Here is a 144,179-nt window from a genome sequence, read left to right as displayed (position 1 = left end):
AGCAGATCTACAAGCTCATAGGGCGCCACCGAGTGGCGCGCTACGAGCTTGTAGGTCTGCTATTTTTGAAACATCATAAAAATGTGGCGCAAATCTTTGAATATATATTCTTTCAAAGTTAATGTTTTTAAATCAGGACTAAGTGGGTTAAAGTCTCATGTTGATGTAAAACAAACGGTGGTAAACACAAACATTAAACGCCATTAACAATAAAGAGACAATATGACGTAAATGACACATTATGACGTAAATTTTCACTTCATTGTCAATGCATTTACAAAACAAACATTGGACTAAAGACAAACATTAAACCTGTGTATAGGAGGGGCTATAGCGCCCTCACAAATCACACTGCAATGTGAAATGAGCGGTGTGTGTGTGCGTGTGTGTGTGTCTCGAATGCAACGTCAATAAGCTGCAGGGGTCAATGGGTCATACTACAAACCGACATTCCGTACTCCAAACAGACAGACAGACACAAGTGCCCACACTGGCCAGTCATTAGAGCGGTCATTGGAGCGGTTAGGCACAGCTGAAAAATCCACAGCACACTAATTGGTGTGCCTGTGCTTCCTACTGTACATACAGTATGCACTCCCTGTGCATATCAAATGCCCGCTATGTCTACGACATGGAACTACAAATTAACCAAAATAACATAGCGCCTCCTACAAGTAATTTGGACTAAACAAAAGATCAGACTCACCACAGTTCTCCTCGTCAGCCTGATTGCCACAGTCGTCCACGCCGTTGCAGTGTAGGAGTTGCGGGAGGCACGTGGTTAGGTTCCCACAGGGAAAATATCCAAGCTGGCAAACGCCCTTCTCCTCTGAGATGTTGAACGAAGCTGAGGAGGAACACAGAACCAGGGAAAATTCATGAGCATGGATTATTTCAAGCCCCGGGCTGCAGCCCACCCTAGCCATAGATAATTTTGAGAAATGAGACTTTAAACTAGTGTCTACAGTCTAGGTGAAGTTGGGCCCAAATACATACAAAATAACAAGTCAGTGTCTCTTGTGCCAGAGGCCAGTTGCCATCACAAAACGTGACGATAGCTATTATTTATTAAGCGTCAGTGCGTCACCATAATGCACTTCACAGACGTGTAGCAACATAAGAAAAGACAAAATCCGCTCTCTTTTTGCAGCCTTGCATGGGCAACAAAATAAGCTGAGAGTCGGCTATGGAAAGTGATATCAGAGGCATCATTCAAAGTAGCGTGGAATGTGGCGAGAAGCTGCAGACCTTTCACTGAAGGGGAGCTGATTTAAACATAGTTGGCTGGACGCTAATCAGTGAGTCACTTTGTGCTGATTTTAAACAGACACTAGCATCTGACATACCGGTATCTAACTTGCAGCTTTCTGAGTCAACCCTCCTGCCATTGTAAGTCATTTTCATTCCCTCCCTGGGCTCTCCCTCTCCACATTTGGTGAATGGAGCCCGTTTCTCGATTTGGAATCTTTTATTTATGTTCAGAGAGCATTAATATCATATCCAGAGAGCCTGAAACCCAAAAATTAGGAACAAGTTAACCATGAACCTGTCTAAATACTTCCTTAATGTAAAGGAAGTCCACACCCACAACACCAGAGGGAGTGCAACAAACCATGTACAACCCAGATTCGGCACAAACAAGGGACTAAATTATTTTCGCTCCTATGCCACCAAAATGTGGAACGCCCTACCAACAGTCATTAAGACATGTGAATCCCTTGACTCCTTCAAAACCGCTCTCAAAGGGCACCTGCGGACGGCTGCAATTCGAAACTGGCCCCCGTAAAATCTGAATCCCCCCGCCCACCTCCCCCCCCACCCCCCACCCCCCTTTTCCCCTCACTGTATATGTTTCTTTTCCCTTTATGCTTCCTTTATGATGCATTCCTGTTCTGTTCTTTAACTATATATAAGTGTCTATTTGTACGTCTCTAAATGTTTTGATGAATTGAACATGGTGGACCCTGTTGTAAACAAGTGTAATGCTTAATTGGGTCGTCCACTCACAGTTAACAGTCTTTGTATTGAGTTTGTGCTTGAAATGTACTGTAATTCTGCAAACTGTTAATAAATATTTCAATCAATCAATCAATCAATCAATGTTTCCAAAACTACATCATAGTTGGGGTTGAGAATTCACCAGGGAAAGAAGAAGTGTTTAATTGACCCAGACGGGTCGGCTCAGGGGTAGAGTGCCTGGATGGTAACCGTAAGGTTGCCAGTTCGAACCCGGGCTCCCCCAGAGTTACGGTCGAAGTGTCCTTGAGCAAGACACTGAACCCCTAATTGCTCCCGATGTGCTAGTTGGTGCCTTGCATGCAGGTTTCCGCTGCCATCGGTGTATGAATGGGTGAATGTAATGCACAATCTCTGTAAAGCGCCTTGGATAAAGGCGCTATATAAATGCACCATTTACCATTTATTGACAGCAGAGAGACAGAGGCCTCGCATTGATTACTTTCTGCGAAAGGAATCCAATCAGGGAAGTACAGCAACTGGACACAAACCATAGCTTGCAGTACATCGATACCACTGCATGTGGAAAAAATGTGGCGCTTTTGTCCACATTGTTTTGCTAAGCTACCGGACTATGGGAGGACGCAGTGGATGAGGCTTATGAGTGAAAACACCTACACTATGCCGAGCTTGCTGCTGAAGCAGAACACCCAGTAGAGGTGGGATGCAGAGGGTTTGGAACGCTGAGGTCCGCCCAGTAGAGGTGGGATGCAGAGGGTTTGGAGCGCTGAGGTCCGCCCAGTAGAGGTGGGATGCAGAGGGTTTGGAGCGCTGAGGTCCGCCCAGTAGAGGTGGGATGCAGAGGGTTTGGAGCGCTGAGGTCCGCCCAGTATAGAGGTGGGATGCAGAGAGTTTGTGGCAAGATCTACCACCAGACTGTTTGCAGACCTGGGAGTCAGAGGCCAGAAGCAGCACTCAGCCATCAAAGCTGCATCTGAGGCAGCCAGAAGAAGCAGCCAGTGGCTTTTTATGAGGAGGAAAGACCCCTGCTGGGCCCCGAAGTAGCAAGCCAGGAGGTATGCGGTCAGCTTTGGCTTGACTCAGGGATTTGGACATCCCTGCCATGCATAGTCCCACGAGAAGTCTGCCATGCATGGCTCTCTTTCTTGTGACGAGTCTGGATTGCTCAGGTTTGATCAGCATGTAGCTGGACACCTCTGGGAGGGTGTATACTGTATAGTGTCAAGGCCGAAACATCCCAAGATCCAAGGGTACACTACTGATGATGCGTATCCAGCTCCCACCATTCACCACCATTCATCACCAAGGTAACAGTACAACTCACCCCTTTTCTGTTTTCCTCCCAGAATGAGGGGTGGGAGAGGCTGGACTTTGAATTTCTATAAACTTCCACGACAGCAGACAGCCTAAGTACAAATATAATTTATGAAAAGGCTACTCCAGTGAAGTCGGTTCACGGAAGTTGTTGTAGGATATGTGGGGATTATCTGACGAGGTACCATTTGAGTAGGCAAAACCTTACATATACTAAATTATACTAAATTGTTTATAGGGTCAATATAAGTAAAATGATAAAGCCTTTTCCATAGGAGTATCTTTTCATATTTTTCCGAAAAGAATACCAACAGCCAATATCATATTACAAGTTATTCCCCAAGTTATTCTGGGAGAAAAACGGGCAAGCACCACTTCATCACCAAGATGACAAGATGACAGCAAGACGTTCTACCATTCATCAAGACGACAATCTTAGGTATATGCCTGCACAAAGGAGTGTGTGTGTGTGTGTGTGTGTGTGTGTGTGTGTGTGTGTGTGTGTGTGTGTGTGTGTGTGCGTGCATGTGTGCGCGCACACGATTTGTAGTCTGCATGTGCATGTGTGTGTGAGTGCATGTGTGTAACCTGTGGATAACTTAATGTATGCATTGCGTGTGTGTCCTATGTAAGACTGAGACCTCACAGCCGACAGCTCTTTAATTCTCTTGTCGCTTTCTTTTTGAGCGTGCATGTGTGATGAGATGAGATGATGACATTCAATTTATTGTCAATGTACAGTACAAGTACAGCACAGCACAGCACAGCGAAAAGTATTTTCGCATCTCACCAATGGTGCAAACATATCAGTAAGGAGGATACATTAATTACAGTAGTGACAGTAGAATGTGTGCGTGCGTGCATGCCTGCCTGCCTGCATCTCACCCGTGTGAAGTGAGTGATGCAACTCTGTGTAGGGGTCTCCGGAAGTTCCAGACCCAGAGGAACGCGCCCATGGTACCGGCACAGTTCCGGCGAGACGCCCCACGTCCGAAACCGTCGAGAAATGACAGAGTTACCATGTGGGGGCCCCGGGGGGTCCCCGGAACATCCAGAACCCCAGGAACTCACCCAGGGGGCCAGCCTGGTTCCGGCGAGCCGCCCCGCATCCGAAATGACAGAGTGTCGGGGTCCCCATGGGGTCCCTCTACTGTACTGTCACGTACTGTACTGTCAAACCCGAAATCATCATATATAGTTATATACAGTTGTGTGTGTGTGTGTGTGTGTGTGTTAGGCTGTGCAACAGTGACACTTGGTGGTGAAAACCAACGCTATTTTCGTGCTCAGACAGACCCATGCAGCCAGCCAGCCAGCCAGCCAGGGACACACATAGCTGCATGTCTATAGGAGTGGTTTCACCACTCAGAAATAAATGACAGGAGAGGGAGCACGCCGGGGAGCAGCCCATTCACTTCACCATAGACACCGATCCTGATGATGAGCACCCAGCAAGTCATGGGGCCGTCACGCGGGGCCCTAATTACATTCTATTCATTTGATATCCTCCACTGCAGTTAAGGTTTGATTATTATTTTGCGTTACTTTGCCTCCTCCCTCCTCCTCCGCTCCATGCACAGATTGCACACATACACGCACTGACAGCTCAGCCTCTCACTCACTGACACTCGGCCCGGCTGACGCGGTGCTTCAAGATTATAATCACACAGAGCCCGTGTGTTAAGACCAACGTGACTTGTCTTCATTCATGGATATAAACTCACAAAACAACACCACGCAACACCATAGACTGCAGGACTCCTTCAACAGTTACCACGCTATCGTTTGCTACGTTAGTTGACAGAGTAAATTGTTTAAACATTATTTATTTAAGAAGCACTGTTCTGAACCAATGTTCGCCTTTAAATTAAAAAAAATGTAATCATCCTTAACCTTTAAGCTAAAATAATGATGACCGGGGACCTTGTGCCCTCAAAAAGTTGACCACACTAAAGGCCAAGTGGCCTTGCCCCTAAAAGGATGAAATTCCAGGCCTGGATACACCTTTCAAACATTTCTGCGGATACACATTGGCTTTTAACAATCCACAGCAGGTCACACAATGGACCATTTATATGCATAAGGCCATAAGCTATTGAAACGTGGCAGCTTTTGTAAAGCGTGGCAGGTCAGGTGTGAAGTGGTGCGTATTGCATACACACAGTGCCCATCCATGCATGACATGGACTGCCAATCCATGCCAGTCCCGAGAGACAATCCATGACAGTCCCGAGAGGGAGGGAGCGAGCGAGCAAGAGAAAAAAAAGCGGTTTGGCAGCCAGCCTTCCTCAGCGTTAAGAAAGTGGTCAGTTATGTTGTATGTACCAGGAGGGACTGATAGACAGAGACATGACTAGGACTAGGACTTCAGCTACAAATAATTGAAAACAATGAATGTGTGCGCCTCCCCCCTGCCTGTTTTAGGATCAGCATCTCCAAATCTGAGGCCATGGTTCTCAGCAGTAAACTGATAAATTGTGCAGTCCAAGTAGGGACATTACCTCAAGTGATGGAGTTTAAGTATCTCGGGGTCTTGTTCACGAGTGAGGGGAGTACGAAGAATGAGATCAGCCGGAGAATCAGAGGGGCTGTATTGCAGTCACTGTACCGCACTGTTGAGCTGAGCTAGAAGGCTCTCTGATTACAGAGCAATCTTCGTTCCTACTCTCACCTATGGTCATGAAGTCTGGGTCTTGACTGAAAGAATAAGGTTGCGAATACAAGCGGCCGAAATGAGTTTTCTCCGACGGGTGGCTGGCAAGCCTGGCATCTCCATTAGAGATAGGGTGAGAAGCATAGAGTCGCTGCTTCTTCGCGTGGAAAGGAGCCAGCTTAGATGGTTCGGGCATTTGGTTAGGATGCCTCTCAAGCGTCCTCGAGGTACGTCCCACTCACCCACTGGGAGGAGATGGAGGGATTATATTGACTCGCTGGCCTTTGGAACGCCTCTGGATCCCCCAGGAGGAAGTTACTAATGTTTCTCTAGAGAGGGAAGTCTGGAGCTCTCTGGTGGAGCTGTTGCAACCAGACTACGGATAAGCGGTTGAATATGGATGGATGGATGCAGGAGCTAACTATTTCCGTAGACAACGCCCTGGTAACGTCTGTCCCAACAGCCAGGAATCTTGGTGTTGTCCTGGACAGTCAGCTCTCGTTCAAAGCTCACATCACAGCTGTCACTCGATCATGTAGGTTCACACTCTATAACATACGACGAATTAGACCGTTCCTCACCCAGGAATCAGCCCAGCTCCTAATCCAGACAACAGTCTTGTCAAAACTCGACTATTGTAACTCCCTCCTTACTGGCCTACCAGCATGTGCACTTAAGCCTCTCCAGCTGATCCAAAATGCAGCAGCTCGCTTGGTCTTCAACCAGCCAAAATTCTCACATGTCTCCCCCCTGCTCCGCTCCCTCCACTGGCTCCCGGTCGCTGCCCGCACAGAATACAAAACTCTGATGCTGGCATTCAAAGCAACCAAAGGTATGGCTCCCCCATATCTTACAAGTATGATTGAACCCTACAAACCCTCCCGCGCACTCAGATCAGCCAACGCAGGGAAACTGGAAGTACCCTCACTAAAAACGCAGGGACAACGCTCCACACGTCCCAAACTCTTCTCCCTTCTGGCTCCAAAACTGTGGAATGCACTTCCCATTGCAGTCAGAACTGCAGCATCACTCCCAATCTTCCGCCGTAGCCTGAAAACCCACCTTTTCAGACTCCATCATGGCCCATAGCACTTACCCTAACCCCTTAGATAGAATTTCTGTTGGCTTAGATAGCATTTGACTTAGACTTATAGCATGTTATGTAGACAGCACTATAATTGTATTGTATATAGTCATAGCACGCCATAGTACATATGTATAGCATAGTAGTGAATATGTATAGTTTATTATGTATAGTGTATGTATAGTTTCATCATATAGATATTCCACTGTTACCTTCTTAGCTTACGCATGTTTCATGATAAATGCTTTTATGTGATGTATTCCCATGCTTTTGTTCTTGCCTAAACGTAAGTCGCTCTGGATTAAGAGCGTCTGCTAAATGCCTAAATTGTAAATTGTAAATTGTAATGGATGGATCACAGTACATTTACAGCCCAATATTTCTACTAATGCTATACTCTATCTGCTGCATTGTCTGGAGGAAGCCAAACTAAGTTTTACTCTTATGTACCGGCACACAAGATGTAACAATAAAGTACCTTGAACCTGCCGCCCCGGCCATGTCTATGGATATTACATAATATTTGCATTTTATGCTATATTTACTGGACCTGTAGTGTGGGGGGTCTTTTTATATAACAATGTAGGGGTCCTTCACATGAAAATGTTATAAGTCCTGTTCTATATAGACCGATGTGGACACATTATGTTATGTGACTGTATGATAAAAACAAAAATAGGCATTTTCTCTTTCATTTACTCCCAGAGTGCTTATATTAAGATGTATTAATGCATTCAATTCTGAAGGAAAGAAAATGTCAAGGTGAGTGAGGATCCCCCTGTATCTCCCTGCAGCTGCTAATCTCATTTTACACAATGCTACCCCTGGACCTGGGAGTGGGATTAATTAGCTAATTACTATTGGAAACAGCGAAGGGCATCTGGCAGCTTGGACAGCCTAATTTAAAGGTATTTGGGGAGTTTTTAGGAAATGCAATCAAAATCTCCATTAGTTAGCAGCATGACCTAACCTAAATACGTAAAATGTGTAGGCCTATAGCTGTAGATAGATTAGGTGGGTTTGCAAAGTCTTCATTTCCACATGCTGCAGCTGAAAGTCACTCGCGAAGTAGCCTCGATACCCAGGCTTTCATTTTACTCGCGAAGTCGCGATAAAAGCATAGAAGAGACGAAAGGGTGATTTTAATGCAGACTCAGACCGTGCACGCATTTCACATTCACAGCTAAATAAACCCAACACATAATATATTATAATTCATGTTTGTTATGATGACAAAACAAACGTGTCGCTTAATTTGGCAACATCACCAAACATGATGAAAACATCAACAAAACAATTAAAGTATGTTTCACGTGGACGTTGTAGGCTATATTGCTTCACCAACATCATAATTAATCAACGTAAAACTTACCAGTGACTCCATAAATCAGCATCACAGCAACATAAACGTGCATGATGTCCGGGGAGCGCAATTAAGATCCAAGGCGCAATCTGTGCGTAAAATAAAATCACCCCAAAAAAGTTACCGGGAGGAGTGTGGCAAAACGATCTATCTAGTCAATCGAGTAAAGGAAAGAGAAATGGAATGGATGAGGTATAGAGCGCGAGGAGCCGTAACTGTCTAACACTGATCATTCATTAAACTAGCCGTTTTAGATTCGTGGTGTGCGTCAGTGCGTGTGCTTCCATCTTCAGGAACGAAAGGGTAGACAGAAGCATCAATGAATCAGACTCGGTCTCTAACCAACACTACCAGTAGAAGTTGTGCGTGTCCCCTGACTCCCCTGTCCCGTGTGTGTGTGTGTGTGTGTGTGTGTGTGTGTGTGTGTGTGTGTGCGCGCGTGTGCGTGTGTGTGCGCGTGCGTGCGTATGAAATGAAAGCCTGTTGACAAGGTTATATGACGCAAACTCGCAAAGCAATTGCAAGTGTGGTTGAAATACATTTTACCAGACTTTGTCTAATATAAAGTAATAATAATGGAAACCCCCATAGACCCCATAGATTATTATGGCGTCAGCATGCCATATAGAAAACCCCTATAGATAGACCCACATGACGTCAGAGTTTACTCTAGAAACATAGGTCTACAACCAGTAAGACGCCCTGAAGGCGAGAGGGCGAGGTCGCGTGCACGCATCCGCCTCGTTGACGGCGGCAGACTGCTGGGCGAGCGCTGGCGCTTTGGCATGGGGGGTCAGATCAACATAATGAAGTCTGTACTTGCCATATATGGAGCGTGTCTTGAGTGTACAGGGTTTGATGAGGTCGGATCAACATGGAATGTCCTATAAAGGGCGCGGCTGCACTAATGACTTTGGGACGGGCCGTCTAGAATGGACAGGTATCAGTCAAATATATAGAGGAGTGTTGTCACAAGGTGTGACCATTTATGGAGGCGTGATGTCACGAGGCATGACCATAATGTGGCACTAAACACTCCAACGCGTGGCTTTGTGTGTTCCAGCCCGTGACGTCATATCGCAGCAGAGTCTATGGACATTTATGAAAAGTTGTATTCCGTGTAAACTTTTTTAGGTCAAGCCAATGGCAGAATACATTGACTATGACGTCATGTCATTGACACATGTGGATGATGACACAGTGGATGCAACATGACCGCAACGTCACGAGGCCGCCAAGTCTATGGACTTTTTACGGAAGTTTTTATTCATCATCATACATAGATGATCATCTCGATAAAAGGTACCGCTCACTTCAAGCAGGTGGGTCTCTTTATTGATCACGGACACCAATCAAAAGGTACTCATTTGGTGCAAATAACAGCAACAAATAACAACCAAACAAGCATTCTTATAATGTTTTTTTTCTTTTTCTTTGCGGCTTTCACCTTTATTTTATATTTTTTATAGAGAGACAGACAGTAAGCTGACAGGGAATGGGGGAGAGAGATGGGGGGAGTGACATGCAGTAAAGGCCGTCGGGATTGGGAGTCGAACCCGCGGCACACTGCCAGACTCGGACTACCGGCCCGCTAAACTTTCTTTAGCGGACTGCTTTTCTTTTTGCCGCTCCAACATTTGAGTGTTTGGGTGTCTATTTTTGTGTTTGTACCACGGAATGAGATAAACACAAGTGTGATTTATTGTTTTATATTTATTTATTATATTATGTATTGTCCCGCCCCCTGTGACATCATGTGGGTCAATTCATCATCATCATTGATGGACGCTCAATTCACACTGGGTGTGATTCTTATCTTCCTGTTGCCAGTCATGGCTGCCAGTTCCCACCTGATGTCGTGTGGTAGTTCAGACTGCTCCAGACCGTACCGCGTGACCACTAGCTTGCATAAGGTCTTCAGACTCGGACTTAAGTCTAGGATGTACAGGTGGTCACGGTATGATCCAGAGAAGATGATACGATCTCCCACAATGCAACAGCACATATTGCTCATTGCACCTGGTCCTTTCCTCTTGGGTTGAACCTTCTTCCTGGAGAAGGTCTCTGGATTGAATTTCCACAGATCATTGAAGCCTCCTTCCTTGCCTTTATCATCAAATATGAACAGCTCTCCATTGTAGGAAAAGGCTGAATGAAACCACCGTCCTTCTGGACGAAGCTGTGCAGAAGGTGTGCTCAGCCAAGAGTTGGTATCTGTGTCAAACACTCTGATGGTGCTGTTGTACTGACCCCTACAGCCTCCAAATACAAACATCTTTGTCCCTATGATGGTAGCAGAGTCAGAGTGACAGGATGAAACAGGGTGTGGAGTTCTTCTGGTGTTAATTACAGACCAGACCATTGTGGTAGTGTCCAACTTGTGTGTGTCAGTAGTGTATCTAGTCTGCCGGAGGGATCCTCCATGGATAATCATGAGCTTCCCCAAGACACAGGCTGAGTGGTAGTACCTCGCCTCTGGAACAGCCCCTGAAACCCTGGGTTTAAACCATCTGTGGGTGTCCACATCAAATGCATAAAGCACGTTGCAGTACGTTGCAGTTAAGTAGTTCTGTAAACCTCCCCAGAGGTAGACGACATCTTCAACAAGCACAGCTGAGTGGCCGTAGCGCGATAATGGAACCTCATGGCGTTCTCCTCTTCCTGTTGTCACCGTGGGCAACTTCCTCCAGCGTAAAGGCACTGGGTTGAAAACGTGCACATAAATCAGAGCCTTGTCATCATAACAGCACCCTCCAAAGGCGTACACCTTGTTCTGCACTGAAACAAAAGCATAAGCGCCTCCTTTTGGTCCTCCAGTCAGATGTACCGTCCAGCAAAACATTTCTCACACTGTAAATGATGTTTGATGTATAAAGAAACAAACTCTGAGTAACAATGGGGACGTAATGAGCATGTTATCACTTGTGGCACAAATGGCCTGCAAAGTTGGGCCAATCCACAAAGTCGATCCGTTGGGTTGGCCAATCAAGGAAGCCGATGACTGTTGATCTCCTATTTTATGGAGGCGTGATGTCACGAAGCGTGACATATATATGGAGGCGTGACCGATGAACCGACTGACCGGTTTTGCAGCTTTTCATAGTTGACAACAACAATAGTCATGGACGTCATGGATGGAGTTCTCGTTAGATCTCGATCTACTCTGCCCTGCAGGCGTTAACGAGCATATAGTTCAATTATTCCTCCTCCTGTCTGGCCAACGTCTATATCACGTCTTTCCAGTGGTTAACTTGGCACTGGCGATTTGGCTCGGCCAGGTCATCTCCAGTGCATTGTGGAGCGTAGCTACATCTCATGATGTGTTCCATGGTTTGTGGTCCAATGTTTTAGTGTCCATTTCTTCATGAATGCCAAGTTGCAGCATCCTTCCCTGACCCGCAGACGATCCAGTGGGATGCCTCTCTCTGTCCATCAGGTTGTCTGGCTGCCCAGGCTGGTCCACTGGTTGTGCCACTAATCCTGTAATCCTGGCAGTGTGGTCTCCAGTTCTGCAGTGGCATCCAGGAAGCTACTCCTGGACTTGAGCCCAGTGTTGTAGTGCTACTTTTAGAAGTGGGGGGATGCCCCATTTTATAGGGCTGCACAGTGCATAGTTTTGAAGTTACGGACTCTGCTAAGCAAATGTGAACACAGGGCCAAACTGGGCTTATTTCACTGTGAAAGTCACATTTTGGGCCAGTGTTTCCAAAGTTTGTCTGAACCCCTCCAGCCTTCCTGCCATAGCTCAGATTGGTGTCTTGAGCTCCCAGCACAGTTTATAGAGCTGCACAGTACCTCCCATTCAGTCCCATTCAATCCCGACGGTGGAAATGTTTGATCAGCTAGTGTGTCCCTGCAAATAACACAACAGTAAACAGTAAATAATCTACTCTACATGTAGGATTATAATAAAGATGCGCTGATGATGTGTCGTGATCTTGGGGTCCTGCAGCTTCAGCTGGTGTGCTGGTCATGTGACTGTCACACCAGTCGAGTGTGCGCATGGGCCAGCGTTGCCATCTCGGCGTATTACAAGCGAGTTTGGATTTCTTTTTCCAGTACAGTTTAGATGTTGTTTTTTTCACTTGTTTCTAAAGTGCACTTGTTATTTAGGTTCGCTTTATTCATTTTCATGAATGTGCGTGCCATGCACACATCATGCACGTGCATTTGCGTGCACGTGCGCAGACAAGCACTAAAAACTAAAACATGCAGACGTGTATAGAAAGAGGTTTTTACAATGCTTAATCGTATCTGTAAAAGTAAATGACCAGTCAAAAAACTCACACCTAAAAATACATTTAGACGTGAGAGAAGTTGGGGGATGCCGCTCCTCCGTGTCCACCTCCCCACTACACCTCTGCCCGAGCCGTTTCTGGGAGGCAGAGTGTTCGAGTGTGCTGGGCTTTGTCGGTGACTGCTCTGCGGATGTCAGGGGGAGTGATTCCAGAGAGGGTGTAAAGGCAGGGTACAGTATGGGAGTTGTTATGATTCACCCAATCAATCATAGGGTCTATTTTGCGTGCGTGGCATGATTTATAACATGCTGGGCAGGCATACATGTACTCACCGTACTTGGGTGAGCTTCCCCACTTTGAGTTGGTAAGTTGACGCAGAAGGCTGTTTCTGGTGGATGGACACCTTAGTTCTCATTACTCTGGATGTGCTCCTTGTAGCTGAGGGTATACAGTCTAAAGGTGCGTTCAGACTTTAATTTAAATATTAGCCAGGTCGTGCCGTGCCCGTTCACGGGCACGAGGGTCTCTCTCTGTCTCTTTTCTACTGTCTGAATATGTAATGCGAATTGTGATTACGTGTCTATTTGTATGTCTGTTTTTAGTGCACTAAAACAAATTCCAATCAACTCTGTTGACATGGCAATAAAGTCTTGAATCTTGAATCTTTATCCTCCTCCATGCAGTCAGACATGGAATATGAGGAAGCAGAGCCACTTGTCTTGTTCAAAGAGATGAGAAACTCAATGGAACAAACAATAATACCCAGATGAGTAAACAGAGGAGAGGGGTGAGCCAAGGTGGGTCTTTGAAAGAGAAGCAATGTTCTGCGTCACACACCACTGCTTAGTCATTATTTATTGCCCTGTGAGATGTAGCATCTCACTTGTGAGGGGGTCTTATAGACAGATCAAGGAGCAGCCAGCGCAGCATTGTTTTTCTCAATGAAAACCTTCAGTGTATATGCAGCTTTGGAAGTTAAAACTGCGAGGAGCAATTATGGGCCCAAAAAGGTATAGATGGGAAAACTAATGACTGTAGTACAACTGTAGTAAAACTAGAGCAATTAAGCCTGTTAATTTTCATTTTTTTGTATATTACGGGGATCACTATTGATATGACAGCTGACAGTCTGATTGTAATAGTAGACACATGTCGAGGCAGCGTACGAGGTTCACATGTGCAATAATAACAGATGTACAAGTTGTCGACACGGAATCGTATGTACCGTATGGTACACGATGTAAGCTTGTAGATCTGTTTATTTTAACCATGCGCCGCCGCCGCCGTCACGCAAAGTTATGACAAAGCATGCGATGCATGAGACTTCATGCGAGAGTTGAATTCTTTCAACTCGTCCCCTCCTTTTTTCTGTCAGAATCTGTATAAAATATTGTGTGTGTGTGTGTGTGTGTGTGTGTGTGTGTGTGTGTGTGTGTGTGTGTGTGTGTGAGTGTGTGTGTGTGTGTGGGCGCGCGCACATGAGGGGAGAGACCCGATATATTTATATGGGAGAGACGCAGATACAGAAATATTTAAAATAATCCATGTCTCGCTCTAGCGCACGGCCGCACGTATAGAGAAAGAGCCAATGGAGCAAATGTTAAATAATCTACACAATTTACAATTTACAATTTAGGCATTTAGCAGACGCTCTTAATCCAGAGCGACTTACATTTAAGCAAGAACAAAAGCATGGGAATACATCACATAAAAGCATTTATCATGAAACATGCGTAAGCTAAGAAGGTATATGGAATATCTATATGATGAAACTATACATACACTATACATAATAAACTATACATATTCACTACTATGCTATACATATGTACTATGGCGTGCTATGACTATATACAATACAATTATAGTGCTGTCTACATAACATGCTATAAGTCTGTGTCAAATGCTATCTAAGCCAACAGAAATGCTATCTAAGGGGTTAGGGTAAGTGCTATGGGCCATGATGGAGTCTGAAAAGGTGGGTTTTCAGGCTACGGCGGAAGATTGGGAGTGATGCTGCAGTTCTGACTGCAATGGGAAGTGCATTCCACAGTTTTGGAGCCAGAAGGGAGAGTAGTTTGGGACGTGTGGAGCGTTGTCCCGGCGTTTTTAGTGAGGGTACTTCCAGTTTCCCTGCGTTGGCTGATCTGAGTGCGCGGGAGGGTTTGTAGGGTTCAATCATACTTGTAAGATATGGGGGAGCCATACCTTTGGTTGCTTTGAATGCCAGCAAAGAACACAGGTGGTCCCAAATGATTAATTGATTACATCACTATAGCAAAAGACGTAAAACTAGGTCAAGCAGCACGCACATTATTGTTCAAACACCTGCTCCGTTCATCTGTTGCTCTTATTTGGCTAATAAAATAATTAATAAGAATGAATGCAATAGCAAGTTGTTGCTGTCATGTTGCTGTTCTCTTCTCTCTCTCTGTGTGTGACTGAAGGTTGCCCCAAAATTGTAGACAGTAAAATGACGATGTCCCAATAAATAATTTCCGTTTTCTCATGCCCCCCATGTAAAGCAATATTGAGTATTCATATAGGCTACCAGTCGTTCTCAACATGTGGGTCCCCACATGATTTGGCGGTTTCACTTCACTGTCAGTGACAATTTAAGGACTTTTAAGACTTTTATAATACCTCAAAGGCTCTAAAAGAAAAAATACCATTACTGCATCAAAACATTCAAAAGTAATCAGCAAACCATGCTATAAAAAACTGGTTGGCCAGATTATTAAATGATAAAGAAAGAGGCAACAATTGTGAAAATAGCCGATCTACAAGTTCACAACGAGCTTGTAGATTGGCTATTTTCACAATATTGCCACAATTCAAATGAAATGGCAAATATGAAAAGTCAATTGAAATAAGATAAATGCTTTTTAACCTTCAGATAATGAACGCATTTAAGTGAAAATATAATGCAATAGCATTTACATTTCATCTCCAGGTGTGGTCATTCTATGACAGAATGAAAAAGCAAAAGCAAATAACATAGCATTTACATTTTCAAATTGGCGTGTGTACTATTTGAAAATGATAATGCAATGCTATTTGCTTTTTCATTTGGTCATAGAATGAGCACACCTAGAGATGAAGCAAAAGCAAATCACATTGCATTTTCCTTTCCTTTGTATTTCCTTTCCGTACACATGCCAATTTGAAAATGAAAATGATGTGATTTGCGTTTGCTTCCACAAGGAGTGTATGTTATTTTATTTTTCCATCTACACAAAACAAGTGATCTGCAAGCTCACAACACATCACACTGCAACACATTATGAACTTAAAGATCTTGATCTGAATGTCATAACTGTGTTATTCACATGGAATACAGTAATACACCATAAATTCCCTTTGACCTCATGGGGTCATTGAGGGAGTCACCAAGCTAGATGTGACTGTAATGCCCCTGACCAATGAGTAGTGGCCCTTAATTTAGGCGTTTCGCCAATAGCGTCCAGGAGGGATTACCCTCCAATGAGTAGTGGCCCTAGGCGTGGGGTTGAGGCGTATTGGAGGGTAATCCCTCCTGGACGCTATTGGCGAAACGCCTGGACGTGTCATTAAAATGTATGTTGACAAATTGGCACACTGACTAGAAAATAAAAACATGGCACTCAAAAAGATTGCAGACCCCTGGTATAGATCATTGTTCTGTGTGTGTGTGTGTGTGTGTGTGTGTGTGTGTGTGTGTGTGTGTGTGTGTGTGTGTGTGTGTGTGTGTGTGTGTGTGTGTGTGTGCATGCGTGCATGCGTGCGAGAGAGTGCACAAACACAAGCACGGCCGCTGTGGGGAATAGTATACTGTATATTTCTAACTGAAATCATATAGAGGAGTCAACTGAGTGCTATGCTGTATTCTTCAATCTTCTGCACAACACATCGAATCGAATAATATTTAAAGCTTCAAGGTAAGAACAAAATGCACCTTCAAAGTGAAATTGCACTTCCATGCATGAATCAGCAAAAGCATAGTGAAATATTATTGAAATAATTAAATATTGATGAGATAAGATAAGACCACCATGTTTCAATACAGTACGGAAATGGTCTGCATTTATACACTGTACAGCGTCAGCTACTTTTCCAAAATCTCTTGACGGCGAATGCACACACTGATGGCGAAGGCAGGCACGCATGCTTCCATCCAATCAAAGCTAGTGGGAGCAGAGATTGGATGTTCCGAGTCATAGACAGTAATCACGTCTTTATTTTGATTCAGAGTTAGATCGGGATATTTCACTTTCAAACAAAATAAACAATATAAAAAAAGAAATGGAGAAAGTAATGGAAATTTCACGGCCCTCTCACGCATGACACTAAAACTACGTTCTGCTTCCTATATAAAATATAAATATGTAACTCCAATATAAAGACAAACTCCAAAGGAGTTCCAAAGGTCAGGGATGGACAAATACACAGAGTCCAGACACAACCTGGGGGGTCCTTGACACGATGAAAACAGTTCCACTTAATCAAGCATAGCGTGATAATCTGGGGACTCAAACTGATGATCTTAACGTGACAACGATGGAGCAATGCGGTAGTTCAGGCAGACACAGAAGTCAAGCCGATCGCACGTAGGGCTGGGCGATATGACGATATATATCGTATTTTCGATAGAAAATGTCTATCACGAAAAAAAAGCTATATCGCTTATATCGCCGTTTCGCTTTACGGCAGTATTTTACGTCACAGCGCTTATATACGGCATGCCCAGCAGCCCACCGCGCGCACTGAAAACAGTGAGCCAACACCTTTCGGATGTCTTCTCTATTATATACTCTAAGGCCAACACGACCACAACACAAGCCGAGGTGGTGCTTGCACCTAAAAGAGGGAGATGATGATGATGGCTGACGAGATTCAGAGCGGTGTAAGGGGCACGTTCGGAAATACCACACCGGAGCGAACTCATCTATCAGTTTGCATTGCACAGTGCGCCTAGTGCGCTATTTCCGAACGCGCCCTAAAGTAACCGGTCATTCACTGTTATAAATGCAGGTTTCATGTTGGGTCAAATTGATAAATTGCGTGAGCCACGCATGTTTTACACAGTTGAACAATAAGCTTGTCCGTCGTCGGGTGCACTGCAAACTTCTTCCAAGACGAAGACGTTCCTCTTACTACCTGTGCAGTCCTCCTGCTGCGTGTGTGTCTTGTTTTATTGTTCCAAATAAATTATTCCATTTGAAAAGTCCTTAATTCAGCAACAGCTTACAACAACAACACAAGACGCTGACTTTGTTGTGATCATCAAAAAAAAAGGAAAAGAAAAAGCCCCACTCGTCCCAGACTCCCATATACGCACAGCTGTGGGCATGGAGAGTTGACGACAAGATCGCGTTCTCTCTCACTCTCTCTCACTCTATCGCCTGTAGTCAATTAAACATCGTTAAGCTGCCCAACGTCTTTAACAAACTAAACTATAACTACAACAGAACATGTTGATTCCCTATACAGAGCTTAAATGAACTGAAACAACTGTAGTGACAAACTGTGACATGAGATATTTATTTTTTCCTTAAGCCAATTTAATGCAGACACAGGCCTGTACTTCTGTGTCTGAATGGCAACGTCTTATTTCTTTCTTTTTTCTTTTTAATTGTCATAATAATAATTATTATTAATAATACTAATAAAACTTTATTTGTATAGCACCTTTCATGACATGAAATGCAGCTCTCAAAGTGCTTTACAGAGCAATGGAGAAAAAAAGAAAAGCAAGGCAACGACATTAAAAAACAAGCAGTGATGCAATACAGTGAGGACATGAATAACAAAAAATAAAAGATCAATTAAAAGCAATGTTGTAGAAGTGGGTCTTGAGCTGTGCTTTAAAAATGTCTACAGAGGCTGAACAATTGAGTTCAGCCTCTAATTATTATTATATACATTTTATTTTGTAATATTTTTGTACTTGCTTTGGGCCTGTCTGTGCATGGGAAGGGCATCAGTATTATATTCATATAAGTAGACTGGATAATGTGAATTTAATTGTTTTTTGAGTGGTGCAACCATTATAGACAGCTATGTGTGTCCCTGTCCCTGTATCCGAGCACGGAAATAGCATAACTATTGTCACCACCAAGTGTCACTGTTGTGCAGCCTAACACAGACAGAGGCCAGGGAGGAGAGCTTGTACAGTACAGTACAGTACAGTACAGTACAGTACAGTACAGTACAGTACAGTACAGTACAGTACAGTACAGTACAGTACAGTACAGTACAGCCCAAGTACAGTAAAGTACTCGACCTGAACAAAAATCAATTCTTTTAGATAAAAAAATAGGTATCGTAAAAAATATGCTATATCGTGAGTATATCGTTATCGTGATATTCTATATCGTGATATGAGATTTTGTCATATCGCCCAGCCCTAATCGCACGCTCATACAGTGAGTACACCCTCCAATCACAAGCTCACAAACGTGACACGCTGCAAGCTTGTAGATCAGCTATTTTTGCCAAATAGATTTGGTGTACAAGATTGAGTGCACCAAGTATAGAGACAACTCCAGTTATAGAGGGTTTATGGTAAGTGGTTAGAGCTAGTAAGTGGTTAAACAGACCAACGTTAACCCACTAGAAGGTATACGCATGACATCATCATCATACCCGGAAATTATGTGGGAACGCCTGAGTGGAAAAAACTACTTTCTGGCCTTAACAGCCCATACATCCAAACAGAAACGTCCTATCTGATTGCATCAAACGATGTTAAACTCACTTTGCCACTCAATTTGATGCTGACTTTATCCAAGCGCATACCCTCTAGTCAGCTCATCAGTTCACAAACTTGCCCTCCTCCTTTAGTAGCATTTAATCTTCACTATGCAGCGAGGGGCTTGATAAATATATATATGTCCAGAGAGTTGTAACTTAACTTCTCTCTGCAGTAAATAAATAGCGGTTTTATGTTGCAGGCAGCAGGCTATAGTTTGTTGTTTGTAGTTTGTTGTCCACCTATAGCCGAGCTCTACTCTGCATTGACTGTCAGTCGGAGATATTAAATCATTAAATGACCGCGTGGTGGTTTGACACTGGCAGACAGATGGAGCAGCAGCAGCCAGGGTAGGAAACAGGTCACCCATCTACTGCAGTATGAATCGGCCCGCTAACGCAAACGTATAACGGCGTGTGTGTGATATGAGAGAGAGAGAGAGAGAGTAGAGTTTATATACCATAATATAGGGAGAGAGAGAGAGAGAAAAAAAAGCCACACTCACGGCAGTGAGAGGAATGCGGTTAAACATTACGTTAGTCCATTATCTATTTTATCCCCTTTATTTTGACCTTGTTTATGGTGAGAAGCCTACATAGTCACACAAGTTCTCAAGTAGGCTTAATAAATTCCATTTAGGTGAACTGATGGTGAAAGAGCTCTAGCACTGAGCAGTAAACACTCAAACACCAACTTTATACACTTGATGCAGATCTAATATAGGCCAATGTAGGCCATCCCATCCAAGATGCATGCCCTATTGGGTTGGATATGTCAATCTGTATTATTAACACCACCATTAACCAAACTCACGCCGACCTGGCCTATGACATCAGTAAGGTCGAGTGCACCATCACTCACGGGCCAATGACAGGTAATAATGGTTACCATAGTAACCACTCACCCTCTGATTGACACATGACTGACACATTGATGATGAGAGTTGAGCCAGAAGGAAAAGCTCTCCGTCTACCAAGCAATCTTCGTTCCTACTCTCACCTATGGTCATGAAGTGTGGGTCATGACTGAAAGAAGATAGGGTGAGAAGTTCGGTCACACGAGAGAGACTCGGAGTAGAACCACTGCTCCTTCGCCTGGAAAGGAGCCAGCTGAGGTGGTTCGGGCATCTGGTTAGGATGCCTCTCGGGCGCCTCCCTAGGGAGGTCCTCGACGCACGTCCGACTGGGAGGAGACCCCGGGGCAGACCAAGGCGCAGTTGGAGGAGACACATCAACTCACTGGCCTTGGAACGTCTCGGAATCCCCCAGGAGGAAGTCACAAATGTTGCTCTGGAGAGGGAAGTCTGGAGCACTCTGGTGGAGCTGTTGCCCCCGCGACCCGACTACGGATAAGCGGTTGAAGATGGATGGATGACACATGATTGACACAATATCATTAATTAGGAATGTCACGACATTCATTTAAATAAACAAAAAACTAAATAAAACAGGAATGCAATTTGGCTCCAACAGTTAACATTGTATCATGTTCTTTTTATTTATGTGCATTTATTCATGTGCATTCTGGTTCTGCCCTAGCTGATGTTGACATGACATGACGTTAAATATAAACTTGAAGTAGCACTAAATCGAGAAGGCATACACCTGGGGCGCAGCGCACTAGATTTTTGAACGACAACCCACCGAGTGCACCGAATAAACGAACGACAAGAGGGCACACCAGTGCGAACTGTTTACTGTACATTTTTATTTCTCAGCATTTATATGATATTTTTGCATAATATTGTATATTTGTCTGTCATTAAAATGAATTGAGTACAAAGGACTGTTACGGACCACGGTCATGTGGGTTATTTGATTATATTTCTTTAAGTATAATTATTATTTATGGTCACAATTAAACTGGGATAATAATTATAGCTGATGGATTCATGTTAGTGTCTGTGTAATTACTGTGTATATTTCCGCATTTCAGAGTCTGTCATGCTTGCACAGATTGAACAATCTGTGCATGCTCCTATGACAGGAGCATGATGCAGGGACAAATCGTTTTCAGCTTGACTCGAATGTCTGAATGAAATAGATTAATATTAGAGACCTTTCACCTTGCACTAAGGCTCCTATTAAGTCCTTTTTTATATTCAGAGCACGAGCCTCTGGTGTGTATTATTGTATAGTACCACACTTGAAGCATCTGTGTACTGAAGGGATGAAGTGGACTCATAAGCAAAGAAGCGGACTAGTTAGTGTGGTTGCCCGAATGGGCAACCAGACTCTTGTAACTGTGACACTTTATTATTATTAGTGTGGTTGCCCGAATGGGCAACCAGACTCTTGTAACTGTGACACTTTATTATTATTTTTTTTTCACTGGAGTAGTCTTTATTTTGACGCTTTATACCTCCCACACTGTACGCTGTACGCACTTGAGCCATATGTCAAATTGACCGGAAAAATCGGGAATCGTGTGCTTGTATTTTGTTAAGAGAAATGCTGTATAGTTTAATTGATATGAATTTATTAGTCAATTAAATTTCCCCATTGACATGAATGGGAAAAGGCAAAAATTCACATAAAAGTATTTGTTCGTCGGAGACTGTAATCACTATAGTTACAAAACTTTTAGGGATAATTCAACATTATCCCTAAAATTATTTAACCCTAAAGTTTTATCGGTCGGCCTCATGGTGGCGCTATAACAGCCCACTTTACCTTTTGGCTTATAACTCTTGAACCGTAGGTCGTAAAATCAAAATTATTTTTTCCCTGGATTCCTTGGGTCATGACGCATCTCCCCATATAGGCCACGCCCATTTCCGCCATGATAGATTTTCCGCCATTTTGAATTTTGTCCAAAACACACTTTTTGCTTTTCCTCCTACAGATTTTGTCCAAATCTCACAGAAATCGGCACACGTGATCTCTGGACCCATCCAATTAAAACTGAGCCGCAGAATTTTGAAAGTGCGTATCGTTCGGCCGCAATCGTCTTCCGAAGTTAGTAGGAGGGGCCTATATCACAAAAAATGCCATAAATCACGAACGGAATGTCCAATCCATCCCAAATTTCAATCACATGTCCGGGGTGGTTCAATCAACCAAGTTCTAAAAGCAATTCCATTTTCATCCATAGGGGGCACCGCAGAAGCGAGAAATGTAACCGTTTGTCGCAAAAACATGAATTTCGGGGGTTAAATCCCCTCCGAATGACTTACGCATGATCTAAGGCGTGACTTGAAATTGTAATTGGCTGGCAATACTAGTGGGAGGGGCATATGTAAGCCACTGCGGCAACCACACTCTGCAATTTTTTTAAATTGCGAATTTTCTAGTTAGTGTGGTTGCCTGAAGGCAACCATACTATTGTTTTTGTGACCTTTTATTCTTCTTATTATTATAGATAAACTTTATTTTGTCGCGTTATACCTCCCACAGTTTTTGTCGCACACACTCGAGCCATATGTCAAAACGACGGGCTACATCGGGAATCGTGTGCTCGTATTTTGCTAAGACATTTGTTGAATAGTTTAATTTATATGAATTAATTAGTGCATTAAATTTCCCCATAGACATGAATGGGAAAATGCAAAAACTCACTTTCAAGTATTTTTTCCTCTGAGACCATAAGGGCTATACTTACAAGACTTGGAGGAGAGATTCATAATAATTACTAAAATTAATTACCTTAGAACTATATCGGTCGGCCTCATGGTGGCGCTATAACAGCCAACTTTACCTTTTGGGGTATAACTCTTGAACCGTAGGTCGTAAAATAAAAAATATTTTTTCCCTGGATTCCTTGGGTCATGACACATCTCCCCATATAGGCCACGCCCATTTGCGTCTAGATAGATTTCCCGCCATTTTGAATTTTGTTCAAAACACACTTTTTGCTCCTCCTCCTACAGATTTTGTCCAAATCTCACAGAAATCGGTACACATGATCTCGGGACCTATCCGATGAAAACAGCACAGTCAGAAATTCCATATTCCTATATCATTCGTCCGTAATCAGCTTCCAAAGTTAGTGGGAGGGGCCTATTTTACAAAAGATTGCACAAATCACGAACGGAAAGTCCAATCCTCCCCAAATTTGAATCACATGTTGAGGATGGCCTAATCAACACAGAGCCAAAAGCAATTCCATTTCCATCCATAGGGGGCGCTACAATTGCAAAAACAATTACCCGTTTGTTGCAAAAACACGATTTGGGGGGGGAAATCCCCTTTGAATGACTTACGCATGATCACAAAGGGTGACTTGACATTGTAATTGGCTGGCAAAATTACTGGGAGGGGCCTATACCCGTTTGTTGCAAAAACATGATTTTTGGGGGGGGAAATCCTCTTTGAATGACTTATGCATGATCACAAAGGATGACTTGACATTGTAATTGGCTGGTATAATTACTGCCAACCTATCCGATTAAAACAGCGATCTTCTGTATAGTTCGGTCGTAATCGTCTTCCCAAGTTAGTGGGAGGGGCCTATTTTACAAAAAACGCCACAATTCACGCACGGAATGTCCGATCCATCCCAAATTTGAATCACATGTCGAGGGTGGTTTCATCAACGCAGAGACAAAAGCGATTCCATTTTCGACGGGTGCGATGTGGGCAACCACACTTTGCAATTTCCCAGAATTGCCTCTTTCTAGTTTTATTATTATTCCACAGTAGTCTTTTTTTTGTCGCTTTATACCTCCCACACTGTACGCTGTACGCACTTGAGCCATATGTCAAATTGACCGGAAAAATCGGGAATCGTGTGCTTGTATTTTGTTAAGAGAAATGTTGTATAGTTTAATTGATATGAATTTATTAGTGAATTAAATTTCCCCATTGACATGAATGGGAAAAGGCAAAAAATCACATTCAAGTATTTTTTCCTCGGAGACTGTAATCACTATAGTTACAAAACTTTTAGGGATATTTCTTAATTATGACTAAAATTAATTAAAATTATAATTTTATAGGTCGGCCTCATGGTGGCGCTATAACAGCCCACTTTACCTTTTGGCTTATAACTCTTGAACCGTAGGTCGTAAAATCATAATATTTTTTCCCCTGGATTCCTTGGGTCATGACGCATCTCCCCATATAGGCCACGCCCATTTCCGCCATGATGGATTTTCCGCCATTTTGAATTTTGTCCAAAACACACTTTTTGCTTTTCCTCCTACATATTTTGTCCAAATCTCACAGAAATCGGCACACATGATCTCTGGACATATCCGATTAAAACACCAGATGCAGAATTTTGGTAGTGCGTATCGTTCGGCCGTAATCGTCTTCCGAAGTTAGTAGGAGGGGCCTATATCACAAAAATGCCATAAATCACGAACGGAATGTCCAATCCATCCCAAATTTGAATCACATGTCCGGGGTGGTTCAATCAACCAAGTTCTAAAAGCAATTCCATTTTCATCCATAGGGGGCGCCGCAAATGCGAGAAATGTAACCGTTTGTCGCAAAAACATGAATTTCGGGGGTTAAATCCCCTCCGAATTACTTACGCATGATCTAAGGCGTGACTTGAAATTGTAATTGGCTGGCAATATTAGTGGGAGGGGCATATGTAAGCCACTGCGGCAACCACACTCTGCAATTTTTTAAAATTGCGAATTTTCTAGTTATTATTATTTTTTTTTCACTGGAGTAGTCTTTATTTTGACGCTTTATACCTCCCACACTGTACGCTGTACGCACTTGAGCCATATGTCAAATTGACCGGAAAAATCGGGAATCGTGTGCGTGTATTTTGTTAAGAGAAATGTTGTATAGTTTAATTGATATGAATTTATTAGTGAATTAAATTTCCCCATTGACATGAATGGGAAAAGGCAAAAATTCACATAAAAGTATTTGTTCCTCGGAGACTGTAATCACTATAGTTACAAAACTGTTAGGGATATTTCTTAATTATCACTAAAATTAATTAAAATTATAATTTTATAGGTCGGCCTCATGGTGGCGCTATAACAGCCCACTTTACCTTTTGGCTTATAACTCTTGAACCGTAGGTCGTAAAATCAAAATTATTTTTTCCCTGGATTCCTTGGGTCATGACGCATCTCCCCATATAGGCCACGCCCATTTCCGCCATGATAGATTTTCCGCCATTTTGAATTTTGTCCAAAACACACTTTTTGCTTTTCCTCCTACAGATTTCGTTCAAATCTCACAGAAATCGGCACACGTGATCTCTGGACCCATCCAATTAAAACTGAGCCGCAGAATTTTGAAAGTGCGTATCGTTCGGCCGTAATCGTCTTCCGAAGTTAGTAGGAGGGGCCTATATCACAAAAATGCCATAAATCATGAACGGAATGTCCAATCCATCCCAAATTTCAATCACATGTCCGGGGTGGTTCAATCAACCAAGTTCTAAAAGCAATTCCATTTTCATCCATAGGGGGCGCCGCAAATGCGAGAAATGTAACCGTTTGTCGCAAAAACATGAATTTCGGGGGTTAAATCCCCTCCGAATGACTTACGCATGATCTAAGGTGTGACTTGAAATTGTAATTGGCTGGCAATACTAGTGGGAGGGGCATATGTAAGCCACTGCGGCAACCACACTCTGCAATTTTTTTAAATTGCGAATTTTCTAGTTTATTATTGTCATGGTGTTACTGTGGCGTGAGACAAACGTGGTTTTGTATGTACATGCGCCCTGACTGGGGGATTAGTGATGGTGTCCTGTGATACTGTTCTTGGAGCAGTGTGGAATCCAAAATTAGAGACGTCGATATTTAAATGTTGCCCCGAATCCCAGTATAACTAATGTGTATGTAGTATTTTTTAGTTACGCAAATTAAGTGATTCGGACCACAGTGGTCCTTTTACATTGATTTGAACGTGGGAATGACATTTGTAGTTGACCTGTGAACCATAACTTTGTGCAGATATTTAATAGATGAGCCCTACTCACTTGGCCAATTGTTGTAAAACATTACGTATGTTATCTACCGCTGTCCTTGGGCAGCGGCAGGAAAGATCACCATGGAATGTCATGCGCGAGTGTCTGCGTGGGTGCTTGAGTCAAAACATTAATAACCAAGGAAGGATTTAAGTGAACTGTTGATCACTTATGATGTCATGTTAACTTGCAGGCAGCTTGTCGAGCGTCTATTTTCGGGGAATGTTCCCTCTATGGAGCCACATACATAATTATGTAAAAATATGTTTCATTTTAAGTGGCCTTACAAAAGTGCTGGCCCGTTAATGAGGTTGAAGCCGACTGATGTGATGGTTCATTATAAAATCAATCAAAATAAACTAAAATAAAAAACAACGCACAAAACACGGGATCAATATAAATCTGTCATATAAACCAATACAGTTACAAAATGACCAATAAAAGTGTATTTTTTGTTGTTGTAACAGGTCGTATTTGCTTTCATGTCTTTGTTCATATGCATATCACATGACCATTCATTTTGTATCCCGGGCAATCATTAAAATATGCCAGTTCTTATTATTCCATGACATGACGTTAAATATAAACTTGAAGTAGCACTAAATCGAGAAGGCATACACCTGGGGCGCAGCGCACTAGATTTTTGAACGACAACCCACCGAGTGCACCGAATAAACGAACGACAAGAGGGCACACCAGTGCGAACTGTTTACTGTACATTTTTATTTCTCAGCATTTATATGATATTTTTGCATAATATTGTATATTTGTCTGTCATTAAAATGAATTGAGTACAAAGGACTGCTACGGACCACGGTCATGTGGGTTATTTGATTATATTTCTTTAAGTATAATTATTATTTATGGTCACAATTAAACTGGGATAATAACTATAAGTTGGAAATCTATTGTGTTATATGGCATGTTACAAGTTGTGTTTCTTTTGTTCCCTGATTATGAATGAGTTGATGAAAATATGAGACTGTTGGCTACAGTACTCAAGTGAATGAATACAGACATGGCTGTGAGTGACAGGTCCCTGATTGGACCTGCCCCTCTCTTCCTATAAAAAGCTCAGTTGCACTTGGACTTGGACGACAGCATATTTCGCAGCAGAGACTCGATCCCTCTAGTCCTCCGCTCGTTTGCCTGGCTTTAGTTCTGTTTGTTTAGTTTTGTTCTTTATAAGTTAGTTGTTCTGTTCTGCCGTAAGTTATGCCTTAGATATATTTTTGGTTTTGGTTTGTTGCCCAGTTATCCAAGTTAAAGCCTTTAGCCATCCAGTTATTTAACTTAAAAGCCTCAGTTCATTCCTATATATATATAAATTGTTATTCTTATTAAGTCTGTATATTCCTAATTTCAAATGTAAAGCCCGGTTCCTACTTCCACCATGTAGGGGTGCCGGGTATTTTATTTTCCCTGATTTATTGTACTTTTGGTTAGTTAGGTTAGTTAGGGATTTAGAATTGTATTTTTGTTTAACTCTGTTAGGGCCTTAGTTAGGGGTAAACTTTTGATTTCCAGTTAGAGCCGTTTTCTTAGAATAGAACCTGCACCTGGAAGTAAACTTTGTCTCTGCTAACGGGAAAAAAAGAGCTACAACAATAAACTAAAGTTCAAACCTGTCTCCTCCTGAATTATGTGCCTAGAGTCTAGACGAAGGTGCATAACAAGGACTTTCTTGGGTTTAGAATCCTCTTAGCAGACCTTGTGTTGAACTGTACTTTCCTGTGCTTTTTTTGCAAGCTGCTAATAAAGTATTCAATCAATCAATGCAGTAACCATGTTTTCTCCTAGAGTGAATTTTTCTGGATAAAAAAAAATAGTTTTGGAGAGGCACATACAGACAGAAGGAAGACAGGTATCCCCCTGTCACCATCAACATGTCTCCTGTGCCACAAGAGGAGACAATACACTGGACCATGTTTACACAAACATTGCCAAGGCTTACAAAGCCATTCCCCTCCCCCATCTGGGTCAATCAGACCACATTTCACTGTTCCTCCTCCCCTAATATTTACCTCTATACCTCTACCTTACTGTGGATAAAACCCACAGTAAGGTCAGTAAAAATATGGCCAGAGGGAGCTGAATCCTCACTCCAGCAGCAGTTCCAGCAAACTTATTGGAGTATATTTTCTACCCAGGCCTTGCAGGACTCCCTCACGGACATTGATCTATACACTGGCTCTGTTTTGGATTCACCCCCATCATCACCAAGTGCCTCGAGAGGCTCGTACTGGCTCACCTGAAAACCTGCCTGCCCCGACCCTGGACCCTCATCAGTATGCCTACTGTCACGACAGGTCAACTGAGGATGCCATCTCCACTGCAATACACACTGCCCTGACTCACCTGGAACTCACCAACACCTATGTTACGTAAGGATGCTGTTCATCGATTTCAGCTCCGCATTCAACACCATCATCCCCTCTAAACTGGTCACCAAACGTCATCACCTTGGCATCAGCAAGGTGATGGGGTCTGTTGGACTTTCTGACCAACAGACCCCAGTCTGTTAGGTTGGATAATCACACCTCCTCCACCCTGACACTGAACTCTCTCCTCTACTCCCTCTTCACCTTTGACTGCGTTCCGGTGCATGGCTCCAACAGCATTATCAAGTACGCTGATGACACCACGGTGGTAGGCCTGATTAGGAACAACGAGTCGGCCTACAGGGAGGAGGTCCAACACCTGGCGCCGTGGTGCGCTGACAATAATCTGGCTCTCAACACCACGAAGACCAAGGAGCTAATTGTGGACTATAGGAGAACTAACTGTGACCACACCCCGATCCACATCAACGGGGCGGTGGTGGAGCGGGTGTCCAGTTTCAAGTTCCTGGGTGTTCACCTCTCTGAGGACCTATCATGGGCTCTCAACTGCTCCACCCTGTTCAAGAAGGCGCAGCAGCGTCTATACTTCATAAGGAGACTGAGGAAGGCTCACCTTGATCCCCGGATTCTGGTGAACTTTTATCGCTGCACCGTTGAGAGCATCTTAACAAATTGCATCTCAGTGTGGTACAACAGCTGCACAGTGTCAGATCGGAAGGCCCTGCAACGGGTAGTAAAAACGGCCCAGTACATCATTGGCACCCAACTCCCGTCCATTGAGGATCTACAGCGCCAAAGATGTCTGCGTAGGGCGAGAGGCATCCTGAAAGACCCCTCTCACCCAAACCACAGACTCTTTGCCCTTCTTCCATCCGGGAGGCGCTATAGGTCTATTGGTTCGCGCACTAGTAGGCTCAGGAACAGCTTCTTTCCTGTTGCTGTCTCCCTGCTGAACTCTGCCCCTCCTCAATGACACTGAACCCCCTTCCGTCCCCCCTTCCACCTACCAATCTGAACTCTCATGCTCACACCATACATACTGTACTAGCATGTCATGGCTTATATGGCTTGTGTGAGTGGGTGTGTGTATATATATATGCATACTCCTTATCTATATTTATACTTCATTGCTTATTTTTCTATTTATATATACTACTGTACATTCAACAACAAGTGTATTTATTCCCATCACTGCATTACTGTATTGCACTCTGGCTAGACACCACTATTCATTTCATTGTCAAAGTATTTGTATACTACTGTATGTGCAGTGACAATAAATTGAATCTTATCTAACCTAATCTTCCCATGCATATAGTGCTCGTTTCCTCTCCAATATGAAACATGCAGTTAGGAGCCACATGTGAGCTGACACAGCCTACGATACGCACAGTAGGCTATAGAACAGGGGTAGGCAACCTTTGGCACACTGGCATAATTATGTGTGAGAGAGAGGATCAAAGTCAAATAAATCTAATAAATACACATTTGTATGTAAATTACATCCTGCACATAATTCTACACTCATTAAAACTCTCAGAGCTCTGTCTGGGGAGGGAGTCTCGGAGATAGTTGGGTTATTGGAGCGTCACAGGGTGAAATCTTTAAAAAGAAGGGAAAAGGTTATATTCGTGGACAATCAAAATATGTTGGATATGTTGCACACTGACTAGAAAATAAAAACATGGCACTCTGTTTCAAAAAGATTGCAGACCCCTGGTATAGAACATTGTTCTGTGTGTGTGTGTGTGTGTGTGTGTGTGTGTGTGTGTGTGTGTGTGTGTGTGTGTGTGCAGAGATGAGATTACATCATGTAATTAATGCATGTAGCAAACACTGGCGCCTTGATTTTACATGCTTAAATATACATTTTTAATATATGCATACAGTATACTTGGGGAGTACGCTTTCTATCTTCTGTCTCAGAGGCAGAATATAGAAAGGTGCACAAGGCTTTCACTGAGTCTCCCGAGGGGAGTTTCACTGTTTCACTGAGTCTTCTGAGGGGGGAAAGGTCCATAGAAGTGTTGGTTGTCGTCAAATAGGATTTCATCGCCAGGTAATTCAAAGTCTATGGCACGAAATGCAAGATTCGCTTTGGTATTTCCACTGGTACTGCACTCGACTCGCTCAAACCGGGTGCGATAGAGAGAGATGGCGTTTTTCATTAGATAAATTACATATATAATTGGAGAAATAACGTATGCCACTTGTAGCTGGGTAGTCTATGGCATGAAATGCAAGATTCGCTTTGGTATTTCCACTGGTACTGCACTCGCTTAGATGGAGAGAGAGAGAGAGAGAGAGAGAGAGAGAGAGAGAGAGAGTGAGTGTGTGTGTGTGTGTGTGTGTGTGTGTGTGTGTGTGTGTGTGTGTGTGTGTCAGATGAATTACATATTTTGTATATAATTGGTAAAGTAAGAAGTAAATGAGCTAACAGAGAGGAGAGAGACTGCTTTTCCTCTTCTATATAGCACACAAACAAACATTTAGCATAATGCCATAGAATGCAAGCTGTCAGACGCGCATGCGTCTGACATGTCCTGTTGCCTGTTTGGTCAAGTAGCTAGTATTTATTCAGGCCTACTAATTTAGAAATGTCTCACGAATGTGAAATAGCAATAATTATGGTTAATTTATGTAAATAATACACGACAGGGGTAAAACGTATGCCACTATATCATTACTCACAGGCTAGCAAATGGAATTTTTGGGGGGCCTGCATGCCAGGGGGGATTCGGGGGAATGTTAGGGAGAACATCTACTATATAATGCGCAGCATCTCTGCGTACGTGCGTACGTGTGTGCGTACGTGTGTGTACGGTTGTATAATGCACGTAACTCGAGAATCGTTTGACCCACCGACTTCACATTCGACACACGCGCTCCACACCCCCACAGGGAATGCAGTGCCAGGTATCGAGTGGGTCGGACCCACGGTTCTGCAGAACCACCACAAAAGGCTCTGGTCAGGCTCTGCCAGTGGGCCTAATGAGGCCAACTCCTTTCACCTGGGCCAGGCTCTGCCAGTGGGCCGAATTGATTGCCAAGTACACTTTTCAGTTGGCAGTCTTCACACACAGGCACACAGGCACATACACAGATCTCATGTGGGACACCGGCTGACAGGTAAAACGGGTGCCCTGACAACGTATATCATTAGGTTCCCAAGTTGCATCGTTCCCAAGTAGGCCGGTGGCCGACTGAGACGGGCATGTACAGGTCTAGCCCGACAGGCACAGGTATTTTTGTTTAAAGAAAGTTACATAATGCTACTTTAATTTTACATTTCTCATAGCCTATTAGCATGTGTACATTAATTTACCATGCACCCACCACATCTATAGTGTACAACTATCTATAATAAATATATAAATGCACCACGTCTCTGGACGTGTGTATTAGTCCGGCAGCCGAGGTGGACGGGTGGGAAATTCGGTATATAGTCTTTTTTATTGGCCTAAAATATTGTCTATATACATTCATGATTCCACTTGCTGACCGGCTGTCACTATTGGGCAATCTTTTTATAGGGGTTTCTCGTGACCCTACCATTAACATCCTATGGCAGGCAAAAATATCAAAAATGTCAAACTTTCGTTTTGCTTTAAGTAGCATGTGACATGTCAAACTAGGGGGCTGTATTTTGTGCAAAACTAATGCTTGGAATGGATTCAGAATCATGAAAACCCCCTAGTTTGACATGTCACATGCTACTTAAAGCAAAAGGAAAGTTTGACATTTTTGCCTGCCATAGGATGTTAATGGTAGGGTCACTCTGACACGGGTACAACGGGTATTGTATAGCCGGGTGGGGCATGGATCTTCAACTTCCATTGTTTAAAGACTGCAACAGCCGTTGGCTTTTTTGTTATCATGTTTGATTAGTAGTGATAAATATATATAGAGCTAATGCTATTATATCTATATATTTATTAGTAGGCTTGATTAGCCGTACAGGTTATAGGAGCGCCTGTTATCGCCTGGTACTGTGTGTTGCTTCTGTCCCCTGCAGATGATGAGTGATGTGTCCCTAATGAGCTGCCACCTTGAGAGGAGGGCCTGATTGGCCCATGCTTGGATCCTATTGGCTAACCAGTCCTGTGGCACCTCGGAGGCGTGGCTACTTGGTCATAAAGCTCACTCTCTGCCTGGACTCTGACGAGGACACACTGCTATGTGTGGCCTTTCCTCCAGCCGCTACGTTATGTTATTTTCGTCATGTCTGTTCAGTTTCGTTAGTTTATGTGTTGTTTTGCCCTGCCCTATAGTTTACTCCCTTCGGGGACGGAGTGTGTTCAGTTGTAGTCTTGTATTTGTTGTTTGTTAGGGTGTTGAGTGAGACTTATTCGTCTGGCCCTCATCGCCTTTTCTTTTGTTAGTCAGATGTCTGAACTCCTGTCATGTAAGTTATTCAACTGTTCCTTCATTCAGTGCTCATTCCGTTGTACATAATCCGTCATGCACTTGATCCACTTTGTATTTATTGTAATTTATTTGCCTTTTGAGTATTAAATAAATATTCTTGTATGAACGGTGGTGTTCTTTCATATGCATGTTACGGGCAGTAAACCCCTAGACTTCAGAACAGTCTGTAACACTGACTCTGTGCTCTATAGCTGGGTACCAGTCTAGTTTTCCAAATTATGCTTTCCGTGAATAATCTCAAAAATTGTGGTCCTTTTTTACACAGAGTTTCCTCAAGCGAAGTTGCGCTGTTTGGGATTCTATTCAGCTTTGTTTGTTTCATTATGCTCGGTGCAGGAATGTCTTTTGGCTTGGCCCTTTTCATACAGCTGATTATCAGAGTGTCAGAGCTATAAGAGTCACCTGGAGAAGATAGGACCCAGAAGGAAGCACGCACATCTCCAGAAAGGCTACAGGTTCTGGACACAAATATATACGTACAATTAAAAAGAAGGGATGTCCTCACACTGTTTCTCTGCTCCCAGGAAAAAAATATTAAATACTTTTCGACCCTCACGGGTCTTCGTCAGGTATGTACCTAACATGAAACAATTTTATTAAATACAACGTTTCGACCCTTACGGGGCTTCGTCAGGTATGTTGGTCCATATGTTCCTTCGTCGGGCATGTACCTGACGAAGACCTGTAGGGGTCGAAACCTTAATTTAATTAATTTTTTCTGGGAGCAGAGAAACAGTGTGCGGACATCCCTTCCTTTTCACCTGGAGAAGAACCACAGAACAAGAGATGAAGGCGCAAGGGCTGTCATGGCAACAACTGGATCAGAGGGAAAGAACAAGGAACAAACAGAATGGAGTTTCATCAATGGTCCATGTTCCCCAGGGAATTTAAAGGCCCATGTAAGTAAATACTGAGTTGATTAGACTTGGAGGGTTGTGACCAGGGCAAAGGAAGGACAAATAAATCACTCATCCTCCTGTTCCTCCATCTCACAGAGGTATTGAGCTGTTCAGATGGAGACACGCCCTACAACTCCCCAGCTTTCTGACAGCAAACTCAAGTAAGTGATATTTTTTGAGGGGTTTTGTTAATACAAATATACATTTCACAGACATGTTCAACCAATCACGAGAGTATACCGTTTATCAGCTTTAAATGTATCGTTTCAGTTCCAAATGTATCTTCTCATTTATTTGTGCCATTACTATTTCTCTTGTTTATCCTGTATGAGTTCTCTCTCTTGTTTGGATATAATTGGTACTGTACAAACACTCAATATAGAAACAATGATTTCTATCATAATATATATAGTAATTTAACACTCATTTAAAAAAAAGAAATATCAACATTCCACATCTACCCTGAATTTGAACCTGTGTGCTGCATGTTTTAACCTATTGAACTAATAGTAAGCCCTGCTTACACAGGCCCATGGGGATATATTGAATGAATCCTGACCATCGGCTCAAAATGTGTGCCTATAGGATGTAAGACATGGCTTTGACATGGCCCTGAGTTTGACACATTCTCAATATTTCAATATGCCTAGATAAGCAGGGATACATATATAACATGCTCTATACCATATAGATTGGACAAGATTATTTATTCATTAATTTCCTTCCAAAAGAGCCAAGATCACTCGTCTTTTCTCGTGTGTTATCGATGTAATTAATATATGTGACCCCACGCGATGTACAGACTGCTTGACTAGGCATGTAAACATGACATAATTGTATTAATGTTTAAGTGTAATGATGTTATTGACCGGATTGTCCGTAGTCCTCCAGCCGTTAGCTTACATTTGCTAATATTACGCCAAGACCAACAGGCTGAAAAATTCAACAGTGCACACTGCAGTCAGGCTATATAATGACACTATTTAGCTGCACAAAAACACAGTATGGCCACCTGAACTGCATATATGACCATGCTCTGCTGCCCTGAAAATGTTTAACCTTATAATTGTGTGTTTTTAGTCTATTTTATTATTATTATTATTATCATGTATCAATTTGTAAAGTTCTGCAGTTTTTTCAGTGGGGCCTCGGCTCCACTGCAAGCATGAATTAATAAAGTCAAAGTCAAAGTCAAAGTCAAGCTAACAACATTTGCGGCATGTCCGCGGTAAATTACTTATACAAGTGAGTCGCGTTATATTTACCTAAATTACCAGCCAAAGTACATTCCAAATAAACAATTATTAGCCACGTTATGTTGTTATATCAGTTTAATTAATAAAAAACATCGCATTTCTTTGTCCCAACTTGCAAGTACATGAACCACGTGACCGGGCTGTTTTCTGCCCCCTCAATATCGCAACCCAAATATTTTATAAGATGGCTCTCCGCATCATAAGTGCATAATACTATTATATTTGATTGATTGTGCCAAAGAATCGCGTCTGGTCAAACCGGCCATGCAAACGAAAAAGTTTGGGAGCTGATAAAACACTTTCCGACTTTGTTTTACGTTTGGGTAGGCTAGAATTGCATGTGTGTGGGGGGGGGAACTCTGCAGATGTATTTATTTTCTCCAGATGGTCTAAAAATGAGTTACTTTGACCAACGTATTACCAATCTTGTACACCATTGCTCACGAAAGCAACACCCTTGATCAAGCAGCCTAGTTCACATACATGACGAAATACGACATTAGAGTTATATATTGTCATTTTTATATAGAGGGGGAAACATTATAGGCTACATGTGTTATCGATGTAATTAATATATATTTGATTGATTGTGCCAAATAATCGCCTAGTTAGCTAGCTGTCTGTGTGTTGTGTGTTTTTTTTTTCCTCCACCTCTCTTTTCTTTAAATCATAACTCGCTCATTTTTTGCGCATTTAAAAAAAATCAAAATACTATGTAAACTACGAAATTTGGGCTTTCATTTGGTATATAGATCGGTTGTGTAGGCCCTCTCTACGAAACGGTATCAAGTGAAAAGGAAATGTCGGGAAATCGGTTTATAGTGTAAAAGATTAGATATAAGTCGTTCAAATACGGCCGTTAGCACTGTGAATTCAACATCCGGTGAGGGGAGGATACGGATTGTGTATGTCAGGGGTACTCAACTGGCGGACCGCGGTCCACGACCGGACCGCGGACCACCTCTCTGCGGACCCTAGGCAAAAAAAAAGCTCAGTCAGGCCAGGCCAGCCACAGTCAATTTCAATTAAATTCAGGCAGTGTTGCTTCAGCACAACTATACATTGTGTGTCTTATGTTAATGGTGGGAAGAAGTTAATAATATAAATAACATCAGATGGTACATTTCTCATGTGAAATTGCTGCAAAGGCCCCCAAAATGTCCCCCAAGGGCCCCCAAAATTCTGGCGCGCGCTGTGCGTGCGCAGTGTGATTTGGATTTGGAGTTCCACTCCGGGCCTGCACTCTGCACCCCATTATTGGTTGGTTGGAAGGGGATCTGATTTGTATAAGCTTGGCTTGACCATACTAAACGGGCATAGAGCCCCGCTCTCCGATGGACGCCGCGCATGGGACCGGACCTCGGTCTTATTCAAAAAAATATTTGTGGACCTTCATAATTTCTAGTTGAGGACCCCTGGTGTATGTATTGTGTATGGAAATCAGCGCATACAGTGGGTGGGCTTTAGACCTGATGTAAGCCTTGCACACTAAATAGAAAAATATAGGCTACAGTCTGCAGCCTGGTGATACAAAAAATAAACTCCACACGTGAAATGCCACTGTTGAGGAGAAACCCCAGCTCAGCTGCTGTTTATAACATCGCGCAGTTATTGAATTCATGAACATTTACATGCCTCCCTGAGAGGGAGAGAGAGAGAAAAAGGAAAGTTCCACGGGTCTGGTCGCTTGCAGAAAAGTTTACAGATGAATAAGGACGGAAAGCGCAACAGCAGCAGCAGTTGAGAGAGGGAGAGAGAGGGAAAAAAAGAAATAGCCTTGCGTGCACTGCAGGCAGACTTGCAGATCAGTTCCACGTCGCTTGCAGAAAGAACTGTTCTTTTGACTGCCAAAACATTTAGAGGTTCTATCTGGTTGGAATTATTTCAAACACTTTTTATTTTGTATCACGCATCGGCAAGCATTCTCGCTTCATGGAAAGTAAATGTCGGTCGAGTCTAACCGAGCATTCAATAACATCCCACCCTCATCATGGATAATAATCATTGTATTCATATTCCTATTATCTTATCAAAATAATAAACAAATTCCAAGTTAATTAACCAGCCAAACGTATATGATTTAATTCGTTGGACATGGAATGCAGGCTTGAACAATGCCGTCTCCAGCTGTCGGAGGTGTGAAGATCATTAGACGAGTGGGGGAGAAAGGGGGACGGCGGTCGATTGTGCCGATATAGTCAGACTGAGTAGGAGATATATGCCTAAAATCATATTTACAAAACGTTTCAAATGGGAAAAAACAGAGATGATTTCAATCGAATATTTAGACAAAGTTATGCAAGGGGAACTTTCTCTGGACTCCATGGGCTAAGAAAATAAACGTTGAAATCTCAAATTCGGTCAGAACGGCTTCCTAGTGTTAAAAGAAAATACTCATGCAGATACACAGTAGCCTTGCCGAGCCATGAAGCCCATAGGGAAGGAGCCTATCTCCTGTTTCTGTAGCGTGAGGCAGCTTGATGTACAAGTACACCCCCTGGACATGACGCTAGTGTGATACACAGTGTGCGTGTGTATTTCCATTCCTTTCACTGGTATAAATCTATGAAAGCTAGTCCAAAATTCTTCACATGCTCTTCATTCTTTCTTCCTTTTGTCAGTTTTGTGTCAAGTAAACCTGCTATGTGGAGGATGTCGGTGACTATTCTGGACGGAGTGAATAGTGGTAGAAATTCTGTTATGTGTGCAGGGCCTTGCATCCGGTGGTTGTGCTTTGAATAGTATGAATAGGACATTGAAATCTATTCTCTGGGACACCGGGAGCCAATGGAGGGTGTGCGAGACAGGTGGGATACGTTCTCTCTCTCTATCTGCATGCATGGCTGGACACTGCATGTACAGTACATCAGGGGTGCCCACACTTTTGACTTGAGAGCTACTTTCAAAATGACTGGCTCAACAAGATCTACCTACCGAAAAAAGAATATTATACCATTGCTGAAAATAGTTTAAATATGGAATAGCGGTGTTACATATAAGACAAATGCACTTGGAATGGAGATATGAAATAGGTAGGTCGTTTTTTGTATTTCATCTGTAATGCTACTGATGTTTGTGCAACAGCAACACTCTGAAAACTAAATATTGCATTGTGGGTTTGAGCGGACAGGCCCTTTTTTGAGTGGTGCAACCACTCCCTTACGGAGCTATGTGTGTGGCTGGCTGGGTGGGTGCGTCTGAGCACGAAAACAGCATGGTTGTTTTTCACCAACTGTGCGCAACCTAACACACACACGCACATATTAACTGTATATATGGTGATTTCAGGTGTGCCAGTACAGTACAGTGACAGTACAGTACAGTAGAGGGTACAGTAGAGGGACCCCCACACGGTAACTGTCATTTCTCAACCGTTTCGGACGCGGGGCGGCTCGCCGGAATCGGGCTGGCACCCTGGGTGCGTTCCTGTGGGTCTGAACCTGCTTGTCAGACTACAATTGCAGTATTGCTCTCGGACATTTGTTCTCATTATGTATGTAAATTGAACTAACTGCATGTGCAATTGGGCATGATCCACATCCACAAACAAATAACACCCAATAATTCAAGTTCTACTTGAACTGAACCCAATGTATGAGAATATGCAAATTACCCAATCAACCGCAAAGCCACAACAGAGAACCTATGATTATAACTTGATTGTTTGGCATTGTTGTTAAACCTTTGTTTCTTTGTTTTCGAAGGTTTTCAACCTGATAAAGACCAGCCAATCACCAAATGAAGCCAACACCGAATTGAAAAGTTGGAAAATAAAATTGGAATGGATCGAGTTGGAAATTAAGAGCTGTGTCCTTTCTGTCCTTTGGAGTGGAATTCCATCACCTCCATTTGTTTACAAAGATGACAATAATGTACCATAGAATCAAAATCTGACAACACATGGGCCTGTTTGAATTACTGTTTGAAATACTAATACTAATTCATGCACGACTGTCATGGAGTCCTTGAAGTTTGTCTGATACTGGCAGTGCTACACTGGCAGGCTGGTGTTTGTCTCTGCTCCGATAGTCTACTCCAGTGGTAGCAGGCAACCTTTGGCACCGGTGCCAACATTGGCACAAAGGAGGGTGATCACTGGCACACTGGCGTGTGAGAGAGGATTTTTGGTCCCTTCACATTTGTACATAAATTACATCCTGCATGTAGAATTATTTCTACACTGATTAAAACTCTGAACTCTGACTGGGGAGGGAGTCTGGGAGATAGGTTATTGATAGGGTTATTGCTCCGATAGTCTAATGATCACTATAACAATATGGGGAAAAATAAAAATAAGGGAAAAGGTTATATTGATATGGTGACATTAAAATGAATGTTGACATGGCACACTGAGTGTCACTGACTATCTAGAAAATAAAAACATGGCTAATCACTGACTCAGCTTAGCATGACACTTTCACCATAGAAAGGCATCATTGAGGCACATTCCTGTGTAGTATCGCCACCTAGTGGTGACTGAGTGTCAACTATACTCGAGTTCACCGGTTACCAAACACAGGGTCTGGACCCATGTGTGGGCCGCGGACACATTTTTATGGGTCACTTTATTTTTTTGTTTCATCTGACTGTCAGAGCAGCAGACACACAATAACCTATTATACTCCTATCTCTCACAGGACTAATCGAGTCAACATGGAAATGACCTGTCATTTGGTGATGTGACATTTACCTTAATCTCTCTGAACACCATGGCACCTCAGTCACAATGCTGCCACCACCACCAGATCATAGCCACCCTAGTGCCTGCAGAGAGAAACACTGAGTATCAATGCCAGGCTCTATAATGCACAGACGCCATTTGGGAAAGAACTTGCAGCCCTTCCAAATTTCCAAGGTGTTACGGTCCACGGATGATACTAATGAAGGCAGCTGTTCCATTCTGGTCAAACAGAGTCAGGGTGCTCACTGGAAACACTCTGTTACAACTGTCATGGTGTCGTTGAGTGGGTTACAAATGGCACGGGTGCTCCATTTGTACACTCAGAGTTATGGGGTCCTTGAGATTAAAACGTTTGAGAACCACTGTGCAGTGTACACTAAATGGAACAGAGCCTTAATCAGTATCATCAGTACTTGTGAAACTTGAGAGAACTTGACAGAGAATGTCTACATTTACAGTAAAGCAGTACTTCTTGCACCACTGCTTCATGTTGGTGGAGAAGGACAGATGGGGCTGGGGGGAGGTTGTTAAGGCGTCACACACATTGGTTTAATGTGTGTGTGTGTGTGTGTGTGTGTGTGTGTGTGTGTGTGTGTGTGTGTGTGTGTGTGTGTGTGTGGTGTGTGTGTGTGGGCTGAGTCATGGGCAGAGTCAGCAGTACAGAAGGTCAACAACATAATGTGTGTGTGGGTGAGTTTGTTTGATTTCCCAGACTGTTCTTTGTTTTCCACACAGGTGTGCGCCTGAGGGCAATACAATGGGGTCGATCGATTCAGACCCCGTGCATCCATTTCAAGGATTGAAATGATTCATGATCAGGGGCCATGGAGGTCAGGTTGGTACTGCGTGAAAACAATGCATGCACAGAATTGCTTGCCGAATTGTACTTTCAAGGCGGGCTAATCGATCAGATGTGACATTTTTCAGAGGTTGATAATTAATTTGCCGTTTATGAAAGTGCTGTCATTGCAAACTGTGCTCTCACGCTGTGACTCACATTGACAATAGCACACTGCTACAACATGACTTCTTCTATAGGCAAAGATGCAGAGCAGATTTAATTTTGCTACCAACACCACAGTAGAAATGGAATGGAATGGAATTGAAGAACCTCATCCAGCTTTCTCTAAATGTGTAATCTCTCTCGCTCCATATAGTAGCCTACTGTAGAGTAGGGTGACCATATTCTGAATTCCCAAAGAGGACAAATGTGCGCGTGCATGTGTCGTGCATATGCGCGTGCGTGCATGTGTTGTGTGTGCGTGAAAACAAAATGTGGGTCGTGGTCCTGTTTGAATTAAATTCAATGTCAAAATAATCTATAGTTATGTATTTATTTATAGCAGTGGCTCTCAAAGGGGTGACCCTCAGGGTTCCTTGAGTCCAAAATACATCTCATCTTTCCTGAAATGGGACTCGGAACCCTACCACACCCGGTCAAGTAATTTCCTCAAATTCAAGGTACCAAAAGTTAACTCTGAACTAGGTAAATAAATCTGCCTTTAGCTTCTGTGGCCCGAATACATGGAACGAGCTACAAAAGACATTCAAATTGACCACATTGGTCATCGTTTTAAAATTGCATCGTTTTAAAACCTTGGAGAGCATACAGTTTTAGCTTGTTTTAGTTTTAGCTTTTTATTTGTAAACCTATATGTAATTCACATACATGTATACCTTTTGTTTTTCTTTACCTGAGTATACATCTTCTGATGTATAATTCGAGAATAAATAAAACTTGAATGAATGTATGAATGGAACCAAATGGACCCTTACAGGTCTGTCACTCTTGTAACCCTTTTATAACTCTAAACTGTACAAATGGAATCAAATGGGTCCATTTAGCTTTATTTGTACACTCTCAGAATCTAGTCTAGAGTCTAGACCAACAGAGGAATGCGCTCAGGTTACATCTTGAAACATTAATTGGCTTAGTCTACCCTAGACGGTCTAGAGTCTAGACCATCTAGGGTAGACTAGGCCAATTAATTTTTCATTAAGAATGTGTTGTGGGACAAGATGTAACCTGAGCGCCTTCCTCTGTTGGTTCACGGAATGACACTTTGGAGAAGGTAGTGGTCCTTATAGTGAAATACAAAAATACAAAAATTAAATTAAATAAATACATGGGAAAAAAATAGCCGAACGGCCGCATTTTACAATCCTATCAGTCAAACGGCCTAGTTTTACAATTCTATCAGTCGAACGGCCTAGTTTTACAATTCTATCAGTCGAACGGCCACGTTTTACAATTCTATCAATTAAACTAGTTTTACAATTCTAGTACTTTCCTGCAGTATCAATGGCACAGACCAACCTCATTCTCCTGGCTGCCATCTTCTCACACAGCCATGGATGTTTAGTACCGCACATAGCATTCTGGTGTACTGCAGAGGTCAGGGATTTAGGGCAGGCTCTAGGGTCCAGCATTCACAGCATGTCACAGAAGAATGGACTCAGGGCTGAGAGAAGAAGCTGAGCTTGGGGGTCTGGGGTCGTCACCCTGGCTGGTGTACCTGTGGAGCAGGTTGAGAGACACCGTAAGCTTTGAGTAGTACGGTAAGTAAGTACGGTAGAAAGAAAGAAAGTGAGCTGACCAAGAGCCATATACTGTACACTCACTGTACCCTGTACATCACAATTAGCAACAGCAGACAAACATACACAGCCTGTATATGTATAATGCATCCTTCCGGTTACAACTTATACAGCCTAGTAGTATACAGAGCCTATTATATCCTGTCACAACCAGTATACTGTACGTAGGTTACATAGATTATGTTAGTTTTATATCAGATAAATACTACATTTTAGGAAGGAAGCTTTGAGGACTTTTTTAATACTGTTTTTATTATGCATTTGGTATATGACATAACGCACGCACCCACACACACACGCGCTCGCGCGTTAATGCTAATAGCATGACTCGCCTGCAGAATAAAAACAATGACCAATGAGCAGTTTGTTATGAAGATGAATTCACTCATTTCACTTCAAACAAGTCACACAATTGTTACTGACCAGTCACTTCCTAAAACCCAGACTACTCCACTCAACTTCCATGAGGTGTAAAGTTATATTCTAAGTTGTTAATGTCACTCTTTTTACTACCAAAGTTCCAAACCTGAGAGCTCAGCTCACGTCTGTCTGTTTGCAGCAGGTGTGTGTGGAGGGGGCCAGAGTGTAGAGAGAGTAGCGCCACGCTTTGATCTCGCCGCAAAACGGAGAAACGCGCCTGGAACTATCCCATTGAGATAGAATGAGCACTTCCGCATTCCGTTGTTAAAATGGGAGTCAACGCTAGTTTCGCCACTCTCGCTTGCTATTACTCTGGAGGGGGCATGGCTACCGGAGGATTTTAAAGAGCGCGCTTGAAACCTGCATGCTCACTAAGGGAGTGTCTACCAATTATTCACTGTGTCTACTTTCTAGGCGTAGGCGGGCAGTGGTTTTCAACCCTTCTCATGTCAGGGTCCATTAAAAAGTTACATGTTTTATTTTTTTATTTTTATATAGGGCCTATATGTTTTAGCAAGTTTGACAAGTTAAAAAAAATGGACATAAAAAATTTCCCCATTTTCTCTCTTTCCCCATCCTTAATCCCCCACAGTTATCGTTGTCATAATGTATTTAAAAGGTTACATGCTTGATACCTATGTTTGACTTCATGATACATTGGTTAAAATATTTAATTCTTCTTATTACTAATTATTAAAAACTATTATATTATAAATATGAACTGTTATTTTACTGTACATATTTTGATTTTTGATTATACACGGGACCGCAACGGAAACAAGCCATATATTATGCAAGCCTGCATGAATATTAGTGCGGTTACAAACAGATTCCAACGTTATAGCAAATAAGTCTCACTTTGACTATATAGCCAGGCTATTACTCATCTGCGAAGAGAAAAGCACTTTGACTGGTGTCTGGGCTCTGATTGGTCACCTACAACTCATGGGGTGAGCGAAATGTAATTCAGACTGAGGAGTGCCAGAGCAGCCAGACCAATCTCCCCATGGATTTTTGAGGGGTGCTAGCCCCTCCTATACACAGGTTTAATGTTTGTCTTTAGTTCCACATTTGTTTAGTAAATGCATTGACAATGAAGGGAAAATGTACGTCATAATGTGTCGTTTACGTCATCTCTTTATTGTTAATGGCGTGTAATGTTTGTGTTGGCACCGTTTGTTTTACATCACCATTACATCACCTATAATCAACATGAGTTAGACTTTAATATATTAGCACCCCTCACTTCACAGTTCACACAGGTGTGATTTCTTTATTCCTGTTGCAGATTCGTCCATATTGCAGGTTAATATATGCTTCCTTGGGTTTAACCTATAGCAGACATTGTATAGAACTGCACTCCCTGTGCTTAATTTTTTTTTAATAATATTAAACTGTTCAGTGATTCAGTGATTTGGGTGATTTGGAAAAAACCCCGGTCCGCCCTGGTAACAAGATTACTACTGTGGGGGGGACACGCGACAGGCCAACAGCACACACACCAAGGCCCGCCCCCGCTCGATCATGATTGGTGGAAGGCCCCTCTTTGTCCTGGTTGGATGAAGGCTGGGCCATCTAGCCAAAAACAAAACCTGAGGTTTTTTGACCCAGGGGTTAACTGGGGACAGGGAGGAACTCCTTATATGGTCAGCACACTCTATAGTAGGGAGGATTATCACAACAATACAAAAAAGAAGTGATATTTGAATTAAGGGAAATCACTGAATATACCTTTAATTAATTAATCAATCAATCAAATTCATATTCAATATTTTCAATATTTAATATTATCATGGAGGGGAACTAGAAATGAGCACTTTGTGAGGCGCATACCTCTGCCAGGCTGTGTTGTTTACCCAGGACTTTGTAGCCATGGGTTGCTGTGATCACATTTCATGTAGCCTTTTCCATATACAGTCATACAACTTACAACTTAGGCATTTACATGTAGCAGACACTCTTAATCCAGAGCGATTTACAGTAAGCAAGAACAAAACATAGTAATACATAAAATGTATGACTCTGATGAAGACCGCAAGGTCGAAACGTTAGTCGTTTTTGTATACTGAGCACCTAAATAAAAGGCTCTAAATGTCCGTGCTGCTCCAGTCTCTTCTCCTTATGCAACTTTGATGTCCCTGCACCTGTGAAGCACCGGATCAGCCGTTTCAGGCTTGAGGCGCGTTGGTAGACTCCCTTTCTACATAAAAATAGTCTTCAAGAATCATAGGTAAGCTAAGAACCTACACATTCATAGAGCTCCTATGCCCTCCTGTGTTGGTGACTGGTGAGTCACGCCGGCATTAAACATTGGAGTGGTCCATGTAGCCATGCCTACTCAACCTACTAGTATACGTACGTTAAAGTAATTGTGTATAAATATAAATGCAAAAGGATAGGTGAGGTAGCATAAGAGTAGAGGGTTTATTCCATCATATGTAAGGTATGCAACATATGCTTTATTTGAAAAATATGCTTGATTACAGCCTAGAGGTCGCTGTTACAAAAAGGACAGACAATTTCAAACACAGCAATAGATTACTAGGTTTGTTTATAATTACAAATGTGTAAAAGAGAAACTTGTTCTGCGGCTCTGCCACAATGACACACACTGGAGGACATAGGAGCGATCTATCATGGCTGTGTATATGGAATATATGAAATGTAAACTATGTCATATGATATTACACAATACCACTGATAATATTAATACTAATATCACTGCCAACAGTGAATGCTATTGGCGGATAGGAGTAGCAAGGAGCGGTCTCAGCATTAATTACATGTATGAATTTGCCCCCTCAAATAAAGTGTAACCAATACTTAACAACCTCAACCTCTAACATTATGTATTGTCATATTTATGCATCTTGTCGTACAAATCTGCCCTAGCTGTTGTTGTGAGGCTGTGAGCAGCATTGTTTTCAATGACCATACTTTATATCTAAAATAAATCTAGGTCTTGGGAGAAATGCATTTTCACTCTGTGTATGTAGAGTTGGGACAACAATAAAGATGACCGGAACCCGAGTGTGATGTCTGAAATACACACCAAAGTACGTGGAAGTATTTGCAGACGTAGCAAAACAAGAATAATCTCATTTTATTCTGCCTACTCTTCTCTTGGCTTGTCACCTTCTGGCAATGTGCACAGAGCTCATGGTCTTTTCATGAGTGAAATAAGTAGAAAATCAAAACATTAGAATTAGAAGAAACAGAGATTCCAACAATATAACAACATTCTATAATGTTAGTGTGGTTATAATATAAAAAGAAACAGAGATTCCAACAAATATAACAACATTGATCTAATAACAAAAAGAGAAAGTAAAATAATGGATTAACCTAAGCAAAACTATTCAAACATTCTGTTCTACAAGTCTACAAATCTACAAGCTCACGGGACATTATGAGCTCATAGGTCAGATATCTTTAAAATAATTAGAAAATGTTTGAGGTTAAAATCGGGTGTGTAATTGATAGACAATAAGTCATTTCTTGGGTGAACTAGCCAGAGCATCAGAGATTAAATACTCTATGAACTATTAGGTGAGTGTAAAGTGTATAGGTAACCTAGGTGAGTGTGAAGGTAACCAGCCAAAGCATCAGAGATGAAATACTCAGGTTGAGTAATTCAGCAGAATTGCAGAAGTTCCCTTCACAGCAGGTTGGTCCATTTGAGAAGTGAGCCAAGCTATCCAGGGAAGTAAAGACAGCCAGGCGGGCAGAAGAACCACAGAAGCTTGAAGAAACACAGCCAAACGTGTTTTGAGTTGGGTTGGCCGTGGTTACCGCTACACATTGCAAATAAAAACATTGTTATATATATATAATATTAGCACTTTCTTTTAATGAAACTTGTCAAGTTGATGATGCACAACAACACCTTTATACCCAGCAAATCTGCACTTCCTCAAAGTCTTATCTCTTTCATCGTTACTATATTTAAAGATTCCACAATTCTGCAGTAATTATTATAGTGCTGTGCATTCTATATTATTTTAAGTATCAAAGTGTGTAAGTGGAACCATTAACCCATTCTGGGCGGGAACCCCTTTTGGTGTTGGCATTATGTTATGCTTTAGCTATAGAAAAATAGCAGATCTTGTAGGTCTGCTATTTTTGAAAAATCGAAGAACCACTGACATAGAAACATATCTTTTTCAGAAAACTGTCAGGATGTACATTTTTAGAATCTGATCTCAGGTCAAAATGGACTTACCAGACCAGTATAGTATAGATACATGATGAATGTAAAATCCAATAGACATGTGTAATGCATTTTTGCACTGTAGTAGCATATAGCCTACCTTTCACACATACTCATCCTGAACATATACTGTATGTTTCAATATTAGGACTCACCACTCCCATTTACACACCGATCCTGCATTCCCACACAATCTAATGTGTTTCTGCATATTCGGTCTGTCTTCGAGTCACAGGTGAAGCACTTTAGCCCGTTAACTGTCTGCTGTTGAATAGTAGTAACTGAAATGAAGCAGGAAATTAAACCATATAGTTTAACAAATATAAACTAAATATATTTGAATAATTTTGAATGAATAATTTTAAACATGATAAATGTAAGACTTAATTCCAAGTTTAGATCTGGGATTACCTGACAGTTGATGTATATTTAACTTCTGGTGTAATTAGTACACCGTTGTTTCAAAAAAATATTATTTTAAGATTGACTAAATTGCAATTACATATATATTTGTGATGGATGGATGGACATTGCTTTGTTGATTCTGAACAGTTTTAGCCAGTTGGTCTGCTTATACAATTATCTAAATCTACATGTAGCCAGAAATTGACTAAATCCTTGGACATAACATTTACCTAAAAAATTTGTAATAATTATAAGAAAGAGAGAGAGAGAGAGAGAGAGAGAGAGAGAAAGAAAGAAAGAAAGAAAGAAAGAAAGAAAGAAAGAAAGAAAGAAAGAAAGAAAGAAAGAAAGAAAGAAAGAAAGAAAGAAAGAAAGAAAGAAAGAAAGAAAGAAAGAAAGAAAGAAAGAAAGAAAGAAAAACATGACTAAATAAATGGTTTATTTGTGTCACAATTGTAGACTGAGTAAAAAATGAACATTGCTGGAAGAAATAAGTGAGGAAAAATAGAATTGATGAAAACACAAATTACATATATTCTGTAGGGCAGGCTATGAAGCTAATTAAGAATGATATGTGGTAAACATGTTAAATATATTTTACGGTATACATACCGGCCAAAGTCTCATTGTTACAGCCGTCTGTATTATTGCAACAGAGAGACGATACAATTCCATTTCCAAGCCCGAGGTTTGCTGAAATTGTCTCTTGGCCCATTCTGGAACAGGTGGTCTCTGGTACACACAACTTGAGCACATTCCTCACGCCCACAGTTGCTACAAAACGCACACGGCACACACACACACACACAATAAATAAATATATATATACATTTTTTTGAGAAATCTTATTGTGAAGCAATTTAAGCAAATAGTTAAGAGAAAGAAACGTATGAATATTACACTCTAGAGTAGCTGATAGACAGAGCTGATCAGCAGCACAGGTGACCAAGGCTGAATTGCTGCACTGAAGATCTGTGCAATCGCTGCACGTCTCACACCGAAGGGCTTCAGCTGCATCAAGGAAAATACGTACTATGCATTAATTGTATGTACAGTACATGCCAAAAACATTAACTCCATGGTGTAATTCTCAAAATGTCACTTACAGTGCAAGTTGTTGTTCGTTAAAAAAACTAAATAACAATTCAAATGTTGGACCGAGGCCTCAGAGAGTGTTACCTGCATAGAAGAAGCTCCCTGCAGCACACAGAGTCCACATCAACATCATTGTGGAGAATAGTACCGTGTAGACCAGTGACCTGTCCTTATATAATGTTTGTGTGGAAATGGGAATATCTTATGTGGTTGGAAAAAACGTATAATTGGATGCATTCCAAAATCAACTGTACATGATTCATGAATGCATTCTCATGTTTTCTTAACACTGCCAGGCGTGCCAGCTGAAGGTGGGGCAAGACATTGTTGTCCACTGTCAGCCAAATTCAGATAATCTTTCGGCCTCTTCGCCACCTTCCTCCTCCTCGTCAGTCGCAGTGATGCTAGAAATGGATGACGTTGTGAAATATCTTTCAGACAACTCCGTTGGATGTTTCATCTTCAAATGCATTGTTGATTTGTGGTAGGATGCGTTCAGAAGAATCGCCATGTAACGGCCTATAGTGCGATTTCTGTTCACTAATGTAGTGTACTGTACTGTAGTGCACTATAATAGTAATTAGGAGTCAGTTGCAAATTCTCTCCCCCCTCAGTTTAAGTTTCGCCATGTCATAGACTTCAAAAGAATGATTTAGAGCCAACAAAATGTGTTTGACCTGCTCTTATTCTATTGATAATGTAAACATGCGAATGAATAGTCGGAACCTAGTGTAAGGCTTTGCCCTATACACAGTTTATTGAGTGTGTGCACGTGTGCATGCGTGTGCGTGTGCGCGTGCGCGTGTCAGCGGTATCATACAATAGAGTGAAAATGTTGCACCCTCATTATAAACATTTGGGCGTGTGTAATCCACTTACAAATTAGTTTGATTGATCTTTATTTACTGTACCTAGTCCTTTACACAGTGGGTGGATCTGTTAAACAGTTTAATTCCTAAGCAAATTTCACATATTATTTGTTAAATATTTCTCATTATGTCGATTAGTGTATAGCAATAACTTGAGAGAAATACAGTCCAATACAGAGAGGCATCTGTGCAATAATGACATGGGTTGCCGAAATGCCACACACCTGCTAATGTCACATTCTGCCTTATTGCACTGAAAACATGGTTACTGTCTGTCTGTCTGTCACCTACTGTACCTAGTACCTACCTAGTATCTAACTAGCGTTGTGGCACTCCTGTCCTGACATTCCTGGAATGGGTGAGGTGGTGGAACTAATTTTGAGATGCAGGTGTGAATATCAGAGGATTAGTCCTTCTTCACATACAGAAGAGGACCGACAGAACATTCCCCTGCCATTAAGTAAGAAACAATAGAAGTTACAGAGATCAACTTCACGCCATAGTGCTGGTGGAGTGAAGGGAGGGTGGGAAGAAGAGCAGACAGACAAACAAAATGTACATTTTATTTGAAGTCCAGTTGAAGGCACTACTGTTCAGTACTGCCACTCAGTTTGCATAGGGTGCATTAGATGATAAAACATTAGAACTGATCAATTTCCATATATTCTGTTAAACAGCCACATACAGCCACATACATACACACATACTTTGCGCTTGTTTCAACAAAACCTTAAAATTGAAAATAAGAATTGTTTGTCATTGTATTTAAGTACGGCAATTGCAAGTCAAGAAATAAACTTTCCTTTCAACATGAATCAACAATCAGTTCTGCATTCTGGCAGAGGTCATAATATGTGAATGTGAAAGTAATTTAAGGTGCTACTCTTTTTTTACGTAACGGAATGAATGGAAAACAAAAAACATGGCTTATTTATGCTTTCCATAAAACATAAAAAAAGCTTTTGTCCAGAACAAAGACGACAGTCTCACTGATTGTCAGTGACCAAAAGTAATACAAGCCCAATTTCACCAAAAAAGAAAAGAAAAAAAAAACGTTCTGTATGGAACTGAAAAAAGATGTATAGCTCACTTCATAAATGGTGATTTACATGGAACCTGATAAATTCAAATGGAACCAATTGAAGAGTCTCGGTTTTTAGGAGCATTTCATGGTTTTATAAATACAAACCAGGTGCATTCATTCATCAAGAACACTATAAATTGGTTCCAACCATACAGAACCTTTTTTGGTGTTTGATGGACACCTTGAAAAAGGTGCACAAGCTTTTAAAAGTGCAGCATAAGACAATATAAAAACATGTTCCAGAACAGTTATTGCTACATTTCATGTCCCTCATCCTAAGTAGAAGCGTATACATACAGCATGCATGTACACTCTCAGAAAAAGAAAAAGCTTTTCTCCATGGAACTGAAAAAGGTTCTAAAAAGCCTGCATCAGGATTCTTTATACAGACTCCATGATTCTCAAACATTTATATGGTTTCATATAGAATCGTTTAGGAGACATATTGAACCTCGTTAGGTTTATAAAGAAAGGGAAAAACAAAAACAAATGTTATTGGACAAAATGGTAATAGGCTACAGGAAGAAAAACAATATGATTCCTGAAGAAGATCCAACCGGATCAAAACATTGAATCAATAAACCAGTGGAGCTGAGTATAATTTACCAGTGTTGTCAACTTGTCACTGTTGTGGACTCTATTTTTCAACCATAGAACCTTTGTCAATTTCAAACAGTCTTTTTTCTTTCTCCAAGAGTGTTGGACCATCTATAATCCCTATGAGTCCAATTCTTCATACACAAAGAAGCATAACCACAGCACTACAGGCAGGTTTTCTTAACGTAAGATATGCCCTAATTACAGCTTCATCCTCCTGTAGCAACACCATGTACATAAACTACACTGTAAACACTTCATTTATAGTTGGTCGTACGTCGGTGTCGCATGCCGAACGCAGCCGGTCTACAAAGCTCGTAGGTTGGTTTATTTTCGGCACACAAAAAACGGCGCTCATGTTCATTTTTGATAATAAATACACATGTGGCAGTGTCTCAGCACTGTTCAAACAATGTCACGATAATCTCAATGAATTCACAGGATGTCTGGTTAAGGCAGACTCACTCACACATAATTTACTGGAACATTGATTAAGCCCAAGTATTTAAAGCACATTCAGTGGGTTGCTTCCGCTGAGTGTGCGACCTGATCTGTGACTTAGCTTAATTCAGCCATTAGCTACACACATACACCTGTCGTCTGATCTGAGTTAAGTCCGTAGGGGTCGCGGCTCCCACACCGGGACGGGGATTGGGGGAGGCTTGCGCACTCAGGGAGAGGCGATATAATCAAAAAAAACGACGCGCCCCCTGGGACAACCCAGGGACACGGCTGTTGTGTTGCGTGGACAGCGACAGCCACGGCCACCAGGAGCACCGACTGGCCCCGAGTACCCACCCTTAATCACCCCCTCGGCGGGCATTAAGTCGGTGGGGTCCTGCGGTCCGAGAACAATACCCATGGAGCACAGAAAAGCAACGCGCGGCGCCTACCGACTCACCAACGACCTCAGATCAGACGAGAGGCCCCGCTGAATTTAAGCATACCGTATTACTAAGTGGAGGAAAAGAAACTAAACAAGGATTCCACAGCCATTTTTTCTGTTGTTACAGATTATGAAAGTGCACAGTGTAACTTGACATATTTCCTTGATTTGAGTGATTTCATGTCTGCTTACATGTGGCACATTCCATCGGCCCTGTGCCTGTCAGAATGTACATCCTAGACTCCGTTCTGTATGTTCAGAGCAGTGCCCTACAATGAATGTTCCCTCAGCCAGTGGTTCACACGTCACACTAGTCTATAATAACGTGACAAAAGTGGGTGGTCCTCAATTTCTCCCTGAGCTCTTGCTTTAGGATCTAAAAAGAGAAAAAAGATGACACAAATCAATGTCAAGTGTGCGGAAAGTTTGTAATATTGAACAAACTCTCTGTAAAGCACTTTCATGCAAACACGACTATAGAGATACTGCATGTGTACTGATTCACATTTAGGACATCATCTGTAGCAATATGAAGAGAAAAAAAAAGTGTTTTGCAAAAATCGGTTTCCTGGTGGCGCTATAACAGGACGATCTGAAGAATTTGGGGCAGATGTTCGGCTCTGGTATACAGGAAGTGTGCGTCACACAGCCAGGGACACACATGGACACACTCTAAAGCCAAATTCCAATACCCAGAATCTCGGCTACTCGCTCACTCGTACTCAGTCACTCCAGCAAGGTGGTGTTATGGTGGAATTGGTGACCTGCTGAAATATGTGACAACTGTGTAGACAATCACATAATGTAAATGTGTCCTTATGTCAATTGTTGCAGTTTGTTCATTAGCAGAGTTCAACCTAACTGTATTTAGGCCATGTATTTAAAGACTTCCATGTAATAGTTGTGTGAACAAGATGGTCACACATTTGGCAGGTCACCAATTTCACCGTCATTTGCCATGCTGGAGTGAGCGAGTGTGAGTGAGCGAGTGGCCGAGATATTGGGTATTGGAATTTGTCCAATACAGTCAGTTGGTATTTGCAATGCCAGTTGGTACCACAAGGTGGTGCACTGCTTCCTTTTTGGTTGCTCTTCAGAGTGTGCACAAGATACCAACTTCCATTTTCTCTCTTGTATTATGTTGGCACACACGGACTGCTGTACGGTCCGTTCCATTTCTGCTTTAATATGTTAGTGCCGTAAGTCTAGCTTCATTGTGGTAGATGTTCATGTTATTTGGCAGCTTATTGACAGTTATCCGTGGCCTGTGTCAATTACCTGGACATCTGCTGGACCTATGCTACTAGCCCTCTACCCCAATACCAACACATCACAATATGGACAGATGGACCTATGCTACTAGCCCTCTACCCTAATACCAACACATCACAATATGGACAGATGGACCTATGCTACTAGCCCTCTACCCCAATACCAAGTTACCAACACATCACAATGTGGACAGATGGAGGACAGGGTGCGAAACATACTCTCTGCCACGCCTTCGGCCTGGCGAAGACAATAGAACCTTCGGCGCTGATCAGTCCAGTGGTTTGTGAGAATGTGTGTGAATGCAGGCAAGTGCACACATAGACATCAATGGTGGCTTGAGCCTGCACATCCCTGTGTGTCTGGAGACAAGTCCGGACACACACATTCACACAGACAAACACACACAGACCAACCCTCTCCTGCAGAACCAGCACATAAAAAAACTAGCTATGAGATAAAGGTTGACATTGATTGGCTAAAAAAAGGCAACTGCAGATCATTTACCTGTTTGGTTTGCGCTGTCCAGCAGATGGGGCCAGAGACTCTTTTCCTCTCTGGAGGGAGTCTGTAGTCCTCTCCTTGTTTTGCTCCTGTTTAACAACAAGTACATTATCAGTATTGATGGACACATAATATATCCAAAACCTGCACATTTTCTCACATGGTACTGTTTTAATTGCTCTGACCAATGGATGGCCCCAAGTGATCCGAAACAACCAGGTAAGAAAGTTCAGAGCTATTGATGTTTTTGCAACCCAGGCCAGCACATGACCACTTTCAACATGGTGTTCCATTTTAGTCATTATAGGTGACCAAACATTTAAAACATTACATTACATTACTAAAAAACTCTGGTGCACAGCATGTATTGTGAGACAAGAAAGAGGTGCTGGCAACAGCAAGAACGTAATCAGACACAAGATAAGGCACTGTGGTAGAAACCTCATAGTAGCCTCATACTCAAAGAATGTCGTGTTTACAAAGATATTTATTGCAAGCAATGTGTTTTTCTCAGTGCTGTTGAAGCATCTTTGTTTGCCCAAAATGCGCTGGGCCTGAGCGTGCAGTTACTACCACACATTAATGTGTTGGTGCTGAGCGTGCAGTTACTACCACACATTAATGTGTTGGTGCTGAGCGTGCAGTTACTACCACACATTAATGTGTTGGTCCTGAGCGTGCAGTTACTACCACACATTAATGTGTTGGGCCTGAGCATGCAGTTACTACCACACATTAATGTGTTGGTCCTGAGCGTGCAGTTACTACCACACATTAATGTGTTGGTCCTGAGCATGCAGTTACTACCACACATTAATGTGTTGGTCCTGAGCATGCAGTTACTACCACACATTAATGTGTTGGTCCTGAGCGTGCAGTTACTACCACACATTAATGTGTTGGGCCTGAGCGTGCAGTTACTACCACACATTAATGTGTTGGTCCTGTGCGTGCAGTTACTACCACACATTAATGTGTTGGTCCTGAGCATGCAGTTACTACCACACATTAATGTGTTGGTCCTGAGTGTGCAGTTACTACCACACATTAATGTGTTGGTCCTGAGTGTGCAGTTACTACCACACATTAATGTGTTGGTCCTGAGTGTGCAGTTACTACCACACATTAATGTGTTGGTCCTGAGTGTGCAGTTACTACCACACATTAATGTGTTGGTCCTGAGTGTGCAGTTACTACCACACATTAATGTGTTGGTCCTGAGTGTGCAGTTACTACCACACATTAATGTGTTGGGCCTGAGCGTGCAGTTACTACCACACATTAATGTGTTGGTCCTGAGCGTGCAGTTACTACCACACATTAATGTGTTGGTCCTGAGTGTGCAGTTACTACCACACATTAATGTGTTGGTCCTGAGTGTGCAGTTACTACCACACATTAATGTGTTGGGCCTGAGAGTGCAGTTACTACCACACATTAATGTGTTGGGCCTGAGCGTGCAGTTACTACCACACATTAATGTGTTGGGCCTGAGCGTGCAGTTACTACCACACATTAATGTGTGTGGTGTATGTTGTCTCCTAGGTCACGTTTTTACATCAGGTTTTTACACTTTGACTGAATATAGACACCTTATTCTGTGTAGAATTAGTATTATTGTTTTTGATGCATCTTGTCTTTTATTTTGCCTGTATACTACAGTATACTACAGTGTACTTTGCCTGTATACTACAGTATACTTTGTATACTTTGCCTGTATACTACAGTATACTTTGCCTGTATACTACAGTATACTTTGTATACTTTGCCTGTATACTACAGTATACTTTGTATACTTTGCCTGTATACTACAGTATACTTTGCCTGTATACTACAGTGTACTTTGCCTGTATACTACAGTATACTTTGCCTGTATACTACAGTATACTTTGCCTGTATACTACAGTGTACTTTGCCTGTATACTACAGTATACTTTGCCTGTATACTACAGTGTACTTTGCCTGTATACTACAGTGTACTTTGCCTGTATACTACAGTGTACTTTGCCTGTATACTACAGTGTACTTTGTATACTTTGCCTGAATACTACAGTATACTACAGTGTACTTTGCCTGTATACTACAGTATACTTTGCCTGTATACTACAGTGTACTTTGCCTGTATACTACAGTATACTTTGCCTGTATACTACAGTGTACTTTGCCTGTATACTACAGTGTACTTTGTATACTTTGCCTGAATACTACAGTATACTACAGTGTACTTTGCCTGTATACTACAGTATACTTTGTATAATTTGCCTGTATACTACAGTATACTTTGTATACTTTGCCTGAATACTACAGTATACTACAGTGTACTTTGCCTGTATACTACAGTATACTTTGTATACTTTGCCTGTATACTACAGTGTACTTTGCCTGTATACTACAGTGTACTTTGTATACTTTGCCTGAATACTACAGTATACTACAGTGTACTTTGCCTGTATACTACAGTATACTTTGTATACTTTGCCTGAATACTACAGTATACTACAGTGTACTTTGCCTGTATACTACAGTATACTTTGTATAATTTGCCTGTATACTACAGTATACTTTGTATACTTTGCATGTATACTACAGTGTACTTTGCCTGTATACTACAGTGTACTTTGTATACTTTTTTTTTTTTTTTTTATATATTTTTTTTTTTGCGGCTTACGCCTTTTATTGATTTTTGAAGGGACAGACAGTAGGCTGACAGGAAACGGGAGAGAGATGGGGGGATGACATGCAGTAAAGGCCGTGTCGGGTCCGGGAGTCGAACCCGCGGCACACTGCGACTGGATTACCAGTCCGGTGCCCAGACCGTTACGCTACGGCCTGGGCCTACTTTGTATACTTTGCCTGAATACTACAGTATACTTTGTATACTTTGCCTGTATACTACAGTGTACTTTGCCTGTATACTACAGTGTACTTTGCCTGTATACTACAGTGTACTTTGCCTGTATACTACAGTGTACTTTGTATACTTTGCCTGTATACTACAGTGTACTTTGCCTGTATACTACAGTGTACTTTGTATACTTTGCCTGAATACTACAGTATACTTTGCCTGTATACTACAGTGTACTTTGCCTGTATACTACAGTGTACTTTGTATACTTTGCCTGAATACTACAGTGTACTTTGCCTGTATTGTATACTACAGTATACTTTGTATACTTTGCCTGTATACTACAGTGTACTTTGCCTGTATTGTATACTACAGTATACTTTGCCTGTATACTACAGTACTTTATAATTTTCATATTCTCATGTGCCGTAAGCTGTAACCTTAACTGCTGTGCTGACTCTGGGTGACTGATTTTCCCCCAGCGGGATTGTTTGATTGATTGAAATATTTATTAACAGTTTGCAGAATTACAGTACATTTCATTACATTACAAACTCAATACAAAGACTGTTAACTGTGAGTGGACGACCCAATTAAGCATTACACTTGTTTACAAGAGGGTCCACCATGTTCAATTCATCAAAACAATAAAGGACAATAGGGACAATAAAGGAAGGAAGGTAGGTAGGTATCTATCTATCTATCTATCTATCTATCTATCTATCTATCTATCTATCTATCTATGATAGATATATGATAGATATAAGATGTACCGGTGAGGGTTTGTTGGCAGGACAAGGTGGCGGAGGTCTATTCGGGGGTTCCGGTCGGGTTCCGGGTGTTTCCGAAGGCGAAGGATGGGGCTTGACATCCAGGCTGGGTATGGAGGGAGGTGGAGAAGGCTGCCCGCCGTGGCTTCCACTGGGTCTGGTCAGGTGGGCTGGTACTGGTACTGGGGGAGTGGGTCGGGGCTGAGGCGGTGTCAGGTGGGGTGAGGAGGACTGCTGGGTCCGAGCCCGTATCTCCCTCCGCTCCGCCGCGTAGGCAGGTATGGGAGGAGGCTTCGTGGTCGGACGCACAATGGAGTTTCTGGATCGAGGCGGACAGGAGAGGCTTGGACGAGGACTAGACTGGGTCTGCGAAGAAGAAACACAATAGTACAGAAGATCATAAACACATTTTCCATATGAGCGTTGAAGCAAAAGTGTTAAAGATGGAGTGCCATGGTTATTTCCCCCCCTAAAATATGGTATATCAGGTACTATGATTATATTAGGAGAAAGATGTATTTGTAAAGTGTACACTAAGTGTTAAAATGATGTTTTTATGTGGACACACCCACCAGTTCATTAAGTATACCTGGTTTTCACCTTAGCATCACCCGCCTGAACTTAAGCCTTGCCCACAGCTGTTGTTGTATGATAACGGAAATGTATTATTATTATTATTATTAATTAGCAGGAACCAACTGAACTTCAACATCTTTATACTGTCCAATAATTAGATAGGGACATATTATCACAGGCAGTTGCCGTCAAAATATGTAAGTAAAAAAACACTTTGTGTTTGAAATAGACACCCGTGTTTTCTAAGGTGCTGTCCAATACTTAGATAGGGAGGGGGGGTGAAATTATGACAAATTATGTCAAAAAGCACTTTGTGTTTGAAATATACACTCGTGCTTTCTAATGTGTGATTTGGGGCCGTAAAGATGAATACAAAATTGCCTGTCATGAAATTATGACAGGCAGTTATTACCGTCAAAATTAATATAAAGACAGGCTTCCTTACGAGGCGGTCCGAGTCCTGTCTCTTCAACAGGAATGTAGGGTTAGCGTGACCACTGGCGCGGTCAGCGGTCTGACCGTTAGCTTGGAGAGGTTTGGCTCCTTCGGTGGGGACTGAACACCTGAAGGTTAAAAACACACGGTTAGGTACAGTACAGTACAGTACAGTACAGTACAGTACAGTACAGTACAGTACAGTACAGTACAGTACAGTACAGTACAGTACAGTACAGTACAGTACAGTACAGTACAGTACAGTACAGTACACAGGGCAGGGGTGGGAAACTTTGAAGATGAAGAGGGACACTATATTTCCACACTCACTCCAGAGGGCCACATTGCATATTACTGTCGTAGCAAAAATAGCTGATCTACAAGCTCAAAACGCGTCGCAGTGCGACGCGTTTTGAGCTTGTAAGATCAGCTATTTCTGCTATATTTGAATCCTTAATACATTTTCTGATATTTTTTAATTGGGATCCTGAAAAGTAAGCTTTTGATTTAATTTCAAATGCATTTAGTTGAACTAAATACAAATACATTTGACACAAAAAAGACATTTCATTCAGGTGGGGCAGAGGTTTTACATACACAGGGATTGGAGGAGGAGGCGGGGCACAGGTTTTCAGTGGGCGGAGCTTGTGCCTGAAGCAGCACCACAGGCCAACAGCAGCCAGCATGACAAAAACCAGCACCGGGAGGAGCAACAGGAATGGAAGGAGATTGCCTGCTGTTGTGAAAATACAAATGAGAATGTTTCAGTGTAATCATTGTTTACTTTCAGGGCACACAAAAACGGCATTGAAGTACAGAAATATTGGGTACATAAGTGGTTCCCACTACTGGTTCTCAACACCTCTGTCACTGCTGGTTTTCCGTTCTATATTTAAAAGGATAGAGACTGAACCGGAGCGATAGCCCCGCCTTACTATTTGATTTGTATTTTAACTGTTTCTACTATTCTGTAGATTTTCTTTTATTCTTTCTTTCTTTTTTGCTTTAATAAAGCTGTTATTTGTTGTGTAAAGCATTTTTGAGTATCAAGAAAAGTGTCATTATTATTATCCCACTACCAGAATAGGGTTGACGTGGTCTCTGGTTGCTATAAGGCTGAGCTTACCATCACCCCACTTGCCTCCACACTTCCACAGACTATTCATAAGTACTCTGCCAAGGTTCTAGGCTTATTGTCCCGTCCTCAATGTCTTCACATATTGTACAGTTAATATAAAACGCATTATTCAGGCACATTTCAGCCACCTCTTTTGCCCATTTTATGCAATGTCGTCAAAAACAGCACCTGTGGTGACATCATTCTACAAGGCCACAGGTTTATTAGGTCATTTTTACCCCCCGTGGCTCTAGAGCTAGAGCCATTATGAAGGAGCCGAGGGCAACGTGACTCACTGTGGCTGATGACAGGGCCGCTGTCGACACTTCCCCCTGTTCCCCGGTGCGCACACTGAGGAGGCGCCCAGCCGGAGTCACAGTGGCAGTTGTGGTTGTTGTTGCACAGCTGCAGGGGAGAGGACAGGAGAGCATTATATTATGATGACACAGAGAGGACAGGAGAGCATTATATTATGATGACACAGAGAGGACAGGAGAGCATTATATTATGATGACACAGAGAGGACAGGAGAGCAGTATATTATGATGACACTGAGAGGACAGGAAAGCAGTATATTATGGCACTTTGCTGCTGTACCACTGCATATCAGAGTCACTGCATGGAATCTCCAAAGGACGTTTAAGCCATTTAGACCTGAAGTTTTCTGACAGTTTTCTGGAAAAACTTGCTGAAACCTTTTCATGTCAAGGACCCCCAAAATTATCTGTATTTGGCCGCGGACCCCCGTCTGAAAATATTTTGTTCCAGGGACCCCCAGAAGCACATATTTGAGTTAAAAACGTTTTCTGTGAAAGGATATATATTCAAAGATTCACACACATTTTTTCAAAAATAGCAGATCTACAAGTGTGATGGAAATGGTCAGAGTAAACAGACAAAAGTAATGCAGAGACAAACGTTCAGAGTTTAAATGCATGAGTCTAGATAGAAGTCAGACTTACAATTCAATGGAGCAGAGAAATGCAATGTGAAGTTCTGGTCTGGTTCAATGAGCAACAGGGGTGCACATGTTTTATACCTGCCCACCGCTGATTGATTGATTGAACACTTTATTGGCAGAAATGTAAACAGTACAGAGTACAGTACACGTCCAAAAGGATATCAGCTACAACCGCTCTCAAAGAGCACCTACGGGTGGCTGCAGTTCAAAACTGCCCCCTGTACTCCCCCCCCCCCACCCCCCCCCCCCTTGTCTTTCCTTTCCATACTGTACATGTTTTTTCCCCTTTTTTAACCATATATACAGTATCTTCTTTTCATAGAAGTGTATATTTGTACGTCATTAAATGTTCTGATGAATTGACAATGGAGGACCCTGATGTAAACAAGTCTTTGTGCCTTTTCTGGTTCTATTCTCAAGTAGCAGTTTTTATATTGACATTGACCTGTACTTTCATTTGAAATGTACCCATTTTGCATAGTGTGAAATAAAAATGTCAATCAATCAATCAAACTCAGGCTGCCTGATAGGACATTGTTGCATGAGGGTCTGTTGATTGATTAGGTCAGATAAAGAGCTGAAGAAACAGTCGCTATACTGTCTTAGGACAGTGCTAAGCATAGCTGAACAAACAGAGGATGAAAACCATCACGTTAGTTTAGTTCTCACTAGAGTCCAAAGTCTCAAGGTGACTTTCTCTGGGGCAAACTCACAGAATACAGCTAAATGGAGAAGCTCGTAGCGCAGCACTTGGTGCCGTGCTATGAGCATGTATATTTGCTATTTTTCATAAGCTAAAGTTTGAAATAATGGTTGAAGTGGTTAAAAGCTAAGATGTGACACAGATGCATTCCAGGTTAAAGTGAGGGCTGAGGTGCTCCAAGGTCACAATAACAACAAGACACACCAAGGCTGCCAGGATCTTCAAGCTTTTTAGTGGGCTGACAGTAACACACACACACACACACACACACACACACACACACACACACACACACACACACACACACACACACACACACACACACACACACACACACACACACACACACACACACACACACACACACACACACACACACACACACACACACACACACACACACACACACACACAAACACACACACACACACACACACACACACACACACACTCCAGAAGACTGTTGAGGGTGGAACCCCACCCTTCCTCATTTTTGCTGCCCATAAACCTACCCCATGCCCATGACACTTGGCGTTGCACTCATCCGCTCTCAGAAAAGAGGCGTTGCGACACTCTCCTCCAAAGCAGATCTGTTGAATGATGGCATATGAGCAAGAGAGAGTGAGAGAGAAAAGAGGATAACAAGTAGAGTGAGTATACTATAGTATAGTACCATAAGCAGTAAGGCTGCGTTCACACGGGCAGATGCAAAGATACCATTCATTGTCAATGGAAGCCATCGACATGAAGATACGAAGACGCATCCAACGTTTGTAGCTGCTGCAAAATCTGCAAAGCTACAAATTGAAGTTGAGCTTCCAGATGCAAAGCTACAACTGTAGCTGCAACAACACACGTCACTAGGGATGCACACATCAACGACCGTGTTAGCAACAAATATCCTGTGATCTTTGCATCTGCCTCGTGTGAACGCAGCACAAGCGCATACATGGCATGTGGTGCATCTGCATAAAGCCATGTCACAAGTCTCTCTCTTATTGGCGCGAGTCTCACCGAGTCGTCTCCACACTTGGTGCCGGTCATGACCAGGCCGGGGTCCAGGGTGTCGCCCTGCCCCCCGTCGCGGTAGACGTGCGTGCCCCTGCACAGGATCTTCCTGGTGCCCACTCGGACACTCGTGTCGATGGGAACGGCGTTGTTCTCCATGGGCTTGGAGGCGGAGCTTAAACACTGGATCTTCCCACATTTAGCATCTCTGGAGAAACAATGACAAAACAATTCTGACCGCAGGTCGCATTTACTATGAAAACCTGCATTTCCCGTCAGTTCGTCCGTCCGTCCGTCCGTCACCCCACATCTGGAGAAGATGTGGGGCTGACCTGTTCTGACATTCCATATGTTGATCTGAAAATCAAACCCTGTAAACTCAAGACATGCTCCATATATGGCCAGTACAGAATTAATTCTATAATGTTGATCTGACCAAAAGCGCCAGCACTCGCCCAGCAGTCTGCTGGCTGCCGTCACCCAGGCGGATGCGTGAACGCACGTGAAACTAAGATGATAAGAAGAAGATAAAGATGCCATGGATTCGACAGTGATGTCAGTGTTATGCTTATGCAACACAGAAGTAGAGAAACAGAATTCCTGGCCGCCTCGCGGACCAGTGGTACAGTAAATTGCAGGGGTCGGCAACCCAAGATGTTGAAAGAGCCATTTTCGACCAAAGATTTATTCAAAATCTATCTGGAGCCGCAAAAAAAAGTGTGAAGATGCGATCCATTTTTTTAAAGATTGTTTGCTCTCTTCTCTTCTACTTTCTTCAGCAGTTCTGCAACAGCACTCTCTCATTCCCAGCTGGGTGGTCAGCTGCAAATTTAGCATGCTTTCCCTGGAAATGTCTTTCAACGTAACTTTTTTTGTTATTTGATAGCTTCTCACTGCAGATTAAACATACAGGCAGTCGATCTGCATTGGCTGTGAAGGCAAAAGCCTCTGTCCACGAACTGTTAAATCCTCTGTTTTCGTCTGCCATCTTTCTTTTTCTCCCTGTAGAAGCCGTAGTAGCATAGCAGGCAGCAGCCTCACACACCCACCGGTTTGTTTATAATAAGACACCTGGCTGGCACGGCACAGAGTGTTGCATGCTATGACGCAAATTTGTGTTAATATTTAGGGCGCGTTCGAAAAAACCGCACCGCAGCACACTCGCCTATTGGCACCTAGAGCCGCCTGTTGCAGACCCCTGGTATATTGGGAACGTCTGTCCTAGGGTAGCCTCGGAAACGCAGACGTTTTTATTTCCAGGGGGGGAAAAAAGTCTGGGTCCGAGTCCACTTCAATTCGGCATAGAGTAGTGCAAACGTCGATCACTCTCTGCTGATTTCTGATCGCACCTTTGTTAAATTGACGCACACACGCACACCCGTACACACACACACACACACACTCCTCTCTCTCTCTCTCTCTCTCTGTCGCTCTAATGAATTAGTCTCATGTCCAGCAGCTGCGCACAGTTTCTGCCGGTGGATCCTGCCGGGAGCTGCCTATGCCATAGAAAGCATAGGTGAGTTCCAGGCTAGTCCTAGGGCAGTGGTTCTCAGCGATTTCAGGCCGTGACCCCCCAAAATAATCACATTTGAACTGGGGACCCCCCACCCTGACAAGCCATTGGAATGATAGGAGTTGAGGCATTACATTTAGTTTGACTGGGTTCCACAGATAAATATTGTGAAAATAGCGTGAGCTTGTACAGTAGATCAGCTCTTTTCACAATTTTTGCCTCATTCTCATATTATTTGACGACATGGGGAGAACATGCAAACTCCACACAATGAAGGCCAACCCCACCTCGAGTATGGGCGTTTGTCTGATTGCTTTTAAATACCGTTAAGTCTCTACACCGTTAAAAAGTCAAACCGGGAGGTAAATAAATGCTCTTCACCTTTCTTTGCAGCCTCTGTACTTCCCAAGTAGGTCTTTGCCGCAATTCCCAAAGGTGTCCCCGGCCTCGTTTACTCGCTCGAAACACAAGTCAGGGGCAGGACGGCCATCTGTGAGTATCAGGAAAGTATACACACACACACGGACACGGACACACGCACACGCACACGCACATGCACACGCACACACACACACACACACACACACACACACACACACACACACACACACACACACACACACACACACACACACACACACACACACACACACACGCACACACACACACATGCGTACACGAACGCACACACACAAGCAATTACTTTATGAACACCTGACCTGATGGAGACCAGATGGTATCCCATACTGTGCTGTACAGTTCCTACAGTATGTGGCTTCAGAGCCGCTGCAGGACACCCGCCACACAGTGGTCGAAAAAGTACTCACAATTTGCTTTAAGTAAAAGTATCAATACTGCAATATACAGTAGAAATACTCGAATTCTAAATGTACTTGAGTAAAAGTACAAAAGCATTGGCATCAAAATGTACCAAAAGTAAAAGTACTCAATATGCAGAATGTCCCGTTTCAGGTTGTCAAATGTATTAAATGTTTTTTGAAAACAGCAGATCTACGAGCTCACAATGTGTCACATGGCGACACATTGTGAGCTTGTAGATCGTTTTTTTTTTTTTTTTTTTTTTACGTTTTCAAATAGACGTAGTACAATATTTGGATCCGACGAGACGTAGTGGAGTAGAAGTAAAAGTATTGGAAATTGGAAATACTCCAGTAAAGTAAAAGAACCTCAACATGTTACTTAAGTACAGTACATGAGGTAATGTACTTCCCCCCCCCCGCATCACAATGTGATTGCTCACATAGCATGGAGCCTGGACCAGTTCCAATAACAATCCTCCATACTGTAGCATGGAGCCTGGACCAGTTCCAATAACAATCCTTCATACTGTACCTTGATTTAGTGCTACAGTGCTTAAAGAAACTTGAACCCTTTTACTTGGTTCACCGGAGTGCCTCAGGGATCTATGCCGGTGGAGTTTCTGTTTTCCGCTCTACTATACATGAAATATCTTCACTGACAATAGCCAATCTGCAAGGCGATGGCATTGTGAGCTTGTAGATCTGCTATTTTTTTAAGCAAATGTTTTATTCCGCAGAAATGGATAGATTTAACCCATTCTGACCTGAGATCAGATTCATACGAGGTTTCCACTGGACACACACTGGTCTGATGAACCCATTCTGACCCGAGATCAGATTCTAAAAATGTCAGTTGTTCTTCGATTTTTCAAAAATAGCAGACCTACAAGCTCGTAGCGCGCCACTCGGTGGCGCGCTATGAGCTTGTAGATCTGCTATTTTTAAATAGCTAAAGCACGACATGATGCCAACACCAAAATGGGTTCCCGCCCAGAATGGGTTAAGTTTTAGTTATGTGCACATATACAGTATATTAACCACTTACAGTATATATTAACCCAATTGCATGTTTAAAGAATAAATATATATCTATCTAAAAGCTCAACGTGTTAAATCACACACATATACTACATACCCCTTGTCAACTACCACTGGTTGACAAGTAGTACTGACTCAAGCTAATACGCTCATTATCTCCCTTGACCAAGCATGGATTCTGTCTTGGAAGAGTGGCAGAACTTTAGGTTCTGATCATCCGGTAGACTGGGTTCAAATCCCAGGTAGGACATGAAAGCTTTATCAGTCAATGTAGTGGCAGTGAGGGTCATCTGGCTTTGGTAATGTCATGTGACAACTGACAAGGTTCAAAACCAGGCAAATGTTATGTAAATGATGTTAATTCACAAAAAATAATTTGTTTTTTTTTAATGAACATTTAAACGTGATGAATAAATAAAAATGTCCTGGATTTAATACTTTTTAAGCAATACAATTTTAGAAATAAAGTATGTAATACATTCTATTATCTTTATCTTTCCTGCAAGGCAGTGGTTTTCAACCAGTGGTCCGGGGACCACCAGTGGTCGTTCCAGGCGTTCCAGGTGGTCCCCAGCTAAATTATGGAGAATAACCAAATGGACCCTTATTAGATATTTAACTTGTGAGAGCATAAAATGAAACCAAATGGACCCATATAAGAGTTAAATTATTGTTAACCCATTCTGAACGGGAACCCATTTTGGTGTTAGCATTACGTTATGCTTTAGCTATTTAAAAAATTTGAAAAATCGAAGAACGACTGACATTTTTTGAATCTGATCTCAGGTCAGAATGGGTTAATCAGACCAGTGTGTGTCCAGTGGAAACCTCGTATGAATCTGATCTCAGGTCAGAATGGGTTAAACATCAAAATATGAATTGGGTCTGAGAGGCTAGATCTCATCAAATGGTGGTCTGTGGCTCAAATGCCCAATACATAATTGTATTGGACCTTGATATGAAAAGGGTCGAAAACCACTGCTGTAAGCAGTCGCTTTCATTACAACCTCACATGGAGGCAAAGCTGAATCACTGGGAAACACTGGGTTAAATTCCACTCGCCTCTTCCCCAGAGCGACTGACACTGCTGATCCAGGGTCAGACACATGCCTGTATAGCAGTAGGCCATCCCTGCCGCACAGGAAATGCCATCCACCAGGTAAAAGTTAGCGGGACAAGACTCCGCCTTCCCATCGCAGTATTCTGGTAGATCACATGACCCTGACGAGCCACGACACAGCACACCTGGGCTCTTCAGCTGCATGAGATTGAAGAGAAAAGGACAGAGAGGAGCAGTTAGAATAGTTTATTTGTGAACATTTATTATATTTTCTATGTGGGACGTGATACGTTAATATAAGCATACTGGGATGTCACCATTACATTCTAACAGTAAATAATATTGAAGAACTGACCGGTAATGTTAGTCATTCTTAATGGAGTTATTCAACAGATATTTACATACAGTACAGCTGCTGAGTTAAAAAAGAGACAGAAAGAAAGAAAGAAAGAAAGAAAGAAAGAAAGAAAGAAAGAAAGAAAGAAAGAAAGAAAGAAAGAAAGAAAGAAAGAAAGAAAGAAAGAAAGAAATAAGGACATAAAACCTAATGATACCTTGCAGTTGTCACAGCAGACTCCATGAGCACATTCAGCTCCAGCTTTCAGAGTGCAGTTGTTTGCGTTACAGCAGGGACTGGTGCATTCCTATAGTAATGAAACAATAATTTCATCTAATCACAACATTGTTCATCTCTCTCTCAGCTATATACACTGTTCCGACCAAATAAACGAATAAACAAAGCTAAGTGGGCTGAAAAACGTAGATCTATGTCGTCCCATTCTGTACGTCATAAGGATCACAGTGGAGACAAGTCAGTGAATTTATTTTGTCATCTCAAAGACATACACCACATGTATCATCTTTGTGCTCACTACGCAGGCACACACACGCACACGCACACGCACACACACACACACACACACACACACACACACACACACACAAAGCCCCCATTACCTCTTCCTCTCCACAGTCACACTCCTCTCCCTCCTCCAGGTAGCCGTTGCCACAGCGTTGCCCCCCGTACATGGCTCTGGTGTTGGGCATGTTGAACAGACACTTGCCCCCTCCGGAGCTCAGGTAGCGTTTCAGCTCCCTCTGGTTACACGAGTTGAACACACGTGGAAATGGGTGGCTGCGCCACGCAGGGGAAGAAAGACATACATTATAGCATCTTACAGCATGTTCCCTAATTTTATAATTAGGGAATTTATTAATAGAGAGATTTAATTAACCATTCCTATTAGGGCTGTCAAAGTTAACGCACTATTAACTAGTTAACTCACAATCCTTTTAACGGCACTCATTTTTTTAATGCGCGATTAACGCACTGTGAAGTTTGACAGAATGGTTGAGAGACGCATGCATGTGAATGCAGGCAGTCAGTGAGCCCCGCCTCTCTCCCCCTCTCTCTCTCTCCCAGTGAGTCTACACAATTAGAAAACTTTTAAAACATGTTATTTTGATCAACATGGCCTGTTATCTCTCGTAATGGTACCATTGGCCAACATCAATACAGTTCTTTAGTTTGGGTCTGGAAGGCTAAATGTCATCAAATGGTGGTCCGTGGCTCAAATGCAGAATAAATAATGGGCCTTGATATGAAAAATCTTGAAAACCTCTGATTTAAGGTATATTTATAACGTATACAAAATATGCGATTAATTTGCGATTAATCACAGTTAACTATGGACAATCATGCGATTAATCAGATTAAATATTTTAATCGATTGACAGCCCTAATTCCTATGTGTGTGTGTGTGTGTGTGTGTGTGTGTGTGTGTGTGTTGATCTGTGCATCTCACTACGTAGGAGCTGCACACATTCAAATACAGTTTCAGCCTAGAGGCGCTTGTTGATGATGGGCACATTTTATTAATGGATTAAATAGGCCCGGGCCCTCAAGGTGTTAACGTATCGTGAAAATGTGTGCAAATCTTTGAATATTCTTTCACAGTGAACTATTTTAACTAAAACCTTTGCTTCTGGAACTAAACATTTTGAAATGGGGGTCGGCGGCCAAATACATATAATTCAGGGTTTGAGAACCACCGACATAGAAACACAGGTTTTTCAGAAACCTGTTAGGATTTAGAAGATTTGTTTTGTAGAATGGGTTAACACAGGTGCTGGACCAATATAATTAGACAGAACCACAGACATGAACAAAGGCCTCTGTACGTCGTACAAGGCAATTTATTGGCACTTGACGATGTGCCAATAAATTGCACTTAACAGAATTACAGCATGCAGCAGACCTTTTTCCGATCAATTTGTGCATGATCTCACCCAGTGGCAGCGGCCATGATGCAGCCTCCATCTTCTCCTCGGGCCTGGCAACAGCCACTGCTGTCGTGACTCATTCCAAAGTTGTGGCCCATCTCGTGGGCCATGGTTGCTGCCACGCCCACCGCAGACTCAGAGTGGTCCTGTTGGCCATATGGTTTGAGAAGATGAGTCAACATCGGAGTAGAGGAAATCTCTATTGCTTTTCTTTCTCTATTTTATTACACCATCATAACAGGAGATGCTATACTTTATTAAAGGTTTATTAAAACAAAAAGTTAAATCAGAAAGGTTAAATCACTATATTCTGATAGTAATCATTGCTATAGACTCTGTTTGTTCAGTAAGAGGAGTTTCCCTATCACAATATGGAGCTTTTTAACACTTTTTCTAATCAAAGAAAATCACTTACCCTACCCTTTAACCAAAAAGCCATTAGAATCTAAATTCCAAGTGTGATTCCTTGTTTGAGGAAGCATAAAGCCAAGCCTTGTTTCTCAAGCCAAATGTTATATTTTTCAAGCGATAGTTGCAAAGTTGCAACACAGTGAACACACAAGCTCTAGACAATGTTTAGAATATTTCCTGCCATCTGGAGAGGCCTGTTTACATTGTGGTAGACAAAATACTCCTAGTCAAATAGAACTCCACTACAAGTTGCTCAGTTACTTGCTATATAGAGAGGTATTCAAAAGTACATTTTCTTTAAAAATAATTCATCAATCAACCCGTTGCTAGTTATTGTTTTCACAATGGATTTACAGAACCTCATAACTCTCTGAAACCACCTAATGAACACAATAAAACCATTATGATTACACAAAGCCTATTAGAATTGCCAACAGCCACAGCATAGAAATGCAATCGAATGGACAAAGAGCATTGTCCAGTCAAAGAACTGCGCTAACAATAGTCTTAAAGCGTTTTATATCGATATAAGAAAGCCTCAATAATTTTAGAATCGGCCATGTTGCTAGGGCCCCGCCTGCCCTGTTTGGGTGTGCACGCACCCAATTATCTTCCGTGTTTAAGTGCCGTTTTAAAAGCCGTTTTCTCTGAAATTACGCTGCAAAACGTGGATGTTCTGGTCTAATTTCGGACTTAATTGTGCATCGCGGTTACAATATTAACGCTTCGCCTCGCCTCCTGATTTTTGGGGGAAATGGAAAGCGAAACGTTTCAGAAAAAAAAGATTGCACTGCAGGACTGAGCAGCACTAAATGTGTGAGGCAGAACGGTCCCTAGCGGCGACAGGTGAGAACTCTCAGCCTGGTCAAACTATTCAAACTTGAAGAAGTCCTCATGAAATTCAACAGCTGATGCAAAGCTGAAAATCCGTACAGTATCTCTCTGATTTTTATTGATGCAGCATCTCATTTTCGAGGGGGTCCACAGTACAGTACTCAAGTATTGTCGTATTGTCCACCACTGCAAAGCGATGCATGCACTTCCATTCCATTGCATATACAGTCAATAAAGATGGTTTCTCACCGAGTTCACTCCCCCAGACTGGTACTCAGAACACATGGCCTTGAGCGGTGCCAGCCCAATGGTGGTCCCCTCGAATGACATCCCCCTGAGAAATGAAACACACACCACAGCTGATTAGTTCCAGTTGGCGGAACGACCCGCAGGAATGTATAATCATCAGTACTAATGTCAAGAGAAGATCTACAGTATACAACTTAAACAGCTTCCATCCACCCTTCCAAAAAACTGACGCCTCTTACAACATAATTTATAGCACAAAATATGGCAGCACAATGTTGTATAACTGTTGGTAAATGTTTTACAGCTGACGGTAAATCGTTCATCATACACTGCTGCTGCTGATTGACTGTATATCGTGTGTGTGTATGTATATATATATATATATATATATATATATATATATATATATCCACACAGTGTGAGCTGGGTGACATTGAACACAATAATATCAGCATCATATGCTGATATTATTAATAGTCTGGACAGTTTATTCATTACACTAATTCAGTCAGTCCAAGTGCAGATGGCTCGGTCCGAACTATTTTTTATTCTTATTCCTTAATCTTTGACTCATTGAAATTTGGAAAGAAAAGCAACGCCAGCAAGCGTGCGTCCGTAGTAGTGTGTCATTGCAGCTTTAATTTGTAGCTTTGCAGCTTTTGCAGCAGCTACAAACGTCGTATGCATCTCTGTAACTTCATGTCGCTAAAGGCTTCCATTGACAATGGACGGTAGACTGTATCTTTGCATCTGCCCGTGTGAACGCAGCATTACAGACAGTATACTGACGTGATGAGCTGAGCGTTGTCGTTGGGCAGCGCATGGAGCTGCTTCCGCCTCCAGGCCAGGAAGGCCCCCAGGGTGCTGTAGGGGTTGGCAGACATGTTGATCCTGTCCTGGTGCGACCACACCTCCAGGCCGATCACCGCCACACGGATGCCCAGGCCCTTGTAGTACTAGACAGTAGGGACGGGTCCCATTCATCGATTAATATATTTAAAAAATATATATTATATTTTTCTTTTTTTATAAAAAGATAATCTATTGTCAACCAAACCCTGCCCATAGTAACTACATTTTAGGGGGATACCATTTATTTTGTTAGCTTAGGCCTACTGCAGGTGACTTGAATGCTATATGGTGCAATGTTGAGTTACTTGGGCTACAGGCCTACCAAAGTGTACCTGCATTAATTTATTGGTATCTGGTATCTGTTATCATTAGCCTGGTTGAGGTAACATTTATGTGGATGGATGACCAATTTTTTCTCCACAATTGATGCTGGTTTATTAAACCTTATCACCGAAAACTTGAGTATGAATAGACCGTAGCAGTGTCAGCAGATTCTCTGCAGAGCATGGAGTTGTTTATGGTTTTCCTTGAAATGCCGGATATGTCTGGTATACTTAATACTTGTATTACTTTGCCACTTGTCAATGTGCGCCGCTCTTGACTGCCGGTAAATCTAACCTTGTCCACATAGTTTGCAGCCTCTAGCAGTTTCATCTTGGTCATTTCCAGATCTCGCCCCTGCTTCTCAAACTGGGTAGGAAATATGCACACGACAGCATGCATGTGCACGCACGCACAGAGACACACACACACACACACACACACACACACACACACACACACACACACACACACACACACACACACACCTTTGTCACTTTTAGAAGCTTCAAAAGGCAGTGTGAGATGCATCAACAGAGACACAGGAAGTGAATCAGAGGCGATGATCAGACGTCTCGCACTAGGCTGGCTAATTAGACCTGAATAGAATAGCTGTGGTTGACATGATCGATGTCCTCACAAACAAAGAATCATTTCTGAACGGTGATGACAGACAAAACGTCCCTTCTTACCACATCAACACCACAACCACGCCCCTGCTTTCAAGAATTCTTAGTCATGTTTCTTAACTAAATACTACTACTAAATAGCGGAAATAGCACATCTGCCAGCTCAAGATGAAACGACGACGGTGTTGCGAGTTTGTAGATGTACACTTTTTCACTAGTTGAAATTTCTTTTTAAACATATTGAACGTGTTTGAAATATTAAACATTGTTCATATTAATATCTTGTTGACACTATGCTCTCACCTCTGCGTGGTCGGCCACCAGCAGCAGCTCCACGTACTTCATGTTTTGGCTGAGGTCCCGCCGTTCCTTTAAGCAGAGACAGACGTCGTTTACGGAAGTGCAACACAAATAAACAATGAAAACATAATGAAATAGAGGGTACGCGCAATCTTGCGCATGCATAAAGTGAGTGGCAAAGTGAGTTTAACATTGTTTAACGTTGATTACAAGTAAGACACGCAAACGCGGGAAGCGAACGCAGCTCGTAAATTGCCATAACAACAATTAGAATAAATTACGTAGTTTTTTTTCCTTTTTAGTTAGTCATTTTTTAAAGTTTTCTACTGTGTGTGCGTGTGTGTGTGTGTGTGTGTGTGTGTGTGTGTGTGTGCTACAGCTGCGCCCTCTGGTGGCGGGCGGGTGGTGTCACAGCGGGACAGACACACAGACAGACACACAGACAGACGCAAATACAATCAGAAAGGACTTTCCTGTTTGGATGTAATGTTTTTTGCCACTTTGGCGTTCCTGCATAACTTCCGGGCATTTGGGGTCCCCCAAATGTTTTCTTTTTTTTTTGCAAATGAATGGCTGGAAAATGGAAATGAAGAGTTTACATAATAGTACACATATACACCTTCCCTAATGATTATCTGGTTTCAGTGTTTATTTATGGTGTATTGTCTCTATTATTAAGGTTATTGTAGCAGTCAATTTATATTGGGGGTCGGGAGGGGGCGGGGCGGGGCGGGGGTCCCGAGACACTGCCAAAGCATCTCCGGGGGTCCCCGGCCAAAGACGTTGACTATGGAATAGCCTGCCAGAAGACCTCAGGTTAGCTCACTCTCTAACCTGTCTTTTAAAAACCCATTTTTACAGAAAGATCTTTGGGCCCCCAGAAAGTAGTTTTTCTCAGTAGGCATCCCGCATAACTTATGGGATGTCACGTCACGTGTTTGCCCATTATGGTTTCCAATCAATCAATCCCCTTAATTGCATGTTATTATTTTATTATCTTATTACCTCTAATTATTGGCTCTTGGTTTTGCATTCTCTCTTATTTGAAAGTTTTCTTTTAATTTAAAATACTTCCTACAGTAGTCAGAGATGTATGTAAGTCTAAAATAATGAATAAAGTGCAGCTAATTGCAATATTCAGTTCAGTATGTGTAACCATTGGCGTAATGGAGAAGTGGGTATTATACTCTTATTCTGCCAAATAATTCCAAAGTGGCCTGTGCTGCAAGAGAAGAGCTCCGTGGGGTAAGATTTGAGAAAAAACAATAATCATGGCAGGCCAACTTTATTATATGGGTCAGTAGTGTTTATAAAGTCACTTTACTTGTGCTGCGGCTAATGTTTGCTTCATAAATCTAACACTTAAGGGACAATGGGATGTTTGTTTTACTGAAGGAATGTACTATCATTCTGAATGACTAAACAACCAGAGAGAGTTCAGCCACTGTTGATGTGTGAACATTAGTACTTTATTGGCAATTAAAAATTAGCCAATAAAGTAATTACATTTTTAATAATAACATTTTCTTTTCAAGTTTAGCAAACAAACCAATGGGGGCCACTTCAGCCTTTTTGCAACCAGATCTTATTTTAATGATGTTTAGGACACAAGAACCACTTTCCTGGGGTTTTTAGGTGCTAAGGTGTATAATAGAGTTTTTGAAATATTTAGTCATCTTTATGACGGAAATTTGTCATGAAAATGTGGTCTCACTTCCTTCCTGGACTACACGTTGTCTCAGTAAAGCCCATCACACACCGTCTGCGACCGCCGCGCATCAAAACAGCCACCTCCATTATTTTCAATGAACCTATCGCACACCGGCTCCGTCCGCCACGTCGCTCCGCGTCGCCTGGCGCGCCGATAGAACCAGTTCTATTTTCCAGGCGGCGCCGTGCGGCAACGCGCCGCGTCGGACGGAGCCGGTGTGTGTTGGGTTTAAGACAGCCCACCTGGGGTGTCTCCCCTCCACAAGTGCACCAAAGCATTATGTTCATTGTAGGGATTCAACAATCCAGTCAAACACACAAACTTCATTGTGTTTCTGGCCATAGGGTGCAAATTTCAAATTGTGCTACTGTTATCTACTACAAATACTATGAACATTGAGTGACAGGAGTTTCTTCCAGTGGTGACATTCATTCATAGCCCTTTAACAGTTTGAAGACACATCTTCAACTCACTCGTCTGGACAGCGGCGGCGCCGTCATTCCTCGGATGAAGTTCCTCCGCCCCTCCTCCTCGGCGCCACGCTCCTCCTGGTTACCATGGTGGTGATGATGCCTGCATGTCCCGCCAGGCAGCCGGAGGCTCTCTGCCCTGAACACGGCGTGCGGCTGCATCGTATCCATGGCAACGGGAGCCAGAGGCTCTATCAGGTAGCTGACGCTGGTGTTCAGAGATATCAGCCCCCTGGGGAAACGGAAGGCATCTGGTCAATGGTTCCTTCCGCACGAAGCGGAAGGTAAAATCACTTTAATGTTTGCCAATGTATATTATATTATTATATTATATTATGGCTCTGTGTCATGAAACAATTTTAAAAAGCTTTTCATTGCAGGAAACACAGAAACAAACGTGCAACATAGTAAATTCATGCATAAAATCTAGATCAAAAGGTCATTCTAAAAGTTCATCCTATCTCTGGCCACCCACAGACTGATTGGATTGTCTGACTGAAGCATGAGCGAAACCATATGGTTAAATGGAGACGACCACGTTACAGAATGAGTTATGCATGTGTGGGTGGAATGAATGGATGGAGACACACCATGGCTCAGGTGCATTCATTTACTGCCGTTTAGAAATGATCACATTGGACAGTTGGAATGATACACAGCTCTCTGGCTTCCTCACGCATGTATACATAAGGACAGATGCACATGCACACACACACACACACACACACGTAATTGCGCAGGCACGCACAAGCAGGCACGCAAACATGCACACACAGAGTCACACAGCTGTGGAAAGCATCTGGAGGTCGAACGCCCACATGTCCCCAGTATTATACATCTCCACGATGAAAACCCCAGAGGCCTGGAGTGTGTGTCAGCATAATCTGTGTGTGTGTGTGTGTCTGTGTGTGTGTGTGTGCGCACATTGTTCCACATCTGCAAGATGAATGAAATAATACATCTTTTGTCAAATCCACTTTCTCTGGAGTAGCACAGAAAGGAAAACAAAGCACAGTGCGCTCACGCACGCCACGCACACACAAGGGGCTGTGATTTCTGTCAATGCATGTCTGTTCTTCTGTGGCCGTCCCTCGTCTGTGGCGAGGAAATCTCACTGCTGCCACTCCTCTGGACTCGGTGAGACCTCTGACCCACTAACACACTGAACTGCTTTACTGTACATGCAACACTCGTACTGTACTCAACAAGCAACCTTCTATCTATTCCAACAGTAGAAGGGCCATTTCAGACGGCCAGCGACTGACGCATCTAGTAATTAATTTTGCAATGAGGGGCGTGGCGTTTATTTTGGACGTGTTTCATGGGCACGGTCCCGTGAAATTATCACACGCGTGCTCGTTTCGTGCACACGCCCGCTGGGCGACTAGACCTGGATTGTGGCGAGCTTCTTTTTTTTTCACGCTATGCGCCCCGCGCCCCTCATGAGCAGACCTGTCGCTGATCCAGACCCAGTCATGAGCAGACCTGTCGCTGATCCAGACCCAGTCATGAGCAGACCTGTCGCTGATCCAGACCCAGTCATGAGCAGACCTGTCGCTGATCTAGACCCAGTCATGAGCAGACCTGTCGCTGATCCAGACCCAGTCATGAGCAGACCTGTCGCTGATCCAGGCCACAACGTCTGCGTCACTCGCTCCCCATATGAAAGGACCTGAAGTGTGTGTTAGTTACCTGAGTCCTGAGCATGTGCTGACAGCCACACTGGACTCCTCCATGCCTTGTACCGTCCCATGGTAGAAACACTGATCCTGGAACAGAGAGGTGCTCCTATGCTGTAACTCTATGGTAGAAGCACTGATCCTGGAACTGTCCTATACTGGACAGTTGGTCCTATACTGTAACCTGGAGAGAGGGTCTTATACTGTAATTCCAACCAACACACATGGAAGCATTACGTTTCAGCCCTGATGAAGACCTGTATAGAGCGTCGCAGTCCCGCCCCCTCGAGAGACACGGAAAAGAAATCGCCGTTCATTTTCCTCATAGGCATTTCTTAAAGTATTTCTTTAACCCATTCTGACCTGAGATCAGATTCATACGAGGTTTCCACTGGACACACACTGGTCTGACGAACCCATTCTGACCTGAGATCAGATTCTAAAAATGTCAGTCGTTCTTCGATTTAAAAAAAATAGCAGACCTACAAGCTCGTATCGCGCCACTCGGTGGCGCGATATGAGCTTGTAGATCTGCTATTTTTCAATAGCTAAAGCACGACATGATGCCAACACCAAAATGGGTGCCCGGTCAGAATGGGTTAAAGACGGTTACGCCGCGGACAAAGCCAACTCGGATCGTGACAAATCATGACAATGAACACAATATTTTGGGCCGATCAAATCATTAGAAAGAAGAAAATAAAGGCAGGAGACAACACTATTTGTTTTGTTTTTCTTCTTATAAATTATTTGATCGGCCCAAAACATTGTGTTCATTGTCATGATTTGTCACGATCCGAGTTGGCTTTGTCCGCGGCGTAACCGTCTTTAAATAAATACTTTAAGAAATGCCTATGGGAAAAATGCATTGGGATTTATTTCCTGGGCCACTCGTTGTTCTGAAAGGGGGAGGGACTGCAACGCTCTATAGGTCGAAACATGTCTGTTCAATAAGGTTTTCCTCCTTTTTAACTATTAAGTGTGCCCGGATCTCCGTTTTTTTCTATAGTAGCATTACGTTTTAGTTTAAGTGTACAATGTATTTCACATTCACCCATACATCCACACACCGGTGGCAGAGGAAACCAAGGCACCGACCTGCTCAATTCATCAGTTTGGCGTTCAGTATCTCGCTCCAGGACCCTTCGACACACAGCCAGGAGGAGCTGGGGATCAAACATGGAATCTTCCGATTCCAAGTCGATCGCCAGAGCCACTGCTGACTTCTACACGTCTAAAATATAATCGCCCGAAATTTATATTTTTGTGGTTTGTAAATATATGGTGAAAGAAAGGCTTGTGGAGAACTGTTAACGAGTTATTAAGCAATAACCATGCTTGATTTAACCAAATGAAGTCAGAACTTGTTTATTTAAGCTACAATATATTAGTTTTACATCAGTTGACTCTCTTTCTCTCTCTCTCTCTCGCAAAATTCCGACAATGGCCGAAATACAATTTGTTGTTATCCAGAGCGCTGTCTGCTTCACTGACATTGCAAATCAGTCTGTGTTAACACAATCAGTCTGTGTCCTATCTAACACAATCAGTCTGTATCTAACACAAGAGCTGACGTCTCTCAATGTTAGTGCAGGCCGGGAGACCACCTCCACTGCAGAATGTGCTAGTTAGATTACTGTATAAACAATAACATATCTATCTACCTTACAGATTTGAAAAAGTAACATTTTCTTTATTTAAATAAGACTCCAGGATGTGCCTGTGTAATGCATGTGTTTAATGAAAACAATATCTACAGTACATTCCTGTAAGTCTTACAGGAATGTAGATATTGTTTTCCTTAAACATATGCATTACATTAACCTCGTAAGAGAATAAAATAAAGCGTGTTAAAAGTGACCAATTGCTACTTATTTTACATACACTTTGAGGCTGATTTTGTCCGAATGGTGACAATTACAATTTAGGCATTTAGCAGACGCTCTTAATCCAGAGCGACTTACATTTAAGCAAGAACAAAAGCATGGGAATACATCACATAAAAGCATTTATCATGAAACATGCGTAAGCTAAGAAAGTAACAGTGGAATATCTATATAATGAAACTATACATACATATAATGAAACTATACATACACTATACATATAATACTATATATACATATAAACTATACATATTTACTACTATGCTATACATATGTACTATGGCGTGCTATGACTAAATACAATACAATTATAGTGCTGTCTACATAACATGCTATAAGTCTGTATCAAATGCTATCTAAGGCAACATAAATGCTATCTAAGGGGGTAGGGTAAGTGCTATGGGCCATGATGGAGTCTGAAAAGGTGGGTTTTCAGGCTACGGCGGAAGATTGGGAGTGATGCTGCAGTTCTGACTGCAATGGGAAGTGCATTCCACAGTTTTGGAGCCAGAAGGGAGAAGAGTTCTATATCTCTGAACATTCGGAGAGCAAAAATTATATTGGTATCATTAGAAACCCTAGGAAGTAGGAGCTGCTCTCTCTGAAAGTGCCCAATGTGCAAATAAATAACACAAAACGTGAGATCTGGCCCATTTTGTTGGAGCGGGCCACAAATAGGATTCCCTGCTCCAAGGTGTCCCACAGTCTTACCGTGTTGCTGGGAGACGAGGACCTGCGCTCCCCACTGGGGCTGTACCATATGTCCTGATATCCAGGAGCCAGGAGCTGCCTGGGAGTGAGAGAGAGACAGAGACAGAGACAGAGACAGAGACAGAGACAGAGACAAGAGACAGAGAGAGAGAGAGAGAGCATGTAGTGTTACAGTAGATATTCAGTCTGAGGCGAGGAAGCAACCAGGTGCTCAGGAGGTGTGCAGGTTAGGTATACAAAATGTAAAAATAGTAAAAAGGTGCTCCTGGGATCAATCGGGATAACACATCTATAGAACAAAGCGGAGATCCGGGATCTCGGAGACCCTAACCCACACTTAAAGGTTTAAAAGGAGGAAAACTTTATTCAACCGACATGTTTCGACTTCAGCCCTGATGAAGACCGTATAGGTCGAAACATGTCGGTTGAATTAAGTTTTCCTCCTTTTTAACCTTTAAGTGTGCCCGGATCTCCGCTTTGTTCTATAGATATTCAGTCTATTGAAATAAAATAAATCACATTTGTGTGAAGTGAGGGACGCCTGGTATTGTTTTCTTTTTAATCTTTAGAGGCGTTTTTCTCAGAATTGAGGCTCAGGTTGAGGCTGATATGAGGTGAGGGACGATGTGAAGAGCTCAATAGCCTGGCCCAGTCAGCGTGCTTTCTGGTCTAGAGGGGCGCTTAGTGCATTTCTCATGCGCTGGATAATATTGGTTCACCGATCTGAGCGCCCCTTTTTCAGGCATTCTGTTGGGACTGGCCCCACAGCACTCAATGGTGGCATGGAATAGGTAAAACGTCCATAGACTTCACTGCCACACTATATTTGTTAAACTTAAAAGTGCTCTAAAACAAACATTCAAAGTCCATAGACTTGGCTGCCATAAGACATAATTTCCAAAACCAGACGTTGGAGGGGCTGGCGCCCCTCACAATCAGACCAGACAGACAGACTACATAAATACGTATGGTGAGGTGATGCATTGATACATACAGCAGACATATATGCATTGATACATATAGCAGACATATATGCATTGATACATATAGCAGACATATATGCATTGATACATACAGCAGACATAGATAAAGGCAGTAGAGAGCTTATTTTAGACATTCCATAGCTCATAAAACATTCATGATGACAGAGCTAGTCTACACAGTAGGAAAGCTTGAGAGAATCAGACGGAAAATCTTCTCAAAGCTGAGAGGAAAAACTCAACCTAATGCTCACTGCATCGTGTATAGCTATCGTATGCTCTCTCGCCCCGGTTAACTTCAGACACAAGGACCCTTTATTGACCTTATGGCTGAGGCAGTCACAGCAGCGGGTGATCTGTCCACTGATGTGTGCAGGACTGTGTTGTTTTTGCTGACAGGGCTATTATTTCTCCCAAATACTCATATGGCAGTTTTTTTTCTCTCTCTGTCTGCCTCCGACGCTCTCCATTTTATTTTCAGATCATGAAAAAAATAGTTCTAGAGGGCTGAAGAGAAGGTTCTTCTAGCTGACACGCACGTGTGTGTGTGTGTGTGTGTGTGTGTGTGTGTGTGTGTGTGTGTGTGTGTGTGTGTGTGTGTGTGTGTGTGTGTGTGTGTGTGCATGCATGTTTTGACCCAGCGGTTTCTTGTCCGACAGTGTTGTTTGTCAACCTAACTGGGTCAATATTTACATCTCCTACAGATGCTTATTTTCCTGTCTTTCTCCTTCCAAGTCTGTCAATCCATTCTTCCTGTTTTCATTCATAAACTTGGGTCTGTTTGTCTCACAGCTGGTATTTTTCTCCCTCTGTCTCCTCTCATCCTTTCCTCCCACAAACTCCCTCTCTCTCTCTCTCTCTCTCTCTCTCTCTGATCCGTCAACCAGGAGACTTGCAGACTCAGCAGAGCACAGGGTACGTGGACGTGGGGCAGTGAACTCTACGGTCCTTGAGGAAGTTCAAGGGGGTCCCCAGCTAAATTATATAGTTTGGAACCTTATGGGTCTGTAACTCTGAGAGTGTACAAATGGAAAGGAAGGGATGTTTGGACCCTTGTGGGTCTTCGTCAGGTAGAGCAGGGACCAGAGAATCAGTGTGCGGACCATATATGTTTGACCAGCACCTGTAGAATTTCTGGAGATGTATACGTGCTTCTGTTGGATGATATGAACAAGTTTGGGAACCACAGCTCTCCAGAACATCTGGACATGCTTGGCTTCATTGCAGGGTTTGCTCAAGGCTCAACTCAACTGACACAGATAGGGCTGAACAGCATTTTAACAACATCCTAGTGTTTATTGACTAATAATATTACTTCCATGTTATTTTGAGATGCTGCAATTTGTTCTTGCAGAGAAACCGTTTGAGAAAGACAGTATACAGGATACTGTCTTTCTCAAACGGTTTCTCTGCTAGAACAAATCTCTGCAGAATGATCTCAGTTCAATATTATGCACGTGTCAGGGGAAATCATTAATCATTTCTTCGTCCAAATTGAAGAAATGTTTTCCCACCACAAATCTTTTTAGAGCCCAAAGGAAAAACAATGTGAACAAAAAGCTATACACAATTGGATAGTCCTTACTGTCCACATGGGGCAATTTGGTTAGCAACAGGAACACAACCAAAACGGTTGAGAAATGACAGTTACCGTGTGGGGGTCCCTCTACTGTACTCTGTACTGTACTGTCACTGTACTGGCACACCCGAAATCACCATATATACAGTTAATATGTGCGTGCGTGTGTGTTTCGTGTTAGGTTGCGCACAGGTGGTGAAAAACAACCATGCTGTTTTCGTGCTCAGATGCACCCAGTCAGCCAGCCAGATACCCAGCCAGCCAGCCACACACATAGCTCCGTAAATACAAATAACAGTAGATTTAATCATAACAATTAATAAAGCTATAGAAGCACTAAGAGTCCATCAGACCTTCCTTTGTTAAAGTATGCAATAACTAGGCCTACAGGCGAGGGATCATGATCTCAGATACTGTATTTGTTTGATTTGGCCCCTCTAGGTAAAGTATACCTCCTCCCTAAAGGCTGGCGTCAAAGCTCTGCATAAAGAGGTCTGCCAGAATGGCCTTGGCCTTGATAAATGTGAACAAGATCATTCAAGGTAGTGCCAATGGTCTTGTTAAACTTCTAAAAGTTCTCTCCATTTCCAAGCTTATTTTTGTTTACCATGCTGAGGTTGCCAAACCAACAAATCATTGCAAAAGTTTAAATGTATACTCAAAGATGAATAAAGCATTTTCCAGAGTGATCTGTCAACATGGAATTCTCTCAACTTTCTCCAGGAAAACTCTCTGATTGGGTGTTTTGTTTTGCAGATGGAGTGAGTGTTGGCATCAGAACTCATGTTGTCATCCAGGATGCATGGTACCCAGTGTATTGGCTTACTGTCTGGACAGCTGTTCCATTAACAGTCGGTGCTGTGACAGGGAGGCTATGGCTAAAGTCTTATTGACTTTTGAATCTCTTTTGTTTAAGGGATATTATGTTGCAGCAGGTTTGAGTCAACACACACACACACACACACACACCATATGAGGACATTGTCCAAGACAGGACCATGGCCCATCTCGTTGTCCTAAAGGAGGCTGACAATCACAGAATGATCAGCAAACTGGATTATCGCATTTTTTATTTTTTAGCCGGGCTCACGCACTTGCCCACACACTTGCCCAGAGCTCAGCGTCCTGCTCAAGGACACTTCGACACTAACTCTGGGGGAGCCCGGGATCAAACTGGGATCGTTGCGGTTGCCATCTGGCTGCTCTTCCGGCTATTCTACCCCTGAGCCACTGTCCTGTCCCCACAACTGTCCTGTCACTGCAACCTATCTCACTGTCGAATTAACTGCCCATATATATACTGTATATATCTCTCTGCCGAAGTAACTGACCATATATCAAACTCAACCACCAAACACAGTAACTGCTGTTTTCAGGGACTAGGAGACTGGGACAGGAACCATAACACAGAGCAGGACAACCGTCAGCAGCAACTGGCGTGCTTAAATCACAGTAGGAGTGCCAAGTCATTCAGGAAAGCTCCTCAATGAGAGCAAAGTTAATCTATTTATTCAATTAGTGTTGATGCATTCCCCCCCCCCCTTTTTTAATTTTCTTCTATTAATTCAATTAGTATCATGCATCATTTGACTCATCTTCATTTAGAAACACAAACTAAAAATGGCCGTATCTTTACTTAACTTAACCTTAGACTCTTTTGGATGAAGTGAACGAGAGGGAAAGAGTACAAAATGATGTGATAGATAGAGGAAATGGAGAGACGCCATTTAACCCAAATTAGATGCCCTGCCTGCAGCCTGGCCTGCAGAAACAATGCCACCCTGTTGATGTCATCAGCTACAAAGAACGTCACAGACAGAGAAAGGCCTGCTTCATCCCTCTGCAGATTACCACTGGCCTGAGTGGGGGCGATGGAGAGCTATATTAAGACAGCCCCCCTGCCTGCAGAAGACATGTACATGCATGGCAAACTGGCGCACGCACACGCGCACACACACACACACACACACACACACACACACACACACACACACACACACACACACACACACACACACACACACACACACACACACACACACACACACACACACACACACACACACACACACACACACACACACACACACACACACACACACACACACACACACACACACACACACACACAGTCTCCTGGGTGACTCATAAATTATAGTTAAGTGACATAGTGCATTGTGAGTGGGTGATGTCAGCCTAAACGGAGTAAGTCTTAATGTGCTGCCCAGAACGACCCCCTTCCTTCCACGGTCTTTACAGTTAACGTTTCTTGCATTATTACACTCCCCCATTTTCTTCTGGTTTCAGATTCTGTAATCGTTTTTTACGGCTGGATGGGTGATTGGCCCAAGCAGTCGTGGAGTTGGTCTGTTAGTCCCCTTCCCATGCTTGAGTCTTCCAGGCAAAGGATTACAGCCCCATGCCACGTGGGGCCAGACATTAAATACAGCAGTGGGTCGTGTACAAGCCGTCCCGGCACGTCAAGCCCGGCCAACTCCTGCCACTGTATGATGAAGGCACGAGTGCCACACATCACCAGCAGCAACATTTTCTTCACTGCTGCCTCTGAATCTTCAAGGTAAATGGTAGACGGTGCACCAACCTGCACGTCGGGAGAAACTAGGGGTTCAAAGTCTTGCTCAAGGACACCTCGAACTGGGAAGCTCACGGTTCCCATTTGACTGTTTTACCGGCCACTCTACCGCTGAGCAACTGCCAAGTGTCAGGCCGGCCTGGTCGATGAATGTCTGATCTTTAGAGAGCCGCCATCCCACAATCGTTACACAGGAAGGGCAATCACTGCAGAGAAAGATTCTCTTGCTCTTCCTCTCGTCATGCCCACTCTGTGGATGTCAGTCAGAAGCTGCCATGTTGAGCTACGCTGGGCTGATTTAAACCCAATTTGACCTGAGATCTGATTCTAAAAATGTTTTCTACATCCTGACAGTTTTCTGAAAAAGCTATGTTTCTATGTCAGTCGTTCTTTTTCAAAAATAGCAGACCTACAAGCTATGAGCTTGTAGATCTGCTATTTTTCAATAGCTAAAGCATATCATAATGCTAACACCAAAAGGGGTTCCCGCCCAAAATGGGTTAAAGAAGTGTATGGTCATTCTGCTAGACTGAAGGCTCTGTATTATATAACCCTCTGAGTGACACACAGTAGGGCTAACATCAATACTGTGATATGAGACCAGATATCATCTGGGATTTGCTTATCGTATTTGTAATATTGTGATACGGTAAAAGTGTTGTCTTAATCACATAAGCCTTAACAAAATAGTATCATCACAGTACAATATTATCATCACAATATCAACTTCGACATTTTGTTTAATATTTGGTATTAAATAGATCTTTTTAATGTATTGTATTTTAGATACTTAGACCATAAACTATCGCCCATCCCTAACACAGTCACAACATTACATTGCAAAAGATAAAGCCTGACCCTAAATAACTCTTGTGTGGTTTGATTAAAGTAAGTACTCTGCGATTAGTCTGAGTTTGGTTTGGATAAATCTCCTGGGTGCCACTACCTAAAAGCTAAACACGCACGCACGCACACACGCACGCACGCACGTACACACAGATCTGAATCTGTCAAGCAACAGGAAGCCTAACCACAGGTTAACTCTGACTTCCAGGGTATATAGAATCACCCAAATCCGTTAACCTGAGTGTGTCGTTCGTTGCATGCTAAGTGCTGAGAGTGCTTCTAAATCAAGATAGCTGGGCGAGAAGAAAAGAGGCCTCGATCTGGGGGTTCTGGATGAGCTCCAGGGTCCAGACGCATGCTGTGATTGAGGAGGGGACAGTATGGGGCTGCGCCGGGCCTAAATCTGGCAGAGAAGCTGAGACAAAGGTTCTAGTTCAGAGCTTAGTCAGGACCAGGCGAATAAGAACCAAGGAGGGAGGGAAGGGCTGGTGCTAATGCACTTGGTTGAGATAGAGAGTGGGGGAGAGGAGAGGAGGAGAGGGGAGGGGAGGGGATGGCGAGGGGGCTAATGCATTAGGGTCAGTGGGTCACATTCTCCCATGGTATCGGATGACATCACCAGGCATGGGAGGAGATGGGGGGTGGGGGGACACAAGTCAAGAGATCCACTCAGTAATGAAGAATGAAGGGATTTTTTATTTATTGCGTGGAGCTAACGTGCTGTTTATTATTGTGTGGGCCTCTGTGTACAGTATGTGTGTGTGTGTCGGTGGCATGTGTAACAGACAGTCCAGTAGAGACAGACAGAGGATATAGATTAAGACATAGGCAGACTCTGTGAGACTAAACATAAAACCAAAGGGAAACAAGGACGACCTAAATGCATCCTGATCTGTGCCCTGTAGCGCCGCCATCCATCATGGCCTGAGCGGACACCAGCCATGCACTTTTAACGTTTGTTTGTGTTTCTTTTGGCTTGCTTTGTGTGCACAACTGTGTCTGCGTGTGTCATTTCTCTGCATGTGGCCACGGTCTCCCACCACGCCGCCGCCCGGTGAGACTGTGTGGGGGTGATGATGTGTATTTATATTTGTGCCGTCCCATGGGAAGCACCGATGAGGCGACAGAAAGGAGAAGTGAGAAATAATGGGGTTAGGGGGTGGTTTTCCAGGAGAGGAGGATTATGAAAAGCAAGGGCAGGGACCGGACAGGACTGGGCTTTATGTGTACAGATGAGAACAACGATATGATTCAGGTCCCAGGGGGGTGCTACAATGAAGATAAGTGGACTTTTGAGTAAGTGGCTGATCAGGTCACAGGCAGGCAGTCAAGGGCAGGACAACATACATTAGAAGGCGTAAAAGATATCAACACTGCAACACGTGAGCCCATGTCTCAACCACACACACACACACACACACACCCCACGGCATACTTAGACGGACCCCCGACTCTCTCCTCTCGCTCATCGCTCCACGACTTTTCTGACCTCAACCGCAGTCTCCCAGTCCTCGTTCAATCTTGTCGCCCGCGCCTGAGTCAGCGTACACAGCCCCACCTGGCCCCCAACCAAATCCCCCGCCCACCCCCCCTTGCCCTGCCACAGCCTGTCATTAGGATAAAAGCTCACACACACACACACACACACACACACACACACACACACAGCACAGACATGCACACAGACATGCACACAGACACGCACACAGGGGAGGAGGATATAAATGGATTGAGTCTGGACTCCAGCCAGTGGAACTGATGCCATACAAAAAGGTTCACAGCAGCGTCTCTCTCCTTAGTTTGATTAAGCATTCCGTGGCGCAAAGCAACGAGATGCACCCAAAATATAAATGGAGCGAATTAAAACGGCACAGGTTGTGAGCACCGCGGGACATGAAAAGCAAGGCGTGGCGAGCTAAATGGCTATCTGTGAAACCCCATTGCCTGAGTTAAATGGACCTGAATGGAGATTGGGAACACGTCAGGACAGCGAAGGCGTGAGGAATTTGTCCAGGCACAGGGCCTAAGGGACGGGCTGCTTCTATGGTCTCTGGCTCCACTACAGACTCTGATACTGATCTCATTACCTGAACCTCTCCCTGACGCATGGATGGACATGGACGCACCCTACCGAGCATGAGCTTTGGGCTGTGTGGGCTTGGAGAGTAAAAAGAAGCCATCTTGCCGTTGTTAATGGCAGGGTGGCAACTAGCCCCATTTGCCATTGACAGCCCATACATCCAAACAGAAAAGTCCTGTCTGATTAATCATCATTAAACAACGTCAAACTCAACATTGCAGCTAAAAAAGCTTGAATTATCCTCTTTCTATCTGTAAAGTGTGTGTTTCATAAAAATCCACTGACATGTTATGGGACTAGACATGTTATGGGACTAGTGGTGGCTTGATAAAATGAGAACCAGCTTCCTTTTATATAACATACTATATTATCTGATAATTTATTCTGCCATCCATTGAGCAGGTTCTGATGTTTTGCAGTTTCCGGCTACTAAGGATAAATCACAGACTCGCATACTGTACATGATGATAACTATTAACTCACCCTGGAAATGTCTGTTTTAGGTGCTCTAGTAGGATATTGTGGAAGCTTCAAAATAGCTGAAATGCACCCGAAACAGTTGTACCGTATTTACATGCCACTGGATCAATATTCTCCAGTTCTACCACACACACACGGATCAATATACCAAGACTACAGGGGGTTATATATTTCATACAGATTTGGACTGATGTCATTCCATGCGAGCCACCGGGACAACTCAGAGCATCCCCAATTTTCTTTTGGCAGATCAAGTTACCATAAACATCTCTCTACGATGCACATCAATAAAGATGCATTGAACCACAAAGTTGGTCTGCATTTCTACAGACAATGTGATAGAGATATTTATATTAAACTTGGCTAATGGGAGGGCAGGCTGGAAGGCCAGTGTACCTCTGACATCACTTTGACATAACCATACACAAACCTGATACGCCCATATATAGGCATGTCACTATGACTGAGACTGTGAGACATAACCATAAACAAACCAGATATGCCACATACAGGCATGTATGGAGAACGGGTTGTCCAGGGTCACAGATAGAACCACTATATCCATATATGATCACGTGCATATATGGGATGGACCAACTTCACACAAGGGAGTGCGGTACCTGCCGCCGACTCGTTTTGAAGGTTATTTTTGAGGGTGGTGCTAGCCCCTACAATGTGCAGCTTTGAGGGTCTGTGTAAACACAAACATTGAAGACAAAAGTGAGGACGCAAATTGTGATTGGCCAGAATGAGATGACGTGTGATAAGAGCGGCCCTCACATTCACGGCTGTGATTTTTATAACAAACAAATACACACAGAGACGTACGTGCATGCACGCGCACACACACACACACGCACACACACACACACACACACACACACACACACACACACACACACACACACACACACACACACACACACACACACACACACACACACACACACACACACACTAAATGGAATCTTGCTATAGGGTAAAAGTGAGTTTCAGTTGTGTGTTTCACAAGTAATTTGACTTAATGAAAAGGACATTTCAGAGAAATTGCACTTCCTTTACGTTTGGGTGATCAAGCTGAGGTGCGCCGCCTCCGTGAATGAATGCCACCTCTGTTTTTCATTTTGAGGAACCAAAAAGGTTTGGAAATCACGTAGACATATTATTACATGTGCTGTGCCAAACTCTATCTTGTTCTGTCAGCTCACTCTGCCTTCCATATCACGCTAGCTCTTTCACTACGCGCGCACGCGCACACACGCACACACGCACACGCACACGCACACACACACACACACACACACACACACACACACACACACACACACACACACACACACACACACACACACACACACACACACACACACACACACACACACGTGAGTAATGCATGATAAACACACAGTCTGACCACCTGCTGGGGGTGTCCCTCAGGCGTCTGTCAGTCAGATGCAGCAGTCTGTTTAAATGTACACGTGTGTGTGTGTGTGCGTGCGTGCGTACCCCCCCCCCCCCCCCCCCCACAAACCCAATTGACTGACTTCTATGTAAACCAAAATGCATTAGCCCCCGCTAAATAGCCAGCCCCCCCCATAGTCCCCCCCATACAGTCACAATTTTCTGGAGCCGTCGCTGTTGCCATGCGATTCAGCGGTTAAGACCCAAACAATACCTGTTCATCTCGCCCATCCATAACCCTGGTTATGGTTGCCATGCGAGCTGAGATTCAGCGGGTTAAGACCTGTTCATCTCGCCCCCTCCATAGCCCCGGCCAGGCCTTTCTCTGCCACCACATTGTCCTTTATTCTATAGCTGGACACCTTCTCTTTCCTCAACGGACACAATCTGTCCTCCATCAGATGACAGGATGTGCAACACGACGGAGGGCCAGCCTCCCTTCCTGCCAGCCCCAAGGGCGCTCAGATCAAATGTCATCTGTAATATCCCCCCCCTGCCCCCCTCCACCATTCCAACCACCTCTCTGCCCCTACAGAGTGGAACAGACCCGTTATCCATGTCACAGTGTGACAGCGGACATCTGGCTCAAACAAACAAGCTATAGCTAAGTACTGCAGTGAGGAGACCTTACTTATACTTGGTAAACGAGATACGCAAAGGACCACAATGGAAACAAGCCCCGAGGGGATTTCTGTGTTATCCTTTTAGCATAACCTTTGAAAACTGTTGAGGCACAAAAAGAAAAGTGGGCCTTAGCTAAAGGCATCCCATGTATAGCTGCATGAGTGTCCACAGCCAAGGAGACAGTCAGAGGAAGCACACTTCTGCATATCCTAGCCGTAGCCCATTCTCACATTCGTGAGAATGAAAACTCAATGATATATTTGTGTGCCTGACTGTATCACATTACCTATTGTTGCCACGCTGCAATGAGTGGCAACTCAGTTGCACATGACACACACTAGTTTCTAAATAATTAACAATATGTAAAAATATGATGTTTTGGTAATACTTGTTCCTGATTTGTTCTACATACATACAACCAACCAGGTGAAGAAATCACAGATTGAGGCTTTAATTTGATTAAATATCCTAGACATGGGTTTTATGGAAGATGCTTCGGAACATAATCGCTAGTTTTGATAACTTCAAATGCTCTAATCTTAAAATAATAACCAAAAATAGCCCATCTACAGGCTCTAATTGAGACCTTGTAGATCGGCTATTGTCTCTGATGCAACATACTTCCATGGAATGTATGTATGGCTTCTATGGAATCCAAATGACTGAAATCCATTGTGGCGACTGAGAACTTCTAATCCATGTGAGTGGCTCTGCTCGTTACACTAAAAGCCTGTTTATATGAATGACTGTAGTAATAATGACACTCACTCATTCCGCTCCAGGTGAAGGCTCAGTTCCCGACCCTCTGCTGTAATCAGGACTTGTGTCTCTGATGGATGCTGCTGCTGGCACAGAACAACAACAGATATGTGATCAGGACTATGATGGATGCTGTGGCTGGCACAGAACAACAGATATCTGTTAACACACATCTGGTAACAGCAATCACTCATCCTGAGTCAGGAAAGTCATTGTCCAGATCAAAGTGCACTTTTGTTGAATCAGCAGATAAACAAACGGACGGGCGGATAAATAAATAGATGATGAATGGACAGGGAGACAAATGAATAGGAAGAGACAAATACACATTCATAGTCTGTCTATATGAGGAGTTTATTTTTTTTTTTGTAAAAGTAATATAGTCAATACCACACTAGAACTTTTTGGGGTTTGGGTAAACCTAAAAATTGGGTAAAGGTCCTGTGTTCAACATTTTACTTGAGTAAAAGTACAAAACACCAAACATACTCATTATGCAGAATGGCTCAATTCACAATCGTAATATTGGATTGTAATTAGTAATGCATTGATGTTCCAGCTGGTAAAGGTGGGGCCGATTGTAATTACTTTATGTGCTGCTGGGTGGCCTAAACTATAATAAGCATTAATCAGTTAATTTATATTTTGAATCAAAAAATCTAAAACTGAATCTGCAAATAAGTATAGTAACTAAAGCTATCAAATAATTGTAGGCTAGTGAAGTAAAGAAATGTAAAAGTATAAATACAGGAGACAGGAGTATGGATAAAGTATAGGCCTACATCTAACAGACAGACAGACAGATAGATAGATAGACAGATAGATAATAAGAGACTGCTAACCTCTTTGTTGGATCTCTTATGTCTGTCAGGGTGCAGCCATGTGGGATGTGTAATCTCATAAGACTTTACATTCTCCAGGCTGCTCCTCAAAAACCTCTGCTTATTCTGACCTGAACACAAACACAAGTTTAACCAGCAGTAGCATTGAGAGCCTAAACAACTGTGCCTGTTGATTGAAATATATTTAGTTTCTTCAAGTTGCCTAATCATCTACGAGAAACATTTAATAGCAGATAAGGACCTTTAACGATTTCCCTGTTTAAAAAAAAAAAATCATATTTACATATCTCCTCTGAATTCTGATAGGCAAACCGTTTCAATTTCATTAAAACAAATATCGATTTCATATGAATTATGCATGCTGTGAAAGTCAAACAGTATAGCCATGCCACGCAATGGAATCCTGATCATCATCCAAAAAATTAAAATATGCATGAATATTAACATTATTTCACTCCTCGCCTCCGCGTTTTAATAAAGGCACTCACCTTTGTAATACTCGCCTTCAGCTACAGAGAGAACACACTGGACAACAAACAGTAAGAAACACAGGGCAGCATCACAACACACATCACAGCGGGTGGCGGCGGTACGCGCTCCTAGACGCATTGTAAACAACATCACTTGCACAATCTGACACAGAGAAAGTGCATATTAAGGCTATGTTTTGGAATGACACCAGTAGCTATTAATGGTCGCGCTATAAAAGCCTATGTCTTGACATGTCGCGCTTTGCCGCTGTTCTGCTCATATAGAAGAATAGGATGCTGTTGTCTGATGTCGATCCGTGCGTGCGTGCCGTGCCGTGCAGGAGCGAGGCGTTCAGTCCATTCAGATCAGACAACCCCTCCCCTTCTTCTTTAGAAACCATCGCGTGGGAGTTATTCTCCGTCGTACATACGTGTCGCTTGCCGATAACTGATTTGCAACATAAGGATCATATCTTGGCGATCACGACAAGGAAGCGAACATAGGAGTTCAATTCCCATGATGACTTTACTTTTTTTATACAAATATTTAACGAGCCTGTTTTATGCAACAATTAGACTGCTATAATAGGCTAGCCGCCTATAGGATAGATATTTTGCAGGCATGATTTAATATGGCCATATAATCTATATAATATGATTAATATCACCCACATTACATACATGCAAAACATGCTAGTCACCATATACTCACATAAATGGTGCATGCTGCCCGCCAGGCAACTACAGAAATACAAAGCATAAGCAGTAGCCTACAAGATGAAAGATTCTGGACTGGTCTATCAGTATTGTCCTTGTGGTCAGTCACTCTGGTGTAGGCTACTCTTATTTAGGTATTGAAACTTAAAACTCAATTTTAACCATGATAGATTCATCAAAAACACCTGTCCATGGTGCTGGTGCCCTCTTGGTGAGGGGGGCGTTTTATTTTATATATATATATATATATATATATATACACACAGTATATAGCCTATATTTTTAGAGAAAATAAATACGAGTCAACGGACAGGTGTTTTGTTGGTTACAATTGGTGTTTGTATAGGAAGGGGGGCGTGTCTGATAAAATGAATATCAAATGTCTAAATACTGAATCAAGCAACTTAAAAACTATTTTCGGTGTTCACAAAAGCCTAGATTAAGAGTAATGATAAAATTACCCCAAAATGTTTTGAAACTGAAATATGCCTTTAATTAAAAGGACTAATTTGTAAACATCAAAACAAATGTCCTAATTACATGAACTAAAGATGTTAGTTATCCAGGTTACATAATACTGTACAGTTTGGGTACAGTAGACATACTGTGAAATACTCTTCAGTCAGGCCACTAGAACAAAATTAGAGCTCTACAGTTCTGACACATGGTGTAACCTAAATCCAAGCACAGTTACAACCTTACAGTAGGCTGTTTTCCACTCCAGGCGGTCTGCAGCCATTCATACTATCCCAGTCATTAGTCGAGTGCTTTATATAAATATAAATATGTCGGAGGCCACATGTCCAGTGGATAGTGTATGCGTACATACTGTAGGGTGTGTGGGGGTATTCTTAGAGCTGGTGACAGTGCCGGCAGACCGGTCCATTCAACTCCCCTCTATAAATGTAACCCTGGCTGCAAGACCAGGCAGGCCTTAATAATGCACTCTGACACCGACGTACATGTCAGTCAGATTAAACCCAAGCACATACAGTATGCCGTTCCGTCACCCGAGGCCGTTTGAAATACTGAACTCGGCACTGTAAAGTACTGAGTGTTAATGTAACCCTGAGGGTTATGGACCCTTTCGGGTGCACCATCTGGGTTGGATTAAATACGCAGGATTTTACTGTGCGAGCATAATGCACTCTCCCAATCATTATAATATCGTACACTAAAACTTGGGGATATTTGATATTCATATAAAACCGCCCACGCACCACCCACACACGGAGGAAAACTCTTCAGCATGAGAGGCTCGGGTCCAAGAGGGATCGTGTTAACATTTGAGAGTTCAACCAAGGGTAATAGCATGCAGTCTAAATGCCATTCATGATATCAAATGATGCTGTATTTTTGGAAGCGCAAACTGAGGAGTGTCAGAGATACACGGAGCGCGGGGCAGAGGTTTTGTCTCCGTGTCAGAATCCGGCCCACGAACGCAGATGGCTGCCATTTGTTATGCAAACTGCCATGCATGTCTTTAACCTCTACTACTACTAAAGAAAATAAAAGCTGGCACAGATTAGCTCCAACATGAACGGTATCATGTATTATAGCTGGTTAAGGGAATATTGTGTCAAACAGTTTAAATTAAAATGCATGAATGTTTTAAGCTACATTCCGGGACTTACTTCAATGAATAACATGTCATGTTATATTAAATACATCAATACATCCATTTAACTAAAACATCTGCCGTTGTTGTCTGACATGAGGAGACTCGATAGGAAACAAGAGTCGTGGGTAAGGGCATATTATTTGAACACGCTGTCAGTCTCCATATCAGTCTGTGCCTGAAGAGAGTCACTGATTGCATGGGTTCTCATCACATTAAAACATGTGTCCTCTTGTGCTTCAAGAATGGAAGCAACTAATCATCCTCGAGGATGTCCGGATGTTCCTCCCAGAACTGCTCTCCTATAGCGTCACAGTTATGAGCGTGCACGCTCTTCCTGGTGCGCGTCACCTGCACCTCCTTCTCCTCCTCGCCCGGCAGCTTCACTCGCTTGGTCACCGTTTCCTCTCGCTGACACAACGGAAAAAGGCAGGTATGAGCGCCTGATACTAATGTTAACTTGAAATAATATCATATTAAAACATGTCGACTTTATTAAAATGCCCAATATAAAAGATTATGCAAAAGTTGTAGAAAGCAAGCAAACCTTTTCCCAGATCAGAGTGGTGCCTTTCCTGTGCAGCGGAGACTCGTTGTTATAGTTTATGCCAAACTCTGAGAAGAGGATCTCGTTCTTGTGCGAGAATAATGTTCCCTGGAAATAAATACAGTATCATAAGAATTAGATCGGACTAAATGTCAGACTGCAAGGTATATGTAGTACAGTCTGTGCATACATGCACAAGCAGCATGCGCACGCACAGTACACGCGCACACACACACACACACACACACACACACACACACACACACACCCCTATCAGGTGTTCCATTCATCCTATACTCACCTTTAAGCGGTCCTCTGCCTGGGCTGTGGTGAGGCCTTTCCTCTGAACCAACATCCAGAACACTGTGTTATACAAGTTATTGACATGACCTGGAACACAACACAACACAAAACAAAACAACAAAAACAAGGTTCATCACAGTTTTGGGGTCAGTTTGGTTAAATGTATATTTGGTACATTAGGAGGGGAACTAGTTTACTTATTGGGACTTGATGATTGTAGAGTGGCAGGACATCCTTGAAGCAGGTCTCCCACCTTTCGTTGACAATTTCTAATCTTGTCTTACAACGAATTCACACCAGCAGAGTTTCGCTGCCATATTCTGAGAAATCGTTCAATGCGTGGTCTGATGAGAGGAGCGACCGCCCCTTTCCCCACAGCGGCAGGAGGCGGAGACAGCAAAAAGCGGAGCAGAGTGCATGATCAAGCAAAGTGTTTCCCATTAACCGTGTCATAACGTGCGCTTCCACTCATGTCGTTTATATGCTGTGCTGTCCTTGTGGTTTAGCTCATGTAAAAGGAAAGGAAAGGTACTATTTTTACCCAGGGTAACTGGACTGAATACTGGACTACTCGCCCCGGTGCTTGCCCGTTTTTCCTCCCGGAATTTTCCCAAGTGAGGGGGATAACTTTGTAATATGCTATTACCTGTTAAAAAAAAGATACTCCTGTGGAAAGGCTATATTATTAGACTTATATTGAACCTATAAACAATTTAGCATTATTTAGTATATGTAAGGTTTTGCCCCCTCAAATGGTACCTCGTCAGATAATCCCCACATATCCTACAACAACTTCTGTGAACAGACTTCACTGTAGTAGCTTTTCATAAATTATATTTGTACTTAGGCTGTTCTGCTGTCATGAAAGTTTGTAGTTAGAGAAATTCAAAGTCCAGCCGTCTGCTGTCCAGCCTCTCCCACCCCTCACTGGGGAAAATTCTGGGAGGAAAACAGAAACGGGGCGAGTAGTCTTGTTACCACTGGACTAAGCTCAAGAACTTGCAGGCCCTGCAGAACATTTCATTGTAGGGGTTCAATGCCTTGTCCAAGGGCACTTCAGCTGTGGTAATTTTAACGTGCCGGTCCGGGGATACGAACTAGCGAACTTCCGATATCAAGACCGTTCCGCAAACCGTTCGGCCACCGCTGCCTCAATGTGGGCAAAACCACTAGGAAACTAAAACTAAGGATAAGCGAGCATATTCTGAGAAATGATAGACTACCCAGTGGCGGTACATTTTAATTATAACAAGCATGACATTTCTTCATTGCGTTTCTGCGGCATTGAAAAAGTTGATCCGCCACATAGAGGTGGTGATCATGATTTGCTATTAAAAAGACGTGAAGCATTCTGGATCTTCACACTACAAACATTGGCACCTAGAGGTCTTAATGACGATTTGCTATTAAATGTCATGCTGTGATCTTTGTTTATCCTTCAGTTTGCTCCATATAGTTTTTAACTTATTGTAATGTTGGTTATTTTCTTTTGTACCTGTTTTTACCTCTTGTAAACTGTTCCCCTTAGTCTTTCACAGGAAAATGTTTGATTTATCATCATGATCATGATTTTTGTAAACCCTATTATTTAATAATATTACCAATTTTATACTGTCATGATTATTAATATGGATTATTATGTTTTTTCTTATTGCTTTGCACTGGTGTATTGAGTTTTTATATGACTGTTTGTTCTCATTTAACCACATGAGAGTACCTGTCACCTTAAGTGAGTGATGTCATTTCTTGGTTTGTCCCGATAGGCTTACCTTTAGGCCAGACAGCCTACAAAAAGGATGCTTTCTCATTTGTGTTCATAAAGATAACCTGATGAAGGCCGCATAGGCCGAAACGTTGCCGTTTCCCTTAATAAAAGTTGGTTCACTGCATTTGAAGACAGTGTGCGGGTGTTTGTTCCTTTTTCATTTGTGGGCACCGTACCCTCTCCTACACACCTGTCGCTTGTAGGTGTGCAAAAGCCTTGCTTTTTAATAATTTCAATTAAAATTTGAATTATTTTGCAAATGCCCACAATAGGGATGCCAGGGTGAAAATAGTTAAATGTGCTTTATAAATAAACTGGCCTGACTTACAATCTGCTTGCCTCCAGCTGACATAGTCTCTGAGGGTGTGGTTGGTGGGATACAGGACCACCCGTCCATCAAAGCTCGGGGGGTACAGGAGGGGATGCTCCCCAAAGAACTCCTTCCAGTAAAACACATAGGATGAGGAGAACTGAGAGCTCACATGGGTCATCAGTTTACTGCCAGGGGAACAGACAGATATGGGATAGGGGAGGAGAAATTACTCAATGTTAAGAACTAAAATAAAAACACACACATTAAAAGCTACAATCTGGAAGTTTCATGTCCGTTGTCTCCCTCTCCTGGTGGAAAGAGGTCATTGCGACGATGTGTCCACTTTGAACCTAGTGTCCAATCTCGTTCTGTGCTCAGTGCCGCCGTCGGGGCGTAAAAGCGGGGGGACAATATTCGAGATTGAGAGTTGAGACTAGAGAGCAACTGCAGGCAGCACGTAGGGTAGGCTATATAGCCAGAATTGTCATTGCGGCGAAAGGCAAGCATGCAGTGGCAGCCAATACACTGCATGCAGGGACATTCAGACTCAAATGAACCCCAACTCTAGTGCCTATGTCTGTGCTCCATCTGCTTCAAATAACTCCAAACACAGCAGATGTGCTAGTTATGAAAATTAACATACTCTGCCCTAAGTATTGTTTCACATATAATTGAGTTAATTAAAATAAGTCCTGGGCATTATAATATGAAGTGTATTATGTCCCAGCTTCACTCTGCCTGTACCTTGCTCTCCTCTTAAACCAGGTGGTGCTCCTCTTGAAAACAAAACTGAACTCGTCACTCTGGCCATAAGCGACGACGACGTCGTCCAACTCCTCCATGACAGAGCGAGCACTGCGAGTCATGAGGCCTAACGCCCTGTCATCATTGGGCTTTGTAAAGCCATGCTGCTCTGCAAACCTGAAAAACAAGTTTGAATATTGGTCATATTGATTAAAGAAAATGCACTTTCTTCCAGCAGGTACTTTTTCCCTTGATTAGAGGCTGCATAAACGTTCTGGTATCAACATCCCGAATGAGCAACAGTGCAGTGCATTTCATGGAAAGCAGGTATCTCTCTAGTGCTAGAATGGGGGATATTCACTATAAGCACTATTTATTCAAATGTAGAACACTCAAATGTAATTTTGTGGAGGCATTAATCTTGGCGGCATTCTAGCGCTCCATGTGTACGCAGTGCACTTACTAATTATTGGTGTGAGTTGGGGTCAGCTCTTGTCATCTATATGATATACAGTACATTTTCAATGTGCTGGCAGAAAACTTGTAGCCTATTTAGTTAAATATCTCCACTTTTCCATGAGAATGAACACTCTCATTCTATGTAGGCGACAACGGGGCGGCACTCACAACAGCATTAAACACACCTTCCTTCAATGAGCACAACCGTATGGGGCACAAAAAGGTGTAGGATTGTAACACACATGATTGATCACACTCTCTATTGATCTACACTGATCTACTCTCCCGAATGAAGCAAAAACTGACTATGATCTAAATTACAATATAATACAAAAACAAAACAACTCACTTGTGAAAGTTGCGCCCATCCAATCGCACAACTATGTAGCAGTTTTGCAGACAGGTGTCATCTGTTTCAAAGCCTCGGACATACTCAAACTTACTCTTGGCCATAGTTCTGGTGTTGCTGGTAAATAAATGAACCAACTGTGTGAAAATGCAGGTCTTGGAGCCTCCAAGGAATAAACACCTAGTCAGCATGAGGATGCTCCTCTTGGGAAATAGAAAAAAAAAGTGTTTTACTGCACTGAAACCAGAGAAAGGTATTGCAGTTTAAATTAACAGTCGATTTGTTATCTGACATTGACAACAGTCCATTATTCATTCGTCATTTGAGCCACGGACCACCATTTGATGAGATTTAGCCTGTTAGACCCAAGACTCGTTGGATGAGATTTTGTTCACAATTCCATGCTGTAATGACATGTGGTACCACTGGAGAGGATGACAATGGACGCTCAATTCTACAAGGGTCCACTTGTAGAACCTCTATATCTACGCTTAGTCTCGGAGCTAAGCGTAGCAGAGTAGATATAGAGGTTCCAAACGGAGCTACTTGGTTACCAACTCTCCATCAATTAACTGGGGAAGACCTGGCTGGAAGTTGGAACCCCCTCAAGGACCACTAGTAGTGAAAGTTGTGTTGACCAGATGAAGGTAGCGAAAAAACATTTAGACTCTCGTCAGAATCGAGAAAAAAAACCTCTACGAGAGTCTAAATGTTTGTGCTACGATGAAGGTATGGCGGATTCGGCCAAACCGCGAAATACCGTCCCGTATGTCAAAGAATAGCTATTCTAAAACATAGAATACACGTATGTTCTATATATTCATAGTTCACGCATACATTTGGATATATTGAATATCTAATGTGAATATATTATACAGTATAATATACAAAAGAGTATACAAAACAGGCTCACACCATCACACTGTAGCATCACACGGGACCATCACACGTTGGTTTGTGTACAGTCCGTCAATGAATAACGTCCGTACTACTAGTAGTCCCACTGCACCAGAGACGACAGTTCCGGGACACATTCATAAAAATAAAATAATATAATATAATATAATAATAAAATAACAAAGAAAGCCGCGAAATCGGTTTTGTAAAACCTCTTCAATTGACTATTTCAATTATCTAACCACTTTAAATACTTCTATATATTACTACAATACCGGCCCGGCGCCAGATTTTTGCAGGGGTCCACATTGTTCAATTCATCAAAACATTTAAAGACATACAAACATTTAGAGACATACAAATAGACATTTCTCTGTAGGTAAAGAACAGAACAGGAATTCATCATATGGGAAGCAAAAAAGGGAAAAGATACAATATACAGTGAGGGAAAATGGGGGGGGGGGGGGGGGGGGGGGGGGGATTCAGATTTTACAGAGGCCAGTTTCGAAATGCAGCCATCCGTAGGTGCCCTTTGAGAGCGGTTTTGAAGGAGTCAAGGGATTCACATGTCTTAATGACTGTTGGTAGGGCGTTCCACATTTTGGTGGCATAGGAGCGAAAATAATTTAGTCCCTTGTTTGTGCCATATCTGGGTTGTACATGGTTTGTTGCACTCCCTCTGGTGTTGTGGGTGTGGACTTCGTTTACATTAAGGAAGTATTTAGACAGGTACATGGGTATCTTGGTGGTGTATCGAATCTTGTGGACCAGACCCATTGCAAGATGCTGTACTCTGTCGTCGACCCTAAGCCATCCCAGCCTGTCAAAGTGGGCAGGGGTGAGGTGGGTTCGGGGGGTGAGGCCAAGTAGGAGCCTGACCAGTTTGTTTTGAGAGGTCTGTTTTAAGGGCCTTTGAGGTGCTGTGGTACCAAGAGGTGGATGCATAGTCAAAGAAACCTTGTACGAGGGCTCCTGTTAAGGTCTTCAAGGTGTTTTTGCTGACCAGTGAGGAGATCCTGTAAAGGAATCTTGTTCTTTGATTGACTTTTTTGATTACGTTGGTGGCCATTTTATCAGTCAGTCACATAAATTAGGAACAGTAAAGGCCCTAGTATGCTTCCTTGTGGGACGCCACAGCTCACTGGGAGGGGAGGGGACAGTGTTCTGTTCACCTCCACCATCTGTTCTCTCCCCTCCAGGTAGGATTGCATCCAGCTCACTGATGTGCTATCAAAACCAATAGCTTTAAGCTTGGAGTGGTTCACGGTGTCAAAAGCATTTTGGAGGTCCAGCATGACCATGCCGCAGTATTTTCCAGCATCCACCTCGTGTTTGATGTGGTCGCTCAAATAGAGGAGGCATGTGTCAGTGGAGTGGGATGTTCTGAAACCAGATTGGAACTCGTACAGCAATTTATTAGTGGCAAGATACTTTTCAACCTGTTCATAGACTATTTTTTCCATCACTTTCGAGATGGAGCTTAGAATAGAAATAGGGCGGTAGTTGCCGGGTTCTAATTTACTCCCTTTTTTGTACAAGGGGGTTACTTTAGCCACGGCAACGACAGTCAGTGGTCAGCAACGACAGACAGGCTGACGGTGCTGACCACAGTGTTGCAGATGCAGTTATTAGTGTAGCAAGCAACTCTGACAATAGTACAGTATTACTGCAGACAGCTACCATTTGGATAGATGCACCAACGCAAAGCCAAGTAGCCAGGTGCCTATTAGATGGGGGTAGCACCCTCATTTTCATTAAAGAGGATATTTCCACTTGTTATTTCCACCTGTTACAGGTAAAGAAACGTTAAATATGTATGTGTTTGGTTCCAAAACACCCCAGAGAATTACCTGCAGGAAAGTGAAGGCTCGTTTGAGAAATATTAAGAACAATCAAAGCATTATGTCCATTTATTGGAAACACCCAAGTTGAGCAGCTCTTCTATGATTAAAGCGCCAAACGGAAAGATAAGGAGGGACTTGGAAGCAAAAGGAATGCCCATAGCAGATGTACCCATCATAGGGATGGATGCAGTGGAATTAGGAGTCCTAATTGGCGGAGACCAATATTGGAAAATTAAAATGGTCACAGGAATGAAGGACTAATTGCACTGGAAAGTGTATTTGGATGGCTGGTGCAAGGAGAAGTCACCACGCTAAATATCATAACTGAAGTTGTGGACATTGAAGTGATGCACATCAGCGTTGGAGAGGAACAGGCACTAGGCTACAATATGACAGACATCAACATACGTCCTCCCATGCATGTCGATGTTCTGGCGCCACCTCTTGGTAAATGTGCAAACTGCTGTGTTGTCTCTGTCTATGGTCTCTTACCTACCACCATACAATTATACAGATGAATAGTATTACACATTTGGAGAAATTAAAGTACATTTATTCATCCACACATCTTTGGTTTACTACTAGCCATTTCTGATGAATTGAAAATGGAGGACACTAAACTTTCCTGGTTATATGTATATCCTCAGTAGTTTTTGTATTGACCACTGCAGTACTATCTTTTGGACTGTACCCATCCTACAAACTATGAATAAAATAATCAATCAATCAATCAATCAATCAATCAATCAATCAATCAATCAATCAATCAATCAATCAATCAATCAATCAATCAATACAAACATCGCAACCTATACCTTCCCTTCGGGCGATGGGTTCTAGACCTAATGTAGACTATGCTAACCTCGCCTCACAAGGCTTTCCACCGCCTCGGAGGAAAGACTATGCACTACATTTCCCAGGGTTCTCTGCTTCCCTGCGCATGTTTTCAAATACAAAAATGGAGGAAAGTGGAAGGAGAGGTAAGGAGGATACCGGTTGCACAGAAGGAGGTGGCAGCAGCAAACAAGCAGCAGAATCGACACCAAGCTCGGATCCAACGCCCGCGGCGCGTGGCGAAGATGCTGAAGCCGGGGGAGGAGACGCGGCGGCGGGGGACGAACTGGACGTGTGTTCGGACAGCTTCGACCCGCTGCTGGCCCTGTACTCGCCCTCGGTGCCTGCTCTGCCCTACCCCAACATGAAGTGCTTCAACAACGTCGCCGACTACGAGAGCTTCCTCCGGGGAGGTCCCGGCCGGGCCAAGGCGCAGAACGTGGAGAGGAAGCAGCGGAAGGCCATGAAGGGGGTCGCGGACCCCGAGAGGATAGAGAGGCTGAGGCAGCTCATGGTGAAGAACCCCACGGCGGAGGAAGGGGAGACGAGTGGCAGCACCGCGCCGCGGCGCGGGCAAAAGAAGACCAAGAATGTGTTGACGAGGATGCTCTGTATGTATGTTACTAGAACGCACGTGGTGGTGGAAGATGTACTCTGATATTTGTTTTTACTTGAGTAAAAGTAGATATGCAAATACCTTTGCCTGGCTACTATACGGTCCTATACGTTCGAAATTGTACTTTGAATTAAAAAGTACAGAATTGGCATCAAAGCACTGTACAGAAATGTGTTTAATGTTGCAGATCTGGTAAAAATGGCAAAATCGCTAGTCCACTACAGCTGTACAATTGGTGCAGTGAAGTAAAAAGTACATTATAATGTAAATGTAGTATAATAACAATATAATGCGATCATAATAGTGTCCAAAATTGACCACTGACTTAATGGTTCTGTCACAGCAAAATTCTGCATAAATAGATACTTTGGGGTCATACCTATGTTCCCTCAGCTCTATGTTCCCTCAGCCCCGAGGTGCGCTGCGGGTCGGGAGAGGGTTGCGGTTAGGTTTAGGTGTCTGCCCCGGGGGTGCTCTGCGGGTCGGGAGAGGGTTGCAGGTTAGGTTTAGGTGTCTGCCCCGGGGGAGGTTAGGGTTAGGGTGAGGGAGGAGGTAGGTTGTCGTAGGCTGAGGGAACATAGAGCTGAGGGAACATAGGTACGGTCCCGATATAAATATTGTCCTTGAAATGGGTTTTGTATAACTTAACTATTTTAGATTAGCTCTTCTTACATTGTGATTTCTGTAACCATTAAACGGAGGGTAACATAATAATGGACCTAAGTCAAAATACAGTTCTGTAGCTTACCTGGCCTTGTGTGTTTCAGTGTGCAAGGGGAGCCCTTTGGGGGAGCTGCAGCGCTGTGTCGAGGAGAAGATACGAGTCAAGGTTCACATCAGAACTTTCAAGGGACTGCGTGGAATTTGCTCTGGCTTCGTTGTTGCTTTTGATAAATTCTGGAACTTGGTAGGTAATCTCAGGGCAATCCCATAGCTGTCATTCCTGATGTTAGAATGGGCTTATATATGCACACATAACTCTTCCTACTTCCGGGCCCCTTCCCTACTTCCTTCACAGGTGGTACAGATGATTGTCGACAACTATGAAACCTTGCGTTTTTGACACCTAACCCACAATACCCGTCACTCTGACACGTCGCCTAACTCAAATCCCTGTCGTTCACCCCAGGCAAGCCCCCAGGTCATCGTGACATCATGTGACCTCAGTCCCCTGGTCACCCCAGGCAAGCCCCCAGGTCATCGTGACATCATGTGACCTCAGTCCCCTGGTCACCCCAGGCAAGCCCCAAGGTCATCGTGACATCATGTGACCTCAGTCCCCTGGTCACCCCAGGCAAGCCCCCAGGTCATCGTGACATCATGTGACCTCAGTCCCCTGGTCACCTCAGGCAAGCCCCAATGTGTCCAGGTCATCACGTGACATCATGTGAAAAAGTTCCATACTTGGGCATTCCCAGCTGATATCCTAATACAATCCCTGTTGTGGAGTTCCCTGACTGTGATCAATATATATGCCCATTTATGGGAATGCCAATATATGATCATATTGTGATAACCACTGTGGTTGCCGCAAAGTTAACTATGGAATCATGCATTGCCCATCAGTCAGTCAGTTTATCACTAAAATAAAATGGGGAAAGCCCCATATATGGTGCCCAGGTCTCTTGACATCGCATGACATCAGGGATGGAGATCCCTGATGTCATAGTAAATGTGACCGCGAGCCCGTCCCGAGAACTCCTGTATTGCAGCCAATGAGAGCACTGTACCGACACTGACTGTCTTCTGTCTGTCATCAGATGATAATATATATAACCTTTATCCCTTGGGTAAATACCTGTCCTGTGTCGTACAATGGTAGTTAAATAGTCTATAAAACTCATTTCAATAATGTGTTTTATAGACGTGTGTGTGTGTGTGTGTGTGTGTGTGTGTGTGTGTGTGTGTGTGTGTGTGTGTGTGTGTGTGTGTGTGTGTGTGTGTGTGTGTGTGTGTGTGTGTGTGTGTGTGTGTGTGTGTGTGTGTGTGTGTGTGTGTGTGTGTGTGAATTATTGACTCCTGTCTCGCTGCAGCCCACGCAGGCTACACATAACGATCTGATGACTCGCCGACAACTTTAAAACTCTTATAGTGTGTAGGGGCCATTACTGGTACTAATGGCTCTGTTAGTGTACAGTGGTTCTCAAACCTTTTAATTTCAAGGACCCCCATAACTCTTGAGAGTGTACAAATGGAACCAAATGACCCTTATGGGTCCATTTGTACACACTCAGTTACAGACCAGTACGGTGCCATTTGGAACAGGAACACCTTGAGACAATTTACGATTTAGGCATTTAGCAGCCGCTCTTAAGTTCGTGTGCCCTTTCATTCTTTCAAAATAGTGACCTGGGGTGTTCATTAAAAATTAAGACGTGTACAGACGTCTTGGGCACACCATGGGATAATTCCCAGGACGTCTAGAGATGTCTTGGGCACAAATTGGGTTACGACTTACAGTAATCGATAACAAAAAACAGACCCACTGGTGTACAGTAGCAGCACCCTGAGTCTGTTTGACCAGAATGGAACGGAGCCTTCATTAGTATCATCGGTAACACCTGTGAAGGAAGTAGGGAATGGGGCCTAAGTTCTTTCCAAAATGGCACGTGTGCACATGGAGCCAGTTATTACCTGTATAGTAGCCACCAGTTACAGTCCAATACATCATGTACAGCACAGTAGTGTTACAGTATGTCTAACTCTTTATTTAACTCTGTCTTTGGCAGGCCATGGTGGATGTGGATGAGACGTACAGAGAGCCACTCCTTGGCCAGGCGTTTTACCATGAAAAAGCCCTTACTGTGTCACGGGTGGGTTATAACTTATACTGTGGCGGCTGTTCAGGCTCACGTCCACCTCCAAAAATTAGTCACGTTAACAACTTATTGTCTCACGGTCCAGACTATCGAAGATCTGTGTCTATGATCTTAGAATTTCTAAATGAAAGGTAGTTGTTAAAACGGTGGCGAGTACAGCCGCTAAAATCTATGCCTATTGTTAAATCATGTCATCACCTCAGTATGATAAAGACTGGATTTGCTCAGAAATGGTTTCTTTTTTCTCTGTTGTTTCCACCCAGTTTTAACAATGAAAGGTGGGAGATTGTCAGTCTATAGTTGAGTGAAGCATTGAGAGACTGACTTGTGACTCTCTATGTTCTTTGTGTTTGTTACTAATGTCTTGCTCTTTGGATTTGTTACTAATGTCTTGCTCTGTCTCCCCAGCTCTTTGAGAAGTTGAAACTCCAGGAAAACCCAGAAGAGGGCAGTGAGCAAGCGAGGAAGCACACAGGAAAGGGAAAGACCAGTATTCCTCAACCTGAGACTCCAAAACAGACTCAGGAGAAAGACTCCAAGAGCAGGGACCCGAGGCTATCAAGAAGCACTGTGAGGGTTAAAGACAATGAGCCTGGGCCCACGGTGAAGGCCCAGGCTCCAGAGACTAGCCAGAAAGCCCAGAAGAAAAGTGGCCATCCCTACGGGAAGGTCCACACACGCCACATCAACCAGCTGTTTGTACGAGGGGAGAATGTTCTCCTCGTCAACCCACAGCCACTCTGAACATTTCCCTTTTATTCTCTCTGTTTTGAATAAAATATCACACAGCAGCTGAATTTGCTCTGAAAATGAACAGCAGACGGTGCTTCCAGGCTTCCAGGATGCAGACTTTGGATTTCAGGAGGTTCTGTGGAACCAGTAAAGTAGCTATCATTATATCATATTGATATGTCAGCCCTTCTCTGTTCCAACAGAGGAATTATGTTTCAACTTAATTGAACTTCAATTATTTTTCAATTTTCTGTTTCAACTTGAGCTAAAAGCTTTGCCATAGTAGCCTACTCTTGTCATACATTATTTAAACTCATCCCTTGTTGTCTGGTAATGACCATCCATCTATCAATTAGCTCCTCATGAGGGAATTCCATTTTGGATGCTTCTGTTCTGCGCCATAATACATTTTACCATCATTTAGACACGATTGTGGAAACGATGCACTTTTATTACCCAGCAGGTGGCAGTATAAACCCGTCACATGCCATCTGTGAAGCCATTGTCAAGTGAAAAAGAGCGTGTCCCTTTATGTTGCTTTTCCCGTTAGTTTGAACAGGAATGACAGCACGGTCTCAACGGACTTCATAAATGCATTATGAATAATTGAGTTTGTGAAGCTCGAGATTGCAGATGGCACTCAGAAGCTGTCATTTGTCTTGACGTCTCAGATTGCCTTTACTCTTTAATGGGCACATTACCCATAAAAGCACAATTTACTGCCGCTCATGGAAGTTTTAAAGATGCAGCTTTTCTTTTTTCTGGTTAAATGGCAGAGGTTACTTTTGGATGACGAGTGGAATGGAGTGATTGCTTTTATTCTACAATGTTATGGGGTCTGCAGCAGTTTTACGTCCCCCCCCCCCCCCCCCCCTCCCTCTTTTTTTCTTCTTAATTAGGCATGCAAACAGAATGTAAGATTAATTGCTCTCATTTTTCATATAATTATAATTAAACCATACATGGCATAGGAGAAACCTTGCAATAGCAGAGCTATTGTCTAATATACTCTGCACTAAACTTGAAATATTTTCATAAAAGTGTGTCAGAGCGTCTCAGTTTGCCCTATTTCTCCACTTAACAAGTCTTCCTCTCCAGAGAGTCAAAATGGGGTCAAGCGTTCGACAGCGGCTGAATTTTTTTGTCTTGTTTGTCACAGCCGTTTGTTCCGACAAGTAAACCTAGTAAAGTACTAGAACAGGAGCAGGGCTTGGGCAGGTGTCTTTGTGACAGCACAATGCCGCGCTTTTTCCTCATGACCTCCCTTTTGTAAACAATAGTGTAGTTGAGACTACACAGATTCCATGTTACCATCCTTTTCTCTACCCAGATGCATGTACCATTATCCACCAAGCATTCAATATGATACTACTGATCTATCTCAGACAATCTTATCTATCCCCATCTATCTCACAATTTACAAGAACTGTATGTGTTATAAGCCCTCCCCCCCCATACAACCCAATAGCGCATAAATAAAGCCTTTAAAAAGAAATATTTGTGCAGTGTCAATAGTGTAATCTCATCGGCAACCAACCCCTGGTCTCATTACAAGTACACCATAATCATGCACTGATAAGCAGCCAGAGGCCATTTTTACATTGAGTTAAATTAAAGCTGTGTTGCATTCAGCTTTCATCTAAATGGACATAGGTTACTGTAATGGTAAGCCCTCTATTTGTCTTTAGTCTTATATGTACATCAATATATTCCAAAGAAAAAAAAACACGTTTACAGATCTTTCATGTTCATTCTTACACAAAAGTATTAACCCATCCAGCTTAATGTAATTTTAGTGTCAAGTGTAACATCTTCAGAAATGCTGCCTTGCAGCTCTTTCTAAAGAGGCTAATGATACATCACACCAAATAACACACTCCATTAACACGTTTCAATCAACTGTTTAATGTTGTAGATGTAGGATCATGATGTGAAAATCAAATCAAAACAGGAGGGGGGGAAAAAAAACTAATTTAGATTTTCTTCTTTTTACATTGTGGATAATCTAGTGTTTTCAGTAACAATCCTAGTTTACAGAAGTTCTCAAAAAGATTGTAAGTAGAAAAAAAACAAAATAAAATAACCTCCATGGGTATTATATATTTTTAGAAAAACAAAAATTAGTAAATATTTTGGTCATTTTAAACAACAGGTAATGCATCAGACCCCTGGAACATGGCTAATGTGTGTAGAAGTGAGAAGTGGTTTCTCCAGTCACTCCAGAGGCAAAACAACCCACCATTTATGTCTGGTCAGTGAATTATTTATTTAGTCATTGACGTACCACAAAATGTCACTCAGCTCAAATTCACTTGCATCAATCTCTCTGCTCTGAAAGAAATAATAGCTCAATCGTTGGATCATGACAGGGGTCACAAGGCAATCATCGGCAGGCACTTAAAACCCTCTAAGAGTGTCAGTTTGTACCTGTACATTACAGATATAGATCAGGGCTCGATTTTATACTTGATCGCACCCAACCCTTTAAGCGTCGCTGGGCAAAAAAATGTGCGAAGAAGTACACAGTATAATCCTTAGTTCGTTCACCTCCGAGAGGGTACAAATTGAACACTCTGGGAGGAAAATGAACACTTGAGGATTTCAAAGTGTATACATTTGTCGCGCGGAAATTATGCACAACTTATGCACTATAAATAACGATTACAGGACAGCACTATACAGACAAACCGGCTGGCGGTTCATTCACTCCCAGCAAGATACGCATGCTCATTTGACCCCCACAGCAGCATATTCTTCTGGAATGAGGACAAAGGGCATCAAACTGTCCGAAACGCTTCTCTGTAATCTGCAGCAGCGACTGTTGGGATGTGAAAGAACCCCGACTTTGGAATGACAAAAAAAGTAAAGTAGCTACAGTGTCTGCCAGTCTTTGTTCAGCATTTTAAAAATGGTGAAGGCGGAGAATGTACAAAAAATGAAATAAAGGAAAGAAAAAAAAAGCGTAGGCAGCTTTTTGACCGAGAGATGCACCAATGGATTCTTATTCACAATGAATAAGAAATAAAATACATGCTTGCTACTGCCGTCAAGACGAGCTCATTCTTTAGGTACTAGCCATGTCTGTGGCGGTTTTACTGAGATAATAATCACTGGTCTTAACGAGACAATGGTAATAATCAGCATGTCCGCGTGGGGTGGGATAATAACGTACAAAGAGCACAACTAATGAGCAACGATCACATCCAGTATCTGAACAGATACTGCAATCATGGCTCGAGGGCAGGTGTATGAATGCTGGACTTCATACGCCACACACAGCAGTGTCTGCCCTCAACACTGCACAGTCTGATACTCCCTTCTCCTTTTAAGAGGTTCACTATTAAGAGCAAAAAAAGGCAATTGACTTACAGGCACCATGTACTGTAAGAAAAGACCCACAATTCCCCATTCCTCCGTATTGATTATCTCATTTGGAAGCAAACCGATTATACTTGTCTTCATCTTTAAAAATATATATATAAATATGTACATTTATACCTATAAGAAAGGCCACAAAGTTAGGTCTGTTCATGTCATTACCAACAGACTTCAATACAAACATGCATTCACTCAAATATTTGTTTCTTCTACTATAGGTCACAATTTGAACGTGTGCACTGTAAAAGTTTGAGTGTTAGTTTAACTCAGATTATCAGTGAGGCTTTTACCATGTACACTAAAAGTACAAAGTTATGGTATCAAAGATACTGGCAATGTACCTTACAATAATAGCGGTCTTGATTGAGATACATTCAGATGATTTTGTCTTTCCCCACCAAATGATACAACTCTTCATGTCATCACTGTCTCTCATCCAAGTACTTAATAACTTATTTGTATGGACAGGGGTAGTCTATTTACAAGAGATAACAAGTAAAGTAACTTGACATTCTTTGAAATACATTAGAATGTTTAGATGGTTGATCAGGTTAACTAAACCGATATTACATCCAGTAGAGTAGAGTTACTAATAACATCTTTCTTTAAAAAAAAAATAAGGGAAAAAAAAAGAAACATTCTCTAATATATATATATTTTTGCTATTCTGGTGATTTCATTTGATTGAGGTTATAAAGCATAATTGCCTTGACGTGGTCATGATGGCAGATGTGTCCGTCACACTCTTCCTCTCTCTGGCAATAAAAAAACAAACCAACACAACACACTATGGTAATGTGTTGAACCCTGACAGATCATTGGTTCCAACTGAGAAAACATTCATTTAGAATATGAAAGGGTAAAGAACAACATTGTAGGGTCTTGGTATTGTGATGTTCGACATCATTCAAGTACTCTTTGTTTGCAGCTCATTAGCAAATCCTTCACCGACGGACGGAGAGAAAGAGATAGAGAGATAGAGAGCGATTGACATCATTCCTCCAAAGCGCCGTCACTTTCCAAAGTTGCCAAAGTTGGCGAAGGCATCGTGTTTGGGCTGCTGAACCATGGCGTTCATTCCCATAGCACCGGGCATCGCCATGCCCATGCCAGCCTGTGGCATCCCCATGTTCATCCCCATTCCCATCATCCCTTGGTTCGGGGACATGCCCATGCCAGCACCAGGGTGCATCATGGGATTTGCGGGCGTTCTGACTGGTGGGGAGCCGTAGTTCATGCCGGCAAATCCCTGGGCGAGCATGTTAACGGGGCTCACTGAAAATAACACCAACAAACATTTTAGTAAAGGCTACATTTGCATTAACTAAAAGGTAAAAGAAACAGCTATTCTGGTAGTTTCAGTAGCTTAAAGTAGGCATGTGACCTATAGCAGTAATGTATAAATCAAATAAACTAAACTCAAGTAAACAACTCATCTAATATCGTTTGTGAAAACTATTAAGAGGCATGCAATACAGTGCTTTGTGTCATTTATGTTGCCGATTATTGTCACAAATAATTGTGATTAACGATTGAAGTGTGTTTTTTGCATTGAACATTGGAACGTTACAATGTGTATTTCTGTTTGCCTTTTAGGCAACAGAAATACACAGGGTAGATATGACAAAGAACTTATATAACAAAATCACCAACACATGTAATAATCATTACTTTACCAAAAAAAATGACAATAGTGGAAATAGCAGATCTACAAGCTTACAACACGTCACAGTGCAGTGTTGTAAGCTTGTAGATCTGTTATTTTCTTTTAATGTTTTTTTGAAACATTTTTCAACATGGAAACGATTTACGATTATGACAAAAATAATTGCAATTATCTCAAATAATAGCATTTAGGCAATTAAGTAATAATTATGACGGGCCTAGTGAATATTCTCAATAATAGCGAAGGTTGGCCCGGGCAGACGGCGTGCTGGTCCGGGCACCCTAGGCTGCAATGCCAGCCTGGCGGCGTGTCACGGGTTCGAATCCCGATCCGGACAACCTTTGCTGCGTGACACTCCCCATTTCCAGTCAGTCTACTGTCCCATCAATAAAGGCCCCAAATAAATCTTATTTAAATAATAATAATAATAACAGCCAAAGTTATATTTGAAAATAGCCGATCCACAAGCTCACAGTCACAACGCATTTCTGCCACCGGACATCTTCGTACGACGGCTTCATACGACAAAAGTATAAATCAGGCGGCTTAAATGTTTAGACCCTCCAGAAAAATGTGCTTATGCTTAAAAATATAAAAGGGTGCATACTTGCGCAAACTTCCCACGTATTTAGCCGCATAAAATCACATAAAATCCCACATATTTCACATGTTTCCTCATTTTGCAACTTTACGCATATTTCATAACTTCCCGCAATTTCACAGCATAAAATCACATCAAACCCTGCATATTTAAGGATTTTAGCCCACATAATCAAGGATGTTTGCTGGAGGGTCTACTCTAGGTTATACTACGGGTGTGTACTACTACTTCTCTTACCTTGCTGGAGTGTGTTGAGGGTGGGCTGACTGGTCTTGGGGGCCTGCATTCCTAGGAAGTCCAGGCTGATGTTGACCGAGGAGTCTGACCAGGTAGCAGGGATGCCAGGTTTGGACCCAGCAGCAGCACCCTGAGAACCTAACGCTTGCTGTAGGGGTTGCATCGGCTGCATGGACTGAGGCTGCATTGGCGCTCCTATGTTCTGGATGGGCTGGGAAGGACAGGCACAAAACACAATGGGAATAAGAACCGGGGCTAGAGGGCAGTCTCACACAGAAACACAGCGGAAATAATTCCAGCACAAGCTTATGACAGACAGATAAATGCATTAGGTTATTGGAGTTTCAGTTATTAGGATCCTAGGTTGATAAGCAAAAGGCCAAGGACCCACATTTGATACGTTTTTGTTGTTTTCTGGAACCCATGTCTATTGGACATGGTAGAATACATGTCCACTTTGTTTCCATGTGTTCACTCTCCGAGTTACAATCCCTTAGGGGTCCATTTGTTTGCCAACTACCAATCCTTTAGCCAAGGATCCACGCAACCCCACATTAAGAACCAGTAAAGCTGCATTCTCAGTCCCAGTTTAACATGATGGCCGGCCGCCATCATGCCTCCAACAACAGTACTGTTCAGACTAGACTGTGCAAGCATTCCTCTCTGTGAACTCATTAAAACATGTCATCTAAAGTAACTGGAATCAGAGGTAGCAGTCGTTCCTTTTTTTTCTTTTCAAAGTAGGCCAACAATGTTTTAATGTGAAAAATACTGTCTACAAACAAGGCCTTCCTAATGTGTTCATGACTTCTCATTGTGTGTGTCAGTTAAACAGGAGGAGTGGGGTGGTTAGTGGGTGGTCTCCTGGGGGAGAGGAGCATCTGGAGAGAGACGGTCCTCGCGTACCTACACCGCTTGCGTGTGTTTGTCTGAGTCTCCATGGTCAATGAGCAGTATACATGTTACGAAGAGTGTGTGTGTGTGTGTGTGTGTGTGTGTGTGTGTGTAATGATCTAGCAAACAAAGCCTTCCGCATACAGCTTCATCAGGTAGATTTATGCCAAAACCTTGTTCTAAAAAAAATTCTACTTGCACTCTAAAAACAAAAAAGGAAAAATGCAGCCCTCTTTTGTGCAGTGAACTCTTTTTGTTTATTGCTCATTATGTGTGACGTTTCCTGCCATCACCTGCACCAGGAATAAATATGGGCTGGCAATGCTGTGCACAGGGAATGGATTTGTTGAGTGAGTGTGTGTGTGGTACATAGTAGTAACCATCCAAAGTTTGTGGACACCTAGCTTTTGAAAATGTTTTTCATAAATAAGCATGTTTTCGATAGGAAGAATGCGGTATATAAGTCACAAAAGCACCTCCTCTGCCTCAGGTCATTATGAACCTGCCCCGTTACGCCTCTAATGGTATATTCATAAACAGTAAACTGCAAATGTACATACTTTATACATAGTATATATATCTGCATTCAGACGCAGCCGCCAGAGGCATGGTGATAATATTGCATATCAGACAGTCTTCTCATCTGTTCCTGTACCGATGTGGACATGAATAAATCATGCAGACCGTGTTGCTGTGTGCAGCCCGGTGAAACCGTACCTGTGATATGGAATGGGGCAGGACGGTGGCGCTCATGCTCTGCGTGGCGCTCATGCTGAAGTTGAGGCTCTGCGAGGCGGTGATATTGGACTGAGCCGTGGGACCCATCAGGTCAAACAGGTCCGCCGAGGGCGCGGCGGCAGGTGGGGAAGCAGCAGCAGCTGGAGACAGGGCGGGGCCGGCCGCCAGCATGCCTCCAAACAGGTCAGCTCCTCCTCCTCCTCCTCCTCCTCCGCCTGCTGCAGGCTGCGCCGGGGCCGGCATCTGCCCTCCGGGGAAGGCGTTCCACTCCCCAAAGTCCCCCGTGGTCCCGGCAGAGGCTGCTGGGGCTAAAAGACAACAAGACAAGAGGGTTTAGGACCGTGCTTCCATTATGTTCATGCAATTATGTTTTAATTTTTTTCCTCTCCAGTCCAGGCCAGGTCAGGCCTGATTCTACACATGCATTGTACGTGGCAAGACGTGATGCACTTTGACCTTGCAGATGTGCCATTTTTGAAAAGTCAAAGAATTATACAGATGCTTTCCCAGTTTTAATAGTCTTTTTTATATGCCGTTTGTATTTGTGACAGAACGATACCTATGCCTCTATTTACACCCACTGATGGCCCACTGATGGCCTACCCTACCCTCTATGGCAGGGGTGTGCCAAGTGTGGCCCGGGGTGGGGTTTCACTTTTAGTGATTTTTACTAGTTGACGGGTTGCCTAGTTTACTAGTCGACTAGTACAGGGGTTCTCAACGTTTTTGGCCGGGGACCCCCAGAAATGCTTTGGCAGTGTCTCGTGACCTTTAGAGATGCAGCGCTTTGAAAATCCCGTTATAATGGAGGCTCAATGGAGCTGGATTTAAAGATCCCATAGCTGGTGGGGACAGAGGCGCTCCATACTAACCGGAGCAATGCTAAAAGGTAAAGTGACGGCCGCTGCTTTCATATATGGAGTATACGGTTGTCTACGAACATACGCGTAGATAAGGTACCAGTAGGTACCGTCAGCCTAGCTATGTTTATAAATGTATATAGCAGCGAAAAAGTTAAAGCCCTAGCCCGGGGCCAAATTTTATACGACCCTCAGCTCCATACCTGAATTGTATTATGAATGGCACGCCCAACAGTATGGGAAACTTTTACAAGTCATTTATTAACCTGGGCATTTCCCAGAGTATAATTTGTCAGGATTCCTTGTTCCTTGTTGTCTCATTCTGAAGGGGTCAAAGTCATTGGTAATGTGAAATACGGCTGAAAAAGGCTGAGTTATTTGTGTTTTGTTCACAGCACACACCTGACAAAACACCTTGGATAATAAATATTGATGATGGTTAAATAAAATCATTTAAATGCAATGCATATGTATGTGGCTTAGTTATGGTTCGAAGGTACATTATGTCAGGACATGTAGGGTGTTTTAATATTTTCTAATATGGCCCCCTTTGAAAAACGTTTGGACACCCCTGCTATGCACTCCTGACCAGCCCAGGTTCTGAGGGAAGGGTCAGAGGTCATACTGTCTTTCAGTGTAATGCACAAACCTCACTGAGAAAGATTCCTAGCAATCAAACAATGTTATACCTTTTATCAATAAGCACAGTGTGTCTATAACCACTTTCACCCTGCGTCCCGGAACAAAACAATATTCAAATAGCAGATCTACAAGCTTGTAGATTGGTTATTCAAAAAACTAAATTTGAATAGGAGGGCTCAAGTGGATAACTCACGTTTCCCCCTGAGCATCATCAGCGCCGTGTTATCAATATTTTCATTAAACTCTCCCCTCCTCCCTCCCCATCTCTCTATCCATGTCAGCTTCTTCCACCCCCACTAACCTCACCCTGCATCCCTGCATGTCCCCTGTCATACATAACAGGAGTTGATGTGTGTCTGTTCTTGTTATGCAGAGCAGGTAGCAGGCTCCATATGGCCAGGGCTCCCACCCCAGCATCCCTCTGAATATTCTAGCAGCGTGACTGGAACATCATGGCACACCACGCATGCACAGCACAAAAGACACGGAGAGGGAGGAGACCGATGGATAAATAAATAACATAAATGAGAAGAAGAAGGGGAAGTTTAGGAAACCCACCAGATTCCGAGGAGAGGCCGACGGAGGCAGTGGGCGAGGCGAAGTCAGCAAATCCACTGAAGTCTGAGAGAGAGAGAGAGAGAGAGAGAGAGACAATTTAGGCATGTAGCAGACACTCTTAATCCAGTGTGACTTACTACACTAAGCAAGAACAACACATGGTAATACATCAAATACATAGAAATAGTCATTGAGAATCATAAGCAAGCTAAATAAGAACCTAACATCTGTCTAACAGTAGATTAAACAGAATCAGGGGGAGAGAGAAAAAGAAAGTATCATCAGAGAGAATGAAAGCTAAAGAGAGAGAGAAAGAGACATCCATTGTCACTTCATATAAGTGAGTTCCAGGTGTGGTCCGAGCATACTTAGCATTCCTACAGAGTCAGAGGGATTGTGGTGGATGGGAGGAGAAAATCAAACATGTGCTCAGTCGTCCTCCCCCCCCCCTCTCCATCCACCAGGGACTGCTGCACAAAAACATCTGGTGCACTTAGCTCCTATATATCAACACCCTCTGCGCTGTCCCCAAACCTGCTAGCTATACCATCAGCCTTAAGACTCACTGCCGCTGTGGTGTGACAAAACGGGGTGGAACTATTTCAGGCCTCCCCCCCCCCCCAAACCAAAGTTCTTTTGGTGTAAAAGGGGCCAGAGTGTTTGGAGAAAGGCCTGGTAGGAGCGTATGTTGTACCTGTGGCTGCAGGTGTAACAGGTCCTCCCGAATCCACCATCAGTAGGTCAACCAGACCGCTGCTGGAGGGCTGAGGCGGGGCAGCTGCCTGGGGCTGAAACATGACGGTGACAATGAGATCATTGCACAACACTGTGGGCAAATTAACCCATTTAGGCCTGACGTCGAAATAAATAAAAAGTCTTCTGAAAGAATATATATTCCAAGATTTGTGCCACATTTTCACGATTTTTCAAAAATAGCAGACGTACAAGCTCGTATGATCTTGTAGATCTGCTATTTTTCAATAGCTAAATAATGCTTAGTTAAAACACCAAAACGGGTTCCCGTCCAGAATTGTTTAAGCTTCAAGCAAGCCAAATGATAATGTGCCAGGTGATTTCTTTGTGCATTAAGTTTTCTGTATGAAAACTCAAACAAGATAGGAATTTTGCCAAATCCCTTTTTTTCCCCCCTCAGATGGCGTGAACGTGCAGCAATCATGCACAAATAACTAGGTTATTTTATATACAGTATGTTTCTTCTCATGTGGAATGAAAGTGCAGCAATCATGCACCAAGAACTAGGTATTTTATTTTATAGCATCTACAGGATATACTGTACATACACACACACACAATATAATATCTGCAGTTACATCATGTGTGCACAGAGCTGACGGGGAGTTAATTTCCTCTCAATCTACTCCAATGTTAATGTGCAAACCAGAGGCAGGCGTTTCATCTAAGTGGGCGGGAGAGACTGACTGGGGTAGTTGTATCCTTTAGCTAAATGCTCAGTGGTCATTATCTAAATGAACAAAACTGCTTCAAGAACAATATTGGTGTGACTCCAAGATTCACAGAAAAAAACACATGCATATCGACTATAGCCTACAGAGCCTAGTCTCGTAGGGACAAGACTGATAATAAACAGCATGTGTTTGTAAAAAGATATACCTCCCCCCAAATATCTTACACAGACATTGTTCTTATGAAGCCCAGTATTTATAAAGATTACTTCCATATAAAGATCACTTCCATTCGCCGATGAGGCAGTGCAAGGCAGTAGTCAGTTTACAGTAGGCTTATCTCTAAGTGGAGATAGCCTATATATATATATATATATATATATATATATATATATATATATATATATATATATATATACACACACACACACACACACACACACACACACACACACACACACACACACACACACACACACACACACACACACACACAAATTCATACGGTACAAAAACTATCAGAGTTTTGGTCAGCTCTGGTGTCTCATTATGTACCTGTTTGGAGCTGGTGTCTGGACTCTGGTCTCCTGTGTAGTTGGCTGCGGCCCCGAGGTCTACTTTCTTGGAAACTTTCTTCCGTGTTGCCGTGGTTTCCGTTGCCTGGACGATCTGGACGTTCCTAGTGACGGTGGTTTCCTCTTCGTCTTTGAACTCTCGTCCCGTCGTCTGGCCATTCCGCCTGTCTGGACGCGGCCCCCGTTCATCCTCGTTATCGCTGTGTGGACGACAGAAGACGAGACAGAGGTTCTGAGGTTTGACTGCGTGATTAAGAATTTAGCAATCTCCCATAAGATTTGGCACAAAACTCCATGTTTAGACGGTTTCAGGCTGCAAACATTCACACAGCTGTCCTAAACATTGGAACATTTGCAAACGTCCCTGGGAAACAACATTAACTAAGTATAAAGAAATAAACAGCTGTTAGTTAGCTACTGCACCTAGTCTAAAAAAAAAACATTTCTGTAAGCTTTCTAATTATTATTATTTTCGAATTTGCTTTGAGCCTACTGGCGTAAAATCCCGTGGCGTAAATGGCTTAAGGGCACACATGTGTTTCACACATCTAGCAATAATATATTGTTGAAAGCCTCCATATTCTTCAGTTGAAATAAATGCCATGGCCAGAGCGAAGTGTTTTAATGCCATTTTTATTTTCGTATAAGACATATATACAAAGACAGATCCCCGAACTTCTGAAACTACAATTAAAAATAAATTAAAACAAAACACCCTTGCTGCTGCCATTAATTGGCCAGGCAGGCTTCCTGTGAAAAAGAGATGTTTAATCTCAAGGTGACCTCCTGGTTAAGTGAAGGTTACGTAAAATAAATAGTTTGACACCAACATATATTTCAAGCGACACAAAGCACAGGGAATCCAAATCCCCGAGGGAGAAGCCCTACTTTTGTTTTTCACAGCAGACTGCAGACTTTTTTTACCCCCCCTCTCTCATTCTGACTGTCAATGTGCAGTGGTGGAAAGTAACTAAGTACATTTCATTTACTTAAGTACTGTACATAAGTAAAATTTTTAGGTTATTTGTACTTTACTTGAGTATTTGATTTCCAATACTTTTACTTGCACTCCACTACATCTCAGAAGCAAATATTGTACTTTTACTCCACAACATATATTTGAAAACCTTAGTAACTAGTTACTTTTATTATGACAAAACATTAGCCACTTCAGGCCTATATATTTTGCCATTTAAAAATAGGCGATCTACAAGCTCACAATGCGTCACATCGAGCTTGTAGATCTGTCAAGATGTGTTTTATACATTTGAAAACTTGAAATGCATAGTGAGTAGTACTTTCTACTTTTGGTACTTTAAGTACATTTTGATTCCAATACATTCCCTTGTAACGGAGTAGTTCTACTTTCACTTAAGTAAAACATGTCAGTACTTGTCGCAGTCCCGTCCCCTCGAGAGACCCGGAAAAGAAATCCGTTAATTTTCTTTTGTTGTTTTTCTTCTTTGTAATTATTTGTTTGGTCCAAAATATTGTGTTTGTTACGACAAGAGTTGGCTTTGTACGACGCTTATAAGGTCTTTAAATAAAAACGTTTTGAAATGTCTATGGGAAAAATGCATTGGGAACTATTTCCTGGGCCTGGTGTCGTAATAAAAGGGGCTGCGACGCTCTTGTGCAGGAAGAGAATCCACTCCAGTTGTCGGTGAAGAGGTGAACACCGAAACGGTGGTTAGTAAAAACAGAGTGATGTGTTGTGTAAGCGGTGACCACCGCGGCGGCGTGGCGTGAACAGGCCTATGAATAGGCCTTTCCTATCCCTCTCCCTCTCTCCTGCCCTTACCTGAATCTCTCGGGTGAGTCGTCTCTGTCCTTCTTCCTGAACTTGTTGATGGTGTCGTCGATGGTGCTGCCGATCTTGTCGCTGATCTCTCCCAGCTTCTCGCTGAAGGGGAACGGACCCTCGCTCTTCCAGTCATCGTCCCACCCCTTCCCCCCTTGGTTACCACCACTGCCACCACTGCCACCCGAGTCATACTTGTCCCCCGCTGGAGGGAGGGAGGGCGAGAGAAGGAAAAGGAGAGAGTGAAATGGGGGAGGTGATTTTACAGGTTTTGTACACCTATGTATTAGCTCGTTACATTTCTTTTCTTTTAAAGAGTGTCTGTACAAGGTGTCTGCAGGTGTCAGGAAGTGAAATGTTTCAAGGCATTTTTATAACCACCTAGAAATTCAAGACTTGCAACGACAATAAACACAAACTTTATTCAGGCTTCTGAGGCCAAATCTGTTTATATTGTATTTGGTTTTCTTTCAGTTTATCTCTTGGCAAAACATTGTCACTTTCATATAGTCAGATTGCAAATAAATGCATCGCTTCAAAAAATATGTAAGACCTTTCAATTTAATACAACTTAATCTGTTTTTGTTTTAATCAATATTAATTTAAGAATAATTAAGGAACCGTAGGCGTAGGAATGTAGAGAGAAGCTGTCATCTAACACAGATTTTTCAACTGGTCGATGCCTAATTAAAAGAAATAAACATAAAAAAAACCTATAAAAGGTTGAGGGGTCTTACAGTAGCCTCCTCCTTCAGACGATGATACTCCGATATATAAAAATAAAACCTATAAAAAGGTTGAGGGGTCTTACAGTAGCCTCTGTATCCTCCTCCTTCAGACGATGATACTCCGATATATTTGTCTTTGTTCTTCTTTGCCTTCTTCCTTTCTTCCCTCAGCCGCTCATCGTCCTGGGCAAACTCCACCATTTCCTTCACCTTCTGACGAACATTAATACCCTGGTCCTTACCGTTCTCATCTAAAAGGGGCAGAGAATCAAAGAAAGATAAGCATTTTAAAATAAATTGATTGGTAAATTGATTACCTACGATGATCCAGGAATACTTCAAGAACAACTTAAGTTAAAGGTTAACAACTTAAGTTTAGAGTTAACAGTGATATTTCTTTGCGTACAAACATAAAAAACGTTTTACTTGGAAAGCGCTATATTTAGATAGTAATCAATGCTACAGTAGTCTTTGTTCAGTGACAGGAGACAGGAGTGTCCCCATCTCTCCAGCTCTTTAATAAACAGAAAATAGTTTTTCAGGTCGGGATATCAAATTTATTCAATCAGGTGAGAGAACTCCACTAAGATAATTTTTCAGCCTCAATTTTATAGTGGTTCAATTCCAAATTTGTCTGCTCATTTTATTCTTTTTGATCACTTCCTATTTCACTTTATTTAATTTTAAATTTTATTATGCCAATAGATGGACCCTTCGCTAAGCCCACCACAGACTGCCAGACCAAGTACTGGAAAGGTGTGCTTGTCACCCATTGAGATGCATGTTAAATGAAGGGATTTCTCCAAATAAATAATCGATCATTTCAGGAGCAAGAGTTTCAAAATCTCTTTTAAATCTAGTGAACATGGCTTGCAGTAGGCTAGTATGCACTGGAAATTGTGCATGACATTATTTCAATAAACAAAAAGTATGGGAAAATGTTAGAGGGAGAAACAGAATCTAACTCATTCAACTTTAATGTCATTATGTTTTATCACCAGTCCGGACAGCGTTTTCATGCACTGCGCGGTATGCGCGGTAAGACTACATATAGAAGTTGATAAATAGACAAACAAAATGTATTCATATATTTTAACGTGCAGAATCCAGAACAGGCAGGCTGTGATCCTCAATTTCTGGTGTGTTGAACTTGGAATTTTGGCTTTAGAAGTTGCTGACTATCTCCATAACACATACATCAGCCTAAACGACACCCATTTCTAAAAACATGCTTATAATAAATCTACTTGTGATTCAGGATACACCATGCCAATGTAACCTTCTGCATTAACACATCAGCCGATTTGTACATTTTATTTGTTTGTTTTATATGTTTTTCACCTTTAGTATTATAGCCATCACCTGGGCGGGTGCATCGAGTAACTATCCTGACATTAAGCGGTGTATGTGTTCAATAACATAGCCATGCAGCCTTGCTGTCTTGTGCAGATTTGGAAAAGGGGTGAAAAACTCAACCATCAACAAGTGTGCTCTTGGTCGTACACTGTACTGATCAGTTCAGCGAAGTTAAAACAGGCCTTCCTAGCATCAGAGGACGAATCCAACAGCTACACATAGGCAGCTTTGTTTCACTGGTGCTACAGGCTATAGTATTGATTTACACTTTATTAGTGTAACACACCGTTGCTTTTCTTTGTCTTTAGACGAGTTCCCCCAATACTGAGCATTCGATTTCCTCATTTGCCATTTGTTTTAAGGAGCCGGTGAGTTCAAGCTAAAACACTGTGTAAGCTGCTCTTTAAAAGTGATTCAAAGACGTGACCAAACTTTGAAAACAGAGGGGCTAAACTAAAAGCTGCTAACTGATATACATTGCTTGTAAACAGCAGCTAGAACACATGTGGCTGAGACTGAGAGCAGTGAAAGCCGCTTTGGGGGGCAGGCAGTGTGGCTTTAATAGTTTGTGGTCTAAGCACTGCTTAGGGCCTTCATCCATTCATTAGAGCGCACACTGAAGCTATTGTAGAACATTAGGATATTACATTACTGTAAAAACACTCTGCTGTGTTAGGTTTGTGGACACACCACAGTGCTCACTTTGATAAGGTTTGAAATGTAAACTAATAAAACTAGATGAGTGTGTTTGGCTCATTTGTGTTATGTAATAATAATCCCCGAGAACTGACACCGATGGATATAGATGAACAGAAAGATATGGTTTGGGAAAATGGAACAACAAGCACAACCGCAAACTCACGAGGGCTGGGGGTCCGAAATGGGGGGGTCCAATTTGGATGTTGCTTTTTATGGTTTGATAATCTACCCTGGCATGTGTATGTAATGTATGTAACAGCCGATCAACAATCTGAGCAAAACTGTTATAATTAGTGACATGGCAAACATCATAATTCAAAAGCTTGCAAATCAGTATCTTCATAAGGTGTGTGTATGTGTGTGTGTGTGTGTGTGTGCGTGTGTGTTCGTTCTACAGCCTCTTTGTAAATAGTGATGTCAGTGTGAAAGTGCTCTCTTCCCTCATCTGTCTTCTCCATGCAAATACAAATGACATAAGGCCATGATAAGTCCAAGCATGACTTGAGTACACAGCACACGTTAGCCAAGATGTAGAGAGGGTGTGCTCAAACGCGTTTCGGCGCACAGGCCTTCGTCAGTGTCAGAATTACTCTTGATTGTTTTTCTTTTAGAATGAGGTTCCCATAAGTGCACGTCGCTGTTTGATGACGCTGCATAGAGTGGTCCCAATGGGCAAAAGAGGTGGCTGAAATGTGCCTGAATAATGCGTTTTATATATTAACTGTACAATATGTGAAGACATTGAGGGCGGGATAATACGCCTAGAGGCTAGAACCTTGGCAGAGTACTTATGAATAGTCTGTGGAAGTGTGGAGGCAAGTGGGGTGATGGTAAGCTCAGCCCTATAGCAACCAGAGACCACGTCGTTAACCATATTCTGATTCCGTTAGTTAGTGATGTTGGCCAGGATAAGCGGGAAGGGCAATCTCAAAGGCAAGCCGAAACAGATGATGCGCAATCACAGTCATACTCGGCACCTCAGATCTACACGATTCACATCGCCGAAAGGCAACACGTTTGCACGTAGACTAGAGGGAGCAAGAGATACAGGCAGATATAGATATTATATGCTGAGAGATAAGAGACAGAGACAGACTGAAGACTTGACTTGCCTATAAAGTGGTAGCTCTCCAACGATCTCAGGTCGTAGAGATGCTCTCTGGTGCTGGTGACAACCCTCTCTGATCCATTCCTGATGAGGTGGGCCAGCAGCAGCAGGGACTGAGGATAGGAATGACAGATCACAGCCGTTAGTAGAAGAACATGCATCACCGAGGCGTAGCTGTAGTCTTCAGTATTATGCTTATTGAGGATGACCCAATGGCTCCTCTTGACTACAAAAAGCAACCTTCCTCCAAATAGTTATATTGTGTTATTAGCATAGACTCTAAATAAAGGCAAAAATAAATTTGTTTGTTAAATTCAAATAAGTCCTGGAGTGTACATTTAATTTATTTAATCAAATTGTGGGCCTTTGTTAATTAAACAAAAAGGTTTATTTCTAGGGATGCACAGATATGGAAATTCTTGGCAGATACAGATGTTTAAAATAACAATTTGGCCAATCGCCAATACTGATACCTATATTTGTTAATTTAGTTCTTGGTGTTATTATTTCTCAGTTTTGTGCCAGGGAAACAAAAACAATCTCATTATAAAAATAACTGTTGAATCTACAGCTTGGTAGGCTGAAAATAACCAACATAGCAGCACAGAATTTATGCCAACTGATAAATATCAGCTATTGCCATCGGTTAATGTCAGCATTATTTGCCGATAACGGCAAATACCAGCCGAGCCAATACTGATAAATGATGTTAAAGTGTTTTAACAAAACATATAGGGAGCTATTTTGAAGCAGCACTGTTCCCCTTGACATGTGAAGTGGAACTCATATTGCTGATGTCTGAGGTGGGTGGGTCTTTCAGTACCTTCATGATGCTCAGTGACATCATAGACGGTAGGTTTGTTTCTCTGCCCACATACCCGTTTTCTTTTTTCCTACAGGTGTTCGGCTTGTGGAGAGATAATACATTGAGCAGAGAACCAGCTCAGTGGCCTTGTGGTTAGAGTGTCCGCCCTGAGACTGGGAGGTCGGGGTTAGATCCCTGGCCGGGTCATACCAAAGACTGTAAAATGGGACCCAATGCCTCCCTGCTTGGCACTCAGCATCAAGGGTTGGATTGGGGGTAAGTCCCTGCGACATACTAGCGTCATGTCCAGGGGGTGTACTTGTACATCAAGCTGCCTCACGCTACAGAAACAGGAGATAGGCTCCTGCCCTATGGGCCTCATGGCTCGGCAAGGCTACTTAGAGAACCTGAGCAGGGCGTGAAAAGTCCCGTTGGCTCAAACCTGCTCACATGTTCCGTTTGAAACATACCTTGTAGACTCTCCTCCAGTTCTTCTTATTGTCCCGCAGCATTCGAGCCCACAGCATGTTCATCACCTCTGGGAACTGCTCATACATGAAGGTGCATCTGAGAGGAGCCACAGGCAGACATATCGCAGAGCAAGAGAGAGGAGAAATGAGAGGGGGGTCAAATAAAAACCAATGTTAGCGTTGGCTATTCAGAAATAGCAGATATACAAGCTCACAGCGTGTCACCTCGTGCCACGACGCAAGCTTGTACATTTTTGAATAATTGTTAAAGAACTAATGGTTCAGAAGGTATTTGTGGAATCAGCCTCAGGTCTTAATGGGTTAACCCATTTAGACCTGAGGACGATTTAAAAAGAATGCTTCTAAATCCTAAAAATGGAGTGCCACAGTTTTTATATTTTTCCAGTTTTTCATGTGTCTAAGAGGTGACAGTACTTCATTAGACACCATGGAGTCGTTTCTATGTGCAATGGTGTATTAACTTTGTATTTAGGGTTTCTTCTGGAGGCTGAACCCTTGACAGTCAAACGGGCCAATGAAATAAACAGTAAAAAAAAAAAGTAAATATGTTGATTTGAGTTAAAAACTTTCGCTCTATGAAATAATTTTCAAGGATTTGCACCACATTCACGATTAAAAAAAAGAGAAAAAAACAGATCTACAAGCTCTGAGCTCGTAGATCTGCTATCTTTCAATAGCGAAAGTGTAACAATGCTTAAAACACCATAATGCTCTCAGTCCCTCCCAGAATGGGTTATAAAGATGTCCATAGGAATGGGTGGCATTGAGCAACTGCTTTTACAATCTCATGATTCAAATGACCCGACAACTTCCTCTTTGACAGGAATCAGCCGTTATCTTTTCCAGACAATCGTGCCTGATGCTCATTAATATTTACAAAAAAAAAGTAGGCTTGGTGTCATTCAGCGTTACGTGGGAGAGGAGTCAGGAATGGTGTTCTGCTGACCTGGAGACATCTGCCATCAGCTGCCCTGAAGGTCCCCAGGGGTCATCGTTGGTGGCTTCCCTCACTTTGGACTCCACCTCAGAATAATTCATCACCACATTGGTTCTGAACGGCAAAAGAGAAACACAGTACATATATTGGTTCAACTTCTAAATAATAATAATACATAAAAAAGTAAACCATACCAAAATTGTAAATAAATGCTCAATTTCAAGTGAATAATATATGTCTAACTTTGAAAGCAAACTGGAATGAATGAAAGCCACTCTGATTACAACCACACCCACATATACTGTACACCTGCACTGAATGGCCATAGGACAATAGGAGAGAGAGTGAGTGTGTGTGTGTGTGTGTGTGTGTGTGTGTGTGTGTGTGTACTGTACGTGTGTGTGTGTGTGTGTGTGTGTGTGTGTGTGTGTGTGTGTGTGTAGTGTCCACTTCCCCATGGCCAATAGTAATTTAAACCATAAAAAAGAGTAGTGTAAGCAAGCACACAAATGCTAAGATCAGATCAGCCAACGCAGGGAAGCTGGAAGTACCCTCACTAAAAACGCCGGGACAACGCTCCACACGTCCCAAACTCTTCTCCCTTCTGGCTCCAAAACTGTGGAATGCACTTCCCATTGCAGTCAGAACTGCAGCATCACTCCCAATCTTCCGCCGTAGTCTGAAAACCCACCTTTTCAGACTCCATCATGGCCCATAGCACTTACCCCACCCCCTTAGATAGCATTTCTGTAGACTTAGATAGCATTTGATACAGACTTATAGCATGTTATGTAGACAGCACTATAATTGCATTGTATGTAGTCATAGCACGTCATAGTACATATTATAGCATAGTAGTATAGATGTATAGTTTATATGTATAGCTTCATTATATAGATATTATTACTTTCTTAGCTTACGCATGTTTCTTGATAAATGTTTTTATGTGATGTATTCCCATGCTTTTTTGTTCTTGCTTAATGTAAGTCGCTCTGGATTAAGAGCGTCTGCTAAATGCCTAAATTGTAAATTGTAAATTGTGCAACACACACACACACACACACAATAGCAAGGGGTACAAACAACTGCATTATATTACGGTTTTGTTTGCATTATAATATAGCCTAGTACTTCAGCCAACTCAAAAGAAAACAGAATAAGAGGAAACAGCAGGAGTCTAGTGACAGAGCCTAGTCTATTTGCTAAAATAAAAAACATAGGCTTGTCTATCTCATTGTGGTGAAAATCAGTAAGGTATTCAACCAGCTTGACAAGTGGCCTTGGAAAATACAAAGAAAAAAACTCTGAACTATGATTACACAACAATCCCAATCCAAACCAAACATTAACCTATATATATAAAGCAGACATGCGATTGACTGATTGAGGGCAGGCATAAACACGCTAGCATTCCACTTCAGGCCTGAAATTGATTTTTTTATTTGTTATCTGGCTCAGTGAGTATTTGGCTATTGCTAAATAGACATGTCTACTCTAAATCTACATCGATTAGCCAATGATGAGCTAAACACAACACTGATGATGAGAGCGCAGCCAAAACAGGGGGAGGCAAAGTTTTGGATCTGGCAACTCCTAAGTTCTTTCTCACCATTGCCACATCAGCAGCAGCACAGTGTAGTAGGGCCTCAACAGAGACACTGACACACCCTTCTCTGTGGTTCTGGATACAGGCATGATTATCGTCTAGGGGCTGTACTTGAGTTTGGTTCCCACATTAACAACATGTTTTAGTCTTAGAAAACCTTAGAGAAGATCAGAAATGCACAACTAGTAGTTAGATCCTGATTTGTTGTTGTTTTTCTTAGGCTATAAACCGAAGTTAGAAGCGAGTGCTATGTTTCCAATAGGCCTGAATTCTGCTACTTCAAGTGATATTTTATGTAGGCCGGCCAATGTCGATGACATTCTCTTCATACTTTAACCATGTCTGTGGTTAAGAATGAAGCATGCTATTGCTACCCTTGCGTAGATGATGGCGATGGCCCAAATGAGAGGATGTTGTTGCAATAGTGATGCAATAAGTTATCAGGTAAGTGAGGGAACAGTGGTCTAGATATCGCTCAGATCAAACGGAAGCCTAAATTATCTCCCAATGACTGCGTCATTTTCCTCTCTCGGCAATTCATTTCCTTAAACTGTTACTTTTAACTAAAGCTAGATGTTGATGGACCGACTTAATAAATTCAGTGGTGAAATGTTTTCATATTTTTGAGGGGCGCTAGCCCTTCCTATGCCCAGCTTTGAGTGTTTGTGTAAACACAGACATTGAAGACAAAAGTAAGGACGCAAATTGTGCTTGGCTGGCATGATTGGGTGGGAGATTGTGATTGACCAGAATGAGATTTATTAATGTTGACCATCTTATTCTTGTACGTCTACGGTTTTTGTATTTTGTTTACTTGTCTTGTCAGTTAAATGTATAACTTGTAGGGTACCACTTCCAGGCAGCGTTGCCTAGGTTAAAACTTAAAGGACACAAAGAACTGGAGGTCAGTCAACCCTGTATGCATACTACTGTACTGAGTGACATCATCTCCATATTTGCCTCTCCATTGACTTCCATGTGTAAAATTAAAGTTTTAAACGGTTAAATATTAGTATAAATATCAAACATTTCAAAAAGTTGCCCTGACCTTCCCCCGGATCATAACATACTGCTATGCAAAGTCTCACCCCAACACGACCTGCTTTTGTTGTGCCTTTTTCTGTACAAAAATGTTAAGTTCAATGACAGGATGACAGGGGTTGATTGACACAAACGGTTCCCTGACTGCCCGTGGCAAGTAAATTAAATACAATGTTTCCTTTCAGGTTGCCCAATGGGAAAGCGGCTTTGAACAGGGAATAATCTGTCTTCATTAAATATGGTTTGGTTATTCACGAAGAACAAATAATGCTACTGTCTTACAAGTACTAGCAGTTGAGCCTGTTCGGGTTTTCAATGTGACTGTCGCCACTTAGTTGGCAGTTATTGATTGGATTTAATTTAACTTTAATTTGATTAACTTTTGAGGCAAGTGGGCATGACCTTTGGGCAAGTAGAACTTTACCTGTACTTGCCCACATGCCTCTGAGACCATAGTGTTGTTAACCCGTCATAATGCCAATTCATGATTCACAGTTCAGTGTCATAACTCACTCACTACTACCAAGTACCAAACATTTACATTTTACAAGCTTAGGCTTAGCCCATAGCACTTGCCGTAGTACTTGCCCTAGCCTCGACCTCCTACAGGTATGCATAGGCTCAACTTAAATAGCACTTCATGTAGACATAACACTATCAGTGGTTCCCAAACTTTTTCATGTCAAGGACCCCCAAATTGACACCAATTAGCCCACGGACCCACATTTGAAAACATATGCCAGGGACCCCCATGAGAGAAGAATTTTACGGCTCTAGCTGTGATTCTCAACCCGTTTAATTTCAAGGACCCCAGTTTGACATGCATTCCGTAGCCTAATGATTAGGCTACGGACTAACCAACGGACCCACAATTTAATGGCGTTTCTATCTCTGGGACCCCAAATTATATTGTAAAATCAATGTTAATTGAACTCTTGAGAGTGTACAAATGGAACCAAATGGACCCGTTAGGGTCCATTTGGTTTGCAGTGGTTCCCAAGGTGGGGAACCTCTATATAGTGTATACACTATACACATAAGAGTTTCATTAGATAGTTTTTTGTTCTTACTTACTGTAAATCGCTCTGGATTAAGAGTGTCTGCTAAATGCCTAAATTGTACTTTAAACCTATTGACTGTCTTTTGGGACTATCAATGATCATTATGTTTTACAAATAATGGCAGACTACAATAGTGAATTGGTGCATGCAACATGGTGAGCTTGTAGATCTGGTATTTTCGCTATTGGAGAAACTAAGTGGTTGATCTCTCATAAGTCTGCACTCTGCAGTGTTCCAAAGAGCCAGGAGGATGAGACTGTGAAAGGGTGGGAAGTGGGAAAGTCCCCTCCCTCAGGTCCCTCCATGCCCTCCTTCTTTCACTCTGTGGGTTCGTCCTCAACTGTAACTCATGCTGAAAGGGGTCACACATCAGGGGGGACAAGAGCATTTGGGAAGGAATGCATTCTAATTTCTCACATCTACAGTCTTCTAGAACCTGCTGTTTGTTGCCTGAGCTTGCCTAGCCAGCCGTTAAAACTTTTTGAAGTTAGAAAGGTATTGTGCAATTACTCAGTTGTGCCTGCCAAGCAAACCGCAGCCCGTAAAAGAACAAAAGACACAATGGTCAAGGTGTGGCCTTAGTTCAGAGGTGACTTTATAAACAAATACAATTTGAACCATTTAATTCGAGGTCAAACTGGAATGGTTGGTTGACGCATTATACCCAACGACTCGCACGAAACCAACTGTGCATATTTCTAGTACAGTATGCAAATATACTGCCTGCATATTACCCTGCCTCTGCTTTTAGTTCAATCAGTATCTGTCTGACTGAAAGTGAATTAGCAAAGTGTGTATTTAACAGGTCAAACTTTATCAGCGTTACCCACATAACTGCAGAACCATCAGTCATTGTGGTTAATGTGTGTTCTGTCAGGACTCTGCTTTTCACCTAAATGTCAAGCATTTATCAATCTCATAAAAAGGTATTGGGTCGCACACACCTTTTTATGATGTCATCTAATAGTTAGCTAACCAGTCCAGTGCGGTGGTTACAAGAAATGTCAAGCATTTATCAATTCACAATATAATATGAGAGCCCTGTGGCTGCTGTAATGTAGGAATATGTACAGTAAGAACTAGTCTAAGAAGAATTACAGTAGGCTTAACCGCTTAAATATTTGCTGACACTTCATATTCTTAAACCAGGACTGGAAAACAGGCCTACATTTCGTTTGTTGTTGTGGCTAGTGTGTTGATATTTGTACATTAGGACTTTAACCAATGACGGTTGACTCCAGTAGAAAAGCAATGTGGCCAATATTGATACGAGACAATGCATTGGTTTGAGCTTATTGAGATTCCTATCAGACAACTCATCAACTAACGTTAAGGACTTCTTACAGAGTGCAGTAGCTACAAGTGTCACTGCTTAACAGTAGTCAATTACTCATACTCTAAGCATGTAGCTGGCAAGTGGCAAAGTTTCTGTTTTTAAGACTGGACTTGTCAGGGCAGTTTTTCCACTCTTTGTCATCTTTGATGCGTGTCGGTCATTTCTAATGCCAAAATATTCAGCTTCCGAGGAGCTGTCAAACTAGCTTAGCAGGCTAGCCTCATAGTCAGCTAGCTTATAAACTGCTAAGTACTTTAGCCCGTTTACCGAAGTTAGCTAGCTAGAATACCCTCCAGTCAGACGGAACCAAAACCCAAACAACAAAGTGGAACAGACGCGTCAACAACCGTGTCATCATCACACGCAGACTAAACATACTGCCAAATGACAAACTAACCAAGCGTCACAATTCAAAATGTAGACACCGACCACTAAAAGGCAGGGGAGTTTGTGTTAGCTTCTTAGCCTAGCATACCTGTAGGCTATTATAGTATACTTGGGGAACGCGCGAGCTTTTCGCTCGACAAAACATGACGTCCCTCGAGTTAAAAAAAAAAAAAAAAACCGACTCATTGCCAACTGGAATAAACATACGTGGACACTTTTCTTAAAAATACTGTTGTTGTTTTTTGGTCGAGCGAAAGGCTCGGTACGACGAAGAAGTACAAAACTGAGCCTTCAACTTGATACTAGTGTGTGACTACGTGACGTCAAACTTTTGGGTACGTGTCTCTTCCAAGCAGCAGGTATAGAAACTACACACAGAGATGACAACAAATACATTAAAAAAAACGCTAATACTCACGCCTTATCAACCAACTCCCGAACCTTCCACATGTTCAGCATGTTGACTCAGTGAAGAGGGGCTTCTGTTCTCCTCCGCCTCGACGACTTATCCCGATAATCCCTTTTGTAAACGCCAAGCAAACACCGAGGACGCAAACCTTGAACTCCACCAAAAGTAAAGTACTTCACCACCTCTTCTTCTTCTCTCTCACTAGTGGTGGAACACTGGGGAAGGCGTGGCCATGGATGTGAGTTCCGTTGGGTTTCGGCCGAAACGTCATCGCAGAAGGCGCAAAGCAGCATGGGAGATGTATGTTTTTATTACTTTTGGAGGCTAGGCTAGACATTAGACTAGACGCGTAGGCTAGACCCAGACCAGTGGCAAATGCCTTTGTGTTTGGCCGCAGGCGCAGCTGAGCAGACCCACACATCTGTAAATAGTTTGTGCCAGACTAGACCCCATAAGAGAACACATCGTGGGCTTGTAGATTAGCCATTTTCAAGTTGGTTGATTGATTGACTGACTGACTGACTGATTGATTGATTGATTGATTGGAAATTGAATTAACAAATTGCAGAATGGGTACAGTCCAAGGAAGGTACAAAAACTGCTTGTTTACATCAGGGTCCTCCATTTTCATTTCATCAAAACATTTAAAGACATACACATAATAAAAAACATAGCCAGTTAGAAAAAAGAGAAAATTTGAACAGTATAGAAAAATAGGGGGGGGGGGATTTACAGGGGCAGTTTCGAATTACAGACGCCCTTATGTGCTCTTTGAGAGCGGTTTTAAGGAGGGCGTTCCACATTTTAGTAGCCTCGATACCCAGGCTTTCATTTCGTCTGCGCGAAAGATGAAAGCCTGGAAAAAGCCGTGGGCTGAACCAGTCTAAAAGTGGGAGTCAACCCTTCCGGGTGGGCGTCGCTCTAAATGATGTGACGTAGCGCTGCACTAGGGGGAGAGGAGGGGCCGGGGGTGACGGACAGATCGATGAGATCCAATCAGGGTGCGCGCATTTCTGAGGCGCGACCCTCCCATCTAGGCCAGAAATGTCTCTGCTTAGGTCAGGCTACATTTTAGTGGTATAGGAGCAAAATGAATTTAAACCCTTGTTTGAGCCGAATCTGGGCTGAACATGGTTTGTTGAACTCCCTTTTCAAGTGGTGAAGCAAATCTTGTAGACCAGGTTGTATACTCTGTCGTCAACCAAGCCATTCCAGCTCCTTCTGGGAGTAAGGCCAAGTAGTAGCCTGACCAGTTTGTTTTGGGATGTCTGGAGCCTTTGAGGTGCTGTGGTAGGCTACCATGAGATGCATGCATAGTCGAAGAAACCTTATGAGGGCTCCTGTTAGGGTCTTCAAAGTTTTTTTAATTTTTTTTACCAGTGAGGAGATCCTGTACAGGAATCTTGGGTGGCCATTTTATCACAGGAAAGATTTTGCACTTTTGTTGATAAATAGCCAAAGTATAAATATGTTTAAAAGTGGTTAAAGTGATTTAATATGAACCTACATTAACTAATGTATAGCTGTAGTAGACCCCCTGGAACCTCAAGGACCCCTGGGGGTCCCCGTCCCCACTTAGAGAACCACTGGATTGAATTAGACATTAGACACTCATGACATTTTGATAATCTTATGTTTAAAGTGGTCTCTCCATGTATGGGCAAGGCATGTCATGTTTGTGACACAAAACGCAAATGTATATCTGTTTTATCTATCTGTCTCTGTTTTAATTGATTGAATACATGTAAACGCCACAAAGTACAGTTAGACATTTAGGCTTAAAGGATAACACAAAAATGTCCCAGGGACTTGTTTCCATTGTGGTCCATCCATCCACCCATCTTCAACCGCTTATCCGTAGTCGGGTCGTGGGGGCAACAGCTCCAGACTTCCCTCACCAGAGCAACATTAGTGACTTCCTCCTGGGGGATTCCGAGACGTTCCAAGCCCAGTGAGTCGATGTATTTCCTTAGCTTAGTTTTTAGTGAGATGTTGGAGAACCAAGAGGCGCAAGCGTAGTCAAAGTGGCATTGAATGAGGGCTCCGGCAAGAGTATTGAGAGCACTGACTTTTTTGATAACTTTTGATGCATTTTTTCAATTAGTTTGTTGTCAAGAATACAACCCAAAGGTAATCTCATCTTTCCTTGAGATTATTATCGTCAACTCTGACCTTGAAATAATTAGCATTTACATTACTAAGGGAATGTTTGGATCCAAAAATAATGGATTCCGTTTTATCAAGGAGTAATGACAGTTTGTTATCGGGAAGTCAAGTACGGATTTGACTGAGTTCAAAACTGAGATCTTCCTCAACTTTCATTTTGTCCTCCCTATTCATATCAGCATCAGGATCTCAATCAATCAACTTTATTGTCACAGCTGTGTCACAACGTGAGGTGAAACTTTATGCAGGCATTCACATTTGCAGTTTAATTAAAAGAGTATGAAAGAAAATAGCGGAATGTTAAAATCTGTATCATGTGAATTAAAGGCCAAGGGGATACATTCAGTGCATATATACTGTAGTATTCAGCTTAGAAAGTCCAACATGAAGACCTAAATCACATTTATTGTGCATCAGTATAATGGATGAGCACAGGCGACAGACAGGTTTAAGCACAAGTGACAGTAGAGATAGAAACTAGATAAAAACTGCTGCAGTCTCTTGTTATGGCTCCTGATACTCCACTATGCCACTGCCAGGTAGCAGGCGCAGCAATGGTGTGAACAGGCCTCTTCACCATTGGCCCAGAGGAGAATGTTCATGAGTTTCACCCTTTGTATGATGTTTAGACCCTCTGCTGAGACCCTCTGCTTCCAGTCTTTTTGCTGGAGAGTCACGATAGGATAACTTATCATGGATCATTATGTGTTGGGCTATTATTGATGTAAGATTCATGTATGATGGTGATTCACTATCTCACTTCAATAATTATATCGGCAAATTCGGCATCATGCATGCTATTCTTGCCATCACAATCAAAGCGCAGTGGGCGGCACAATATAGCCTAACTAGACAAAGTGCCAATCGGCACAGGTCTCCACCAGGGCAGGTCAGGTTGTGGCCTCATGGTGGCGCTATAACAGGCTGTTGAGGAAGATTTGGGCCGGAGGTTCGTGTTGGAGGGATGCAGGTACAATGTTTTTCCATGTGTGCATACATAAGTTGTATACAGATCGATGCAGTTATAGCTAAAAACAGGAATTGGCCTGTTATAGCGCCACCATGAGGCTGATTTTGAGGAAAAAATTGTGGCATGTCGTCCTCGGCCTAGTGAAAATGTGCGTGTATAATTTAACGGAAATTGCACACTGTGTTTGTGATTTGTGGCCTTTTTTCGAAATGGACGAATCGTGTGAGCTTTGGAAGCCAATCTTAGCCAATCAGGATGGAAGATGGGAAATGGTGGCGCTCCGTGTTGATCACATGACTATGGAGATAGTGTATACCGATTTGCGTGAAATTTGGATAAAATCTGAAGGAGTAATAATAGAAAATGTGTTTTACATATGTCGGCCTCCTGGTGGCGCTATAAAGAGCAGATGTGAAAAATTCCAGGCAAAGGTTTTTCCTTGGCCTCTAGGGAGTTGGCATACAAAGTTATCCACAGATCCGTGCAGTTAGAGGTAAAAACACTTTTCGGCCAGTTATAGCGCCACCTTGAGTCTGAGTTGAAATTGTTCATGTGGCATTTCGTCCTCGGCCTAGTGGGAATGTGGGTGCACAATTTCACGGAAATCACGCGATGTGTTCATGATTTGCAGCATTTTGTTTGAAACTGAGCACTCCTGTGAACTTTGGAAGCCAATCTTAACCAATCAGGATGGAGTCTGAGAAATCTGAAAGACCGGTTTCGTTGAATGGCTCTAGAGAGACTGTGTACCAATTTGCGTGATGTTTGGACAAAATCTGTAGGTGTACTGTGCAAAAACTTGTTTTGCACAAAGCGGCCTCCTGGTGGCGCTATAACAGGCCGTTCTGGAAAGTTTGGGGCAGAGGTTCATCGTTGGCATCCAGGGAGTGTGTGTGCAAAATGTGGCATCGACCGGGTTAACGGTGGCCGAGATTAGCTGCTCACGGACACACGGACACACGGACGGACACACACACGGACGGACGGACGGACACACGGACGGACGGAGTGCAAAACATACTCTCCCCACATGCCTTCGGCCTGGTGGAGACAATAAACTTCACTCATTTTTAACTCAGTGCTTAATATGCATGTGAGTTGTTATAAGCTGGATTGTTAATACGTGAACCTCGCATTTGATGTTTTAATTGTACTGAGACTTTTGCTCATCTGTATGTGATCGGTAACTTTAACCATTGTTGATCAGGTCGAATTTCTTTGTTGAGGACTGTATAAATTCTTAGTCAATTAGTAGTCGTAGGAATTTGTCGACCAGTCAATTAGTGGGTTTAATTGACAAATCCATAAAATTGTTTGCTGTATACAAACAGTGACCAGGCTTTTCTGGTTGGAGATATTGACAATTGAACCATGTTGATTTTACAATGCTTCTGCATGGCTACTGGCTTATAGGCTGGTATAATTAAATGGTTATATCTATAGTTTACAAGAGATGTGTAAAAAGAAAAGCATTCAACCAAGGGACATCTTGTTTTAGGCTGTTTTGCTATTTGGGATATTTTATTTGTGCTATAATAAACTAAAGCTGTGCACTGCTTTAGTTGGCTGTACTGGATGTTTGAATGATGTGGCCACTAAGTGATTATTATATTTAAGATGTGCTGCCATAAAGCAAGTATAGGCCTGCCCTGCATGCTACTGTGTATATGCCGTTTCTTCACAGTCACAGTCAGTCGACTAAAGAGAGAGTCCACTCGACTCTCTCTTTGAGGTTTTTGGCATCCAACTGTGTCAAACTGTGCGGTTCTTACACATTCTTTCTCCAAAATAAAAAAAGTTCCCAAAAGTGTACCAACGCCATGATGTCCACACACTGACTGTATACAGCAGTGGTTTTCAACCAGTGGTCCGGGGACCACCAGTGGGCCTTGAGGGGGTTCCAGCTAAATAATGGAGAGTTGGTAACCAAATGGACGCCTTATAGATCTTTAACTCTTGAGAGCGTAAAATGAATCCAGATGGACCCTCCTGGGTTCATTTTGTTTCATTTTACGCTCTCAAGAGTTACATTATTGCATTACTTAATTTACAAGAAGTCTACACAATTCAACGTTTGCCTGTTATCTCTCCTATGGTATACCAACATAAATACAGCATGGAATTATAGACAACATCTTGTCCAACGACAACAAAATATTCTAGGTTTTGGGTCTGCACGGCTAAATGTCATCAAATGGTGTTCCGTGGCTCAAATACACAATAAACCTTGATATGAAACGGGTTTAAAACCACTGGTATATACAGTATAAACAACGTGTGCCACAGTCAGCAGTCATCATCGGCCTCTGTGCTCCTGTCCAACCTGCTCATTTGGCATTCAGGCATGCTACAGTAAGCCCATGATGCTGTGTGACAGGCCAGGGCAGGGCACTGGCTGTTTGTGTCAATCCAGATCAATCACTCCCTCTTCTGGACAGACAACGTCATCAACACAGTGAAAGGTCACGGGGGTGCACTCGATTTGAACCACGCTTGATGGCGATGTCTTCTTCAGCTGGAGCAGGGAGGTCAGCGTTGCAGACAAACACCCTTGACTGAGTAAACATGATGTATCTATCTGGGCACACGGGAGAGCACGCAGGGCTCAATATGAGCAGGACTTCATTCTTTGCATTTCTTGCTCAATTTGACAAACCGGTGGGGGGGAGGGGGAAATGGAAACAGGCCACATTGACCACTTAAGTTCTGTTTTATATTTTGTTGTACGATGGTGTCACATGGACGCAGCTAAAATAGTCACATTTTCACTTACAATGACATGCCCAAAATCTAGTGACGCCGGATTGGAAGTGGTTTTTTGGGTTGTTCTTTAGTTGTCTAGAGAGGGTTTCTTTGTGGTTCAGGTGGATAAAGGGGACAGCAAGAATATGAGGAGAAGTCTTTGTGAAGTTGATTGATATTGAATTATGAGATAAAGTTATAGTAGGAGAGTAGGCCTACTGCTTGCTGAAGAACTGGGGAAAAAAATAAAAAACTGATAAAAAAGGAAGAAAAGTTAACAATCTGACGAGATATGACACACTGTTAGCTTGAAGATCCATTTTTGTCAGCAAGCGGCACCGTATGTCGCACAATGGAGTATAAATTAAGCATAAGCTGCTAGATGCCCTAGCTACTCCACCAGACAGGCCCTGTATTCTCTAATGATACGTGTAAATATATGGCCCACGGCTCGGACCTCTATAGGGGAGCAGGAGGAAACAACACAATAGCCAAAATACAACCCATTTGAGAAAAAAAAACAACAACAAGAAACAGCACTTAACGGCCCAGAATGCACTGCACCCAAGGGAGCGACCTCAATTACTGTTACATGTCCGAAGAAGAGAACTCGGGGAGAAGTGATTGCTAGGATGGAAATGGTTGCATGCGTGTGTGTGTGTGTGTGTGTGTGTGTGTGTGTGTGTGTGTGTGTGTGTGTGTGTGTGTGTGTGTGTGTGCGTGTGTGTGTGCGTGTGTGTGTGTGCGTGGATCCATGTTTTTTGTGTGTTTTTCTGTGTGTGTGTGTATGTGTGTGTGTGGACTGGAGAATGGATGGGTAGAAGATGCACTCAGTAAAAAGATCTTTCAGAAACACTTTGCCTCCGTGACGTTGACGCGAGCTGTTGATTGACGTGCACTTCTCGACAGAAACCAGAGCTATCAACCTATCTGCCACGCATTAGGAATGGCACGCTCCTCAGGGAGGGGCCTAAGTGGGAAATGATGTTGCTCGAGACTCTCTCTGTCAACAATGTGTGTGTATTTGCGAGTATGTGAGTGCTGAGGACAGCAGAGCGTTCGATCAACGCTTTGATTGAAACTCCCATGTCTTTATAAACTCACAATTCTTTACGGTGATGCCTGTCTCTGCATGTATACTGTACTGTACTGCATGTGTGTTTGTGTGTTTGTGTGTTTGTGTGTATGTTTGTTTGTTTGTTTGTGTGAGTGTGTTTATGTGTGCGTGCGTGCGTGTGTTTGTTTGTTTGTAAAACAGTGAGTGAAATATTCACAAAATAATTAACTTGACTTTTCCCCCATACTTGTTAACTGTCAGAAGAAACAATTGGAGGAAAAAAAAATCAGCATTTTGGATATAGGATCAGAAAATATCCATGTGATTCCCTTGCATGGTCACAACATTCTTTGAAACCGATCAATCTTCGAAGTAAAAAAAAAACTACACAAACCCCCCCCAAAAAACATTCTCTGTGAGAAAAATACCAGCGATTTCAGTGATTCTCTTATTAAGAGTGGAAGGAATAAAACATAAACACCACAATGTTCTTCAAAATGCACCCAACATGCCCATTAAAATGCATTCCATTTATCAATGCTGTCATCAATTCATCATGGAAGGGCCTCTATGGAGACCAAATTGTCACAACTTTTCAGCTGGAGGAGCTGAAAAATGCCTCTATGCAACAATGGGAGGAAGGCAAAGTGATGCTGATCTATCTTCAACACTAGGGGTCACTCTGACTTCTCCACAGGCAATGCTTGAGCTTTGTGTGTGTGTGTGTGTGTGTGTGTGTGTGTGTGTGTGTGTGTGTGTGTGTGTGTGTGTGTGTGTGTGTGTGTGTGTGTGTGTGTGTGTGTGTGTGTGTGTGTGTGTGAGTGCGTGCGTGCGTGCGTGCGTGTGTAACTGCTGGGGGTCGGGGCTGTGTTTACATGGCAGAAGTTCCCATGACAAATGTGGTTGGAACATCATCTCAGCTTGGGAAAGTGTCCAGGAGAACAAAACAAGGAATCCACATCTACAACTCTGCCATTATTCTTCCTCCGCAAAAAACATGTGCTTCCAATCTGCTCAAATGCTCCGTGCTTCTTCTCTCTCTCTCTCTCTCTCTCTCTCTCTCTCTCTCTCTCTCTCTCTCTCTCTCTCTCGGTTTTTACAATGTCATTAGAAAACAATGTTCTTTGTTTTGCACATTAGCTATGAATTTAGGTTCTCCGCCCATCTCCGTGCCCGCAAGAGGAGGTTGTGAAGTGCAGAGTGGCTGGTTGCTGCATGGTCGGGGGCCCAGCTCTGGTCTTGTCAGTTTGTGAGAGTTCTTAACGCCGCTGTTATATTTCAGTCTGTTATTGTTGGCCTTCTCAAAGCTCCGGTAAAGGTCTTTAGTTCTGTTCCCAAGTGATATAACCCCCACACACATCACACAGTATCTGACCCCTGTCTGCATGACACATGACAGGTCCCACTGTGTGTATTCGTGTGTGCGTGCGTGCATGGCGTGTGTGTATGTGTGTGTGTGTGTGTGTGTGTGTGTGTGTGTGTGTGTGTGTGTGTGTGTGTGTGTGCGTGCGACGTGTGTGCGTGTGCGTGACTGACACTGTGTGTGTGTGTGTGTGTGTGTGTGTGTGTGTGTGTGTGTGTGTGTGTGTGTGTGTGTGTGTGTGTGTGTGTATGTGCGTGCGTGCGTGCGTGTGTGTGTGTGACTGTGTGTGTGTGTGTGTGTGTGCGTACTGTATGCGACTGTGAGTGTGCATGTGTGCGGGTATGTGTGCACACCAACGTAGACACTAACATGTGTGAGTGCGCGGGTATGTGTGCACACACCTACATGTGTGTACATGTATTTGGCATAGCATGTTGTAGATATTGAATATGCTTAAACAATGAGGCCACTTGTCACATGTTCAAAGTCCCACGGACGACCCACTGTGATCTCCAACCACACGCACAGATGTTCCTAATGGGACTGAAGTAGCGTTCGCATTCCTGCGGATAACCATGCAGCCTGTTTATTTTTCTCTCTACGGCGGACTGGACTGCCACTTTCCCTGGTGAGAAAAGGGATAGTGGGATGATAAAAAAAGAGAGGGGGGAGGTGGGGGGGGGGGGGGGGGGGGGGGTGAGAGAGGTTCCCTCCTCACGCTGTGAAATTCTGAGTGTTATTGTAACTCGTCACTGTCGGGCAGAAAGCTCTTATTTCCACATTTCAGCTTTTTATGTTTTTCTTCTATGCCTACTATAGCATTCACTATCTATACAAGCTCAAAATTGGTGTGACACGACACGTTTTAAGCTTGTAGTTATAGTAGGCTACTGTACAGTAAGCCTTGAGGCCTTGAGGCCCATCTCCTGTTTCTGTAGCGTGAGCCGAGGCCTGGACATGACGTATAAGTACACTCCGTGGGCATGACACTAGTATGTCGCAGGGACTTACCCCCAATCCAACCCTTGATGCTGAGTGCCAAGCAGGGAGGCACCCATTTTTCAGAGAGACTTTGACCCGGCCGGGGATCGAACCCCAACCTCCCTCCCAGTCTCAGGGAGGACACTCTAACCACAAGGCCTGCACTAGTACCGGTCGATTGTTGTTTTAGTAGTTTTCTTTTCTTTTCTTTCCAAAGTAACAGTTTCGGCCATGCATGCGGGAGGTTTTCCACCAACAACATGTTTCAATTGTAGAGTTACATTTACACTCAGGATTTTACTGTGCGGTTTGGGCGCTCTGAAGCAAGCCATCGGTGCAAGCGAAACCAGCAAGCCTCAGCGTCAGTGATTCAGGGCCTGACAGCTATTCAATGCATAATGGAAGGTAATGTGTCAATGTGCAATGCTATGCAAGTTCAAATTGCTGTCGCTCTCTTCCGCTACATGAGGAAATCGGCTGGGAGTAATTGTGAAAGGCTTATGTTTATGACCCGAGGTGTTACAGTAAATCCTGTTGCATTGGAGCTATGGGAGAGAGCGCAAAACACACACACGCACAAACACACGCACGCACGCACACACACACACACACACCCTCACACACACACACACACACACACACACACACACACACACACATACACACACACACACACACACACACACACACACACACACACACACACACACACACACACACACACAGGTACCACTCTAGTCCTGAGAGCATCTGCTCCTTTACAACCAGATTGAATTAGCAATTACAGAGAGTAAAAAACCAGAGCAAAACATCTGGAGCTGTAAGCATGCAGCAGGGGGGGGGGGGGGGGGGTATGAAAATGAGCCAATGTGAGATTCTCAAGGACAGTGTCTCTGACTGGCCCATTAACATGCCAGAGGTGTCAAAAAAGACCTGAGGCAATGGAAGAAATGGGACAGAGTGTGGAGCCGTAGAGGGCATGTGGAACAGAGTGTTGGTGGGGACAGCGTACAGGGTGGTGGAGCTGGAGGTGGTGGTGGTGAGGCTGCATGTTTGAGATATACAGTGTATTGGGAAAGACAATATGGTCGGTATAGATACACACACACAGATGCCGTTTTAGTCTTGACCTTTCTTCAAAGGAAATCACCCTGATAAGGAGGTAAGCCAGAGAGAGAGAAGAAGCTGCCGGAGAAGTTGGACGGAGGGAAGTTGTGAAAAATGACGCAATGAGTGTTTGGGAAAAAGACCCTGAGCTGTGTGGGTGCAGGAATCAGGGTTCACCGAGTTACGTCAATTTGCCAGACCATAATTAACCATGTTTGGACACAGAAAATGCTCCAAGAGTAAACATTGGCTATGTGAGGCCGGGTATTCATAAATGTATTTTAATGATTATATCCATTTTGGTCGCTATCCATATACGTATAAATGTGAGGTTATGGAGAGCCGCAGCGCCATTACCACATCTGCTTTTGCTAGTATTATTGGCACAATAAATTAGGCAGGCAATTTGTTTGCGCTGTTGTTAGAGTAATAGAATCAAATTATCCTGTGTTAGGGAAATGATTATGTACGAAGCGGAACCCATCAGGGATTCACAAGGCAATCAGTGAAGTAAGACAGAGCTGCAAACGCTGGCTTTCTGCAAATCAACTGTTCCAGCTCGACTACCTCATCAGAAAAGAACCTCACCTCCTTGGATCGGAGACCTGGTTCATCCAGAGGTACACAGTATACCGCTAACACCTCCATGTGTTTGGGCCCACGTACTAACAGTCCGGCACTGCTAGTCCGACACTCCAAAACCCAAATCCTCAACGTAACCTCACAGGAAGCCACGGGTTAGTTTCAACCTGCCACGGGTTAGTTTTAACCTGCTACATATGTCGGGAGCCACGGGTGAGTTATAACCGACCACGGGTGAGTTTTAACCTGCCACGGGTTAGTTGTAACCTGCCATGCATGTCGGGAGCCACGGGTGAGTTTTAACCTGCCACGGGTGAGTTTTAACGACCACGGGTGAGTTTAACAGGCATTATACAACCGGTCGTTTCGAGGAAGCAATCTGATTGGTTGAAACAGCCTTCTAGCCGTGCTTCAAACCAGCATCACTTCTGCGCTGCTTACAGAACTCGCATTCGGCTCGTTCTTGCAGCAACGCAGGCGTGCCATTAATGACAGTAACGCACACTCTCTCGTGTAATATTGCTTAAGTGAACTAGGCTGTAGACTAGAGCAGAGCCATAGAGTAAGACAACTCCGTTCACTTCATGCGGTCAGGCTCTTTTACATAGACATCTATTGGTGTTAGAAAGGCCCTGGACTATAATTTAATAGAGTATACTTTATGAACATGCAATAAACCTCCAGGCCACTAGGTGACAATTTGTATGCTAAAGACAGCATAGAGAAGAAGTGCCAACTGCAAAAAAAAAACACAACGAAGAAGAAGAGGTGCATTGCATTCTGCATGTTTAGAGACTCAGTAGACTAGTTTGTTTTTATTCAGTACACTGAGTAAAGGTTCATTGTTGTTCTGAAGTTTGAGTTCATGACTAAAGTGAGTATTACAATTATTCAAGACTGCAGTAATATAAGTAATATTATATGTCCTGATTGTGTTTCATGCTCCAACCTATATGTGTCATGAGTTTGTTTATGTTATTGCCTGATATTGGGTTATTTCAACTATGCCAGCGGTCTGCTGTAGCTGCATTATTCAGCTATTTAATGCTATAGCAGGATGTCAGCAGATGTTATAGTGTACTGAGAAATGTGATTGTTCTATAGGCTACGGCTACATATCGATTTAAGGTTTATAGTTGATATATGCTTATTGTTATGGTTTGCTAATTAGCTATATTGTGATGTTTATGTTCCTTTTAGAAACCAACAACAACTTACACAACAATGCAACTTATGTTATTAAAACCAAACCAAAGAGGACCTTGACTCCTGTACTTTTATTGGTACCCCTGAGGCGAAGCAGAGCAGTATCCAAACCCAACTATAACCATCGATATACAGTCCTTACCCTCATTAACAATTGGTTTGTCCCTTTAAAAGGGACAACCAGAAGTTTACGGAATGCATTGGGGTCTCGAGTAAATGAACCACGTGACCAGGCTGTTTTCTGCCCCATCAATGTCATAACTCTTGGTTCTGGTGTTTTAGTAGACCACAGTTTGGCGGATATTAGCAAGAAGGGAAACGGAAGCAGGCTACAGCGAGAGAGCAGCACGACAGAGAAGAGGTAAGGAGTGTTCGGTATATGAATAAGGACAATATCAAATGGGTTTTTATCAATTAAAAATCCAG

General features: G+C 42.7%; 5 protein-coding genes across 6 annotated transcripts in view; 1 reads left to right on the top strand and 4 right to left on the bottom strand.

Annotated features, from left to right (window-relative positions):
• Positions 1 to 2,939, bottom strand: part of rxfp1 (relaxin family peptide receptor 1) — a gene marked incomplete at both ends in the record, with an annotated part of 82,241 nt that extends 79,302 nt beyond the window's left edge. The window contains 2 exons of the mRNA XM_083786334.1: positions 707 to 847; positions 2,642 to 2,939. Coding sequence (XP_083642460.1) covers positions 707 to 847; positions 2,642 to 2,939 — 439 coding nt within the window. The remainder of the gene's footprint in view (positions 1 to 706; positions 848 to 2,641) is intronic.
• A 48,934-nt stretch (positions 2,940 to 51,873) lies between these two features.
• adam19b (ADAM metallopeptidase domain 19b) lies at positions 51,874 to 91,957 on the bottom strand. 2 transcript variants are annotated; one of them, XM_083786594.1, is made up of 23 exons: positions 91,703 to 91,957; positions 91,215 to 91,324; positions 90,382 to 90,458; positions 78,971 to 79,049; positions 76,387 to 76,463; positions 74,698 to 74,926; positions 72,517 to 72,582; positions 71,882 to 71,953; positions 71,201 to 71,367; positions 70,412 to 70,496; positions 68,924 to 69,063; positions 67,592 to 67,769; positions 67,189 to 67,278; positions 66,637 to 66,832; positions 64,097 to 64,205; positions 62,206 to 62,407; positions 61,704 to 61,781; positions 59,824 to 59,932; positions 59,008 to 59,146; positions 58,421 to 58,538; positions 57,403 to 57,765; positions 53,788 to 53,873; positions 51,874 to 52,387 (listed from the first exon to the last, which is right to left on the bottom strand). In XM_083786594.1, exons 1-23 carry the CDS (start codon positions 91,833 to 91,835, stop codon positions 52,381 to 52,383), a joined length of 2,910 nt encoding a protein of 969 aa, XP_083642720.1. In that variant the 5' UTR covers positions 91,836 to 91,957; the 3' UTR covers positions 51,874 to 52,380. The 2 variants fall into 2 exon arrangements, with proteins under 2 accessions (XP_083642720.1, XP_083642721.1); XM_083786595.1 differs by having other exon boundaries at positions 90,382 to 90,455.
• A 2,212-nt stretch (positions 91,958 to 94,169) lies between these two features.
• thg1l (tRNA-histidine guanylyltransferase 1-like) lies at positions 94,170 to 99,455 on the bottom strand. Its single transcript, XM_083785534.1, has 7 exons — positions 99,415 to 99,455; positions 98,500 to 98,702; positions 97,692 to 97,868; positions 96,963 to 97,132; positions 94,868 to 94,956; positions 94,567 to 94,674; positions 94,170 to 94,430 (listed from the first exon to the last, which is right to left on the bottom strand). Exons 1-7 carry the CDS (start codon positions 99,415 to 99,417, stop codon positions 94,275 to 94,277), a joined length of 906 nt encoding a protein of 301 aa, XP_083641660.1. The 5' UTR covers positions 99,418 to 99,455; the 3' UTR covers positions 94,170 to 94,274.
• Positions 99,456 to 102,198: 2,743 nt separating this feature from the next.
• lsm11 (LSM11, U7 small nuclear RNA associated) lies at positions 102,199 to 106,719 on the top strand (the record flags this gene model as incomplete). Its single annotated transcript, XM_083786333.1, has 4 exons — positions 102,199 to 102,685; positions 103,458 to 103,597; positions 105,420 to 105,503; positions 105,918 to 106,719. The coding sequence occupies 4 exons, from the start codon at positions 102,199 to 102,201 to the stop codon at positions 106,251 to 106,253; spliced, it is 1,047 nt and encodes a 348-aa protein (XP_083642459.1). The 3' UTR covers positions 106,254 to 106,719.
• Positions 106,720 to 108,130: 1,411 nt separating this feature from the next.
• LOC310872953 (clathrin interactor 1-like) lies at positions 108,131 to 131,762 on the bottom strand. Its single transcript, XM_083785169.1, has 12 exons — positions 131,589 to 131,762; positions 125,749 to 125,853; positions 124,782 to 124,878; positions 123,511 to 123,619; positions 120,427 to 120,594; positions 119,616 to 119,820; positions 117,795 to 118,014; positions 116,510 to 116,603; positions 115,816 to 115,878; positions 113,735 to 114,063; positions 112,124 to 112,334; positions 108,131 to 110,894 (listed from the first exon to the last, which is right to left on the bottom strand). The coding sequence occupies exons 1-12, from the start codon at positions 131,627 to 131,629 to the stop codon at positions 110,632 to 110,634; spliced, it is 1,905 nt and encodes a 634-aa protein (XP_083641295.1). The 5' UTR covers positions 131,630 to 131,762; the 3' UTR covers positions 108,131 to 110,631.
• Positions 131,763 to 144,179: the final 12,417 nt, after the last annotated feature.

Source organism: Protomyctophum parallelum (assembly GCF_964188405.1).
Source record: "Protomyctophum parallelum genome assembly, chromosome: 16".
NCBI lineage: Eukaryota > Metazoa > Chordata > Actinopteri > Myctophiformes > Myctophidae > Protomyctophum > Protomyctophum parallelum.
This window is presented reverse-complemented; position numbering and strand designations above follow the sequence as displayed.

Excerpts from the sequence above, each read along its gene's own strand:
- adam19b (XM_083786594.1), bottom strand. The coding sequence starts at position 91,835 with ATGTTGTTTACAATGCGTCTAGGAGCGCGTACCGCCGCCACCCGCTGT. Across the intron at positions 66,833-67,188 it reads TCTGCTGTGACAACTGCAAG|CTGAAGAGCCCAGGTGTGCT; the intron begins GTATCATTAGGT and ends AATCTCATGCAG. Across the intron at positions 58,539-59,007 it reads CCTCCTCCTCCAATCCCTGT|GTGTTCAGTCCCCACCGAAG; the intron begins GTATGTAAAACC and ends TTTAACCTTCAG.
- thg1l (XM_083785534.1), bottom strand. Across the intron at positions 97,133-97,691 it reads TGGTTTAAGAGGAGAGCAAG|TAAACTGATGACCCATGTGA; the intron begins GTACAGGCAGAG and ends TTCCCCTGGCAG. Across the intron at positions 94,675-94,867 it reads AGGCAGAGGACCGCTTAAAG|GGAACATTATTCTCGCACAA; the intron begins GTGAGTATAGGA and ends ATTTATTTCCAG.
- LOC310872953 (XM_083785169.1), bottom strand. The coding sequence starts at position 131,629 with ATGCTGAACATGTGGAAGGTTCGGGAGTTGGTTGATAAGGC. Across the intron at positions 120,595-123,510 it reads GGAGAGCTACCACTTTATAG|ATGAGAACGGTAAGGACCAG; the intron begins GCAAGTCAAGTC and ends TGCCCCTTTTAG. Across the intron at positions 119,821-120,426 it reads AGGAGGATACAGAGGCTACT|CGGGGGACAAGTATGACTCG; the intron begins GTAAGACCCCTC and ends CCCTCCCTCCAG.